Genomic DNA, 121,896 nt, shown 5'->3' with positions numbered 1-121,896 from the left:
GGCATCCAAGTCTCGCAATTCCCCCTCCAGCCTGCGCAGTGTGCCGCGGATTGTCCCGAGGACCCCCGCTCTTCTAGAGATGCACTGGCCTCGGATCACTGCCTTAAATGCGTCCCACAGGGCCGCCTCTGTTTCCACCGTGCCCTCGTTGAGATCGAAATAGCGCACAATATCCTCTCTGATTTCCTCAGTAAACACAGAGTCGGTAAACACGTACGGGGGCAGCCGCCAGGAGAACGCGCGAGCAGGGGCCTCAGGCATCCGCACCACCAACAGGCAGGGAGCATGATCAGAAAGTGACCGGGCCTGAATATCCACTCCCTCCGCCCAGGTCGCCACCTCCGGCGAGACAAGCCAGTAGTCCAGCCGGGACCAGGCCGCGTGCTGACTCGTGATACACGTCCCTACAATATCATCGGGATGCCTGACTCTCCATATGTCCGACAGCAACCCCTCCTCCATGATGTCAAGGACCGCCTGTCTCGCTTTGGTGTGTGTGGGACCTCCCGCCCCTGCATACTGGAGGTTATTCTTGCCTTATGGACAAGGGCACTAATAGCATATGGATGGGAGGTGTTACCTATGGCAAACTGCAGGCCCTGTCATGCTTCTATCAAGACACCATCTTTGGCTGTGGGGACTCGAACTCTCTAACTGAGAAAGCTACTAGCCCAGTCATACCCAGCAGCAGGGACACACAACACGTGCCACCGCACCTGGCCGAAGGCCCTGACATGATGCACTTCATTATTAGCATATGAGGTGAATCCATAGCAAAAAGTTGGAATTGATATTTGAGGTAACTCTTGTCATAAGATTTCCTGTACTCATTTTATAGAGGTGTCAATAGCAAAATGCTGACCCTTGTATACCGGAGGGAATTTTTAGAGGTGCCCATGACTGTGGCTGACGTAAACATGGTAAATTTCTGGCACTGTCATTTTGAATGCACACCCATTAAAAAATTATGACCTTAGTATCGTGGAAGTAATTTCCTAGGAAAGGCCAGACTTCCGTGGTGCACCAGGAAAATACTGAAATATTTCATGAATGCCCTATAAGGGTCTGCGGGTTTTAGCAAATTTGATTCCAAAAGTTTCAAAAAATTATCAGGGTAGAAATCTACTCTCCCTTAAATCATCTACAAGAAATCTGTTAACTTGCTTTGCTTGCTAGAATTTGGGGGAAGTATCGCACCCCACCATTTACATAGATCTTTTCCTCCTATAATGGCTATGAGGTTAGCTCTTATTTATTTAGTTACTTGAGTTTTATATAGCGCTGGCTAGACCCGGAGGTATCAGAGCGCTTTACATGAGGCAAGTTACATAGGTTACAAATTACACATTGTTACAGAAGGTACATACGTTACAGGTTACATCAGTTGGTTCAAGGCGTGTAGAAGGGTAAGGGGGGATGTAAAAGGGTAACGGGGAGGGAGATTAGACAGTGTCTGACATCCGGCAGGGTAGGATACAGTTCCCAGTGGAAAGGGGATCAATCCCAGACCTCCACTATGTGTGACACCCTTGTCACTGTGGACTCTCTCAGAGGGATCTCTGAGACTCCAGGGCAAAGATGCTGGATCCATCCCCAACAAGGGGAGGAGGAGCGCTTTGGACAAGGGCATACTTATGGGGGCCATTTTAGGGAGTTGGGTTGGAAGAGAGAGGCACTCATTGCAGCAGGGTCTCCCCGACTGGGGGTTCTTCCGTGTCAGTCCCTGTAGCGCATTTGTCTGCGAGCTGCATGCCCTTTGGACTCTCTCAGCTTTGTTATTCATATAGCAGCCGTCAGGTGAAGGGGAAGTTCACAGGACACGTGCCCCACTCGGGGGGCTCCCAAGTATCCCACAGATGTCCCAGTCCCTCAGGCAACCTCGGCAACTATCCCAGGCCCCTCCCCTCCTGCCGCTCCGTACCGTTGCCGCGGGAAGCAGGTCTTCCGCGAAAGCAGTTTTTCCTACTCGCAGGGGGCTGAGCTGCAGGGCCATGTAGCAGGATAAGAGCGGGGGGCACCATAGATGTCCAGTGCAGGTTCCAACGATTGTACAGTTACAATTGGCGATATCTTAAGGTCAGAACACAGGCAATATGAGTCATCACAAAATCAGTAACTGTGCAAAATAACACTCCTGATAATCATCGGTATTTCACCAAAGCCAATACTTGTCTAAAATTAGACATTCATTGCCGCACCAGTAAAGGACCACCGAAAGTGAGAGAAAGCGGTAGTATGGAATTGCAGCAGTTAAAGAGCCTCAGCGTAGATCGAGACCGGAGAGAACATCCAGAAACCAATGTATGGGAGGGCAATCAGGCAAGCTCACAACACCTCTTCTTTAGCACCGTTATAATTACACTGCATACCAACAACGATCGTCATGGAAGCAAAATCGGTCTCATACTGAGCCACTCCACATGTAGAAGTGGCGCTGCATCAACACTGTCCCACTTGGCAACCTCAGAGGGGATAAATGCGCACTTTGTCGTCCTCACACGGCCGCCATTTTAGAGTCAGGCACTGTTTGTCAGCAATTGTGAGGAAGCTGCAGAAGGCCCCGCTATAAAACGCACCTCACAGACAGCTCACTCTGCATCTACGATGATCAATCAGTCGCCTCACCTTCATTCTGGATCATCGCCATAGCCGGTAAGATGTTCCCCGCTTTCCTCCCTTAGACGCCATTTTAGAGCCAGGCTACGTTCAAGGAAGAAAAAAAGAAAAGAAAAAAATCACCGCAAGGCACAAAACTCGGTTAAAAGGTGCAAAAACCTTGTTGGGATTAGGGTCCGATCAATATCGCATGAGTTGGGTGCATTATAGGGCATTCAGTATCCCTGATGGTCACGCAAAGACCTCCGTAGTAGAAGTTGTTCGTGATTCGCCATTTTGAGCATTTCCCATCGGCCAAATTGCAGACCATATTCCTTACGAATCCACTATCAGTGACACTGTCACCCTCATGAGCAGTGCCCCAACAGGAACCGAAGCCTGGTTCTTCGGTGTGTCTTCAGCCACCCGAACTCCCGAATTGTTGCATTTCTTCTCCGCAATTGACAGAGAGACAGAATCAAGCTGCATTACTCGCTGCAGTACTGAGAAACCCTCAGCTCTGACCCCATTCCTGGAAATGCTTGTCCTGCTCTATTGCTGGGAGCAGGACTGGTTTTAGGGCAGTGCGACCAGTGCAGACGCATCTGGCGGTGACTTTGGTTGGGGGACGCTGTGTTTCAAAATAATTTTGGGATTAAAAGCACATGAACTTTCTTGTGCATCAGGCAGTTTTCAGGCAACAATACAAATGTCAAGATAATCAGGGCAGGTTTGAATTTATAAAGACACTGTATAACTGTTTTGTAAGGTATGGGTGACAGCATGCATCTGTGCTTGCTGGAAGCAATGTTTGTTGTAATATTGGAGAAATCAACAGTAACAAAACATCCCACCAGACCATGAAACAGGCCCACAAACAGCTAAAAAACGGCCCACACACTGACCTGTCAGACCAGGCCTTCGGGCATTAACAGATTGCCCTATATGCCAGTCCGATTCTGTTTTCATCTGGCCTACACTTAAATAAAAGTAAAAAGTACAGATGATGGATTTTTCCTTCCCACTTAGGACGACAAATACAAAAAGTACAGATGATGGAATTTGGCTTGGCAGTTCGGGCGGACTGTTTCCATGAGGAGCAGGGTCAAGACTGATTTGCATATGGCTGGGTCTAAACTGGGGTGGTATGGTGGGCAAAAGAATTATGAGTTTAACCCAGATCTCTTGACTTAGGGGTGAATGTTTGATTTGTTCTGCATTCCGTCCATCATTTGTGTGTCTTTTGCTTTCTCGCCCTAGGTGCACCGGTTATGCTCACACGTGGGTCCCAGGCTCACTATGTCACTGGATTCAAGCTAGCCTGGCTGATGAAGGGTGATACCCCGAAACTGGTCATAGGAGGCTTGTTTCTGGTCCAGGGAGCACCTGGCTTGGCAGTTCAGGATGGACTGTTCCCATGAGTAGCAGCGTCAAGACGGATTTGCATATAGCGGAGTCTAAACTGGGGTGACAAGGTGAGCAATAGAATGATGGATTTAACCCAGATCTCTTCATGGGGGTGAATTTATGATTTGTTCTGCATTCCGTCCATCATTTGTGTGTCATTTACACATAAATAAAAAGCCAGGTTTTTTCTTTAAAGTATATCACTCTCACTGGACTTAGAGGTTGAGCATTTGCCTTACAAATCATCTACTACCTCCTGGAGTAAAATTTGGACAATGCAACATGTGTTTAAAGTAGAGGGAGGGGGTAACTTGGTTGAGTGACAAACGATAATACCCACCATGGAAACTGCCCAGTAGCCACTGACCGAGGAAGGTAACAGGAATACCCCTTATTCTTAATGCAAATCTGCGTGTACTGCAAGTACAGAAGGCAATAGTTTCCAATGATTCATTTGTCTGGGAGCATTAGTGGTTCATATCCTTACATGGCACCTATGTCCAGCGTATGCTAAAAATCCAGAATGATAAGTGAACTCAACATGCACGCAAACATTATCAATAATCACACAAGGACGAAACTCTGAATTCTTCTGAGTCATGGGTGTTGAGAAAGACATATCAGTACAATCAACCACTACAAAATTAGTAGTGGTGGATTAATCGTACAGACATATGGTACTGACTGATTGCCCAGATAACCATTTATGGTAACACATTCATTCCTGAGAACGGGCTGTGCATTGCCTGTACTTTGCTTCGGTTCTCCGATGGCTTCTATGACTGTGGGACTGCTGCCACATTGGGGTAGCTTGACCTACACTGTCTACTTTACTCCTTTTCTTACACCTGGCCAATAGACTAAAGAACAACGTTTTTGTCTCTGTATTTCCAGAGTGCAGCAGGATGTGACTCTTTTCCTGAAGAAGAGCACGTATTTCTGTTAAAGGGTTGAAACGTCAACATTTTGTGCTAGGACTGAGTCTAGAAATTGCATCACAAAGGCCCTTGATGTCTAATCATTTCTTGCTCCTCTTTCCTACAACTTTGGTTTAGCATGGTCACTTGTCTGCACTGCCTGCAAACTTCACACACTCACTAGTCGCCTTGCCGGGGCCATCACACTACATAAGATGCACCATTACAAATATTGTGTACATTTATGAATGTGTGACATATGTGGATACAAAATATGTGAATTCAACAGAAGAATTCAGTGTTTGTTCCCTGTGTGGGGTTACTTGTAAGGCTTGATTAATTACTGTGCGGCTGCTGATCTGACTTATATGGACCCAATGCCTTGTACAGTTTTCAGAATCCATAATTCAATTTAGACCTAATGAGTATGAATGAAAAAGTGCATTTTTGGAACCCCTCTGCCACCACAACTGTTAACCACAACTCGACCCCCGATTGCCCCACCCACCCAACTTCGTTTCCACCCGACGTTTTGCAAAACAGATTACAGCTAGTTATAGATTTTTTGTTGTTGCAAAATATGGTGAGCTTTGAGAGGGATCAAAGTTCATAATTAACAAATTTACAATTACTTACCTTTCCAATTTACGTTTCTTGTTGTCTGGGATTTGTGCATAACATGAAATATAAGTTCAATTATTTTTTTAACAGTAATTAAAAATAAATGTGAGGTGGCTTCAGCATATTGTGGGGAGGGGGGCATGCTCAGTCTGCAAGAGGATTATGAGTTTTCCTTTCGCCTGGACGGCCTGGGTTGCAGAGCCTGTTGGAATGAGGAAACAAATTAATGACGGCGGAGCGCGCGACCACCAGCATTCCTCCCGGGGGGAGATTCCACGTGATGATGAAGAATTCCAGAAGGTGGCTGGGAGGCGGGGGTGTGAGAATTATTATTTCACTAGCACATTAGAAAAGTTTACAAGTACTGAATCTTTCTTAATGGAGGATAGAGCTGTGTATAGTCTGCAGGTAGCTGGTTCTAAAGTTTGTTGGAAAACACGTGGTGGGCGGAGTATGCTACATAGAATTGTGTGTAACGTGCTGGACACGGGTCCAATGCCTCCGCGAATTAATGTGGCAACTGCAGAGATCTACATGTGCTCTAAGGGTAGTGGTACTCTTCGGATACGAGTTCCAGACACCTTTTCACCTAGATATACAATACATGCTGTTCTTGTGTGGTTTCATTAGATCAGTAGAAGCAAAGAACCAGGGCTACAAAAACCACATCGCCTTGGGTTGTGACTAGAAAATCCAAGACTGGAAACAGTGTCACTGGTGATATGGGGTGAGGGGGGGCGGGCAACCTATGCACCTGCCAAAAGGTATATAGGTGTTCCAATCTGCATATTACAGCGTCCAGTCTGAGCAAGATAGCCTAGTCGGTCGATGCACCTGCTACAGAGCTCTATCTGTAACCTGCAGGATAAATTCCAATATTCGTAAAATAGCTATGGCCGGTAATGTTCCTGCTGTAGAAAAACTGGAGATCACAGGTTCTGGTCCCAGATAACTAACATCCATGATTAAACGGCCAGGTCGATCAAGTGATAGTAGCATGTTATCTATGGAACATGGGCATCCATGTGGGCTGCAAACTTATAATGAAATCAATACATTGTTACATACAGGAACAGTCCAATTGTAAGTCCCCCCCAGTCCCTGTGCCTGGAGCTCTTATATTGCAGATATAATTTATTGCTATTTATGGAGCTTCCCCGGATTTACGAATGTGATCTCGTAGTCAAGTCGTCGAAAAATGTACTCAATAGAATCGATGAACATTTGCAGCTGACAGGAAGCATTGAAAGGGAGAAAACATCAACAATACAATGTAACTTGTGAAGCCAATGTGCCTCCACAACGAGGACCAGGAATCAAGGAATATGATTAAAGGGGGTTATTTGGATTACCAATCAATCCAGTCAGCCGTATGCAGATTCAATAAGTACATTGGTACTATAAGCAAAGTAAAATATTTCAGTTAGTTGAGACGCAATAAAATGAGATACAAAATTGTGACAGTCCCAAGCATATAATTGCAAATAAAAGTGAACACGTGTTCCATAAACTAACTTAGAGAAAGGAAGTTTCTCTCCTCTATCCCATAATAAATTAAGGCTCATCTATAAAGGGTATCTATTTCGGGAGCGTATAAGCAAAAGGTGTCAGCACAATCAGACTCCAATAGAATTCCGAAAGAAAAGGAAACAAGTGTTTAGCATGAAGCTTCACCCTTGCAAGAATAGGCCAAGCATAGGCGTCTGTACCATAAAACATATCAACTGAGGCCTGTAGTCAGGCTAAACTAAACAAGCATTTATTGTGCACTTCGAATACATGGTTATACGTGTACACCTGTAACTTTAAATGAACTGCAAATCGTGAGCAAAAGAATACATGTTTATGTAAGCCAAATAATTTGAAGTGTAAATGCAAAATGTATGCATGAATACATAATTCACGTTTAAGCTAAACATTAGTGCACACATATTTAAATCTCTAGTTTCTACAGTGAATACAGTAATGCGTTTAAATGCTTCACTTATATTAATTAAATTAAGGCACACAGTGAATATAATGTCAGGTGCATGTATATAATTGTATCTGTGTGACCTGTAAGGGTGGAGTCAAAATTACGCTGCTCCACTAACAACTTGCCCCTTTTATAAGCTCAGCCAAGTTTGCCAGGTCTTTTCGTGACTCTGTGCTACTCCTGTCCAGGTTATTATGTGCATTCTGGGATTTGTAGTGAAGTTTATAGCATTGTAAAAGTCGGATTAAATGTCCCAGGATGCAAGGGGAAAAAGCCTGGGCTGGAGTACCTAGCTTCGTATGAACAGGTCAAACGTAGCAGCTATGTGTTGGGGGTTTAGCTATCAGACCTTTTTGGATTTTGGTAATGCCAAAAAGCTTGACAGGAGGCGTGCTTGCATAGGGCAAAGGTGAAACTCCAAGTCCAGGCATATTCGGTGCCCTTCGCTTAAAAATAGGGCTGGCTGAATGTCCCCTCGGTGACGCTGGGCAAGCGTATTTGCCTTTTTATCACCTCTACTATGTGACAGTCCTGGCTGTTTATTCATGAGCAGGGTGCCTTCTGGGACTTGAAGTTTAGCAGTCAACATTGCGAGTGTGCTAAAAAATCTCAGCATGCAAAGTACTGTAGGCTAAAAGGCAGGGACTGATGAACCTGTCAGACATGATATGGGACAAACAGGCTGCTACGGAAAACGTCAAAGGCATCCAGTTGTCAAGATCTTTTTGATGTGGATGAACATGAGGCATCACGCTTCCTGAACAACAGCTGCCGCCTTCTTACGAGCCGATTTACAAGCTCCTTGCGCGTCACTTTTAACATGGGAAAAGTGGCGCAAGGGGCTTGTAAATCTGCCCCTTAGTACGCTTTTAAGTGAGTTGCACGAAGGTCTGCCCGCTAGGTATTGACATAACAGACAAACCGCCAATGCTCCTAGGTGTGGAAGCAGGAGAGCACGAGGAGCAGTAACTAGGGGCGCAGTCTCTCCCTTGGGTTCTTACATTTTACTGCAACAAAAGGAGAGAATGTGGCGAAGTATGTGACATATCAAGCCATTTCAATTTTTTTTTTAACAGTAGTAGATAACTTTTTGAGGTCGAGGTAAATGCGTAAAATGCGCTCTTAAACGTTGTAAGTCTCTCTTTAGTTGTGAACTTTTTTTTAATTCTACTGAACCAACGGTTGATTTTCGGGGTTGTATCTGCTAACTTCAGATTTCCTTGACACACACACTACTCCAAGATGGCCTCTTCCTGGAGCTTGAGACACGTCGTGATAGGCCCCACCCCAGCTCCTGTCAGTCTAAGCCGCGCCCACTGGCAGGGGTGTGGTGAAGTCTGGGATAAGCAGCACAGCCCGAGCTTCGCGTGAGCAGTTGGGAAGAACAAGAGACGGTGGCAGTATAGCCTAGGGTAGAGGCAGACACAGGGGACCAGCATCGTTGCAGACCCTGTCGTAGCTCCTTATTACTGAGCAAGCAAGGGTAAAGCTGGACACCAGGGGAGGGAGCAGGTGGGTTGCGGAATCTGGGGACTCGGCTACACCTTTAGGATTATTTTCCTGACTTTTTCCATTTCTGTCTGTCCTAGGACTACTTTGACGGAGTGTGAAGCAACATGTTTGGGATGATCAAAAACTCCCTTTTTGGGGGAACAGAGACCAACAGTGGCCGGGTCCAGAGAGCTGAAGAACGGGTGAGAACTCCTGGGTCTCTGGGGGCGTGGGGCAGGGGTGGACCAGTGGCCCTGGACTGGGAGGAATGAGGACCACGGTCCTTGAGGTGGGAGGAGGAGAGAGTCGGGTTCTCTGAAGTGGGAAGACCTTACAAACTTGGGGTGGTAAGAGGCGAGTAGCTGGGCCCTGGGTTGGGGGTTGGGGGGGGGGGCGTGAACACCGGGTATCCTGAGGAGGATAGAGATGAGAACGAGGGTTGGAGGGGAATATAACCTGTTCACAGTTGGAAGGGCAGTGAGAACTGGGCCTGCAGTATGGGAAGGAATGAGAACAAGGGGGATTTAGTGGGAGGAGTAGGGAACCAGTGCCCCTGTGGTGTCAGGTGGTGGTGGTAGCTGAAGTCAGTTGAGTGGAGCAATGAGCACTGGGACCACAGGAATGGGTAGCAGTGAGATGAAGGGACCCGGTGTATAAAGGCTGTGTGGTACCCCAGAAACAAAAGTATAAGACACTACAGGAGGATAACAGGAGTCTTTGAGGCAATGAGAACCAGTGATGGTAGTGAGCCAGGATGTGGGTCCCATGGGTGGTAGCTGTGAGAGTGTGCTGTGTACATGGAGTGAATAGAAAATGTCACTGGTTGTGAAGTGGTGATAAACCCCCCTGTAGTGAGATGGGTGGGAACAGGGCAATCGGGTTAGAACATGAGAAACTTCAGGTGAGACGAGTGAGAACTTGAGCCTAGGATGAGAAATTAAGAACTGGGGACATGGAGCGGGATACCAACACAATACACTAGTAATGCATTTGGACGGGTGTAGGGGATATTCTGCTCTAGGTTAGGTCTACAAATGCTCAGACCCCATTAGTGTGGAGATTAGAACATGTCCCCCTGATGTATTAAATGTTTTTAATTATAATTTTTGTAAGTTTTATGTAGGCGCTAAGGCGTCAGAGCAGTAACGCCTCACATTTTAGTTATACAGTATGCATAAATGATGCATATAAAATGATGGTAATGTATTTATTTGCATAAGTTCATTAAAACAATTGCATTACAGTAGAACAACATAAAAAATAGCCGTGTTAGTAAATCACAAAAATGTGCCTTAGATAACATTTTCGAGTAAATTAAAAGGATATCAGTTACTTTCATGTCCAATTAAAATGTTTTTACTTGGAGCGTTGCGGCAGGCCCTTGCATCATATAAAATAATATCACATGTTAAACAGAAATAATGTGTTGCAGTCACTTGCAGTGTCACTGGACTTGAGATGCATCCTTCTAAAAACAGTCACTTGGTTATCAATGTGTTATTGGACAAAGATCAATCAAAATAGCTAACAAAGGATATCCAGGTAATTCTCACGTAAGTGAGATTGCAAGTTGGGCTTAAATAAATTGAAAGAATTGAGCAGCCTGATGAGCACTGGTAAAGAGTTCCACGTCTTGGGTGTACGCCTTGAAAAGGGTCATGCAGTGCATGATCATATGCCCTATAGAGACAGGTTTATTTTGAATCTCACTGTGCAGCACGTCATCAAGAAGGTCAGACCTTGAGCCCCTGCAGTGGGATGGAGGAGCACAGAAACCCCACGTTTGGGTTTAGAGAGATTCTCCAGAAGTCTGTAGGGGACTGTACCCAGAGTTCTGACAGTTGAACAAATAAAGAACCCCTTACAGGATTAAAGATGTGACTTCTAGGTCAGAAAGTACCAGGAAGTTGTCCCTAGGTGGGGGCAGACATGGGCGAAAATCGGGGGCCACTGCGGTGGAAAATGGAGGACTAGTGCCAATCCCCAGAGACATTCATTCCTGGAGGTGGCAAGTTCGGACCCTTCACCAGTGCCATCTTGGAAGTAGAATATTAAGGCTCAAGCACAGTTGCCCCAGGCATTCAGTCCTGTCTTTTCCATCATTTTAACAGAGCGCTCCCTTTTGCTCACGTCGGGCATATTCTGGGCTGCCCGGCAATGTTTGAATCTTGCTGTGTCATTGTCCCGCGAGGGAGTGTGGTCAGATATGAGAACTCGCGACTGCTGATAAACCGGTCAGACCGACGTGGCCCTTTACCTACTTGCTGCCTGCGCTGCCCCTCTCAAAGGCCTCAGTTGAAGGCTGAGAGAAAAATAAGAATTATTTAACTCTCACCCTTCCTTTTCTCTTGCCCCCGAACTCGTTTCAGGGTCCTTTGGGGTAGACACAATACGGGGTTCTTCTATCCCCTATTCAGCTTATTGTGCACATTGGTTTAATTTTTGTCTTTCTGCAGTTTTCAGATCTGGCTGCGTCGTTGCTGTGTGAGCAGGGCGTGGTGTGCTGAGTGGATTCTCTGTCCTAGATAAACTGGTCCAACCCACTGGCCTTTCTTTCTGCTCACATGACTGTCATTTCCCCTCTCACCCCTTAGCTCGTGCCCCTAAGGGAGCACAAGGAGTGAAACGAGTCCTCCCTTAACGAATGCGTTCTTTGATCGAGGCATGTAATGATAAATAACAACTTTGTGAACGCTAAGATATAGTTAAACTTTGCGCAGAAAAAATTAACATTTATTTTTTTTAAAAACCACCTCAAATTACATTAAAAGCTACAGTTAAAATAGCGTTATGGATGTAAAGCAAAACTTAAAAGCACTGATTTTCCCCAGTCCGAAATAGCTGTGTAAACTAGAACTCATGCCCCGCCGTGCACCATTCACAATTTACAGCCGCACTGACGACTATTCAAATACCATCATTGACATCACAAATGGCATGACTGAGATGTAGAGTGGGCAAAGCTGGACCAATTGGGGCCCACAGGGAACCCCTCACGGCGGCGAGAGCGAGACTGAGGTCACGAGGCGAATAACCCGTGAAAAATCCGTGCTGCAATTGGGCACTTCATTCAAAAGGAGGTAACCGCCCAAAAGGAGACCAATTGACGGACAAACAAAGGATAAAAGAGGTCACGGGCCCCCCTGAACCACACAACTGACCTTGTCAGTGATACCCACTCACCCACACCAGGACACAGCAGTCACAGACGTGAAAGCACTGGCAAAGGGCAAGGCGGAGGCAGCACAGAAAGGTACACACGGAAAAGACTCAAACAGTGTCCGTGGGATGCCTCACGGCACATGGGCTGGGACTACCGGCCACCCCCCTCCTTACTACACAAATTGCATTACTTAATTCAGCAGGTCAACACATGGGTCTTTGGAAGGCAGGGGTCAAGGGACCCCTGGCCGTATTTATTAAAATATGAAAATAAAATGAAAAATTTTATAAAATAAACATTTTTGACAATTTTTAGAATGCACATTTCAGAACATTAGATTACATCCATTTTTGACATTATAAGATGGGCTAACCTTAACAAATATCTAGTACAGCGTGTTTCCTAACCGAATCTAAACATCCTGAAAATTAAGCACTCTAATAATTACGTCGGACGGCAAGGTCGCTAACCGGTGTCAGATCCCTTACAGCTACGCTCTCACGTTCGAGATGCGCATGCGCAACCCAGGGCACGTTTCACCCCGTGCGCTCTGAACTCCATTAAACCATAACAGGAGGGCCCACACTTGCGCACCTTGATGACGTCATAGTGTCTGTGAGGGGTGGCTACCAGCCTGAGGAAAGCGTGAACTCCCTCCCCCGCACCCTTCTAAGTAATGGATATCATATCCTGCCCCTGAAGTTCTGGGAGAGACCAATGGCCCCTCCCGATGGGCGGCCCCTTTCGTGACTGGGCCCGCCCCCCCCTAAGGACCTTAAAATGCTGCTCACCGATTATGACCTTACCGCCAGACCCACATAATAAATACGACATTGCTATTCTAAAAGGGAAAACAGGGAACTAAGGAGAAAGTTACTTAAAACCACAGCAACACACGAAAACATCTACATTTGTACATTTCCTGTAAAACGGGAAAAAAGGCCTAAGGAGAGAATCAGTTACAAACCACAGCAAAGCACACCACATTTACATCTGCACAGTCTCCTGTAGACGGGAAAAAGGCCTAAGGAAAGAATAAGTTAACACCCAGCGAAGCACCAAGCATATATCCCTGCATATCCCCCTGCGAGCGGGGGAACGCCCGAGGCAGCAATCATGCCATTCTTATGATCACGCGACAACATTAAACAGTATACTTACCATTGTCATCACCCAATTTGCTAACCAAGGGGACGGAGGGTGGGGAAAATAAAGAGCCCCACGGTGGGGCGAGGAGCGAGCCTGGGGAGCGCGGGCACAAAGAGGCCGCCTCCCGCGCCCCCCCAGGCTCTTAACCCCTTCGTGATCGCGGCCCCGCCCCCCCCGGCCCGGAAGCACACAACTACTTCCGGGGCAAGGGGGGGCGGGAACAGCCACCACGAAGGGGACGGGATATGGGAGGGGCCGGGCCCTGCCATGCCTGCGTGGGGGCCGATTGGCCCCCCCTTTTCTCATGGGCTGGGACTACCGGCCACCCCCCTCCTTACTACACAAATTGCATTACTTAATTCAGCAGGTCAACACATGGGTCTTTGGAAGGCAGGGGTCAAGGGACCCCTGGCCGTATTTATTAAAATATGAAAATAAAATGAAAAATTTTATAAAATAAACATTTTTGACAATTTTTAGAATGCACATTTCAGAACATTAGATTACATCCATTTTTGACATTATAAGATGGGCTAACCTTAACAAATATCTAGTACAGCGTGTTTCCTAACCGAATCTAAACATCCTGAAAATTAAGCACTCTAATAATTACGTCGGACGGCAAGGTCGCTAACCGGTGTCAGATCCCTTACAGCTACGCTCTCACGTTCGAGATGCGCATGCGCAACCCAGGGCACGTTTCACCCCGTGCGCTCTGAACTCCATTAAACCATAACAGGAGGGCCCACACTTGCGCACCTTGATGACGTCATAGTGTCTGTGAGGGGTGGCTACCAGCCTGAGGAAAGCGTGAACTCCCTCCCCCGCACCCTTCTAAGTAATGGATATCATATCCTGCCCCTGAAGTTCTGGGAGAGACCAATGGCCCCTCCCGATGGGCGGCCCCTTTCGTGACTGGGCCCGCCCCCCCCTAAGGACCTTAAAATGCTGCTCACCGATTATGACCTTACCGCCACAGGCCAGCATAGTTGACCGACTATCTGGCCCCCCCCCGCACACCTACCTATAGAAAGGTCATAACCTACCTCCAAAGTCCTCAACCCACGCCAGGATATTCCTTATAAAAAGAGCATTCCCTGCCTCAGTTAAATGGACCCCGTCCCGCAGGTAAAAGTGCTCCCCCCAGATGCACCCATGAGGTATGGTCTGTAAGACCGGGGTTCTAAATAACCTGTCCAGCTTGTTGTTAATCCTCCTTACTGAGTGATTCAGGGCGCTAACAGAGTCCCCGCCCCTCCATTGCATTCTTGGTATCAATTGTGACCATACAATCACAGACCCCGGTAACCGCTTTGCCACCCACCCTGCTGCTGCTATAATCTCTTCCAGGAGGACCCTCCTACCCAGGCCCGCCAGATCATTCCCCCCTAGATGAAGGATCACCGCCGAGGGAGGTGCAGTATGTCGTCTTAGTAAATCCAACATATAATCCCTGAACTGACTAAGGCGAAGCCCCCCCCTGCCGTGGAAGGAGACCGTGCACCCCCCACTCTCCGCCCTCCGTCTACCCAAACCTGCAAGAAAAATTGTGTTAGCGCGCTTCACAAATGAATGTCCTATTACCCAAACTACCCTTGTCTTCTTTTTGTCCTCTGGGCAATTCCTTGATGTTGCTGAGTTGATGAGATGATCCATGGGAAGTTTCCGTCCTGCGTCGCAGGCCCGTGAAACTGTAAATAACCAGACAAAAAAGGACAAGTGTCAAGACTCAAAATGGCAACTGTTCTCACAACATGTGCAACCGCACGTAACCTTTGTACTTATTAGAGGACCATCTCCCAATCCTTTGCACACTGGTTGAGTTCAACCCCCTGGCAATTGCTTCTGTGGCTGCCCCTATCCGAAAGGAGTGCGTCCCAAACTCTTTGTGGTTAAGACCCGCCCTGGCCATACTCATGGCCAGCACCCTCTGGAACTGAAACTTAGTCAAAGGTGTTCCGTCCCCATGCAGCAGCAGTGGCCCCCTACATTCCTGCGCCCGCTGTCTCAAGAGCTCCTCCACTAGTGCCACCGGGCAGCAGACATTGCTCCGTGCCCGGTGTAACGCCAAGGTTTGGCCCCTGGCTTCTTGATCAGTCTTTGATTTCCTGATGGTAATCCACATTGTGTCACCCCTCATGCTGACATCATGTAGCTGAAGGCCGCCTACCCTATCACATTTGTTGGCCGCCACCAGTTCGCTTACCCTGAATGCCCCATAAAAGGCTAATGAAAATGCCGCTTTAAACAAACATACCTCGGCCGCGGAGCTACATGTATCCGGCAGCGCGAGGAGCACTGCCGACAAGCGCTCAAAACCTATCGGCTTCCTAGTATCTGTGGCCGGTGCCTGCATGCGCCGCCATCCCTTCAATGCCCTCTGCGCTAAGAAACTGTTCGTGGGATCCCTCACCCCTTTCGCACGTGCAAAAAAGGAGATTGCAGCCTTGTGCCTGCCGGCTGTTGCGGCCGTGCGCCCTTCCCTGTGTAACGCGCTCATGTAGTTATTAAAGCTAGCCTCCACAAACCACCCGCTCTCCCAGCCCTGGCCCAGAAAGTGACAGTAAGACCTGAACGCCCCTTCATAAGCTTTTCTTGTCTTGGGTGCTATGCTGGCTGCCACGAGGTCATGTAGTTGGGGGCACCAATCTGCCAGAGAGACGACGGGAAAGGGGCCGGGGTGGTCTCTGCGTCCGGCAGGTGATCCCTGAACACCTGCATCTTAAAGCGAGAAAGAGCATCAGCTGCATTGTTCAACACCCCTGGGACATGTTTTGCCCTGAAAAGTATGTTTAATGTCATGCAACACAGCACAATCTCCTTCATCAGGCGCAATATGAATGGACACCTTGCAGCTTGTTGGTTGATACATTCCACCACTGACATATTATCTGACCAGAAGATTACTGATCGGTTGGCCAGATCCTGGGGCCACACTTTCAGTGCCACCCAGATTGGGAAGAGCTCGAGGAAACCAATGTTCATCGTCAGCCCGCTCTCCTCCCACCAGGCGGGCCACTTCTGTGCCACCCATTTCCTACCAAGGATTGCCCCAAAACCTACACTGCCTGCAGCATCAGTCCATAAACCCAAGTCCTCCGAGGACAACGTGGGTGCACCCCACAGCACTCTGCCATTGAAATCCTCCAGGAATGCAATCCATATCCGCATATCCTGGCGAACCTCTGCAGATAGCCGTGTCCGGTGATGCTTCTCCCGAAGACCCTTCATGGCCTGTGCAATCGAGCGTGAAAAAGGGCGCGCCATGGGTATTACTCTCAATGCAAAATTTAACTGACCCACTGTCTGCTGTAACATTTGTAGAGTAACCTTCTTAGCCTGTATGCATGATCCTAGGGTATTCTTGAATCTTTGTATCTTCTCCATTGGTAATCTAAAGCAACCCTCCACTGAATCCAGTTCAATTCCTAAGAATTCCAAACATGCCACTGGCCCGACCGTTTTTCCCTGCGCCAGGGGTACCCCGAAAGAGCGCATGAGCACGCAAAATTCCTGCAATGCTGACGCACACTCCCGTGACCCCGCCGGACCCAGGAAAAGAAAGTCATCCAGATAATGCATGACATACTGGTGCCCTGTAGATTGCCTTAGGGCCCATTCCAAGAAAGAGCTGAACTGTTCGAAATATGCACATGAAATGGAACAGCCCATGGGCATACACTTATCCATGTAGTACTTCCCTTCAAAGGAGAAACCTAAGAGGCGCTGATCCTCCGGGTGAACAGGGAGTAGTCTAAAGGCTGACTCAATATCTGATTTGGCCATCAGTGCACCCGCGCCTAAGTCCCTCAGCATGTCCGCCGCCTGATCAAAAGATGCATATTTAACGCTGCAGATTGATTCATCAATAGCATCATTCAAGGATAGGCCCCTGGGTGCAGATAAGTTGTGGATAAGCCTATACTCGCCCTTCTCCTTTTTTGGCACTATGCCCAACGGGGAGCATACAAAATTCTTAGTAGGAATGACATGAAAAGGACCCGCTACCCTACCCAAGCGCAACTCCTTTTCTATTTTGCTAGCCACCAGCGTGGGATTGGAGAGCACTGACAGCTGATTCCTGCACTGCGGTGTCCCGACATAACCCCCAGCTGGAATTCTGAAACCATGCGTGAACCCTTCTTGCAATAATCTAGCAGACGTGTGGTTGGGGTACCTGTTAAGCCATGGGATCATAACCGACAAAAGAATGGGCGAATGTGCTATAATGGGATGGATCCTGTTACTCTGGTTTCTTCCTTCCCCTATTCCCAGGCCCACTGCCCTTGTTCCTGCATGTCGCTTCTGGGTGGGAAGGATGGCCGCATATGTTGCAGGCGTGCCTGAACTTACAGGTGCCCGGTGCCCTGTTGCATGTCCGTTTGTTGAAGTCCCAACACACCCCTTTTGCACTTCCACCGCTTCTAGCCTTTTGGTTTGTCTCCCCGCCCTGCGCTGGCCGAAAGGGCTGCTGAAATGGCTGTTGTGGCCTGGGAGAATAACTTTTGTTCCAGTCAGAGCTAGGGCCCGCCCCCTGCCCCTTCTCAAATTGAGAATGCCAAGAAATAGAATCTACCTTGTCCCATGCCAAAGACTTGTTGAACTCCCTAGATTTTCTGAAGGCTATATCGTACTCTTTCCAGACATCCCCCGCATGATTATCATGGTACATTGTGATCCTACTCTGATAGCAGCTCATGACTGATTGCATTCCTGGAAAACGTTCCCCAATTACTGCACTGTACACAGCAAAGGCCCTCACCCAATTGAGGATGGTTTCTTCAACCCTAAATTTGTACAATTTTGATCTCCATTCACTAGGCAACATCATATCTTTCTGTGCTTTCGCATATTCCCATTCCCTGCTGTCTATCAACAATGAAAAGATATTAACGTATTTATCCGCCCAAATCAACTCTTTCACACTTTGTGACACATGTTGCGCCAGGCACTCCCCTCTGGAGGGCATCGCGCCCTCGCCCAACAGTGGCAGGGCAACCTCCTTACCATTGTCGTTGGATGACGCCACCTCCACGGTCTTGGCTGGGCCCCCGGTGTTCGCTGGACCTGTTTGGGGAGAAACCGGTGCGAGTGGCGGGCTGCCCTGGCCACTAGCCAACAATATCTGCGCAACTAATGTTCGTTGTTCTGCCGTGAGGTTCGTGATGTCCGGCAACGCGCCCTTACCTAACCAGGGGAGAACGACTGCTACCTGGGCTGCTAAATCTGCTGGCATTGGACCAGACGTGGGCAGGAGGGGAGGGACCCCACTCGGTACCGAGCCCCCCACGGGAACCGGGGTGGGCGGTGGCGCCAATGGTGCTAAAGGTGCTGCCGGCGCTACTGGCACAGCAACTGGTAGCTGGGGCACCGGTGCCGGGATGCCCAAGGGTGCCTGAGGTGGCGGGACGGGTGCCTGAGGTGGAGGGACAGGTGCCGCCGGCGGTACCATGGGAGTTGGACCCTGTGGACGACCCCCCACCTTCTTAGATCTCGCCCGCTTGGGCGGTGTCGCAAATTCGCCCCTTGGTTTGGGCGGCACTATCGCTCGCTTAGGTCTTCCCGATGGGCCGGCCTGCGCTCCTACCTTCTCTCCCAATTCCGCTACCGTCCTACCCAGCTTGTCAACTTTCCCCAGGCGTTTCTCCATTGCCGCCATTCTGCGCATCATTTTCTGAAACATCCAACCCACGCTAGCATTCGCGTGCCCCCTTCTTGCAGACATACTTATGAGCACACCGTGCTCCGTACCTGACCCAAATGAAAAGGCGCCCAAGCTGGAATACCGACCTAGCTCCTAGTCCTGTTGACCTGTAACAGAAAATGCGTTAAATTTCACACTGTGGCAGTCTGAAGTAAGTTGAGCACTACCCCCCGTAAAACAAAAATTAAACAATTTCACGTGTGCCTTGAGGCCAGACCAACCACCCCTGTAAGACACACCATCCGATCATATACCCAATTGATTTGTAAATGGGTCACTTCCTTATGGAAAAAGGCAAAAAACGACACTAAACTGGTGTGCTATGCACACACCTCAGATCATGTACCTCTGCAATTTATTGTAAATAGGTGCTCAAAATTGTAACAGAGCCCCTTCTCTAGCACCAGTCGTCTAACAAGAAGATCCTTCACCTATTACACAATACACACGTCGGACAATATACCTGCTAGACTGTAGGAATAACGTGTAACCACCCTAGCCCTTTGTTTAATTCAAAAACAACGTTCCTTCCTGAAAAAACCTTCTTGGTCACCCATCCGCCCTCTGCCCTAGCTGTCCCTGCTTAACTTCGTTCTACACACGCTCGTAAAAGAAACAGAAACGAAACGTTCACCTCTGCCGCCCGGCTTTTCCTGTACGCTCGCTGAGGCTCTGCAGCCCACCCCCGCCCGCCCCACAAAATACCTCGTGTCGTGATGGCCACAACGCGGACGTCCCCGCAGTGCTCAAGCGGCCTCCAGACGAGCCCGGGAAAACTTCCTGCACGAACGTGCGAATCGGCAAACTCTCCCCGCTACGCTTCCGTCCTCCGCAGCTGGCCGGATCCGGGTACACCTGAAACGAATAAAAAGAAAATAAAGAGCCCCACGGTGGGGCGAGGAGCGAGCCTGGGGAGCGCGGGCACAAAGAGGCCGCCTCCCGCGCCCCCCCAGGCTCTTAACCCCTTCGTGATCGCGGCCCCGCCCCCCCCGGCCCGGAAGCACACAACTACTTCCGGGGCAAGGGGGGGCGGGAACAGCCACCACGAAGGGGACGGGATATGGGAGGGGCCGGGCCCTGCCATGCCTGCGTGGGGGCCGATTGGCCCCCCCTTTTCTGGGGCACGGGTGGGCAGGCGACAGCACACAAAGGAAGCCAGAATAGAAGGGCTGCTCAGGCAGTGTCCTTGGGATGCCACACGGCAGGGGCACGGTGGCGCAGGCGAGTGGTCAGCAAGGGTACAGGCTAAGCGGAACGGCATTTACAGCCCGGGCCATGTCTGATGGCTGTCCATGAGGTCAGTAGCAAGGGCAGCCTAGAACTGTAAACACTGGGATACCTGCAGAACGGGCCACCGCACAAGATTAGTGCTGTCAGCTAGAAATGCGAACAAAACGAGGGACAATATTACCAAGAAATGTGAAGTATGACCAGAAACATGGGTCGCGAATGACCAACCATGATGTTGTGAAATGTATGATCCATGTTATGTTTTGAGAAATAAACTGCAGCCTTTATACACCATAAACTTGTGCCCTCCAAATGATGTGAAGGAAAAATGGTTGTAAAGAATGGGGCCATGGAAAAGAGTCCTTTCTATAACATTGGTGTGTGATATGGAGTCGAGAGTGCTATTGGGAGTCCATCGAAAGCGTGGATACCCGTCATACCCTAGGTGTATGTGGTGAGTAGTGCTCAATATAGTAAGCTGTTTGTGAACACAGGTGGTGTTACTTGCGTTGAGGCCACAGCTGGTGTATGATGTAAATCAGCGCTTCCTCAAGGGAGAGCGCCCTTCCTACAGCAGAGCCTAGTAAACAATACCGGGCGGAAAATAAACATTTTAGAATCCTCATTATCGGCCAGAGGAGGCAAAGGAACCCAGCAATGAGTTAGAAATAACATTTCCTTGTTCCCAGTATGTCTTTAATGCAGGTCTGCATAGAGTGAGTACAAGAGAAGTCTTAAGAGTCCTGTCCAGTGTACTGTTTTGGACAGAGGTAAATTCTCTTGGCAGTGTATGAGAAAGCAGACATAATGTGCTGCGTTCATGAGTTTTTTTTTTTTGTAGAGGGCAGAGTAAAGTTCTTTTGGTTGTTGTAAGCAGAAGTGCACATTTGTTTTAAATTTGCTATTCATGAGTATGCAGGCAGGGTAAATTGCCTGGTAGATGATGATGTGACTTCAGTACAATTTTCATTTTTTAACCTCTTCAATGCCTATGACGAGCTGGTCTCGTCATGGGCCGCGGTTGCGCTGTGCCCATGACTAGACCAGCTCGTCATAAACCCCGCCCGCTAATACAACGGCCGGCACAGGGCGGGGAAAGGGGCGGGCACTGAAGGGGTTAAAGTGCTGAATATTTGGACGCCTAGACAATGTGTAGGAATATATTATTTGGTGTTCATAAATAATGGCCTGTTAGCGACGTGATCTCACCTTTTTGCTGTTCTCAATATAGGTCTTGAGTTTTAAGCGGTGAGCTAGCCACCAGTTTTCGCATAGTATATTGTTAAGGAAGCATTAACTATAAAGACCGAAGATTCATTTTCCTTATCCTACACATTAAAGTTATGAGGTTAACAGTTCTGTAATGGTAACTGAAATGGGCAATTTATATCATGGGCCATGATATAAATGGGTATATTCGTGTCAAAAAGTATTTTGGTGGTAGATTAAGCAGGGGTTTGATGGAGTTGGTGTTTTGGGTGAAGTAAAGAATGAAAAGAAAATATCTAATTGGCTCGATGTGAGATATTTTGATTTGGACGATGGGATGATCCAGATGTTTGTCACTTCATGTTTCTATCTGCGTGGAGCGGTGGGTGCAGGTGATACATTCTGGCTTGCATGACTGAGGGCACTGGACAGGTTTCTGGTCTTTTAGCGTGTTTAAGTAGAATTTTGATATCTAACATATCGGTGTTCATAGTATCATTAAAAAGGTTCTGGAATGTGGATAAACGTATGGTTTGTGTTTCTGCTGGAGTTGGGTTATGTGGTGTGTAGCAGTTAAGAATTTAAAACTGTAATTTGAGCGTTTTGGTTGGGTGGTTGTAGTCTTGGTTTTCCTGTATCTTTGGGATGTAACTTTTTAAAGGTTTGTCCATTTTGTTATATTCTGTTGGGATTAGTTCCGCTAGTTGTGAAGTGTTCTCTAGCCAATGTTCATTTTCCTGTATGTTTCAATTATGTGTTGTGGATAGAATGTTTGATGGAAAGACTGAGTTAAACTGTACCTGTTTATGATGTGGTCCAGGACTTTCTCACTGGGTTCATGGGTATGGCCATCAATTTTACGGATGTTTGGGGATTGAGTTACAGAGTGTAGCAACCTTGACCTAAACGCAACTGTTTGTAGATTTATATAGCGCAGGGTATCGAGGCGCTGCACCTGGGCACGGGGAGATTGACTTTCCGAGAATCATAGGATGTTGCGCTGACGCAGACACTTGAACCCGGATCCCCAGCTCCCGAGTTGGCAGCGCTGGCCGCTGCGCCCCACCCGGGCTCTGTTGTACGGAGGAATTCCAAGGGGACATCCAGCGCACGATCTATGGTGGCACTTTGTGTTGTACAAGGCAATTTTTGCTTCAGGAAATTTAGGGCCTGTTTTATGTGTGTGATGATTTGAATGCTATTCCAAGTGAAAGTGGGAGGCAGTGAAGTGCTTTTATGGCTGATGTAATGTGCTTCGAGGGATTCATGTTCACAATTGTTGTTGCAATTTGAACTCTTGTAGTCTTTAAAGTGAATAGGATGGGAGGTTCAGGTTGAGCACATTTGCATAGATTAGTCTGGGCTCGAAAGGACAATGGGCATGTTGGCTTTGACTCTTCACAGGAAAGCCAAGAAGCAGAGGAGGCACCTATTCCTCCATGTATCTGAAAGAAAGAAAGTTGTTTTGACAACTTTGTTGATTTGAAGTGACAATGTGAGGTCTTGTCCATTAACTTGCCAAGCTTTTTTGTGACTTTACAGGGATTGTGAGTTTTGCCATGATTTGTTGACCATGTGGGGAAGTTCAAGATTAAGGATATCCATCCATTATTTTTGCGTGGATTGAGTTTAAGGTAGTTAATCATCTTTAGTGATGGGTGGATTTCTGATTTGTACTGATAATAATTTGAGTCTCGTTGAGATAGCGTGACCAAATGTTGTTTTTCAGTGAGGCAAGAGACTTGAGGTTAATATTGAAAAGTAGTTGCGAAAGGCTGGCTCCTTCATAGATTAATTGGGGTAGTTTCTGAGGTTTTGATGGAAAGTCGCCTACAGATATAATTTGGATTGAGTCTGGTTTAAATTAAAGGTTCCATTTTACTAGCTTGTTTGTGCTTTCGAGTTCTCTTTAGCTGAAAAGATGTTTGTGGTAAAATGTCAGAAGCCACTGACAGATCAATTGAGAAGTCAAATGCATACACCATATGAGTCTGTTTGTCAGGAAAGGTCATTCCATGAAGAGGGTAGTGCGGATTATATGCTACTTTTAGGTCTGGAGCCCATCTGATCGTAAGTACGTTGTTTGTTTCAAGCTGATCTTGTAGTTGGAAATAGATGGCCTGGTAGGGTCAGGAAAGTTGGGTACAAGTTTGTCGTTTTTTGGAGGGCCAGAGGGACTGAAATGTAGGACTGTCAGCAATTTTTTGAGTTCGATTTTTTGATAACCATCAACAAAGTTAGCAGCTTTCTTAATTAAGCGCCTCACAGAGTTGGATTGATTTTATCTGATCATGCCTTTACATTTCATGAATTCATTTGAACGGACAAATATTCCTTGCAGTACGCTTGGGGAATTTACTATGTACCAATAGCACCTGTAGCTTTTGCATACACGAGTACCACTCTCAGACGCAAGGTATTTGCATAAAGGCCCTCAGATTCTTGCCCTCACAGGTAGAAGAGCTGGAAGTGGCACCTGCATGCTTACAAATTCTGCCTAATGTTTGATTCGGCTGATCAAAGTTGTGAACGAGGGTTAAATAACCTCTCCTGCGCTCCTGAGGGTGTTTTTGCTTCTCTGCACTCCGTGATCATGAAGTTCCCCCCTCTTCTTCTCTGTCTGTCAGACTGGTGTCACTACCCTCTGGCCCTCAGTGTTCTCTCCTCTTCTCCCCCCCCCCACCCACCCCTCTTCTCTGTACCTCATGATGGAGTCACTGTACACCCTAGCCCTCTGTATTTATTCCAACACTTCTCTGCCCTCGATGGCAGTCTTAATTCCTCTGTGGCCTTCAGTGATCCTAACCTCCCCCCCCCCCCCCCCCTATTTTTTTTGTATCCCCTAGGATGGCGTGGCCTTCGAGGAGCGGGTGTATGACGGTGGGCAGTACGCCACCGTGGAGGTGACGGGGAAGCCTTTTGATGAAGCCTCAAACGAAGCAGTTCTCCAGCTCCTCAAGTATGTGGGCGGAAGCAATGACAAAGGTGAGCCTTTTCTGTGATACCCACCTCAGTAAGGGGCCCTCACACTGCAAGTGGGGCAACTGAATCCTTGTAGAGTGTCTATCAGCAATGTATTGTTTTATAGTATTGATATAGCACTTCATACTCCATTGTGGGGTGCCAAACTCCTTATCGGATGTATAGCATGCTTGACCATGAGGGAGTGCGTGGTTGGAAGGGTGTTGTATTTGCTGTTGTGAACCTACCTGGCAAGCAATTTGGCAGGTTTACCAGGCTTTGTATGTCTAGGAGGGACTTATTTTACTGGATTTCCTCATACGCTGAGCTCTGCTAGTCTCTGCAGCAATGGCTGGTGGTGCACAGTATTTAGGACTGGGTATTTCTAAAAGTAGTAGTGCAACCAACCCACATTTGTCAGCTGTCATCTTCAGGTCATACCAAATTGTTAGGCATGCTGTTTACAAGCCTCTGCTTGGCTGGATTTGTGTTCAGAGAGCCATAGCTGAAATTAGATGGCTCTTTCTGTTAGAAAAGGGGCATTTGAGATCAGTCTGTAGTTGGATGGGCTTGTTCATTTTCTCAAGCAGTGGCCTGACGCAGGAGATCTTCTGGTCTGGCAGAGTGGAACTGTAATTAAATAATTGTTAACAGCATTCATTAAATAATTGTTAACAGCATTCATTGGCTAAGGCCCAGTACATGTGATGAGAATGTTTTTGAAGGTTTTTGCTGGAGTGGAGTGTGTTGGGGTTCCAGATGGGTTACTTGCTTTGATTAGGCCATTGCAGGATAGCTATTTGAATGAGGAGAAAAGGTGTTGATTATTCAGTTTCCTTGTTCTTCTGGCCATATGCTGTGTGTATTATATTTTGTGCTTGAGGTGGCCGCCTTGTTTTTGTGTTTTGAATATGTTAGTTGGAGGTAGCGTACCAGAAGGGTAGTGCGTTTGGTATGACAGAAGTGGTGCACTCTGGGTTACATAATGCTGTAAAACTCTTGTGTAATTCTTTTGCGAGGCATTCTTTGTTACTCGTGTATGCACTACTGTGACACAGCAGGAGAATGTAGATTTTTCCGAGCGTATTTTGGATTAACCTGTATTTTCTATAAGACCCAAAGGCTAGCATTATGCATGTAATTCTTTTCTTGCCTGTCAGTGCAGCATTTAGAAGCTCAAACAAAATAATCAATTCCAGAACTAGAACACAATATTAGCCCATATTAACCCCTCTCCCAACATTACACTTGGTTTGCTTTTGTGACTGCTCCACGAATTTGTCCTCAACCTGCCATGATGACTTCTTGTGTTCTTTCTTTTCGTAGCTATATTTATTTCCGCCGGACTACTGCTCATCTATTAGAAAAGGAATAATGCTTAAATAACTGCAATCTGAGGGCTCCAAAGAAACCGTCAAACAAAAGTAACCAACCCCTCCAAAAGGTAGTGCTAGCCCCTGTCTCTAATAAAATCCAGATTTTTCAACACACTATTTGGAGAATCTTCATTTTATGGCAAGACCGCTGCATGCTCATTGTGCATGTTCAGTCTCTCAACAAAGTGCATGCTGCATGCTCAACTGGCTTTAAATTGAACTTTGAAAACATACCAGCATTCAACCAGTCTGTTGCTGTCAAGATATCCTATAATTCTCCTCCTGCCCAAAAAGCTCTGCTAGCCATTGCTCCCCTTCCACTCACCCATGGGGAAAAAATAATCGGTCATCTGCATCTATTGCACAAATCTCTGTAATCCTCCTAAAATACAACAGACATAACAAAGATGTGAATTTACAAACCATTGACACACAATTAGTTGAAACTTCTCCAAAATATATTTTCAAGCGGAATAAAAAACAAATTGACATCCCAAACCGTGTCGTGCTTTGCAACAGTAGGACTGCATAACTTAATGATCTTCATCACTCTACAGACTAGAGCATCCTTACTGATCTTCCAGCTACCAATCTGTGATGGGCTGCCACTGGTGATCTAGAACAATTAATTGTTCTATAACACAAGCCTTTCCTATAAAGATGTGCTAAGAAATTAGCCAGCGTCACAGCATACTCCTCTAAGGGGTTCAAATGCCTCTCCCTGCATCAAGGTCCCCATCATCGCCATACTCCCCAGTACCTCTTCCTAGTACCTGGAGCCCAAGGCTCTTAGGGTAAGACCAACATTTTCTCTGAAAGATCACTACATTTTCCAGAGCTGCTGATATCTAAACAAGAACATTCAGAGCCATGGACTCTGCATACAGAAGCTTCTCTCCTCCTGGTCCTACCAGCATTCCTTGGTAAGCTGAAATCAACCAATGTTCCTCTACTGCAAATCCAAAACCGCAGAAAACCACATTTGGGACACCCAAAAGGAAGTGATCAGGACAACCTGACACGTCTGCATTGTCACTTGCAACAAAACCCTCAGTGTCGGAGCAACAGGGGAAACTTAAACACACTTCAGATCTCTCCAATCTTGCAAAAATGCATCCACTGCTAGAGCCCTTTTGTATGGCCTTCAGCAGAAATAATTCTTCAATTTAGCTGTAATCTTTGACATAAGCTGGTTTTCCTCAAATCGACCCCACAACTGACAAAGCTTCACAATCACATCCCAGTCCAGCCTCCAGTCGCTGTAATCTCTGCCACCAGTTTCTGTAGGTCTGGCAGATACTCTGCTCCCGCATCCACCGTGTGCTCCAGACAGAATTGCCAATGCTCCTTTGCTAAAGCTGGCAGACCCTTTGGCCTGCTCCCCCAATGGTTGATACATGGGACAGCTGAAAAATTGTGCATCCTCGAAAAAATGGAACAACTGCTCCATGTATCCCTACTCCTTTTGCAGAGCAAAAATGTCTGCCGTCATCTCCAGACAATTTGTTTACCACTCTCTGCAGCTCAGACCACTGGCCCTGTCTCCATATTATCCAAACACATCCTCCAACCAAAGAGGCTCACAGCTGTCTCCAACAAAAACTGTGGGTTTCTACCAAAAACTGCCAACCTTTCCAGGCATCCAAGTTTTGTAACAAATAGAGATGCACCTCTGTCTCCTCTTTCAGAATTATCTGATTGCCATAACAAAAGCCCCTGTGCAAACTTGCCGCCTTCACCGCTGAACTTTACCTTTTAGTTTGCTGGCCTCTGCCAGCTACCCTTTCTACGTGAAGAATTTAGTAGTTGGTTGGAACGCTCTGAAATTGCTTCTGCTTTATGAATGAAATTAGGACCTTGAAAATTATCAGAGTGGGAAACGGGGGTGCAACTAGACCCATGCTTTGGGGGTAGCTAACATTTTGAATGATTGGGGTTGGAGCCATACTCCAAGCTGGAGTCCCAATTACGCATAGGGTCTCCCTTCACAAATAAATGGTTGATTTTAATTAGGCCTGGGCAAAAATGTCGTTCCGTTCGCGGAAATTGCGATAATTTGACATTTTCGCGTTCCGCGGAGAGCGCGAAAATGTCAATTTCCGCAGCTTGGCGATAATTTGTTTCTTGCTCGCGCTGTATAATACATGCGCGCGATCGCCTTACCTGAATCCCTGCGTTCGCCGACAAGTTTTCTTGATCCGGTCGCGTTCTCCATGAGATGTTGGATTGTTTTTAGCCATTTGCGCTATCTCGCGACAGTTTGCGCCCGCAGTGACGTCATGCGTCACGCGATCAAGTCTTCTCGCGATCATGCACCGCGAGACAACTCAAAACAAGATGGCCGCGCCCGCGAGGAACCACATGGGTAAGTTGGCGACCCGCAACCATGCAGAAAATCTCGCGAACATGCGGGAAAAAAAATTCCGCATCTTCGCGATATTTCCGCTTGTTTGCGATAATTTTGAACATTTTCGTGATAATTTGCGAAAGTGGATTTCGCAAATTCCGCCCACCCCTAATTTTAATACTCAATGCGATGCACAATTTTGTGCTTCCGTTTCTGGGAAAGTCATTAGCAAACTGTGCTTTATAAACACATTGAGGGTAGTTGAATAGGGCTCAAAAGATCTTTTCAAGATATTTGCAATATGCAGGATACCAACTAGTAGTAGCTGTTAAAATATCTGTTACAGTGCATAAAGAATAACTCCTCTACAACGTAACAGTTTGAAATGATTATGTATGTCTTACTGATGGCACTGTGAGTGTATTTCCGGAGGAGTTTTCTACAAGGTGAAAGAATCGTGCAGTAGTAAATCTACATCCTTCCCTGCAATAGGATAATCATTTAGGGTGGTCCAGCTTTTGGTTTCTATCAGAGGAAGAAATGTTTCCACTCTTTCTATTAAGTTGGGTTCCACTGTTGCGCCCCGCGCCCCCAACCCTTTATCCCTGCTGTGCTCCAAGCACTTGATCCTGAACTGATAGGAAATTTCACTGAACTGTTTAAACTCTATTTTTTTTTTTTTTTTTTGAGTTGTTGAATAAGCTTTATTTTGACAAGTCGTGTCATAAATGCTGAAAAAGAAGCACCACTTAAAATACAGATAAAAACATAAGAACAGGCAGTACATCCAACACATATCCCAACAGGTGTACAGGTTCTTCCTTACAGAACAGTATAGTTTTTTTTTTTTAATAGCCTTTATTGACAGCGCACAATAATGAACACAGCCATTTGCCTACATCCCATCGGGCCAGCAGGGCAACCAACAGTAGTCATAACAAATAACTTCTGGGAGGTAATCCCAGCAAGTCGCCTACAACCACTGTGGGGCCGGCCGCGTCAAGTGGGCAGACATTAGAAGTAAATAGCAACAAAGGCCACACATAAAAAAAACACCATCAAAACCCCATATACCATGATGATAAAGCCAACCGCACCGCGCACCCCAAAAGAACACCTCCCCCCCCCCCCTCCAAAGGTCACACCTCAGCCCAATTCCCATACCCCTATCCATGCCTAGCGCAGGCCCCAGATACGGGAAGTCAGTCAGCACAGCCAGCCAGACATCCCCAATCCCCACCCGACCCTCCGCAATCCTCAGCCCCCTCACTAAGTCGGATCAGTACTCGTATCATCTGGTGTGGCGTGAGCCAACAAGTAAGTCCGTAGAGGATCCCAAATATCCCTAGGGCGAGAGGTAGTTGGCATCAGATCAGCATAAGTGTGCAACTGCTCCTGACAATAGATCAGATCAGCCAGCCAGCCAGTCCTTGAACTTAGGAGCTCGACCTCGCCCCCATTTACAAGCTATTCGTCTCTTTGCCATAAGGAGAACAAAGGAGACATACCTCCTCACCTTGACAGGGATTCTCTCAGTATAGCCAAGGAGGGCCGTAAGAGGGTCCTCGGGTACATGTATGCCTGTCATTTCATCCAGTGCCTGGAAAACTTCCCCCCAATATGCCCTGATCGGTGGACAGCTCCAAGCCAAGTGCCCAAAGTCCGCCTCCTCAGCCCCGCACCTAGCACAGCAATCAGTGTCCCGCAAGTGCAGGCGATGAAGCCTGGCCGGCGTATAGTACAACCTGTGAAGATACTTATAATTAGGGCTCCCGGTTTTATGGTATTTATTTTTTGGGCATTTCCGTCTGTATTTATCCATATTTATTTTTTGTCAACTTTATCTGTATTTATCCATATTTATTACGGGTTTTGTGAAAAAATTAAGCTGCAACTGGTATATTTCCACATTTATTTAAGCAATAAACATGCAGTCATGCTTGAATATCTGCCAAGTTTCAGTGATACGCAGAGGATAAATCAATGCCCTTCTATGAAAATATGCACATTTCAGTATCAGCCTAATGCATATTTACTGCTGTTTAAGCCTCTTTACTAAAATGTCTTTCTTTCTTAACTCCCTTACCTATCAATCCACACAGTTATTGGCCTGGCAGTCATGGCAAAGTGTATTTAGAATCATTAAAAAAACACCCAATTTCCGTTTTTATCCACATTTAAAAATAAATACAGACAAGAAAATAAATGGTTTTCTGTCTGTATTTATCTGTAAAAATCAGTAAAAACGGAAAACAGGGAGCCTTACTTATAATGTATAAGGCGCAGCCTACTGTTGGCGGATATGGTGCCAATCTGCTGACAACAAAAGCCCCACTGTTCAGTCGTAATGGACTCTCCTAACTCTGTCTCCCATTTACCCTTAGCCGGTGCCGGATCCCGCTCCCACTCCCTCTGTGTTGTATGGTACAAGCGTGATACCACCCGAGCTGGGGAGGGCTGTTGTAGCAGGATATGTAAAGGAAGAATAACAGTGGGCTCCAACGGGAAACATAGCGTCGCAAAACGCACATCCTGTCGAAGACGCACATAATAGAATAAGTCTAATGGCGTGGAGGAAATCTCCCAGAAGAACTCCTCACTAGTAATGAAGCTCCCGTTTTATACAATCTGCCCAAGTGAGGTGAGCGAATTTGCGCAACATTCAACTGCACCCCCCCTTCCAACGTCACCGGCAGGTCGTGTCTCCTCTGCAGCGGAGCCAGAGGCGAATAGAGTACAGGACACTGTAACCTACCAGCCAAATCACGCCAGGCACTGGTGGTGCATTGAACCGTGGTCACAGCCCTATGCCGGGGGACAGCGGGAGTGCTTAGGTAGGCAGTGCAGGGTGTAGGCCGCATGTAACTATCTTCGATGGCAAGGTGGGGCATGTATGGAGGGGGGTGCATCCAGTAAGCCGCAAAGTGAGCCTGAGCGCATATAAAGTATAACTCCATGTCAGGGACCTCAAATCCCCCCGAGTCATAAGGGCGAGTGAGGACGTCCCAGGCAAGTCGCGGCTGTTTCCCACCCCAAATTAATCGGACCATCTGAGCCTTGATACTTTAAAAAAAAAAAAAAAAAGACTGGGGGCATGAGGAATGTTAGTGAAGAGGTACAAAAGTTTCGGCAGCACAACCATTTTAGTGAGGGAAATCCTGGCCGCCATAGAGAGAGGCATCGCTATCCATCTGGTGACCTTATCCGTAATGGAATCCAGCGTGCGTCCATAATTCGCACGCATCAACTCCTCTCGACAGCGGGAAACATGAATTCCGAGATAAGTGAGGTTGTCCGCACACCACCCCAAGGGGAAATCAGGTCGGAACTCTGGGGTAGAATCTGTGAGGGGGAAGATCTGCGATTTACCCCAATTCATAGTTATGCCAGACATATGTCCAAAGCGAACTAGCAGACTAAGAATGGGGTTGAGGCTGGCGGCAGGGTCTCGCAGATATAATGTAATGTCATCTGCATATAAAGAAACTAAAATCTGCCGCTCTGGGTATATCGGTGCATATTCCCGGTAGTGTTGTCGTACCTTAGCTGCTAGTGGTTCAATGGCCAACGCGAAGAGAAGAGATGACAATGGGCACCCCTGACGGGTACCCCGCGTGATCGTAAAGAGAGGCGATAGAATACCATTCACCAGAGCTCTCGCTCGCACCCCCGAATATAACAGATTAACCCAGGCCAGAAATGGAGCAGGAAATCCCATCCGCTGCAACACAAAAGCCAGATAATCCCATTCCAGGGAGTCAAACGCCTTAGTGGCGTTGAAATATAGCAGCCGCATTGACATCTGGGTCAATGTCCTGCAGCAGAGCGAACAGAGTTCTTAGGTTATGGGACGTTCCCATCGTGGGCACGAATCCCGACTGGTCGGGAAGGACCAGTACCGACATCAGTGGGCTGATTCGATTAGCAATTAACTTAGCCAATATTTTGGCATCTACATTAATAAGGGACAAAGGCCGATACGAGTCGCAAAGTTGGGGTGATTTACCCGGTTTCAACAGAGAGATGATGCGCGCCTCCCTCATAGTAGGCGGCAATATCCCAGTTTCGCGTGCCTCCTCAAAGACGTGTCGAAGGATCGGGATGAGTAGTGGATGAAACATTTTGTAAAATTCGGCCGGCAAGCCATCCGGCCCCGGCACATTTCCGGATTGCAATTGCATTATGGCTTCTATGATTTCCTTATCCTCGTGATGGCGCAATAGGAACTCCCTCTGACCGTTCCCCAACCATTCAATCGCGGTATCCTCAAAGAAGGCATGGAAATCAACTGGGCAATCCCTGCGAGTTTTGTACAAGTCTTTGTAGAACCTACGGAACGTCTCTGCTATCTCCGGAGAGGACTTGTGCACTCGCCCCTCGTCATCCTCCACCTCAAGGACTATATTAGAAAACAGCGGGGGGCGAACAAGAGCCGCCAACACTCTCCCTGGCCTGTCTCCCTCACCGTACTGGCGAGCCCTAAAATATTTTCCCCGAAACCTACACTCTCGCTCAGCCGTCTCCTGATAGTCGCTGAGGACACTCCTAAGGCGAGCCTGCAGCTCCGGCGTAGGATGAGACTGCAAAGTAGCCTCAAGATTCTTAAGATCCGCTTCCAATTTGCGCAGGGTAGAGCGTATGTCCCTCAAGATCCCCCCCCACTCTTCGCCACGCACAAGCCCCGTATGGTAGCCTTAAAGGCATCCCATAATGTGGAGTACTGCGAGACCGAGCCGACATTCCGGGAAAAGTATTCCGTAATCTCCTGCTCGTGCTCCCGCTGAAACACAGGGTCCAGCAGAGAAAGCGGATTGAGCCTCCAAGCCGAATAAGGGGACTCCACATGCGGAGGGCTGAGGACGACAAGCACCGGAGAGTGGTCTGAATACGTCCGGGCAAGATGTGAGGTGTGTGTAACCCAAGAGGCGAGGCCCTTGGTCATAAGCCAGGCATCAATTCTGGACCATGAGGCCCGGGCAGTAGTGTAACAGGTGCCTTCCCTCCCCAATGGATGCATATGTCGCCAAGCATCCACCAATTCGTAATCTTGCATGATCGACTTGAGAGTAGACTGTGCATGCGAGTAATGGTGCGGATGTGATCTATTCCAACTCCGGGTTGCCTGTAACATTGAAGTCCCCCCCCCCCCCCCCCCCCCCCCCCCCCCGAGGAGATGTGTGGATCCTATCTCTAAGATCTTGCCCCAAAGAATCCTGAAAAACTCAGGGTCATCCGTGTTCGGCCCATACCAAGACACAAAAGTAAAGGAGTGATTAGCCAACCTACCCCACAGTATGGCGAACCTCCCCTGCTTGTCCGTGACGGAGCTAATTGGGGTATAAGGGAGGGCTTTCCGAATGAGAATGCATGTTCCTCGCGCATATGACGAGTAGGAAGAGAAACATGTGTGACTGGCCCAACGCGCGGCAAAGGAAGGAGGGGCAGTGGAATCAAAATGTGTTTCCTGTAGCATCGCGCAGTGTATTCCGTGCCGTTCTAGATAGGAGAGTATGTGTCTGCGCTTACGGGGTTCCCTCAAGCCACACACATTCCAAGTGAGGAAGCGGAATGCTAAGGGGTTAGCGCTGTCAGTCATGATAGTCCCCCAAGCGTGTCATTAGTGAGAGAGGGCCGGGATCCCCCTGGTACCGGCGTCTGTGCAGTACGGTGCTCGGCGCAACATGGGCCCGTCGCTTAGCATTGGGTCTGGCGTAACACAAGCAAACAAACATCCCCCTCCACCCCCCCTCCCACATCAGCAGCCCAAACCTGCCGTGAGTCTCAACCCCACCCCCCTTCATCCCCCATAACGCCATAGCCCTAACAAGGGAATATGGCTCAACCATTAACACCCCAACAACTAACCAACTGTCCTGGCAAGGGTTCACCTACGGGGTAAAGTCCAGAGGGCAACCAGGAGCTTCGGGTGGTCTAACGGATATTCTGCTGGGTCCATATGCAGTGACATCTGATACGGTCAAAAACTGCTTCCATCCCCGCAACATAGTCTCTCCGATTAGCCAGCTCAGCGACTGGGCCAGGAGCCTGAGGTTCTGCGTCGTCTCATACTTCCCCCCCCATAATAACTCCTCACTAAATCGATAAGCCGCACTCCACTAGGGGGAATGGGGTCGTAAGCGACCCCCTCCAATATGGGGGGGGTCCCCGAATCATACCCCGCCCCCCGACTCTCAGCAGTGGCCCCAGTCAGGTTTTATGAGCACGAGCCGTAATGCAATATCACAAAAACTAGGACCGCGCCGATCTCCAGCATCAACAGACCCAGTTCATTCCACATCCAAGGCACCTCCACCTTCCGCCCCTCTGGGGGGCGGAGAGGAGCGGCCCGATCCAGTCCTCGGCAAAGTCTTGAGAAAATCTTGCACCAGCTGCGGGGAGTTGAAGAAATGGAGCTTGTTCTGATATGTCACTTTGAGCCGGGCGGGGAAGAGCATCGCATACGGAATATTGAGTTGCTGCAGCCGTCTTTTGACCGGTAGGAACTTCCTCCGCTGCTTCTGCACGGCCATGGTGAAGTCAGGGTATTTTGAAAAATTCAGGTCTGCAAATCGTAGCTGGCCGCGCTCTCTCGAAAGAAGCAGAGCTGTGTCCCGATCCCGGTAATTAAGCACTCTGGCAATTATCGGACGCGGCGGCGCCCCCGGGACCGGGCGGGGAGCCAGCGATCGATGGGCCCACTCCACCACCAGCACTGAAGAGAAGGCCTCTCTACCAAACAGTGCGATGAGAAGGCGTTCTATATATTCCTCCATCCTGCCCGTCACAGTGGTCTCCGGCACCCCCACGATGCGGAGGTTGTTCCGTCGAGAACGGGATTCCAAGTCCTCGTTCTTGGCTGCTATCACTTTTAGGACTTTCTCCATTTCATGCAGTTTTGAGGAAGTTGCGGCGGAGGTGTCCTCCACATCCGAGATCCGCCTTTCCGCGTCTGTCAGACGTTCCTCATGCTTATCGACTCTGTGCGTCACCCCCTCCAATCGGGCATTCATGGAGTCCATCTTGGATTCAATGGAAACCAGGCTAGATTGCATGGCCAACAACAACTCCTTCAGGTCCGCGGTGGAAGGCGCCGGAATGTCCACCGCCTCATCCGCAGGCTCCATTTGAGAACGGATTCCTTTCCGCGCCTCAAAAGGCAGCTTCGACTGCCGCCCATCTGTCTTCCCCATAGTGCCTAGGAGAGGGGGGTGTCGCACCCCAGCACCGTCCACAATCGCCGAACAGGATCCCCCCCAAGCTGTTAATGAAGAGGAGAGACCTCTGCACCATTGCACCACCCTACAGACCTCCTGGTATTCACTGCAGATAGCTGTGAAGCGCCAAGGCCACCTCAGCAGACTCCAGCCGGCTACTCAGTAGGACCGCCCCACATATTTGGGCAACTCCTGATAGGGGACCGGCCAGTCAGTGTGGGGAGCAGAACGGATCCTCCCAAGACCTCCAGTTCGCCCACGACCAGCTAAGAGAACCAATCGATACAGCGCAGCCACCGCTTAGTCACTTCACAAATGTCTGTTCAAATATGGCAGGCGATGAGGAGCAGGGCATAAGGAGGAGGCACAAAGCAGCCCAAACTCTATCCCACACTGGTCATGGAGTATTCCACATAGCATTGACCCAGTCAGTCAACATATAATGCCCCCTTCAACACTGGGGCCAGCACATCTTCACGCGGCTTCCTGCACCTCGCCGCAGCTTTTGCATCTCACCCCTCCTCCAATGTACCGCCGTCAGCCAGCGCCGCAGCGCTGGGCCTCCCGTGGAGCAGGCCGCTCCGATCCTGTCCCTCGCAGCTGCTGCCACCGCGCGGGAACAGCCCTCGGCCCCGATGAGAGGCAGCGATGTTATAGCGTCCGCACCTAGTTCACTGCTCGACTCCGCCTCAGTCTCTTGGGGGCAGCGGACAGTCGCCAGAGGCAGCTCTCACTCACCGGCTCTTGGGTGGCGTTCTCCCACGGACCTCCGCGCGGCCCCGACATGGCCCCTCACTTCACCGTTACTTCGGACGGCCGTCACGCCACGGCAGCAGCGCCGCAACCCTCACAGCGGCAGGGAGCCCTGGGCAGACCGCAGGCACCGCCAGCACTCCAGCAACGCGATCTGCAGGCTGCCACCGCGCACACCTCTCCCACTGCAAGCCGATCTTCTCCTTAGCCGCCGCCGCCGTTTTGATTACAGCCTCAGCAAGGATCTCCAGCGTCCGCAGCTGGGACCAGGTCAGATTTCGCTATATCTTTCACGCAGAGCTGTTGTCTATAGGTTCCAATGTCTGCTCAGCCCGTTGTCCACGCATCTCTGCCCCCAACTATATAGGAGAAAAGCCGGATCAAACCCGAACAGCAAGAGCCTCACGCAAGTGCTGCCATCTTGCTTGGCGCCCTCTAGCGCCCCCCCTGAACTATTTAAACTCTTACTTTATTTCTTTCTGGTATGGTTCAGGGCTCATGAAAGCAAGATGCATTTACCACACTACAAAAAAATCCCATTTGCCTGCATCGGAAGTAAAATACATTCTCTTCTGATATCAGTTATACCAGGCTTAGGAAAAATCTAAGAAAAGCTGGTAGATAAACAGCTTTGCAATGGTTCTGGAAGAAGGCAACTTGTTAGATAACAGGCAGATAGGTTTTGACAACAGAGGGACACTGAGATGGCTCCGATCTCTGACCAATGACATTGAAGCCATACTATTCTGGATGATGCAGTTAGAATGAAAAGACTTCGAGACACTAGGTTCATAGGTACGTTCTGCAATTGGTTTAGATCCTTATTGATAGGAATCTCAATTGGTAAGGTTGGTGGCCTTTTGGTCGGTATGTGCCATGATTAATTGCGGTGTGCTGCAAGGCTCCTCCTTTACCCTGGTGCAATGTAATCTCTGCGTTCAACCTCTGCTGCACATTTTCCACTCTTTGGGTGCCAAGTATTTCATATATGGACCATGGGTCAGCTGAATCAAAAAGCACCAGATCTTTGAGCTAACTTGAGTGATTGTTTGAAGTCATCCAATGGATGGAACTCAACTTCCTAAACTTTAGCACTGACAAGCAAGAGCTCTTACTTCTTGTAGGAGAACTTCGCCGGAGCAACTGTTTACTGCCTTTTTCCATGGCAGACTCACCAATCCCTGTGGCAAGTTCAAATTGATTAGTGTGATTCCTCATGAAAATCTGTCCTTCGTCCATCCTATTTCCTCCGTTCTTAACCCCTGCTTTGGGTTACTGAAGGCACTTTCGAAAATTCTACCTTTCCTTCCAAGTGATTCCTGCACTATGATAGTATGCTCATGCCTTATAGCTAGTTGGATACTTTAATTCCCTGAATTCACCCTAGCCAGAAACCCAAACTGCTAGGCCCAAGATATCCAGAAGCTTATCTTGGCACTCTGTTAGTGTCTTTTCCAGCCCCTTTCCTTGACCACGCCCAAGACAAAAAGGAAAGCTTATTAAGTCAGTGTCCAGATCTCGAGTAGAAGAGGCCTTACTGACTACCACTAACCTAGAACACTCTGTCCTCCCAACAGCCTGGACTTCCTTTCCCATGGGCCTGTGGATCCATTACTTTAGGACTCACAATCTTGATCCATTGGCAACCACTTGGCATTAATAGGTTGATGGATAGACTCTGGGGTGAAGATAACATCTCTTCCCCCCTTCGGCTGTCGGACTACTCCCCTATAAGTAGCTATTACTGAATGCTCCTCACCAAATTGGGGAGAGGATGTGGTCTCACGACTAGACTGCTGACTTTGGAGCTGGGAAACCAAGGTTCGAGCCTCGGGTCGACTCCACATCCTGTGATTCTGGGCAAATCACTTAATCTCCCCGTGCCTACCAAAACAAAAATGAATGTGTCCTTGTGTAATGTAACTGGTGCTCATATAAAGCACTCCAATACCTTCGGGTCATGTTCGCGCTATAAAAATCTGCACAAAAAAACATTCCAAGTCCCATCTGAAAGATCAACATTATATTCATCTTCTTATTACATTTGCTCCCTAAATTGATGAGCATTGTATTTTATTCTTCTGCAGGCAAAGATCCACACTCTTGCGTGCCACCACGAACACCCTCTTTTTGTGCCATAAGGGACACCTCTGTTTCTCCTGGTGCATAGGGCTTCCTCACTCCCTGCTTACTGGAGCCATCACTCAACGGCATCCAAATGCTTATTCTTTCTTGATCTCTCTCTTCTTAGCTACTCTTTTGTCACTCTCATCTAAGGATTGGAATTCCTCATTATATCCCTCTTCAGCTCTTTGGCCTTAAAAGGCATACTTAAATGCCTCTCTAATGTACTTCTGAAAATTATTCTTTTGAAAAACCTGCCATCAAATCTCCTCACAGTATGCACCTGTCACCATACCAACTGCCTTCCAAAAGAGGTGGTAACTGTCACTGCACTGTTACCCACTCGGTTGCAACAGGGATCCCTTTTTATTAAGGACAGGCCCACAGTGTCGTAGACAACAGAAGGAGGTGTGCTTACCCAGTCTGCTGCAGAGAGTAACCAAGTGTAGGTGGGAGCCCGCATTCGACATTTTGAATGGGCTAGTTGGAGGGACCTGATATCCAGGGAGCCACAATAAAAAGATTGCATGCATTATGATAGCCACTGGTCTTGCCATGAAATGTTATTACGGTCTTATGATTGCTTCTATTTTGTTGTGGCTATCAAATTCTATTTAGTTTCATTGCTCCATAGCGGTGCCTTCTTGGCATTTGTTTCCTTCGGCCTTGAGACTGGAGGAAACGGTGCAGGAAAAAACCCACGATGCATGCTAAAAGGTACAAAATGGGTGCGGGATGTCAGTTTACCATCTACAAGAAATTTTGGACTGAACGCTTTCCATTAAACAGAGATCTGAAAATGTTGTATTTCTCTTTCATTTTCTTTCTTCCTCCTTTTTTTCTGCCTTTCTCTTAATCTGGGACTGTTTGCTGGGGCACCACAAGAGGTAGGGTAACTCAAAAGGGTAGATCAATACATGACATTTTATTTTGGTGGCCATTTCGGTCTATAGGCTGTTTAGAAATTGTTTTTTGGTGGCATTCATTGAAATATGTATCTATCCTGTCTTCTGTTATTGGCAGGCCGGCAAAGATAATGCACAATTTTTATTCAGTTTAATACAGAAGGCTGCTTTTGTTTGAAAGAAGTGGGGAGGTTGGTGTCTCGAGTGTTTTTGTAGGTGGGGAGGTATGGAGAAAGTGTTGGTTCTTGTCACACTGTTTGGCATATTCTGTCCTCTGGGTGTGTGGTTTGTTCTGTGCCAGCTAGTCTTTCTTTCCAGTCAGTGGTCACTCTCATTCCTTGAGGTGCGTGCTAATCCCCCGCGCTGAGTTTAAGGTTTGAGATTAGTGCAGCAGGGCCCAGTTGTTTACCCTATGCCTACTTTTAAAAGCTTTTTGGCTTGAGTGACCCATGAGTGGAGGCCCCCTGAAACCCCTCTTTAATGCAAAGCATAGGTGGTAGCCTCTTGCATTTTGTGGCTTGCTACAGGAGAGTTGGGGTAGGGCTACCCATCGACATGACAGGTGAAGAAGAGGAGGAGGAGGAGGAGTGGCAGGCCGTCCTCACCTAGGCTGATCACATAGCTAAGAAGGCCCGGCGATTTTTGCGGACAACTTCCTTACTTCGCCACCTCCTAGTGTTGACTACATCCTCTAGGCATTGGTAGTTTGTTGTAGCATGGGAGGTGGTGAGGATCTTTCTCTCCACAACAGCAGGCACTAAAGGCACTTACTCGCTTGCCCTAATAGGTTTTGTGGTACACACATATTTGGTGTTGTGCAGCGTTTGACTTGGCTTTGTAGCAATCCATAAATAAACCTCGCGTCAAGTTCATTGCACTGTTATCTGTTTGTCTTTGCATTGAGTTGTGGCCAGTTCCATCAGAACCAGAGACACAGGTTGTGAATAGTGCACTGTGACATGGATATAACGCCATTCGGGTTCCTCTAGAAGTGGCTATGAGGTCAAAGGCATATGTAGATGGTGGTTTGAGAAGCCCCTAGAGACTGCTTTATCAATGTTTTCAGTGAATTAGTCCACCAATGTGTTGAGAAGACTCTACCATTATTTCCAAGCGGATAAGACTTCTGCCCCTGCTCGCTTAGTTTATCCTTTACTCTCTTGTCTCTTACCTGCAGGTCTGGGGATGGGTATGACTGCGCCTGTCTCCATCACTGCTTATCCACAGGAGGACGGAAGCCTGCAGCCACGGGTGAAGGTTCTCTTGCGCATACCCAGCCAGTACCAAGCCAATCCGCCAAACCCTACTGAGGAGACCATACGGATAGAGGAGCGCGAGGGACTGACCGTATACTCCATGTAAGTAGGAGTGGTAAGGATTAATCTTGTACTTATCGTAGGGAGGAGTGGGGGTCTGATCTTGTACTCCACGTCCTCTTCAGTGGGGGACCGGACCCTAGTCACTGTAAAGAGAAGGTTGAGGGACTGACCATGTACTCCGTGTAATGAGTTGGGGGCTTGACTCTGTAGTCACTGTAAGCAGCAATGGGAGGGACTGACTGTACTCCACATAAGCAGGAGAGCCTTGCTATATAAAATAATGTAAGCACAAGTGGGCGAGATGACTATATGCTCAATATAGTGAGTGCATGGTCTGACCATACACTCTACATGTAGACGAGGTTCTTTCCACGTGCTCATAGTACAGAGGACTAGGAAGGACTGGTCGGGGTCTTCAGTGGAAGTGGAACACCAGGGTCCCAACTGTATACTCTGTGGGTGTGGCGGGATCTGACCAGATATACTGCATAGGGGACAGCAGGAGGGCCTGACACTGTCCTCAACGTAACGCGAAGGAGGGCCCGACAGTCTACTCAACGCAAGGAAACTGAGTGAGGGGTTCTGACCATATGTTGAATGCAAGCAAGAACATGAGGACCTAACAGTGGTCTCAGCATGCTATATTGTAGGGAAGCCAGGCTGTTTACACAACAGTATGTGGACTGGATACTATTCATGGGAGCGGATGAGCCATACTATGTGCCCAATGCAAATGTGACCATGTACTCAAACTCAAGCGGTCCTGACTGTGTTTAAGAAGGCCATTTCAAATTGGAGCTTTAGAGGGAAGAATGCCAAGCTGCCCTCCACTCAAAGTCTAATAACAACCACAAATAGCTTGGCATCAAGAGGGTTCAAATATTAGTCCAAGGGCCAACCACTGATGGTGGGAGCAACTGTGTTCCAACCACTGGCAATATGTCAACAAAATTGGACTGGCCCTTCACCTCTTTAATTGTTAATTAAGAGCATCTGCAATGCAACCCTTCAAGAACTCACAGGAAGTGTATCACCCCAGCTCACACAAGAAATGATGTGATTCGTGAAAAGAGTGTGAAGAATGAGAAGGCACCTCACGTACGCACCACCAGGTAGGTTGCCAGCTGGTACTCGCTGGTATGCCCACGTTTTGTCATCATCGGTTGCCAACTCAAAAAAGAAGATAATGTCCAGTGAAAAGAAGAAAGAGAACAGAGATAGTTTTAACAGAAACACTTTGCTGTCCCCATGAACAAAGAGTGAAAATGAAAAAACCCAGTGATTTGCTAAGAACAGGTCGTTCAGAGCAACAATAAAATTGAGATGCAAACTCACTATAAAGGACAAACTCTTTATTCACAACCAGTGAGTTCACTCAAAGTAAAAGCACTAAATGTCGCTAACCTTTATAAAGAAGGCCAACATGTTTCATTGCCACTAGTCTTTTGGCAATTTCATCAGGGCAAAGGGGTTTTTTTTGCACTCGTTTAACTGGACATCCACTTTACTGTTTTATGGAAGGGCTGTAAAAAGCAGAAAAGAAGACAAATAGAATGACTATTTTCTATTCATACTTCAATAAAAGTTGGACCAACCATTCATCAATGACACCAAACTGCTAGTTCCCATGCATATATTTACCATGTAAAGGCCGAGGACTCTCATACCAGCCTTCACAATACCAATCGGAGTTGCTTTTCTTTTTCCGATTCCTTAGAATGCGCTGCAACTAGCGCGTGTTCAACCTATGGAAAGGGGTTTTTTTCAATTCATCAACACAAGCCCGTTTTGAATTAATTGTAAATCAAAGCGAGGTCACAGGTGTCAGCATAGGGCGAACCTTACCCTACCCATGGCATCCCACTACCTTTAGACCCGGAAGCCACAATCTCACCGTAACCTCTAACGGAGCAATCCTTGTCTCGTCACCGCCTCAACTCGAAATCAATATCCAGCCTCTGATGTAGTCCCGTCTAGCCACACCCCCTCGTCCGCATCACGTATTGCGCGAACGGCATTGTGGACCACTAAGATCTTACAACTCACGTGGCGGCCATCTTGGAACAGTGTGCCACAAAACAGAACAATCTCCACAGAAGCCTTTATGTCGTTGACAAGGACAATTCAATCATATTACTTTAGTGTGCCTCATCACAATCTTTAGTCTAATCATCAAGTGCGCCTATACGTCCACAATAAATGCTAGAGTTCGTAATTTCGCGAGAGGGCCAATTTCGCAACTCTAAATGTGATGCGCTTGTTAGCTCATCACCAGTAAAGCATACTTAAAATCAAAATCTGATGCACTTGTTAAGGGCCACACCACTTCATCAACATCACGTGGTGCCCGGCCAGCATAAAAAGGCTGACAGAGTACATGACACTTTTGGCGGCCATCTTAAAACATTTAAGCCACACTCCAGAAGGGCTCAAAACAACAGACCTTTATATGATTTGCCGAGTCAAAATGCCATCGTTATTTTGATTGTGCCAAAAACAACCTGTGTATTCCTCAGGGACACCAGCATGTATAAAATCAGAGTTAAAGCGGCCCACTTCGGGAAATTACGAAAAAAAGGATCTTGCAACTCTCAGTGCAAAGCTCGTGGAGCTCATCAACAATAAAGCACGGGTATTCAATTACTTATTATTCACTCATCAGTCATGTATTCCCAGATCCCCATTCCGTGGGTGATTTATAGTTTGGAAAGCCTCATATTTCCAAAATATCAGTTAGTGATATAGGACTAGTCCTAAATGCAGAGTGTGCTAATAACTACTCACTTTATTCCACTCAATGTGGTCATTCAGGCCTGTCACATCCACCTTCTCAGTATAAATCCAACGAGCTTCCCTGGTAGCCAGAATTTTATCTATGGTGTCATTGCTAGCTGTCACTCTCTCCAGGACAACCCATCTTAAAGCTTGCAAGTCATGTTTGGATTCCACAAAATGCTGTACCAAGCGAGTAGTGAGTTTTCCAGCTTTAATGGTACTCAAGTGCTCCTGAATTCGTATCTTTATTTTGCGAGTGGTGAGGCCTATATATTGTAACCCGCATTCACAGGTCAATCTATAGATTACATTGGTCGTGTTGCAATTCGAAAACGAATTCAAATGCCATTTTCTACCACTGGAAAGGTTGACACAGTTTGTTTTTTCTGTTAATTTGCAAACTGAACAGCCCCCACATGGGTAATGTCCAGCAGGCAATGAGGTGTGTCTTTGTTTGACCTGTGGTCGTGTGTGTACTAGCTTGTCCTTAAGATTTGTGGCACGTTTAAATGCAAATCTAGGTTGTGGCATTCTGAAATCTGCAGTTGATAACAGTGACCAATGTTTTCTCATTAATTGCCTGATTTTTTAGGCCAAAGGATCGTAGGTCATGACCACTGTGAGGCAATCATTAGTCTCCCTTCTGTTTCTTTCTAAGAGCGCCTCCCGAGGTGTATTGCGGGCTCTTTTACACGCCTTCTTAATGACAGTTTTGGGATATGCTCTTTGAGTCAATTTATTAGAGAGCTCATCAGCTTGTTGGACAAAGGTTTCAACAGTAGAGCAATTGCGTCGATACCTAAAAAACTGGCCAACTGGCAGGTTATCACGTAAGGCTCTCGGATGGTATGAGTTGTAGTGTAGTAGTGAGTTCCTGTCTGACCCCTTTTGATGTACCATAGTGTTAAGGGCCTTCCCATGCACCATGATGTCGAGATCCAAATATACCGCACATTCCTTGCTGAACGTCCAGGTAAACTTTAAACACGGATCACGGCTATTAAGCCAGTTCAAGAATTCCAAAAGAGAATCCTGATTCCCTTTCCAAATGCACAACACATCATCGATATACCTCTTCCAGAGGCATATGTGCCCCTGGAAGGGATTTGATGTGTGATATAGGAAATTTTCTTCAAACTGGCCTACATAAATGCAGGCCAGACTCGGCGCGAAGGTCGCGCCCATAGATGTACCTGATACCTGTAGGTAGAGGTCATCCTTGAAACAAAAGTAGTTCCGTGTCAGGGCAAGCTCGATACATTGGAGCACAAATGATTGGGGCGTGTCATAAAACCAATCTTGCTCCCCCAGGGCCTTCGCTGCTGCCACCAGCGTGGCCTCCTGGGGGATACTGGTGTACAGCGACTCAATGTCGATAGTGAGCAAGAACTGCTGTGATGAATCAAATTCTAAATCACCAAGGATATTCAAGACGTCAGTAGTATCCTGAACATATGATTTTTGTCTCAATACGGATTCTCGCAAAAAGAAATCCGCAAATTGCGACAATGGCTCAAGAATAGAGGCTATTCCCGAGACTATCGGTCGCCCGGGAGGAGGCCGTGTAGCCTTATGCACCTTTGGGAGTATGTAGAAGGCTGGAGTTCTCGGCTTGGTGTTAACTAAAAACTCTGCCTCCTTGCTCGTGATACAGTTCTTACTTCTAGCATCCGCCACCATTTTTGTGATCACCTCTTGCAATTCAAGGATAGGATCCCTAGGGAGAGGGTGATAATTCTTCCGATCACTTAGTAATCTTAACACCTCCTGGTTGTAATCTGAGGTGTTCATAACCACAATGGCCCCACCTTTATCGGCACTCTTGATCGTAATTTCTGCATTGTTCTGAAGAGTCTTAAGCGCCTCCCAATCTCCACGACTCAGGTTATTAAAAGGACGGGCCTTATGATCAGACTGTTCTAGTTTAGAGATTTCCTCCAGCACCTTCTGTTCGAACACCATCACCTCTGGACCCACCGTGGAAACCGGAGGACAGAATTGTGACGGACGTCGGAGATTGGTGGAGAAAAGTGACTGGGGTTCCAATTCTTTACCAGCAAAAATTTTTTTAAGTTTGATCTTTCTCATGGTTGCGTGAAATTCAGTCCTGCACTTAAAAGCATCATGTCTGGGGGTGGGGACGTATCCCAGCCCTTTATTCAGAACACTCAATTCATCCGTAGTCAGTGTGTAATCGGATAAATTCATAACAATGTTATTCATGTGGATTTATACTGAGCGTCAGATCTACCATCCAATCAGGGTGGAGGTAGATCTGACGCTCAGTATAAATCCAACGAGGATTTGGGGGCATTGTTCCGTTCTATTTTAGGACACACCAACAGGGGCAACAGAGGGGGCGGACAAAGGGGCAGAGGCAGGGCAAGACCTTTCCACAACCAGGGACAGCAATGGCCTATGTTCTCCCCACGGATAACACGCAGCAGGGGCAGGACGCCCACATGAATAACATTGTTATGAATTTATCCGATTACACACTGACTACGGATGAATTGAGTGTTCTGAATAAAGGGCTGGGATACGTCCCCACCCCCAGACATGATGCTTTTAAGTGCAGGACTGAATTTCACGCAACCATGAGAAAGATCAAACTTAAATTTTTTGCTGGTAAAGAATTGGAACCCCAGTCACTTTTCTCCACCAATCTCCGACGTCCGTCACAATTCTGTCCTCCGGTTTCCACGGTGGGTCCAGAGGTGATGGTGTTCGAACAGAAGGTGCTGGAGGAAATCTCTAAACTAGAACAGTCTGATCATAAGGCCCGTCCTTTTAATAACATGAGTCGTGGAGATTGGGAGGCGCTTAAGACTCTTCAGAACAATGCAGAAATTACGATCAAGAGTGCCGATAAAGGTGGGGCCATTGTGGTTATGAACACCTCAGATTACAACCAGGAGGTGTTAAGATTACTAAGTGATCGGAAGAATTATCACCCTCTCCCTAGGGATCCTATCCTTGAATTGCAAGAGGTGATCACAAAAATGGTGGCGGATGCTAGAAGTAAGAACTGGATCACGAGCAAGGAGGCAGAGTTTTTAGTTAACACCAAGCCGAGAACTCCAGCCTTCTACATACTCCCAAAGGTGCATAAGGCTACACGGCCTCCTCCCGGGCGACCGATAGTCTCGGGAATAGCCTCTATTCTTGAGCCATTGTCGCAATTTGCGGATTTCTTTTTGCGAGAATCCGTATTGAGACAAAAATCATATGTTCAGGATACTACTGACGTCTTGAATATCCTTGGTGATTTAGAATTTGATTCATCACAGCAGTTCTTGCTCACTATCGACATTGAGTCGCTGTACACCAGTATCCCCCAGGAGGCCACGCTGGTGGCAGCAGCGAAGGCCCTGGGGGAGCAAGATTGGTTTTATGACACGCCCCAATCATTTGTGCTCCAATGTATCGAGCTTGCCCTGACACGGAACTACTTTTGTTTCAAGGATGACCTCTACCTACAGGTATCAGGTACATCTATGGGCGCGACCTTCGCGCCGAGTCTGGCCTGCATTTATGTAGGCCAGTTTGAAGAAAATTTCCTATATCACACATCAAATCCCTTCCAGGGGCACATATGCCTCTGGAAGAGGTAGATCGATGATGTGTTGTGCATTTGGAAAGGGAATCAGGATTCTCTTTTGGAATTCTTGAACTGGCTTAATAGCCTTGATCCGTGTTTAAAGTTTACCTGGACGTTCAGCAAGGAATGTGCGGTATATTTGGATCTCGACATCATGGTGCATGGGAAGGCCCTTAACACTATGGTACATCAAAAGGGGTCAGACAGGAACTCACTACTACACTACAACTCATACCATCCGAGAGCCTTACGTGATAACCTGCCAGTTGGCCAGTTTTTTAGGTATCGACGCAATTGCTCTACTGTTGAAACCTTTGTCCAACAAGCTGATGAGCTCTCTAATAAATTGACTCAAAGAGCATATCCCAAAACTGTCATTAAGAAGGCGTGTAAAAGAGCCCGCAATACACCTCGGGAGGCGCTCTTAGAAAGAAACAGAAGGGAGACTAATGATTGCCTCACAGTGGTCATGACCTACGATCCTTTGGCCTCAAAAATCAGGCAATTAATGAGAAAACATTGGTCACTGTTATCAACTGCAGATTTCAGAATGCCACAACCTAGATTTGCATTTAAACGTGCCACAAATCTTAAGGACAAGCTAGTACACACACGACCACAGGTCAAACAAAGACACACCTCATTGCCTGCTGGACATTACCCATGTGGGGGCTGTTCAGTTTGCAAATTAACAGAAAAAACAAACTGTGTCAACCTTTCCAGTGGTAGAAAATGGCATTTGAATTCGTTTTCGAATTGCAACACGACCAATGTAATCTATAGATTGACCTGTGAATGCGGGTTACAATATATAGGCCTCACCACTCGCAAAATAAAGATACGAATTCAGGAGCACTTGAGTACCATTAAAGCTGGAAAACTCACTACTCGCTTGGTACAGCATTTTGTGGAATCCAAACATGACTTGCAAGCTTTAAGATGGGTTGTCCTGGAGAGAGTGACAGCTAGCAATGACACCATAGATAAAATTCTGGCTACCAGGGAAGCTCGTTGGATTTATACTGAGAAGGTGGATGTGACAGGCCTGAATGACCACATTGAGTGGAATAAAGTGAGTAGTTATTAGCACACTCTGCATTTAGGACTAGTCCTATATCACTAACTGATATTTTGGAAATATGAGGCTTTCCAAACTATAAATCACCCACGGAATGGGGGATCTGGGAATACATGACTGATGAGTGAATAATAAGTAATTGAATACCCGTGCTTTATTGTTGATGAGCTCCACGAGCTTTGCACTGAGAGTTGCAAGATCCTTTTTTTCGTAATTTCCCGAAGTGGGCCGCTTTAACTCTGATTTTATACATGCTGGTGTCCCTGAGGAATACACAGGTTGTTTTTGGCACAATCAAAATAACGATGGCATTTTGACTCGGCAAATCATATAAAGGTCTGTTGTTTTGAGCCCTTCTGGAGTGTGGCTTAAATGTTTTAAGATGGCCGCCAAAAGTGTCATGTACTCTGTCAGCCTTTTTATGCTGGCCGGGCACCACGTGATGTTGATGAAGTGGTGTGGCCCTTAACAAGTGCATCAGATTTTGATTTTAAGTATGCTTTACTGGTGATGAGCTAACAAGCGCATCACATTTAGAGTTGCGAAATTGGCCCTCTCGCGAAATTACGAACTCTAGCATTTATTGTGGACGTATAGGCGCACTTGATGATTAGACTAAAGATTGTGATGAGGCACACTAAAGTAATATGATTGAATTGTCCTTGTCAACGACATAAAGGCTTCTGTGGAGATTGTTCTGTTTTGTGGCACACTGTTCCAAGATGGCCGCCACGTGAGTTGTAAGATCTTAGTGGTCCACAATGCCGTTCGCGCAATACGTGATGCGGACGAGGGGGTGTGGCTAGACGGGACTACATCAGAGGCTGGATATTGATTTCGAGTTGAGGCGGTGACGAGACAAGGATTGCTCCGTTAGAGGTTACGGTGAGATTGTGGCTTCCGGGTCTAAAGGTAGTGGGATGCCATGGGTAGGGTAAGGTTCGCCCTATGCTGACACCTGTGACCTCGCTTTGATTTACAATTAATTCAAAACGGGCTTGTGTTGATGAATTGAAAAAACCCCCTTTCCATAGGTTGAACACGCGCTAGTTGCAGCGCATTCTAAGGAATCGGAAAAAGAAAAGCAACTCCGATTGGTATTGTGAAGGCTGGTATGAGAGTCCTCGGCCTTTACATGGTAAATATATGCATGGGAACTAGCAGTTTGGTGTCATTGATGAATGGTTGGTCCAACTTTTATTGAAGTATGAATAGAAAATAGTCATTCTATTTGTCTTCTTTTCTGCTTTTTACAGCCCTTCCATAAAACAGTAAAGTGGATGTCCAGTTAAACGAGTGCAAAAAAAACCCCTTTGCCCTGATGAAATTGCCAAAAGACTAGTGGCAATGAAACATGTTGGCCTTCTTTATAAAGGTTAGCGACATTTAGTGCTTTTACTTTGAGTGAACTCACTGGTTGTGAATAAAGAGTTTGTCCTTTATAGTGAGTTTGCATCTCAATTTTATTGTTGCTCTGAACGACCTGTTCTTAGCAAATCACTGGGTTTTTTCATTTTCACTCTTTGTTCATGGGGACAGCAAAGTGTTTCTGTTAAAACTATCTCTGTTCTCTTTCTTCTTTTCACTGGACATTATCTTCTTCTTTTTTGAGTTGGCAACCGATGATGACAAAACGTGGGCATACCAGCGAGTACCAGCTGGCAACCTACCTGGTGGTGCGTACGTGAGGTGCCTTCTCATTCTTCACACTCTTTTCACGAATCACATCATTTCTTGTGTGAGCTGGGGTGATACACTTCCTGTGAGTTCTTGAAGGGTTGCATTGCAGATGCTCTTAATTAACAATTAAAGAGGTGAAGGGCCAGTCCAATTTTGTTGACATATTGCCAGTGGTTGGAACACAGTTGCTCCCACCATCAGTGGTTGGCCCTTGGACTAATATTTGAACCCTCTTGATGCCAAGCTATTTGTGGTTGTTATTTGTGTTTAAGAAGGGCCAGTAAGGGCCGGATCAAATACACAAGAGGGGGGAGGGGCAGACCACGGGCTCAATGTGAGAAGAGACTTGACTGTGTAAGGTCCTGAAGCAGAATTGACAATGTGTACTCAGCAGACGAAGGTAAGGTTAAGGGACTGACCCTATATTCAACCTAATAGGGGCTGCCTGACCAAATCCTTAGTGTAAGGAGGACTTTTAGGACCTCTGCATATGATCAACGTAAGGAGGACTGAAGAAGGGCCCACCTGTGTACTCAAGTTAAATATGGGGGCAATTGGATACTGCCTGGTGATTTTACCTCTGTGTGATGTTGTTGTTACTAGTTTAGAACGCACTTGTTGCTGCCCCTGGACAATCTTGACTCCTTTGTCCTGTCTTTCACTCCGTTGATAGTCTTCGTTTATTGCACTCTTTGCTACCCTTGTGATGGTGTTGTCTTCCCACTCCTTTCCTCAGTCTCTACTAGTTGTATGAAACATCTTTATGGCCACTTTTAATAAGCTACCCTCCGTGGCTCTCATTTCCTTAGTACTGGCTGTATATAACATGCTTATTGCCACCCTTCGGCGCTTGTGATGCCCTCCCTGATACTTGATAGGTTGGTTCCAGTTGTGTATAACTCATGTTCCCACCCTTAGACGCATATGAGGCCACCTTTATACCTAGGTGTGGCCCTCCCTGTATCTTGCTAGGTCTTGTGTAATACACCCACTTTGCCACCCTTAAACGTGTGCGTTGTGCTCCCTGTGTCTTGCTTGGTTTGAGGCTCGCTTGTCATGTTCTTCCTTCATGGTGACGGTCTCTCTAGGCTGGTGACGCTCTCTAACACGCTCCTTCTCAATGTCTCACAGGCAGTTTGGCGGTTATGCCAAGGAAGCGGAGTACGTGGCTCACGCTGCGAAGCTGATGTCTGCCCTGGGCGATGAGGCCACTTTCCACCGGGACTTCTACCTCTGCAATGGCTACGACCCCCCAATGAAGCCCTATGGCCGCCGCAACGAGGTGTGGCTGGTGAAGAAGGACTGAAGGCGCTCCCATGACCCTCTTCATTACCACCCAGCAAGGGATCAGTCCTGTCGAAAGGGAGCATGGATGGTATCATTCACAGGGTCATGGTGGCCCTTGTCATACTACAAGGAAGCAAATTATAAGAGGCAAAGGGCACTGTCTGCTCAGCTCTAAGTAAAAAGGGACGAGGCAAATGTTGATGCCGTGTCACCAGCCACCTGTAGCGTCTCTCCACCACTGTCCAAATGGTCGAAGTCTGTCAATTTACAAGGTTACAGTTGCTGGGAGCAACACTTGCTGGACAAGGTGCTTGGGGGTCAAAGGTCACAATGTCACAGCGGTCCCAAATTTGGAGTTAGGTCAAATGGTGTGTTCAGCTGTCAGTCAGGGACAATAAGTGAACACCACTGCCTGCTGCTGGGCACAGCTCCATGCCCTGTTGTCAGGAAGCGCAGTGGTCAAAATATCAGGACAGTAATTTTGTTCATGGAAAAATGACAGTCACAGGTCAGACTACGTTGATTTTGCTGGTCTCATGGCCAGGTTTCAAGGTAAGAGGTCAAAGTTGAGTAATCCGTTTACTGCCTTAAGCACATCTCACAGTGGTGGAATTTCAGCCCTGATGTCCATTCATTACTGTGAGCTTGCCCAGACCTGGTCTCGTCTAATACGTGACGGGTTTGCTTGTCTAAACCAATCCACTGTATCCACCCTTTCATAGAAGTACCAGACCCTGTGTGTCTTTGCCCATTCATCCCTAGAGGGTGAAATGTTTATATCGCTATGCCAAGCCACTATGTGCATTTGTCCGTGGAGGCAGCATGTTCTGTATCCCTGTGCCATCCATCTCTAGAGGTGACCGGCTGTATACTCATTTGCCTTAACTGCCCGCCGTCGTGACTGCAGGTGACAGGCTGTGGGTCCCTGTGTCAATCGCTGAGCCATTCAGCCCTAGGGGCGACAGTTTCTGTATCATTTTGCCTTTTCAGTCCTAGAAGTCAAACTCTGTACAGATCAATTGTGCCAGTCCATCCCTACAGGGGGCAAGCCACTTTATCACTATAGATAACAGCATCTGTGCCAATCCATTGAGCCCATCTATCCTTAAAGGTGAGCGGCTGACTGTCTAGAGTGTCACCCTCGACAGAATGTGCCTCTCTCCTTCAATGCCCTGAGCCACCCCAGCCCTAGAGGTGACAAGCCTAGTACCCATGTGCCACACTCCTGAGCCGTGTAATTGTAGAGGTGATGGGTCTGGTTTTTTATCCACCACCATTTTCCTAACTTTACTGGTGAGCTTTCATGCTTTTCTTGTGTTTTATACAATGTTGCATAAAGATGTTTTTTTTACAATTTACAGAAAAATAGGGTACTTTAATGTTACTTTTAAACGTTGCCACTGTAAAGCAAATAATGCTCATTCCATGTAGTTTAAAAAGGCTGACCAAGACTACTTTTGTTACATGCGTAGGTAAAGCGCTAGAAAATTGCTGCTTAGTAAGACTAGTTAACTACAATATTTGTTAACGTGGGAAAACCGTAATGTGCTGTAAAAATGACTGAGTGCTATAGACCAAATCAGTGAACTAGTGAAATCAAGAGTATTGTCATATTCTATAATTCTAAACAATTGTATTTATCTGTACGTTTGTAGGGAACCAGTGTTTTTTCTTTTTTGGTAAAACCTGATTTTGAGAAGAAAAAAAATGAACTAAATAACTAGTGTACATTACCGACTAACTAATTTGTTCTGTTGCGGTTTGGTTGCACGCACAACGTTGATGATCATGGAAAGCAATTGTTTATAGATGTGTTAATTTATCCAATAAGGTAGCCACTACCAAAACAGGATATTGGTCTGGAACGTAGTTAACATATTCTTTCTTTCTCTGGAAGCGGTGCTGTTGTGTACTGCTACCTCTCTGGTGCATTGTGGGTAATCGGGTGGTTTTACAATGACTGGTATGCAGGGGGCAGCACTGTGCTTATCCTAGGTGAGCCTTGCAGTTTATACAGCCATCTACCTAGTTTTTTATGCTGGCATCATAAACCCAAGGTGCAATCTGGGGTTAGGATACGAGTTCTTAAACGTAATCAAGCTCTTGGGCAGCTATAGTGAGTATCCTTATTATACCCTGAAAGTTTTAATCTTACACCTGGTGGTTCGACCAATCACCCCAATGCTCAAAAAGAACTCTGACTTCTTTGCTATGCCCGTATCATCTGCAAGACCAATGGCATCATCTACAATGCTGTCAGAAACCACGGCACCACTCAAGTCGCAAAGGACCTAACTACCTCGGGCAGATTGGGCCATGTCAGGATATCAGAAGATTGTCCATTAAAACTTGGAAGAAACTATAAAGCGGGGTAACTCAATCTACACATCTGGGATTTAGCACAATAGTTCCACCAAGAACTGGCCTTATCTGCCTAGAATTCAGAAACTAGCATGAATGAGCATCCCGCCCACACAGTAAGTAGTACGTACATGTTATCTGCACCACAGTGAATGATCTGACTTATGCTCTCACCCATGGTTCCCTGTGTCTTTCCTTCACTGCAAAACAAGTAGACACATTGATACAGTCTGGGAGGCCTAGTCTGAAATGTACTTGTATAGCTACAGTGCCCACTTCTGCAGTGGTGCATCTTGCCCTGGAGGCGTCATGGGCAATCTGAGGACCACATTTGAGGTATTGTTTGCAGCTCTATTACAGCATTCTGCCCTGTTAAGCTCAGTGTTGAGTTTTGGAGACCACAGCTTGTTCAGTGTTGGGATGGGTGTTGGCACAGTGGGACCATCATTGTATTCTGGAGGCCACAACTATAGTGTAGTCTCCAGCTCTTGAGGCCTCATACAGAGTGTAGTACACTCTGAGTGCTGCACATACTTACAGGCCACTTCTAGACTTCGGAGTCAAAGGTCTTGGACGGTAGGGATGGTGTAGGAGTATGTCTTGGTGTCTCTCGGCAGAGGTGTAAGACCCTATCGGGCTGGGCAGGCGCTCTTGAAGAAGGCCATGACATGGTTGGGGTGGAGGGCATATATGAGTGCTATGTTCAGAGACTGGAGCATGCTGCTAAATAAAGACTAGAGCCGGACTTGGGAACGGGAGGCCACAAATCTTAAAGGGGAAGCTCTGAAATGAAGCAATGAGTGAAAGTGGATGGTCTTGAGGAGCAGGAGTGAACACAGCAGACGACCTGGTAAAACGAGGACACACAGGAGTCTCTGGAGTATGACCTCACAACATGAGGGTGGCAGTACGAGACTGGAGGCATACACTCAGATGCATGCAGGCGTAAAGGAAAATGAATGGAGACATTCAGGAGTAAGAATTCAGGAAATGACACAGGACATCAGATGCATACTCCTCGATTGGGAATACTGTGTTAAACTGCAGCATTCGTGCAAAGGTGTTGCAATTACGAACAGATTAACGCCCCCCCCCCCCCCCCCCCGGGTAAATATCAGCAGGTCGAACATGCAATTTTTGCGGACTAAATGGCAGTACATGGGGACTTGTGTGAAAAGCACCAGAGTCCACGTCCACTGCAATGGGGAAATCTCATAATAGGTGCGGTGTATTGTACCTGTTACATTTTGAACACCAGGGTATAGGTATTTAACCAGTGTGATTAATAGAACTTGTTGCTCTGGGGCTGTGGAAATGGGCAAGACAGCCTGAAAATAGATTGGAAGGAAAGTGGGGGTATCAATTAAGCGCACAAAAGGAAACAGAAGGGAACCTCTGCATTAGGACGCCACTGTTCTACCCAACAGGTAGCCCGAACTTTTTCCTTTTTAAAGCAAGCAATACTTTGACTTGTGGGTCTAGTAGTTTTATGAGTCTAGTCACAGCATTAAAGTGATCTGATTCAAAAGCCAGAACTGGGTGAAGTTGCCATGCATTCCAGACTTACGCTTGGCATCAATGTACTGTGAACAGCAGGCGCGCAACACCCATTGGACTCAAAGGGCTTCAGCCCCCCCCCCCCCCCCCCCCCCCGTCGTGTGTGGCAGCCCGGGATGAGACACCTTCCCGGGCAAAAAAGCAGCCGCACCCGAGCACTTCACAGGTCTTTAAAAGACCATTTGCATGTTAATGAGGCCTCGCTGTTGTTTCACCCCTTCTAAGAGCCCCTGCAGCTCCACTCTGCCTATTGCTTAAAGTTCAGCCCCCGCCGAAATTTTTGCTCAGCCCCCCCCCCGAAATTTGGCTCTAGTTGCGCCTCTGGTGAACAGAGCAGTAAGAGATCAGGATGTGAGACTGTAGGACTAAGAGTAACGGGTCACTGTAAGAAATGGTTTCAAACAAAGACTGTGGTGGTAATGTTAGTGGCACACACTTGTGCCAGACCTTTTTCACAGTAAATGATGTAAAATTGTTAAGCCAGAAACTGGCTGATTTAGGACTGCCCCTTTAATGGTAACTAGCAAGAGGAGCGCCCGGCGTGGGTATCACAGCGTGCTCCCAATCCATAATGGCCACCGTGGTTCTGTTTCCCTGTATAGATGGGAATCAAAGATGGCTGGAGACTGACATGCCCGGGCAACAAATGTCTCTTGGCAGGGAGCCAGCTCTCTGCTCTATGTATAGCACACGTTTTTCCAGAAATTATGCAATGACCCAGAAACCTCCCCAGAGTTTATACAATTTCCGACTGATATCTCCCTAGAACGACAGCACAATCCTTACATTTCCATAGAATGTGTACGACTCTAGAAATGGACTAGAATGGAACCGCCCCACCCCAAAATGTAATAATGTATATAAGAATGCAAATATTCTGATGCTGTATGTAATCTGTATCCCAGAAATAACCACCACCACACCCTATCGTCGTATGTTCGGCAAGTGACTAAAAATCTCACCAAAAATACTTTCTAGAGAGCTCCCAAACAATACAGCAGCCCCCCTCCCACACCCTGGGAGGAATGCCGCTGCCCGCATCCCACGCAGGGGGACACTCAGCAGGGCAGCCTTCTAGTGGCCGCCCGTCGGAGAGTACATGGACAGAGGCTGTCGCCCCCCATACTGTCTGATGCTCACAGTTTTTAAGGGCCCATCCCCTCATTAGATACTCGTGATGTCAGCTTGTGTTTATATACGTAGGGAAAGTGGTTAACTCACACGTTACCTTCACCCTGCTTATTGTGCTGTAGCTGTTGGGAACACACTGCTAAGCCAGGAAGGCCCCCAATTTGGCCAATTGACAATCTTAATAGGAGTGCAGGTCCATGAGCGCTTATTTCACCAATGCCTGGTTACCCATGCCATATTTTCCAGCCTGAGAAACAGATTTAGGTGTTGCTCTTCTCGCTCAGCCTTTCCTTGGAGCCAGGGAGCTGGGAAACGTTCACAAATTCGGGTCCTCGAGCTGAGAGATGTATTCTTCGGCAGCTCAGTCAGTCATATTGGCTTTATCCGGAGTCATGATAAAAGGCGTCCATATAGCAGTTACGTTGATGTTTTGCCCTGCCGAGAAATCATGAAGTCGTGGACCAGGGTCAAAAACGGACTCGATAATTCTCGCCTCGGTACCTACTCTAACCAGGAGCACACTCGGCAACTCTGGGCATTAGCTTGCCTCATCTCCACAACGGCCCCCCACATTCGCCGGGGATGCCTGGTTTCACCTTGGAGATACCCTGGAGGTACCATCTCACAGGGATAGCCAGGACGGGGTCCCCAGCGGTCTACAGCGCCAGGACGCCTCAGGGCAGCAGTGCGCTTTACAAGACACATACATTTACATTTACATCATGCAATCCTCGTAGCAGCAGCAATCCGGGAACCATGACGCTATCAATACATCACCTTTGTAGACAAAGTGGAAATTAAAACCTTTCGTGCTAGGATATGAAGGGAATAGATGGATTGAAGTATTTCAGCTATGGTTCAGTTCTGGCTCCATATGTAGGTGCTAGATCTTCCCATAATTACGTTAGGAAGATCTGCAGTGGCATCGCTAAGAAAGTTAGGAACACCATTCACGTCTAAGCTGAACGGCAGTGGGGCCAATAGACATCCTTTGTTAGTCTGCCCTGGGCTTCTGAGTAATGTTGCAAATGAATGCTGTCATTTACGGGTTACAGAACAGGACCCATAATTTAGCCCACTAAAGCTAGCTCGCAGGGGCAGGGCACCCATAACAGCGAAGGGAGGAAGGGGGGCTCTGGCAGCGACGGAAGCCTCCCCAGAGCTGTGGCGGAGTTACAGGGCGATCTGGAGGCAGAAGGGTACAGTAAGGGTACCTCTGCGACAGGCGGTACAGTAAGGGTACCCCTGTCAGGCACAGTAAGGGTGCCCGAGCCAAGGTCCGGGAGCCGAAGGTGGTTCTGGGAAGACCGCGACGGCGCCCCGTTAGTCCTTCGGGCGGTTGGGGGGCCTGACCAACCGGGGGTGTGCCACAACACGCTCCGCCCCCGTTAAAAGGGGCGGGAGTATGAGACTGATCCAAAGGAGGATCTGGAAAAAAATGTGCCGCACTGCCGGGCATCGACCCACCGTGCGTGCTGGCTCGCCAGGCGGGCGGAGCAGCGAGGGGCTGCTTGCCCTGGATCGCCCGTAAGATAACCCACTTATCGTCATACTTGTGTTGTATGAAATAAACCTGCAGCAGTTCTTCACCCATAATGAAAGTGTCAGTGTAATCTTTGGGTGACGTCTGTGCTTGCGTGTTGAGTGGAGCGGATGACGGTGTGGTCACTATGCAACGTGCCCTATCTTCCCATCCCCTGAATGGACAATTACGCAAATCGCATCAGGAACGGAAAAACACCAGAGCATGGATACCAGCAGCAATCAAATGGGGTGGAATAAAGACAATGTGTTGAAGGTAATATTTTTTGTATTCTTATTTTTTATTATTAACTAACAGAGCTCGATCAAAGCGAAAACAGACGGGCTGCCACCCTGTGTCTCGGCAGAATCCAGATGTGGTTTGACTAGCCCACAAAAGACAAATAAAACAACAATGTGCTTCTTTGTGTCCACAACGGCTTCACTAGTATTTCTCACCTTGGCATAACAAATGCCCGCATTCACATACCATCACAGCACTATTTGTCATCATTTAACACGTGAACAAAAGCAAAAGACAACAGCAGCTATAAGAAAATCGAAGGTGCTATATTGTGCGCAACAAGTTTTAGAGTTTTTGCAGCAGTGGTTGGGATCGGTTCTCCCACTGCGAGAACACAGTGATGGGGTCTCTCTCTTCTTGTGTTGGAACTTTTCGTATCAAGCCCGCTGCATGCCTGGCACTTTGTTGCTTGGCACCTCTGCCCGCAGGAGCCTCTCGCGGCCCAGCAGCCACTCCTTGAGGTGGTTTCCCTTTCCGCCCATATAGGCGCCAGGCGCCCCGTTTCTGCAGACCACGCGGTGGCACGGGATCAGGAGGGGTGCAGGGTTGCTTCGCATAGCGCCCCCTACCGCCCGGGCGGCCTTCTCGTTGCCTGCCAGGCTAGCAAGCTCCTTGTAGGAGACCGAGTCGCCGAACTTCACCTGGCTGGAGAGGGTCAGCAGTACCTGGCGGGTGAAGGAGTCCTTCTCGAAGACTGGGTGGTGGAATGGGGGCAGCGGGAGCTCGCCAACCTTCCCGGGGTCTGAGAAGTAGGCCACCAGCCAGGCCGCGCACAGCTTGAGGGGCTCGGGCACCTCACCGGGCGCAGCCTGGACCTGGCACTCTAAGGGGCTGGCATCCCTCACCGGCTGGGGCGCGGCGTCGGCCTGCAGCTTCACCTCGTGGACCCCGGCGGCGCAGCCCGAGAGCTGGATCAGGCCCAGCGGGCTCTGGAGGGCCACGCGCGCCTCCTGGCACGCAGCCGAGGTTTTTGGCGGGAACTTAGTAGCCATCGCTAGTAGCAAAGACCGTGGCGCGGGTAATCACTGGACACAGTCTGGCGCGGTTCTGCGGGATCTGTTTCGGAGCTACAGCGTTCCAGGGAGTGATGTGTTCCCACTGCGAGGTTCAACAGCAACTGGGAGGTTGTGCCAAGCTCTGCAGGAAAAACACGAGTCATATAAAGAGATACACACACAAAAACAAAAACACACACACAAGCCAGCCCACATAACCCATTGGAGTAAGCGACACAAGTTACCACGCCCCAATTCACAGGCATCTTATCTAGAGCAGCAGGTAAATGAAACCGGGGGTATGGGGAGGTGGCGGTGTGGACGAGCGTTTTATGGCATTTTATGTAGTCTGATAGTCTCCACCCATAAACGGCAGTACAGGGTCAACTGGGGACTCCGTTACTCGCCTATTCATGTCGAGGCAGAGGAGCAGGGCTGGAATGGAAAGTTGTTTACTATGGGGACCAGGGGTGGTCTGAACCTCTCACTTAAGAGGGGAGGGGGTGGGTGTGGGCTGTCGCCGGGACCATAAAAGGTTAATTAGTCATTCGTGGGGCTTTTACGCCTGCAGAAAAAATGCTAATAAAATAATATTTACCGAATACCATTACACGTGGGTGTGGGTCACAAGATATCAGGAGCTACGGGAAATGGGAACTGAAATAATGGTATTTTAAATAGGGGGTAACAGAGAGAGGGGAAGAAATAGAAAACGTGTTCCTGAGAGAAAAACATGAGACAGAAAAAGGATGTAGACGAGATGGATAGAAAAAAAGGAAGGTAAAATGAAGAAATGAGCTGTGAAAATAAATCTTAAAAGTGTGAATGGATGGAAGGGGGAATGGATGGAGTGAAAGGGACAAAATATGGATAGACAGAAGGATGGATGGAAGATTGTAAGGATAGGTGAAAGTGTATGTATGGAAGGAAAAACAAAGGACACAGAAAAAAAATGAACGGGTGCAACGATGTATGGTTGGAGGGGTGAGTGGATGGAAATGAGAAGTGGCTAGTTGGATGAATAGATATACTGGTGAAAGGATGGCTGGAAAGGTGAAGGAGTTGATGGATGAGTATTTGAAAGGATATATGGACAGATAGATAAAAAGGTTAAAGGGAAGTCTCCTAAGTTGGGCCAGGTTCGCTCACTTTGCCTTCTTGATGTAGTTTTGAGGTACGGTTCAATTGGTCGGGGGTTGTTTCATTTTCTGGCTACTCCCTTTATGGGAACCCATTCATTGGGGGGTCAAAGTGTGGCAACAAAAAGGGCATGGAATAACGAGGGGCAGAGACATGAAGCAGTTTGACAATCAACTTATACATTTACATAATGTATACTTATACATTTATTTGTTAATAAATGTCTACAGTCTTATTAGTACTGTGTTAAGTTTTAAATCCTAACTTTGTGCTCCTCCAGCTATGCACCCAGCATATAATATCTACCAGTAAAGACGATGTATAACTCCTACACCTTGAAGCCCTCGTTGTTTTATGTAACATCCTGTACATGGATGTACCCACTTGTATGACTTATTGTCAAAGTGTAATATGTGCATGTGATGTAAAAGCACTGACACACTGGAAGGCGTAGCGCTATGAAAGAATGAAATAAAAAAAATAGTAAGTGCTATTTAAACTGTTGATCAGTGAAAAAGAGCTGGAAAAAACGGGTCTCTTGTAAGACTCCGCAGACCACAACCCTGATATAGGACCTAACCTCCGACACTATTAACCCCATCGCTGCTGCGGACATTCCGCTGCAGCGCTGGGGGGGGCAGGGGGGCAGCGCGGTGGGCCTGTGCTCATGACGGAGCCGCTCCGTCATGAGCCACAGTTGAGCTGTGCTCATGACGGAACGGTTCCGTCATGACTCCGCCCATTTGCGTTGTTGTCCCCTCGCACAGGCGGGGAAACAGCGCCGCGGAGGCGGAGCGGCCGCCAACAGGATTGTCATGACGGAACCGTTCCGTCATGAGCACACGCCAACCGTGGCTCATGACGGAACGGTTCCGTCATGAGCAGGGAAGGGGTTAAAAGAAACATATTAAAAACAATTTGATGTTTGAGGTCTATATATGGTTTAGATAGATAGATAATGACTTTATTTCGGATATTTTTCAATCCATAAAAGTACATAACAATAAACAATTCATATTAAAAACATCACATTAATTGCAAAATCAACCACAATAACATACAACACATAAGTGTCTTAAAAGAGTGCAAAGGCAAAACAGTGCAAAAAAAGTGCTATAGTGCAATGGGCTACTGATAATTCATAGTAAATTACAGTTACTCATCTAAACATTTTCTAAATCTCAAGGTCAATTTTAAGAATTCTAACACCTGGAGGACACTATCCGAGTGCAGCAGCTGTAGATACATAAGGCAGGTCTAATTTGTTTAAAATTTAATTTCTTTAAAAGAGTAACAAGATATCGCCTATGGGGATATTCATAAAATGTACATAAAAACATAAAATGCAGCATATCCTGTGGAGACTTCCCGTCGCAGCCACAGGGAGCTGCAGGTTTCTTAAAAATATCCGACGTGGGTCTAATTAAAAGATGATGAAAGATGTTAAACCTAAATCGGGTCAGCAAAAATTTCTCGTGGGAGGTAAAGGAGCATGTTAGATACTTTTCCATGGAATCGCAAGTACTCAACATGATATACTTTCTAACATTAGGTTTCAAAAGCTCAACTTCATCTCTTAGAGCAATACAGTTCAGGAAAAAAACTTTCTTAATTGCTGCGACATCACCCTTAACTATATCCCTCGGTTTATCAAACAGATTCAGGCGGCCAAGCTTCAAAAATTGGGACTTCAAATATTTAAGCCAAGGTACACACATGGCATGATCAAGTGATATAAGATCTTCCACTATCAAATGTGTTAAAGGAATTTCATCACTTAACCATAGTTTTACCCAGCATAGCAATGGTTTTAAACCAACAATGTCGGATAAATACAGGCAACCAAGTTCTTCATGTACAATTAAATTCGAGGTGCTACCTGGGACACATAACAGACGCTTTAAGAAATTATTTTCAACTATTTGTAGTTGTTCGCCATTTATGTAGCCCCATATCTCGCTACCATATACTGCAGTGGCTATGGATTTAGAATTATATAATTTCATCATAGCCACATTTGGCTTATTGCCCAATTTAGAGGCAATATTGAAGATGGAGGCATTGACTCTGGTCACTTTCCCCTTTTTCTTGGCCAAATGCGGGGCCCAACTGAGTTTCGTATCAAATAAGACACCCAGATATGAGAATGTCTGGGTGATGGAGATCAAAACATCATTCAATTTAAAATTGAACTTCTTTTTTGGTTGGCGGCCAACATGCATTATATACGATTTCGAATTGTTGACCATAAGGTCCCTATCAGACATAAAATTATTTAAAGCATTCAAAAGTGCCTGAAGATCTAATTCTGTTCGGGAAATTAAAACGGCATCGTCGGCATATAAAAGTAAAGGAATACTCCTCGCACCAGCTCCAGGACAGTCTGATTTTACCTCTTGTAGAACAGCCTCTAGATCATTTATATAGAAATTAAAAAGAAAAGGGGCCAGGATACACCCCTGACGTACTCCTTTATTAATACTAAAACTTCCTGTAGTTTCCCCGGTCGATGAAAACCTCACATTAGCTCTTGTGTCATTATGCAGATCCGCTAGGAACTCCACAATCCCCTTATCAATGCCTTTATCCATCATGGTCTGCCACAGCCTCCCCCTGTTGACACAGTCGAAGGCTGAAGACAGATCCATGAAGGCAAGATGAATTGTTCCTTTATGCACAACAGTATATTTATTCAGTATAAGAAACAGGTTAAGACATTGAGTTATAGTAGAACGCCCCTCACAGAATCCATATTGAGAGGTCGACAAGATGTTATTTTCATTCGTCCAGCTTGTTAGGCGTTGGAGTATAACTCTCCCCATGATCTTCACCATCGAGTCGATTAGGGATATTGGTCGATAGCAAAGAGCACTTCCCCTGTCTCCCTTCTTAAAGACAGGAACTATTGTTGAGAGACCCCATGTCCCCGGACAACCCAATATGGCCGCAGCATTAAAAACAGCAGCCAGAATGGAAGCCCAGAAATCTGGATCAGCTTTATAAAGATCCGGCGGTATTCCGTCAGGGCCTGGCGCTTTGTTGGCAGTAAGACCCATTATAGCGACCGAGACCTCATTTTTATCAAAAATAATAGCAGTACTGTCCTTATCAAAGGGGACAGTGACCATGGTTCCATCGGCCTCTAAATAATACAGACTTTTGAAATGACTCTCCGATTCCTCTTTGGTTATACAACAAACCAGTCCATCTCCCGGGTCCTCAGTCAGAAAAGGTTTCTTTACCAGGGCCCAAAATTTGGTACTGCTATTCAAGGTGGAGGGATCAAGCAGTTCCTCCCAGGCCTCTTTCCTCAGAAACTCCTTGCGGGCAACAGTAATAGCCTTATATTCCTTTCTGCAAAGTTTTACAACCTCCCTATTCCTCGGAGATGCTGACAAGGCGACCCTCAAATTACGGGCAGCTAGAGTGCAGTCATGACTGAACCATCTCGGACCTATATTGGGTCGGGGTTTATTAGGGACCGATAAAAACGCTGAAACCTTCTCCGAAATATTTTGGTAAGCTTCTAGAACCAGCCTAGGTTCACCCCCCCCATTCGTACAGACTTTAATATCCTCTGCACACCCTGCAGAGATATTCTTGTAGAGGACATCCGCAGAAACCATAGACCATTTTAACCGCCTCTTCCCATCTGTTGTACCCAATCTACCTTGCTTAATGGTCGTATTACCTTTTTTAAACCAAGGACATTTTAAACCGATTATGAGAGGGTTATGGTCACTAAATACACTAAAAACAATGCAAAATGAATCCACAAAAATTTGCATCGTCCGCGAAACAAGTATATGGTCTATAAAGGTACCCCTTCCATGCCCTTTAAAAGTAGGGGTATCAAAACGAAATAGCGGGTCTTTTAATGACATAGCCAAAGAGAGGTCATAGTCATTCATAAAGTCATTACACAATTCCCCCTCCTTTGTGTGCTCCATATGGAGACAATCTGCACGATCACACACCATTTCTGGTAAACACTTGTGCAATGGGTCTATGCAAGGATGCAGATTAAAGTCCCCCATAATCAAGAGGTTATGGCCCACATTTTCCATAAAATTAGAAACAAAGGAATTTAAAAAATAAATATGATTCCTGCCTGCACTATCATAAACAGCATTATAAAAATTCACCAGCCCTACACTGACATTACCTCCAGTTAGAGTTAAGCCCATTACACCTGAATGGTGTGCTCCAATTCTTCGAACTTCACAGGGTATTAATATAGATACAAAAATTACAAGACCCCCCTTGGGCCTACCCCGCACAGATGGCAAGGCTGGCACAGAGAAGGCCTTGTACCCTTCTAAGAAGAGATTACAGCCCAATTCCCAGGTCTCTTGTAGACAGATAATCGAAAATTGCTTAATGTAGGTCACCCAATTTACATCAGACATTTTAGCAGCAAGACCCGCAATATTCCAGGAGACAGCAAGACATCCTGGCAATTTGCCTACCTGGTTATCTGGATTAATAGGTTCACCTGAAGCCCTGATATCCTGAGCTGCAGGTGCCCCCCGTCAATCGCACAGCTCAAGACCGGATAACACTTCATACCTATTCTGTGTGTATATGTTCGACCCATATTGATAGTGTCCAGCACTGACCCTCCTATTAAACGCACCAATGGGTCCACCTACACCACAGAAATTAGTAATATTATGAAGAGGTTGAGTCTCTTGCACAGGAGTATAAGGTTCAAGCCCCCCCCTGGTTAAACTCTGTTGCGGTCGTGATTTGCACAAATGTGCATAAAAGTAACCCAAGGGGCGTACACAGATACTATTCGTATTATATACCAGTGCAGAAGCTCTCAAAAGTACAGTTGCTACATGCTGGGGGTGTTTAAAATTTACGACTATACAATCCCCAGACCCAGACTTTTTGGACGGCCCCACCCAATTTACACGTCTTACTGTCAATATCTGATCAAAATATGGAATCGGAAAACCGCAGTTTTTGTTAAGCCAAGACACTGTCTTATTTTTCAGAGAGATAGGAGATTCATCATAAGGAGATGCAGGATGGGTACCACAAGGGGGCACATTAGTCAGTACTACCACAAACGGAGCACAGTCTGGTGGTAAATTAAGGTGACAGTTGTGCCTCGCAGATCTGGGAGCTCTACTGCTATGGGGGTTTATAGATAATTGTTGCTGCGAAACAGTTTCCACAGGAATATCCGAATGAATAGATGTTACAAATCCTGGGACAACTGCAACAGCAGAATCCCCCCTCCCCTTGTTCTGTATATCATTAGGTTCAGCAATATCTATCCTATTCCCGCCAGAGTGTACAATTCCACTAGGCAGAGCAATCTCCCGAGATAATAGCAGACCACCCAGTCTTGTCACTTCCTTGGCTAGATTATCAATCTTAATGGTTAATGGTTTAATGAGCTCCTCCATTTTTACTATAAAAGAAGCTTCTAAGTTTTTTATAAGTGAGGCAATCAGATCCGAGTTTAGATTTACTCCATTACCAATATCATTACCAATACCATTGGTGGCCGTGAATACAAAAGGGGTTGCTATAGCAGGACTGGTAATTGACTTACCACCCTTCTTTTTTGGCTTAGAATTATTATGTTTTCCAATCTCCCTTTGAGACCGTGTTCTACATGATCTCATAAGTCCGATTTCAGGTTGGGTCTCATTCAGCACACCAATGTCAGGACTTAACAACACCCGAGAGTCAGAATGAACCTCCACCTCTACAGAAATGGGGGCTGGAAGGTCAGTAGGGATGACATCGCTCGAATTGATTTCAAAATCTTGGGGCTGACTAATAGGAAGATTTTCTGATAGTGTATCTTCTATTACGGTGCCTTTCCCCAAAGATACACGTCTATCATTATTAATCTGTGTTACTTTCCTGACCAGAAAATTATCTAGGGTAGCAGGACCCACCATCACTTTATCGGTTTTTGATTTAACCATTTTGTCCAGTTATAAGGTTAGACTTTCACCCAGGTGCCCAGAAATCTACCTACGCACTCACTAACAGGTCAACGAAAACATATGCATACCAATATATCAAGTGTCTTATATGCTCAAAGCACGTTAGGAGTCCGATCAACACAGTGTAAAGTACCTGGCCCAGTCCAGTCTCTTCAGGCCTCTGAGGGCCACAGAGGGCCCGCCCTTTGCCCGGGCTTAGCCCGGCGACGCCCGCGCGCGTCCCGCGATGCGGGGGGAGCCTCGGTATATGTAGCGCCTCCGGGCGCGTTGTCCGGCGGAGGTGGGCGGGGCTGAGGAGGGTGCTGGGGCCTGTAGTTCGACCTCGGTTGATAGGCGGCGGGGGAAACAAATGGCCACAGAGATGAAGGAGCAGCTGACAGGAGCCCCCAAACGCCAGGTAGGTGCAGCGCGAGGTCCGCAGTCACAGGCTTCACTTGCAAGGACCCCCCGCTCCACCGAGGGAGCCTCGGTATATATGGTTTAAATGATTGTATTCCCCGTAAGTAGGCAACTCTTTTTTTTTTGTGCCAATTTATTTATTAATTGATTTAGATCTCATCTGAGATCAACAATATATACAGGCATAAATAATTACTTAAGACTCGTAAATATAGCAAAGGTCCGCATTACATCCTACTAATACATGGGTAAAAACACTAAAAAATATGTACAAATTGTATCAGACAAATTCATCGGGAGTGACTTTGTCACGGCAATAGATAATTAATTTTAAACTCATTATGTTTAAAACACTGGGATTTAAACAACAATTCCTCGCTTCGAGCACTGTTGTACAGGGGCAGACGTTTAATGCATGCTTTATGTTATGTTAGTCATTTTTATAAGGCGCGCAGCTGCCCCAGCCAAGGGGCGTCCCGGCGCCTGATCAGGTACCACAACACAACAAATCAATGCTGGAAAGGAGAGGAAGGAATCAGTCAGCAGTTGGGAACAAAAAAGTTTTTATGGCGCGCCTAAAAGAAGTAAGGCTGTTCAGGGCTCGAATATGGACAGGGAGAGAATTCCATAATCCTGCCGCTAATACTCGAAAGGAGCGACCTCCCATCCTACTCAGTCTAAACCGTGTATTGGCCGCCAGATGGAGAAATTCCGATCTAAGAGACCGCGTAGGAACATAGGAGGAAACAAGCTTAGCGAGGGCTGGAGGAGAGGAAAGCTTCAAGATTTTAAATGTCAGGCAGAGAGCCTTAAATTTAATTCTCTGTCTGACCGGCAACCAGTGGAGAGAGGTCAAAACTGCAGAGACAGAGCACTGTCTAGGAAGGCCAACGATGGCTCGCGCCGCGGCATTCTGCACCCTTTGCAATCTAGTAGCCTCCGCCTGATTCACTCCGAGCAGCAGCGCACTCCCATAGTCCAGCCGAGAAAGAATGGAGGCTTGGACCACCAGTTGCCGAGTAGGGGGGTCGAAGAATTTGAGGACCGATCTCAGCCCTCGCAGAATACCATAACAGGTAGCTGCAACCTTCTTCGTGTGGTTGGTGAAGGAGAGTGTAGGATCCAGCCAGACCCCCAAGTTCTTAACTTCGGCAGCTGGGATGGGAGTCACCCCCAATTCTGGAGGCCACCACTGGTCTCCCCAGAGCTCCGCCTGCTTTCCTAAGATCAGGACCTCGGTTTTTTTGGCATTTAACTGCAGACAGTTAGTTCGCATCCAATTTGCCACGGCTATGAGTCCTGCACGGAATCTGGGAGCGTTCACCTCGAGATCACCGCTGAGTGTCACCGCCAGCTGCGTGTCGTCGGCATACGATGTCATGGTTAAGCCACATTGTCTGACGAGTGCAGCCAGCGGTTTCACATATAGGTTGAACAGAGTGGGGCTCAACGCAGAGCCCTGCGGAACCCCCAGCCCCAGTGGATGGAAAGAGGACTGACAAGGTGGAATAGCCACTTTAAAAAACCGGTCCGAGAGGAAAGAGCGAAACCATTGGAGAGCAATCCCCTCAATTCCCACTCCCTCCAAGCGCCGGATCAGAATGTCGTGAGACACCGTGTCAAACGCGGCGCTCAGATCTGCCCAGCATCCAGCACCGTTCGCAAGTGCTCGGTCATAAAGAGCAGTGCAGTTTCGGTGCTGTGTTGTGCACGAAAACCATTCTGGCTCTGGTCTAGAATGTTATTTCGAGAATGGTGGGCGGACAAGATGGAGTTCACATGTGCCTCGGTAACCTTGGCTGTCCAGGGCAGGAGGGAGATGGGACGGTAGTTTTCTGGTAATAGGGGGTCAAGGTTAGGCTTCTTTAAAATTGGGCTGACCACTGCCTGCTTCCAGGAAGAAGGGACCACGCCCGATGTGAGCTATAGATTGATCAGATCCAGTATGGGCTCAAGACATAAGGGAGGAAGAAGTCTAAATACCTCTGGCCTCAGCGGATCTAATGGAGAACCGGATTTAATTTTGAGGCTCAGAGTATCGAAGACCTCATCAGACATTACTGGCAGGGAGGACAGGGTTTCATGAACCGTAGCCATCACACCAGTTTGCTCAGCACCAGGCACAGATGACGTAAATCCTCGGTAAATCGCCTGCACTTTCTCCACGAAAAAGGATGCCAGACTTTCACAGTGAGAGTCCGTGCAGATTTCCACCGAGGTGGCCCGTTTCCCCATAAGGTCTTTAAGAACCTTAAAGATTAATTTAGACGGGTTGGGGCTATTCTGAAACTCGAAAGCATAGTGTGCGGCCCGGGTTTGACAGATTGTCCTGTGATAGATCTTAAGCTGGGCAAAATACAAAGATTTCAAGGTGGGATCAAAGGATTTCCTCCACGCCCTCTCAGCTTGCCGGCACGTTCTCTTAAGCTCGGCAAGAGTGTCATTATACCATGGGCTGGGAACTTTAGCATGGCATTTCGACCAGCGCATCGGTATAAGAGAGTCAAGGGCGGCTAGGACCCAGTTACGAAACTGCTCATATCCTTGTTCCACATTCAGCAGATTGCCCAGGGGCTGCGCCTCCAAGATCTTATAAAACTCCTCCAGTTTGAGCTTATGCCAATTTCTTTTAAGGATCAGTCTATCCACAGGTTTAAATTGTGGGTCATCTATAGGACATGAAACTTTAACCAGCAGATGGTCAGTCCAGCCTACCACCATCGGGTCAGAGACCCTAGCCCGCTCCAGTGTGGTAAAGAAGGGGTCAAGGATATGACCTCCTATGTGGGTAGGGGAGGTAACTAGTTGGATCATTTGCATGGCTTCAAGGTCCGCTAGCAAGGTATTAATAGGTGCTGATGACCCCTGATCAAAATGGATATTGAGGTCGCCTACGATGTTAAAATTGGCACATCTCGGAGCTAAAGAGCTAACCACGTCAGCAAGAGCGGCCTTGAAGACAGTGTCGTTCCCTGGCGGGCGGTAGATAAGCATACCGCTAAGTGTAAACTGATGACTGAAGGCTACCTTAAAAGAAGCGCTCTCACACGCTGGTAAGTCAAGAGCTTTCCATTCAGCCGGGAAGTAAGATTTTATCGCCATAGCTATGCCACCCCCTCTAGAAGTGCGGTTAAGAGTGAACACTGTGTAGTTGGAAGGGAATGCCAGATTGATTATTGCAGTGTCCGCATCCTGAAGCCAAGTCTCAGTGAGGAAGATGAGGTCAGGAGAGTCCTTTCCGATCATGTCACGTAAGGACTGATGGTGCTTGACCAACGATCTCACGTTCAGACTCCAGATGCTAAGCACACGCTCAGAGATATTAGTACGTGTATTTGGGGCATTCCTTTCCACAGAGCGCACCCCAGACGGGGTATCGAGTGACAAACTGCCACAGGCACAGTCATAAGGACCCGACAACGGGTGCACAGGATCATGAACACACACCGTGAGCCTCTCTCTAATAGAAAGCAGAGCGGCGCGATTGTACCTGAGCGTCAAGGTATTCTGCATGATGGTAAGATGACTAAATGCCAGAGTCCAGGCCCCGCTCGCGCTTCCTCGACGCGGACGAGCGCAGACGGGCAGGACTCTGGCACGACTCCGGCTAAGCGACGGCGTCCCACTGCGCGGTCCCGCTGCGCGGGAGAGGACGACTTTAAGTAGGCGTCGCAATGAAGAGCTCGAGCGTCGGGACGCTCCAAGATGGCGCCCGCCTAAATTTCCACTAACCCAAGCCAAGATGGCGCCCACAAGAGTCCAACCCCGGGACCCGGACCCGCCAAACCGCGGTGCACTTTCCAAAAATTAAATGCAGGTAAGGGGACGAGTACCCAGGCAGAATAGTAGTAAAAGCAAGGGAGAATCCAAGCAAAATAACGAAAATACAAAACTGGTAGTTTTAAAAACACAGCGCAATGGCAGCGCGACCTGCGCTAATGCAGCACCTAATCTGAATGAAAGACAAGCGAGTCCGCCTTAAGTGGGCGTCACAATGAAGAGCTCGAGCGTCGGGACGCTCCAAGATGGCGCCCGCCTAAATTTCCACTAACCCAAGCCAAGATGGCGCCCACAAGAGTCCAACCCCGGGACCCGGACCCGCCAAGCGGCGGTGCACTTTCCAAAAATTAAATGCAGGTAAGGGGACGAGTACCCAGGCAGAATAGTAGTAAAAGCAAGGGACAATCCAAGCAAAATAACGAAAATACAAAACTGGTAGTTTTAAAAACACAGCGCAATGGCAGCGCGACATGCGCTAATGCAGCACCTAATCTGAATGAAAGACAAGCGAGTCCGCCTTAAGTAGGCGTCCCAATGAAGAGCTCGAGCGTCGGGACGCTCCAAGATGGCGCCCGCCTAAATTTCCACTAACCCAAGCCAAGATGGCGCCCACAAGAGTCCAACCCCGGGACCCGGACCCGCCAAACGGCGATGCACCTTCCAAAAATTAAATGCAGGTAAGGGGACGAGTACCCAGGCAGAATAGTAGTAAAAGCAAGGGAGAATCCAAGCAAAATAACGAAAATACAAAACTGGTAGTTTTAAAAACACAGCGCAATGGCAGCGCGACCTGCGCTAATGCAGCACCTAATCTGAATGAAAGACAAGCGAGTCCGCCTTAAGTAGGCGTCACAATGAAGAGCTCGAGCGTCGGGACGCTCCAAGATGGCGCCCGCCTAAATTTCCACTAACCCAAGCCAAGATGGCGCCCACAAGAGTCCAACCCCGGGACCCGGACCCGCCAAACGGCGGTGCACTTTCCAAAAATTAAATGCAGGTAAGGGGACGAGTACCCAGGCAGAATAGTAGTAATGTCTTGAATCCCACCCTTACAGAGATCGCATGTACCAGTCTTGTCTCTTGTATCCATCCAATGTTTTTTAAAATTGTTTAATGGTAGCATGCCCAGCCTTAACAAATATGAATCGCCAAAATAGGGTGATCAAGATATCTTTGATGAGACTGGAATATCAAGTTATTGGAATAGGACTTGAGTTTCTAACTGGAAGCCATGTGCACTATTCTGTGTATAACTTAATCAGGCTGTTGCGTGTTTAAAAAAAAAAAAAAGCTTTAATTGGGCTGGTATCCATAACTGCAGATGGACAATAGTACATTGGAAGTTCGGCAGTGCAATCTCAATGTTATTAATACAAGTGTACAAACCTACTTCTCCCATAAATGTTTTGTACTTCAAAAGGACTCTCAAAGTACCTTCTTATGCATGCAGGAGGTATATGCTCATCTAATCCCGTTTGTCAGAGAACATGAGTTAGCACTACAAAGGGAACACTCTAGGCGTAGTGCCTGGACGGGAGCTGCTTGGCAGAGCGATACCATCTTCCGGAGGAGCCTCCCTTCAAATAAGTTTCATATGGACCACTTCCTTATGGGAGTATATTCTAGTGCGTAGGCGAGGATGGGGGTATCTTTGCCCGGTAAATGGAAAGAGTTTTAAAATGTATCCTACACGAAGATCAATACAATCTTTTTAGAGCACCCATGTGAGCTGTTGCTTTGAGGTGAGAGGTGCTTTCTAAGTTCTGGAAGAAGACCCTCCCTATGTATGTGTAAGTTGTTACCACCTCCATGGGCTTACCACCCGACTTCCATTCAAAGGGGTGATATTGCCTTTGCCCTCTGAAAGGAACCACCTTGGTTTTAGTAATGCTTATTTTTAACAAGCTGTCCTCTGCATATTTAACAAGCATTGGCATAGCCAATAGGTCTCGCCTTTGGGACCTGCAATAATAATTAACATGCACTGCTCCTGAAGCCATTCCTAATGTAGTATGCAGACCATGGCAACCGCAAAGTTAGCAATGACCCAGCGTCTGCTCACAGCACTTAACAAATAAAAGTATGTGGCGCTCGTCAGGGTGGGAAAGCAATGCTAGAGCAGCCACTAAACCCCACAACCCAGTCACAGAGAAACCACAAAACGTAACCCATGACAACTAAGAACAAGCACTGTTAAAGTCAACACGAGCAGCGAGGGCGCTCACTGAAGAATCATAGACAGATTCAGAAGGTAAAGTGGACGTTGCAGCGTGCTGCAAGCGCTTTTTGTGTAAATATAAAGCGGCCGTATATTAATTTGCTGATCCCATTGCGGTCTGTTACACGCATCTGGGTTAAGCCTGTGATTTGCCTCACTGTGCACGTGGGTACTGTTTACTTAGCATCGCATGAGCGTCCCGTGAGTGATGTGCGCGCGCTGTAAGGGTGCCCACGAGTGGTGCACGCGCGCTGCAAGGAAATGTGTCCATCTGCGAGCCCTAAAGATAAGAAACGCCAGGGCTGCGGAGTACAAGGTTAAATAAACAAACTGCTCAATAGGAGTAGTGGGGGAGAAAAGGAGGCACTGCAGCTGCCGCCCTGCGCACCGCTGCTCGCTCCCGCAAGCAAAACGCTGTGGGAGTGAACATTTGATAAAAAGGTGGGACATGTGCCCGCTTTTAGCCATTTGCGCCTCCTGTTTCAAATTGACACAGGCAACAGCTAACCAAAGGTGTGGGGGGAAGCAGACCTACACAGAAAAGTTGTGAGTGATTACATGAAGCCTCGCAGAGCAGCGCATGCGCGCTGGCCCAGGCTCTACCTAAAAAGCATATCCAAATCTCACTGAAGGCCAATAGGTGTAAGGTCAAAAATGACCACATGATCGGCATACATTAAAACATATATTTCTGTGAGCAAATTTTTTTTTGGGTTGGGCGGAAATCATTTATATTGTTTAAACGGCCAGTTAAGTCACTGAGAAATAAAGAAAACAAAGGAGGGGCTAATATACACCACAGTGAAGTAACAAAACTCGAGGGGGCCCCTCTGCAAAGTACATGGAGGGCCCCCTTATCTGGAGTCAGTCAGTTAGCTCAAAGGCCAGGGTACTGTGCTGAGGGGGCCCCTTGGGGCCTATGTTACGCCACTGATACACCCCTGCTGGAGGCCATTTTGAGTTAAAATCTTGGGAGCCAATACCTTGTCTCCTCCCATTAGTACTCTACACCAGGTGGGTGTGTGAAGTGCAATAATGAGTCTTAAAAGGGCGCTCGGGATCCCCAATCACACAAGCTTCCTCCATAGGAACCCTATCAAAAGTGGTAGAGAAGTCTACAAAAAACACACTATATCATTTGCGATTTGTTCACCACATACTTATCGATTACAGTTTTCAATAGTGCATTATTATTTATCAGTCACTGAGTGTTTGGATCTAAAACCCGCATGGACTGCTAGTATCGCCCCCTTTGAGAAAGCCCAGTCCTTGAGATGATCCAGTACGCTTGAGGCAAAGCTCTTTCCTGTTGTATCAAGAAGTGCTATTTGTCGGTAATTGCAAGGAGAGAGGTGGGAACTTTTTTTTGAAGGTGTACTACTACACTTTCGGACCACGAACCTGGAATTTGACCCATTGCATAACAGGAAAAAGTGGTGTGAGGAGCCTGCTCCAGCCTACGGGGTCGCCCTGTGACACTTCTGAGGATCTTATCGCGGCCCATCGCTGCAGAAGATCTTGCTCTATCTGTTTTGCCATGGGAGCTATTATGTGCTAGTCTTCCTTGAGAATTGGTTTGTGGAATCCTCACAGCTCGTCGGGGCACGGTTAACCCCATACAATTCAGAGAGATAATCAGCCCATCCCTTCAGTGGGATGGAATTGCGGATGGTTTCTTCTTTGTACCCGTGAGCTTAGAGGTGAGCTGCCAAAAGTTCTTGCCATTCTTTTGTAGGGCAGCTTGATGTAATTCTACCCAGTTATTATTCATGGTATTTTTGCAATTTAAGTAACATTTTCTTCCTTTTCTTTCGTAAAGCTTGAATATTTTGACCCCTTGAGACTGAGATAGCCATAAATTGGTGCCGAATTAGTTTATTCAGCTGTCGAGAGTTTCGCTTCGCTTGACTTTTTTTTTTTTTTTTGAATAACTGAATGTTCACAAACTTCACACCTCTTCTGAATCATGTGGACGGCATCTGTGATCTCTTCATGTGTCAGAATAGGATGACAGTCTTTAGTTGATTGATGTAAGCGCGATAGCATGATTGCTGTGTTCATCTTAGTTATGTTTTTAGAGGTCCATATTATTCGACCTTGCTTACAAGCTATAGAGGCATCCCTGTTTCCTTCTACTAAAGACCAAGACGATGTTAGGTGTAAGTGTAATTCGAGTTTGGAGTGTAATAGCGCATGGTTGCATCCTTGGAAAAACTCAGCCTTTAAGGAGCAAGAATTTCTGAAATAGGTCATTACTGGTTACGATAATGGAGTAGCAAGTGGCCCCTTTTCTGGTATTGGCACATCCCCGTCCGTTCTTCCATTTAGGATCACACCGTTTATTCCATTCAATGATTCCAAAAACATTCTTCCACGTTTATCAGCCTTTATCTTTGGTGGACAGACTGGGTCGGAAATGGCCCAAGCTTCTTCCACATCCTTATTTTTGTATGCTTTTAACACTGCATTACAGATCTTTGCATTAAAGCCTCCCATTATTATCATTTGAGAGTTACCTCCTGATTCAAGGATAGATTCTATTAGCTCAAATATCTCCATCAGGGAGTTGAATTCTGTGCCGGGAGGAACATAAATGCTAAATAAGAATAATGTGTCCGCCGAGTATGTACTTACTTTGGGAAGTTTTATTTTAATACATTGTATATTGTGATTAGGGAGTTAAATTATTTCAAAGTCACACTGTATCTCAACTGTGAGAAGAATAGAGAGCCCCCCCCCCCCCCCCCAGCATGGCCTTTCCTAACCTTTAACGCAGGAACATCAGAGACAAAATAATTGTTGCAGTCAATTTTATCTACAGAACAGGTCTGAGAGAATCTCATCAGGCTGTGCAACTTAAATATTTCCAAATCAGCAAGGTTCCAGGGGAAAATCGCCAGATTGTTGATAAAAGGGAAGTTTGGGCCACTAATTAATTTGTTTTTGTTGCAAAGTCATCCTGTGCCCTGGGCACCCCCCAACTTTTTGCTGACTGCTACTGGTGGTAACTGACGCTGACTGACCCTGGGCTATGCCTAACCAGGCCCAGTACTATGCTGAAAACACCATCATACACTAGGGTACACTATGGGTTGGGGTACCCCTGTGATTGGCATGACCTACCCTATAAGCGCCTAGTACATAATAGGGCAGGGGGATTGAAACTACCTATCAGTCCCTAGTACATAGTAGGGCATGGCAGTTTAGAGGCCAGCAGCCTTTTTCTGCATCGCATGTGTGCACTGCTGAAGCCTGAGGCCAGCTTAAAAGCAGCCCAGGGTTCCATGACTGCTTTTGAAAAGTAAATTGTGCCACAACTCAACCTTTGTGTTTAGGGCACTTATAAATGGATAACCTACAGTGTTCTGGCATATTAGGAACCCCCAGTTGTCCCAGGGGTGGGTTTCAGGTATTTATAAGGTGGACCCTTATAAAAATGAGTTTTATATGCCCTGGGTTAAGTGAAATTTCACATTTCACTCCCCACATTGTGATAAAGTGCTGTCCGAATTCGACTTTGATGCTAGGAGCACTGTGGAGGAAGGATCTGCAATGTGTCTACAGATTCAGAGCCCCTAAAGTCTCCCTTAGTTGTCCCATGGGGTGGGGGTCCTGTAGATATAAGCAACGTACTTGTAAAATATGTTTTTGTAAGCCCTGGTGCTGGAAAAATGTCCCAAGTATTTTTTCCCATTGCAAATCGCATGCCACATAGGTTAACATGGCAATAGGTTATTAACTAATAACTCCTGATAGGAGAATGATAGAACTTCCATTCAAAGACTTCCCAGAATGGTAGTGATAAATCCAACAACATGATATTGTCGAATTTCTCCCAAAATGTACAGACAAGAAGTTATAAGACTTTCTTGTTTGTAAGTCCAGATTCAGCCTTCCAGCGGTCTGTTCTGATTTGTCAGAGTTAAGTGGATTAGCCAGGCTGCTATGAAGAAGTGATAAAGAGCCCCTGGGGTTAACCAGCTCTTCTGGGAGGGCAGTGTGCTGCTACACAGGAATGCCAGGGCAGGGGGAGGAGTCGTAAACCATGGTCTTCAAAGAGGAGGGAAGAAACCAGTGTCATTCACAACTCTAAACTTTTCACCTCAACCAGAGCTAGGCTTATGGAAGGAATGCACAGATGCAAGGCGGAGAGTCTATGGAAAGTAGCCTTCCTAGGGGTGTCTTACCTCCCTGTTGGAAAATCATCCATTATGAATTTGGAGGATTTGGTGCACTCTGGGACAAAATAATGCCACACTCTACAGGATGTGGTCATAACCTTGGGGGAGTTGCCCTGCTCCCATTGGTCAGGGCTGACCTCCTGCTTGACCCAGAGAACTTGGAATAAGTATCTGAGAGGGGCAGAGTCACTCAGATCTGTTGCTTGAAACCTAAGAAAGCAAGACGTTGCCATGCTGAGAAGTTGGGGTGCAAATTAGAAGGCCTGCCCTCTGAAGACTGTACCAGCTGAAACTACAGCCCTGTGGATTACCTTGCTGCAAAAGAACTAAAGAGTGGACTCCCTGCAAGCTACAGGTTAACAGAGCTCACCTGGAACATCACCACCAAGGATCCTCAACCTGGAGAATTACCAGTGGATTTGTAATGGTTTTGTCCAAGTGGATTGTGGGAACTGAAGTCCTCAACTTTCAAGGACCATCTTGGAGCTTCCAGACCCTTGGAGTGTGTTTGAGACACTGTGGGACACTGTAGGGAACTTCAGGAAGTAGATCCAGGAGTTTGGAGAACTTTGGAGCAACTTTGGAAAACAGCTCCATAGGGGGACCAACTCAACCGGACCAGCCAAGCCGCCTGTCTTCCACCACGAGTCGGCCAAGCCTCCCAGGTTCGTCCCGCTAAAAGCTCTGTAGTTCTGACTTCCAGAGTTTGACCGGGAGTAGAAGAAATACGAGGCCAGCGGACCCTCACCGAATCCGGCCTGGTGAAGAGCATCGAGGGACCCGCGAGAATAAGCTCCAGAAAAGTTTCTAATTCCGAAGGTAAAAACTGTGATCGGGACCTACCGCGAAGGGTAGCCGCTCAGGGCTCCATCGCGGTCGGCCTGAAACTTTGACTTTGAGCCGGTCTATCGCGACCAGATATCCCAACATGGTGCTATATGTTTCTAAGTGCTATAAAGTGATAAATCTTTAAAAATTCATACCATCTGTGAAAGTACTTCTAGTGGGGGGTGGGGGCAGCATGTTGTCTCAGGTGACAACGGCTGCAGAGAAACATTAAGCCTACCAAGGGTTTGGGCAACAAAGTGGTAACTATTAAAAGTTACCTTAAATCCAATCTCAGCAATGAGTCAGGTTTAATGTAAAATGAATCGGATATCTTGTGAAAATATCTTTAGTGATCCTAAATGGAAGTTAACACTAGGTGACGGGGCTAATAAAACTCCATGTTAGCCAATGGAACCACTGGCCTTGTTTTATTGAAAACAACAATGTCGTGTTTTCACTGTCAGGGTATGTTAAGCACAAAAGGAACATGCCCTTCTTCTTAAAATTACCCACCCTGCCTGATGGGCTACAAGGGGCAACCAAGGCCTACTCTAGGGGTGACATTATTATTAAAAAAGGAAGCATTTGACCTGGCAACAGGGTTTATTTTGCCATGTCGAGTGGCAGGTTTAAACCTGCATGACTAGCCTACAGTGGCAGGCCTAGAGTCACGTTTTCCCTTGTCAGAATAATTAAGTGCTGCAGTCCAATAGTGATATTTAATTTAGTTGCCCTAGGTAGCTTGTGTACCATATACTAGGGATTTATAAGTAAGCTGAATGAGCCAATCGGGAATTAACCAATAGTACATATACTTTACTAGTTGGAGCACATGAACTGGGACCTGCACAGCAAGGCCCAGTGCACTACTGAGTCAGAAAAACACCAGCATCAGTCCAAATCTTGGATTGATCATACAAAAAGTGTTCCTTTCTGACAAATACCAACAAGCCGTAAAAAAATATATAGACCTGAATCATTGTCTTTTTTGCCTATTTAAATCGTTATTTATGTATATACAGACGGATACATATGACGTTCTTACAGAGCATGCAGATCTCTTATATACAGGGACTGAACAAAGCGTGCCTCCAAATCGTAGTTTCTCTTCAGTACTTGTAAAGTGATATTAAGCTGTGTTTCTTTGTTTCTCCTCCATTGTATTGGCACCTAGATGTTAGGCGCCAGATTGCTTTCAGCATGGTTTAGACTTGAGCAACAAATGGCCTGATGGCAGGGGGCGGCTCCTCCGTTATGGCAGAGGAGCGTTGCCTCGCCTGCTGCAAGCGCAGCAGGCACACACACAAATAAAATGGTAATAAATACCATTTTATTATATGGTGCAGGCTCATGCCATTACAGCGCGAGGGCATGGGCTGGGCTGATTAGTGCAATTGCACTTATATCAGCCTCCTGCCAGGGCACATGTCGAATTGGCCGGCTGCTTACAGCTAGCCAATCTGACCTGCACACCTCTGAGCCTGCAATCCCAGGGTTGAGAAACAGCCGAGAGATTTCAGCTGCAGGCCCCCAGCCTCAAAATGAGCACTTGGATCCGGGTTGTACAAGGTACGAAGTCCTTCTCTTTGCGCCCAAGTCAGCGCCGAGAAGAGAGAGATGGTAACCGGACCCTCCAGCAAACGGAACATATATATAGTGAGGTTTTTGGGCATTGCGGCGTACCATATTTAAATGTTGCCGGCCGCTTCTGCCTGATGGCCTTTTAAATGTTGTCTTTGTTTGGGGCTCAGCTGGAATCTAAAATAATAAAGCCCCCTCGTTACCTGCACGTTGCTACTATGAACAGAAAGCAGACAATGTGTGGGCGCTGCTGAATTGTGTCTAGGCCAGGGGAGAATTTTGATTGCGCCGGAGTATTTTTGGTAATTCTGCGTTACTATTTGAAGCAAAATTACTGATAATTAGTCATTTACTCCTCCTCACCTTATCAACAGTAATTTGGAGGGGAAAAAACCTCCTATTGCAAAAATTACATATAGCGAGCAGCTGCTTGCTATTTGTGTTCTGCTGCATTTAGCGATGTTTTAGCGTAAAAGGCATCCTCACATCCATTTTGAGCTATGAAAATAGCACTATACGCTGGTAATAAATTGGGGGGGAAATCCTACCCCAAGAACACTTTTAGCATGTGTCAGTAGCTGCTTGCGCTCGCTATTAGTGTTCTGTTGCATTTGACCTATTACTTCGCACAAAATACATTCCCATGTCCATTTTGGACGCAAGGTGGAATTTTAGTGCTAAAAAATTGCTCGAAACTCAGAATTACTCTTCTTGCTTAATTCAACTGTAATTACACAGAGTTCTTAGCAATTTTCGCATGATTGCACTATATGGAACTGCGTCCACGCCTGTGTCCCAGTGTTGCCAAATGACACCAGGACAAATTCAGCACATTTTACCGGGGCCAACTTGGTCTACGATCTGACTCAATACTTGCTGCCTGATCCAGCTGGATCTCCCTCCATTCAAGCACTGGTGTAGAGGATTTGGGACAGAGGTTGTCTAGCCAGCAAATTTGTGAGGGAATATCTACACAAGGGTGTGGTTTGGCTCTGCACATGAGCCAAACCGGGAGAAATTTATTTTGCGTGTTCAGACTCTACAATATTTGTTTTTTAAACTGTAATTTTTATTATCATCATGTCGGAGTTTTTCACTTAAATAGATACAATTACATGACTGGCAACTTTTAGAAGCAATAGATTCTAAACATAAAATTAAGCGCATTCATGCACATCATCCTGACAACTATGCCATTAGAGAACCAAGAGGCAAGTCAGTTGACAAGTTCCGCTAATATGAGACCTAGATTTTTATTATAGCTGGGGCGACGATATAATGTTTTAAGCAAAAGAGGTTTTGGCACAGACGTGTACATCCTTACCTGGTTTATTTCATGGAGGTCTAAAAAGTGTTGAAGGTAAAAGAAACAAAAATCATTGCTATGATCGCTTAGCTTTAGTATTAAATCTGTTTTTATTAACAGAACACAAGCAGGAGAACAGAAGCAGAACGCCTACAACCCAGCGGGCCGGCTAGCTGCGAATTGGTCATACTGGCAAGACAATGATCAGAGAAAGACTGCCTGATATTAAACACAGCAAGCCGCCAACAGCCCAACCGGGCCGGCCGCGTCAAAAGGGGAATAGTACCAGATAGGTAGTGTCATGTGCAATTGAATAGGCCTGTGAAAAAGCACGGAGTCTATGACAATGAGAATGGGATACTCTGAAATCTGTAGGCTCTAGAAAGTGTTCCGACTATGGACAATAAACAACATCTTAAAAATACCATAACAACAGAGGAAACCCCTATAACCCATCCTGCCCCCACCCCCTCTCCTCAGTGAGCTGAAAGAAAAAGTAGTGAGGCGCGTGCATCAACCCTCAGGTCGCGGACTCCGCAACGGGGTCAGCGCGGCACGGGGGAATAGCGAGCCGATAACACACACTTTTATGGGGTGGCTGCAGTGGCTTCCGGCAGTAGTGTCAGGATACGAAGGTAACGCGGGTAAGTCAATTCACGGAATTCAGTGGAAAGAATAGTTCGAAAAGGGGCCCAAGTTTTGGCATAATCTTTACCCTTCCCTGCCGCCGTCATGGAGAGTCTCTCCATCGCAGCGTTCAATGCAGGCGCCATCTGTCGCCCCCTGGTCGAGCGCAAGTGAAAGGTTAATGCATTGGGGAGGCCTAGGAGTGTGTAAGCGGGGAGCCGGGGTATGGAAGTGTTGAAGGCCAGGTCAATGTCATCTAGGATCTGTTCCCAGTAGCGGGTTAGTTTTGGGCAATGCCAGAGCAAGTGTAGAAGTGTCCCGGGGTTACCCCATCCTCTCCAGCAGAGGCCGCCACATTGGGATTGCCATTTGGCGAGTCTATCGGGGGTGTAGTACCAATATGTGGCAATTTTAAAGGCTGTTCGAGTATGGCTCGAGGAGTATGTAGTGTGGTGTGCCCGATAGAAGATGTCTTCCCACTCTTTATCAGATAGCGTGCGCTCTAGTTCCACCTCCCAGCGTTTCTGACCAGCAGTGCAGGTCCCAGGGAAGGCAGGGGTAAGGAAGGAATACATTTCGGAGATGAGGCTTTTATCATTTTTTTAAATTAAGTATCCATTTCTCGAAGGGCTTCTTTGGCCGGAGGGCCAATGGACGGGTCCCAGGTAGTGTACCATCTGGGAGTGCAAATAAATATCAGTGGCAGGCAAGATGTAGTCCGACTGCAATTCTTTAAAGGGAATAAGGCCCCGAATGTCAAATAAGTGTCCCAAGCGTTTACAACTCTCCTCCACACATCACGCTGCAGATTTGGAGGTTTCTCCTGGTGGAAAGGCGGGGTTCGAGAAAAGCGGGGTAAGGGAGATGGGAAGGAGGTCAGGTTGGCCCTTTGAGAGACTCTGTCCCAGGCTAGCATCGCGGGGCGTGTGACTGGCGAGGAGTATAGACCCCAAGCACGAGCCGCCCTCGGCAACCAGACGTCTCGCCAGATGTGATGGCCCGTGACTGTTTGATCCATGAAGACCCAATATTTCTCCGTCATGGGACGATTCCATTCCACCAAATAGCGTAGAAGTGAAGCGTGAAAGTATCGAGTGATGTTAGGGAAGGCTAAATCCCCGGCCTTCTTGGGCCGTTGGAGCGGAGTCTTACGCAGACGCGGCGAGACCGGGCCCCAGACGAAGCCCTCGAGTGCCCCCTGTATTTGTCATAGGGCGTGGGCTCCAGCAGTAGTGTTTGAAACAGGTAGAGGGCACACGGCAGGGCGTTCATTTTAACTGCGGATAATCTCCCAAACCACGACAGGGGAATGCGGCGCCAGCGGTGGAGGTCCGCACGAATGAGGGACAGAAGAGCAGAGTAGTTCGCCTCCGCTGTTTTAGCCAGGCTTTTGTGGATGGTCAAGCCAAGGTACGTGACTCCCTGTGAAACCCAATCAAAAGGGAAGCAAAGCTTGAGAGCCTCTTCCGTGCGTTGGCTAGTGGTAAGATTGAGGAATTGGGATTTCTGTATATTAATTTTAAAGCCAGAAAACTGACTGAATCTCTGGAGGTCCTGCATGACGGCCAGAAGGGAGGACAGTGGATGCGCGACAGAAAAGATAATGTCGTCCGCGTATAAGATGATGAGATGGCGGTCTAAACCAAAGGGGATGCCCTGCGCTAGAGGGTTGTCGCGGAGCCGTTGATCTAGGGGCTCCATATATAGAGCGAAAAGCAGGGGGGGAGAGGGGGCATCCCTGCCGTGTTCCCCGGCCCACCGCAAAGTGGTCAGAAAGTAAGCCATTGACTCGAACAGCTGCCTGGGGAGTGCTGTAGATGCTCGCAATCCAGCGCCGGAGCCGGGGTCCCAGCCCGAAGCGTTCTAAAGTGGCGAATAGATACGGCCAGTGCACATGGTCGAAAGCCTTTTCCACATCAATCGCCAGGAGAAGGGCCTCTTCTTTGGACCGCTGTACCTTATCAATTAGATGACAAATGCGTTTGGTGTTGTCTCCACACTGTTGTCCCGGAATGAAACCGGATTGATCCGGATCAACTAGGCCCGGCATGTGGGAATTCAACCTATGTGCTAAAATACTGGAGAACAGCTTTGCGTCTGTTTCACAAGGAAATCGGACGGTAAGAGCCGCAGGATTCAGGGTCTTTACCCGACTTGAGGATGACCGAGATAGAGGCCTGTAGCATGGATGGGGTGAGTGATGCTGAGTCCGCAAACAAATGAAACAAGCAAGTGAGTAGAGGGGCAAGGTCGGAGCAATACGTTTTGTAAAAGAGGGCACTGAAGCCATCCGGCCCTGGGGCCTTTTGCAACTTCAGCCGAGAGATCGCAGAAATGACTTCCTAAATGCGGATAGGTGCGTTCAGGGCGGCAGCCGCGCCCTCGGGTAGAGGCGTCACTGCAGCGTCCTTCAGATAGTCAGTAGGGTCAGATAGCAAGGAGGGGTCAGCCTCATAAAGGGAATGGTAAAAGGAACGAAAGGCCGAGACGATCTGGGCGTCTCCAGTTAGGAGTCGACCAAACCCATCACGCAGTGATTTGACCCAGTGAGCCTCTTGCTGGCTGCGCAAGCAGTGCGCTAGTATGCGCCCACCTTTGTTGGAGCCAACAAAATATTTGTGTTTCAGGCGGACCACAGCATGTTCAGCCCTGGCGAGATCTAAACGGCGGAGCTGGAGGCGCTCCTTTTCCAGCTGTCGCCATATACGAGGGGCACCCGTGCGTTTGTGTATGGTCCCTAACTCCTTAACGGTGGCCTCAAGCTCCGCACACTTCGCCCTTCTGGTCTGATTCTCATAGGTGGCCTTAGCAATGAGGGGTCCTTGAGCCACCAGCTTAAGCGCCTCCCAAATCGAGGAGAGTGGTGTGTCAGGTCTGTCATTAGTTGCTATGTAGTCAGCAATGCACTGCCTGATGCCAGTAACCACAGCCGGGGATCGGAGCAGGGAATCACGAAGCAGAATGCGCGGTAGGGAAGCGCAGAGTCAGAGTAATGTGTGCATGGTCAGATAGGGAACGTGCTTCAATGGTAGACTCCGCAACCAGGGCCCAGGCAGCCGGGGTTACGATGAAGTGGTCTAGGCGGGCGTACGTTTTATGGGCGGCTGAGTAATATGAAAAATCTGTCTCGTCTGGGTGTAGACAGCGCCAGGCATCTCTGATCCCAACGTCACGCAACCACTCCCTCCCCTTTTGCCGACAGTGCGCCGGCACCTCCAGTGCGAGAGCCAGAACGGTTGTGTCCGCTATTCATCATGAGGTTAAGGTCACCCCCCACTATCACCGCAGGGTCTGGGGAATGCAGCACCTCCGCACAAGCCTCCAACAAGAACTTCTCTGGACGGTCATTAGGGGAATAAATGGAAGCAACAGTACAGGAGGAGGAACCTATGTGGAATCGCAGTGCTAAAAGGCGGCCCTAAATTTCTGAAATTGGTCCCAATACAGAGCCCCTAAAATGTTTGGCCACTAGGACGGACACCCCCACTCCCCATTTTACTACCGGTAGAGGACCAAAACTGCGGAGGGAAATGGCTGTGGCGCATACAGTGGGTGTCAGACTGCAACAGGTGGGCTTCTTGGATGAGGCATATGTCCCCCTCTGGAGTGCTCTAAGAAAGACAAGACTGCCCTCCGCTTAACTGGGTTGTTGAGACCCCGGACATTGAGACTGACTACCTTAAGATCCAGAGGGGGAGGAAAGTGAGGGGATAGCCATGCGGGAGTGCCCGCTGTTCCGTGAGAAAAGCAGGGTAACAAAGGGCCACGGGCGCACAACTGCTAAGCATGGTGTCGATAGAGAACCCACCCAAACCCACAAAGAAAGGAAAAAACTTCAAGAACATCAAAAAAGGGAAAATGTCAAAAGGGGGAAGTGAAACATGACTTGAGTCTGTCAAAGGAAGGAAAGTCCAAGTGGACAAAGCCGGCACAACGGCCCAGCCCGGGGCAGATCCGATACGGAGATGCCTACCTGCAGGGGGACCGTCTTGAGATCCATAGGACAGTTAGAGTCATCCCCCTGGCACCCCTCTAGGCACCCATTCCGAATCCATCAAATGCTTGACTCACGGAGTAGCTGGACGAGCAGACGATTGCGACAGAGTGGAAAGTACTGCCTCCCGTTCTCTGTCTTGTGTGGCCCGATCAGGCTTCTTGACTTGCGTTGCCATCCCCTGGAGCGGCATGCGCGCAGCATGGTCGATCGCTCTACCTCCTCCATTGTGTCTCTGCCCTCAAGGCCAAGAACCTTCTAGGCCTCTGCGAGAGAGCGAATCTGCAACAACTTGCCATCGTGTTTAAAGATAAGTCGAAAGGGGTGGCCCCATGAGTAGGGGATACTTTGCTCATGAAGATGATTGGTCACCACCTTGAAATCACGGCGTTTGTCGAGAGTGGAAGCCGCTAAATCTTGGAAGATTGCAGGAGTATGTCCCCGGAACTGTAAGGGTTGGGCTGCTCTCGCCTTCCGTATGATGCGCTCCTTCTATTGAAAATAGTGTACACACACAAGTATGTCTGGTGGAGGCGCTTTGTTACCTCGAGGGAGGCCAACTCTGTGGATTCTATCCATTTGTATGGTCTCCGTTCCATCTTCTCCCAAGATTTGCTGGAACAGAGCCCCGACATAGACCCGGAGGTCATCCCCCTCTTTCTTCCATAGTATGCCTCTAATCCTTACATTGTTCTGCCTGGAGCAATTTTCTAAATCTTCAGCGCGGGCCTGCAGATCGATGTTCTGCTCCTGGAGTCGCAGCATATCTTGTTGCAAGTGGTGGAGCTCTTCCTCTCTACTGACATTGTGGTCCTCGAGGGTCGCTACCCGCTCCCCGAATTCATCCACATCCCGGCGGACTTCTTTCAGGTCTGCTGCTAGCTGGTTCCTGAGATCCTGGATGTCGTCTTTTATGGGCGTGAAAAGTTCCACCATGAACGGCGAGTCGTCCCCATCCATCGTCCCGTGAGCTTTCTCTCCAGATGTTGAGGTCTGTCCTGGCTGTTTCAGGAGGAGTTCTTTCAGCGACTTCTCCCTCCTAGCGCGTGCTGCCGCCATGGTACGCACCACCAGCAGATAACCTGTTGTGTCCCACTCCCGCCTCCAACGAAAAAGTGGTGGTATGTAAGTAGCGCCGTGGGAAGGAGTTGTAGGTCATCGGGGGTATTGCCCTGCACGTCCCCTTGTGGTGCCAGGTAGTGATAAGTAAGGTGGGGCCGTTGTCTCTGTGTCAGTAGTTGCGCCCGGGGAACCTCAAAGGAAGCGCACACCGTCTGCCGAACTGCGGACCGCCGTTGCCTCGCGCCCTGGTTGCCCACTATGCTACAGGCCACAGCTCCAGATGACAGCAGCGCAGGGCAAACTTCTCCAGTGGCCTCACTCCAAAATGGTGGGACACTGCTTTTGCGAGTTGGGCACTCATGGTTTATTGCAGGGATCCGCTGTCTGGCTATGTCGTGACTGCCCCGGGAGGGCCTACGGTCTCACCAGCGCTGCTCCGCAGCCTGGAGTCTCTGCCTCAGCTGAGTGGATGTCTCTCTCTGTGCTCGTCTTCGCGCCGTCACCCGCTGCAGTAGAAAGCATGAAATAGCGCCCGTGGAAGGGCAGTCTGCCGCACACCACTGCTCGCAGGGCAGCTGTAGCGATGGTGTATCGCTTTAAGCAGGCTCGTGAGTAGGATAGAATGTACATCTGTAATAGGAATGTAATGGTATGAGTGTGTATTCTAACTGTGTGTCAGTTATACTGGATGAGCTGCTGATCTCTGGATGTACTCAGTAACTTGGAATAAACGTTGAAGCTATAACTATACCTCTGCATTATTCCTCTTTCCTGGATGAAGTGTGGTACGACACTACACAATTTTGGCGACGCTTTGGGATCTGTCTTTGAAAATTTTAAGCTGCAGGAAAAAAAAAGAAGAAGCATGCAAATCGCATTAACGACTGCATCCTTGTGTTGAGAAGGAGGAATCAAGCTAGCGATGATTACAGATGTATCCTGGAGTTAATTGACTGGGGCATCGTGATCAACGGAGAAGGCTGATCGAGCATTTTTTTTTTTTTCTTTTCTCGCACTTTAACGCGAGGAACCTGGAGTTCTATGTTGCCTGGATGTGATCCCCTGACCACCTTTTATGCTGCGGTAAGCCGATTCTAAAAGATTGGACACAGCAACAATTCAAATTATTAACTCACGTTTAAATGTCACTCCTAACGGTGGTGAGCTCCGCGAGTCCATTGCCTCGCGCTTGATCTGCATCCGCATCATCACGCGGTACTGGCAAAGCGCACGTCACCACGTTACGTGGTCAAATACTCACAGGACACCGTCGGAAAGCAAATCTGTTGCCAGGACGACGCCTCGCGAACGGAGCGAGACAACGCAGTGAAGCGTACAGATGAAGGATTGGTTGTAACCAGGAGTTTGTCTCGCAAGCAGTTTGAGGTGAGCAAGAGGGGACAAAATTTTATTTAAAACGAAGGCAGAGAGTAAAGAGTGATCCTCACGAACACAGGGGATGTGAATCTAGTTGTGTGACATTGAAGCAGCTCATTTTTCGTTGTGTTCTTTTCGCTGAGTACACCAGGGAGCTTTCTTGAAGTGGTAATTTACTGAATTACAGCAGTGACAACTTGATGTGGTGTTTTTTTTTCGTCTGGAAATACCAGAGGAACATTCTGGAAGTTGTGTAGAGTCACAAGCTTACGGGATTTGGAACTTCATTAATTTACAGTTTGTGATTTCTCATTGCCTTACCTTTCACCAAAAATGCCGACCGACACATCATCTTCGGATACAAGGAATGCCGCTTCTGGCGATGGAATGTTCGCAAAACCACACATTAATTTGCCAAAAGAATTCTTACCGACTCCAGGCGAACCAGTAGTAACATGGTTAGTTTGGAAGGAGTACTTCATCAACTATATTGCGAATTTAGAGGACATTAGCGGAACGTTCTCTCCAGAAAGGAAGAAAAGGATGTTGATGTATTCATTAGGCCCCGAAGGTTTACGGATTTTTAATGAAATGGTTAAGGTTGAAAGATCAGAGGGGGATGCAGATGTGTTTAAATCTGCCATATTAGATCTGGACGATTACTTTTCTCCTTCTGTATGCATTGCTGTAACTAGACATGCTTTCTTCCACAGGAAACAAGACAAACTGGAAACCGTAGAGGAATATGTTTCCGCGCTAAGGAAACTAGCGAGTAAGTGCAGGTTTGCGCAACTGCATGACGAGCTTATTCGTGACCAGGTTGTAATGTACACTAAGAATAAGTCATTACAAGATAAATTGTGGATAGAAGGAGAGAGTTGTCTTAAAGACATAATTGCTATTGTTAAGAAAGGTGAACTTTCAGAGAGGTGTGCGAAAGCCACGCTCTCGAATGATAAAGCTGCCACTAGTGAGGTGGTGGGTAAAGTGAGTGAAATGAAAAATGTGTACAGAAATGACAGTAACTCACGATTAGGCTTTAGAACGTTAGTCTTCAGGTTCAAAGAAAGAGAAGCAGTGGGTAAACTATATGTAGCTAAAGAAGGCCCACCAGTGTTGGGATGGAAAGATCAGAAGTCGTTACATATCATCCTGAATCCGAATAGCAAGAAACAAGTTTTAGTCTCGTGTGATGGGGAGGACACTAAGAAGTGGGTTTTACAGGATTTTCCAGAAGTATTCACAAATACCATGGGCAAGTTAAAAGGATTTACCCATCGTATTCATTTAAAAGAAGGAGCTATTCCCAAAATTCACAAGGCTAGGAACATTCCTTTCATTGTAAGAGATGAGGTGAAAGGAGAGTTACAGAAAATGTTAGAAAACAATGTCATCGAAACGGTAGAAGCTGCAGAGTGGGTTTCTCCATTAGTCGTAGCACGCAAATCGAACGGTAAAGCCCGTCTATGCGTGGATTTGAGATACCTCAACGATAACATACTAGTGGACCAGTTTCCTCTCCCAAGGATTGATGAAATGCTGTCTGTAACTAGGAATGCAAAGTGGTTCTCCACTTTGGACCTGTCAGCAGCTTATCATCAAGTTGTCTTGGAGAAGAGCAGCAGGCACCTTACCACTTTCTGCACCCCTTTTGGGTGTTACAGATTTAAACGCATGCCGTTTGGACTGGCATCAGCCGCTGCAGTATTTCAGAGGCTCATGACCAACCTTTTTAACCACATACAAGAAGTGGCAGTCTTCCAGGATGACATCTTAATCATGGGGAAGGATAGAGCACACCACGACATGATTTTAAGGGAGGTATTGTCCATTCTCCGTGAAAATGGCTTGGTGGCTGAAGGCAGCAAGTGTAAGTTCGCTGAGAAGTCAGTTACATATTTAGGCCATGAGATTAGTTGTTCAGGTATAAAGCTCAAATGCAGTTTGGTGGAAGCCATTCTTAATGCACCCCCACCCAAATCAAAGGACGAACTTCGTTATTTTCTTGGTTTGGCGGAATTTTATTCCAAATTTGTTTACAATTTTGCGAAAAAAACGTATGAGATGCGAAATTTGTTAAAGAATAAGGTTATGTTTAATTGGACGCCGGCTTGTCAGAGCGCATTCGTCACCATCAGAGAAGCAATTGCTCATGCTCCCACATTACAGGGTTTTGATCCACAGGTGTTCTCCGTGGTCACGACTGATGCTAGCGGTACTGGTCTTGGAGGAGTATTATCTCAGGTATCGGATGATGGTAAAGAAGTAATTATAGCATTTGCGTCTCGTTCGCTTTCTCCTACAGAGGAGAAGTATTCTGTAATAGAACACGAAGCTTTAGCCTGTTTTTGGGCAATGGAGCACTTTAGGAAGTTCATATGGGGTAAGAAATTTTTGTTGCGCTCCGACCATAAACCGTTGATGAAGCTATTGACGACAGAGGGTTTGTCTAGAGCCTCAGCGAGAATCGCAAGGATGTCCATGCGACTCCAAGATTTCGTATACGAGGTGAAGTATGTACCGGGCGCTAAGAATATTATAGCGGATTTCTTGAGTAGACTCCCGTTACCTATGAAAGAGATTGATCTAGATCCCTGGTGTGAATTCTCGGTGGCTGGGGTATTTGACGACACGACAGGGTTGCGTAAAGATGATTGGCACTTGGAGTGTAACAAGGACAAAACGTTGGAAACGGTTAGAAATAGAGTCATCCAAGGGTGGTCTAATGAGTGCAAACAGGATTTGGCATTGAGAGCTTTTTGGGAGGTGCGCGATGAATTAAGCCTTGATGGGGAATTTGTATGTAGAGGAGGAATAGTTATACCTCCGCATGGTATGAGAAGTAAAATTATTGTGATTGGGCACGAAGGACATCCAGGCGTTTCTCGCACTAAGAGGAACATTAAAGCATTATATTGGTGGCCTAGAATTGACTTGGAAATTGAACGGTTTGTAAGGGAGTGCATCAATTGTGAGTCTTCGGACAAAGCACAGAGAACACTCAATCCCCCGATGTCTTCATTGTCTTGTCCAGAGTTGCCTTGGGAAGAAGTCGCGTTAGACATTATGGGTCCCGTGGAATGGCAAGATGGTGTTACCAAGTACCTGGTGGTGCTGGTGGACATGTTTTCGAGGTGGATTGAGGTGGAAGTGGTGACGAAGGTGAACACAGAGACAGTCATTTGTTTTTTACAAAAGTGCTTTCTTAGAGAAGGTCTTCCTGCACGTATTCTTACAGACAAAGGCGTTCAATTCAAGTCTGACTTAATGAGAAAATTCATGGAGAACACTGGTATTCAGCAAAAGTTTACAGCATTATATCACCCTAGAGGTAATTCAGTGGTAGAAAGGGTTAACAGGGTTTTGAAAGGCGTTTTGCAACTGGCGAAGAAAGGTAATAAGAATTGGGATGATGAATTAGACAAGTTGATTTGGTCATATAGAATCACAACACATGACACAATTGGGGAGAGTCCGTTTGGGATAATGCGGGGAAGATTCCCACATTGTAAAATTAACCCTGGGTGGATTGGCAGAAGTAGAAAGTATGACTGGGATGCTGAACGTGTAAAAGAAGCTATGAAGGCTTCACAAGAGAAGAATAAAATGTATTTTGACAAAAAACATGGTACAAAAGAACCATGTGTCCAGGTTGGACAATGGGTAAGGGTTAAATTTGCAAAAAAATCTAGCAAATTGCAACCCAGATTTTCGGAACCTAAAACCATTATAAAGGTCATGAGGAACACAGTGCAGCTTGATGATGGCAGTGTCCATCACATGAGCCGCATTGCTTTGTCAAATGATCAAGGTGTTGCAAAAAATTGTGTTTCAGAGGGGAGAAGAGACTATTGGTGGATGGATGTCTTTCCGTCGGGGGGAGAATGTAATGAAAGACGGGGGGATATAGATCTTGGTGTGAGTGCACAGTCCACAGAATCTTTGGGTTTTCAGACGGAGCAAAGTGGAGCAGCTGAAGTTGTCTCTGATGAGGGTGTTGACATTGGTGGGAAAACCCTTGAAGGTAGTGTGTTAAAGGATGGTCAAGTTCTGGGTAAAAGTGGTGAAGTGATCACACAGAGTAAAGAGCCTATCAATGAATGTACTACTGGGGGCAGGGTAAGCAGGTTTGGTAGGTGTATTACAGCTCCCCGGAAACTTGATAGTTTTGTTGTTTTCAAGTAAGGTATTATGCAAATTATGTGTTCTTTTATTTGTAACAATGTGTGGGAGTTTCTGTGAAAGTATATTTGTGAACAAAGTATAATTAAGAAGGGAGATGTGTAGCGATGGTGTATCGCTTTAAGCAGGCTCGTGAGTAGGATAGAATGTACATCTGTAATAGGAATGTAATGGTATGAGTGTGTATTCTAACTGTGTGTCAGTTATACTGGATGAGCTGCTGATCTCTGCATGTACTCAGTAACTTGGAATAAACGTTGAAGCTATAACTATACCTCTGCATTATTCCTCTTTCCTGGATGAAGTGTGGTACGACACTACAGCAGCCCACTGTTGGCACTTAAGTGATCTCGCTACCCAAAGCGCGCTGGGCACCACATTCAGGACTCCAACATGGCGGGGCACTGCTCATGCAATTTGGGCGCTTACAGTTCGTTGCAGGGAACTGCCGTCCGGCTCCGTCTCGGCCGCCCCGGGAGGGGGCCACGCTCTCTCCGGTGTTGCTCTGTTGCCTAAGATCTCTGTCGGAGCCAAGTTGGTGCCGGTGCTCCACGCTCGTCACCACGCCTGGGCCCGCTGTGTTTAAGCACGCAAGATGGCGCCCGTTTCGCCGTTCAGCACCACTGCAGTGTCCCGGTGTGCAGACCGCCCCTCCATGCTGCTCACAAGCTGGGCTACGCCGCTGGTCCCCACAAGCTCCCGTTGCCTGAAGCGCGCTGGGTACTGCTTTCAGGACTCATCCCCTCCGTCCCGATTACATGCGGCTGTTCTGCGCGAGCTCTGTGTGGCCAGGCTCCGGTGCTCAGCAGGTGTATTTTGCGGCGTTTCCGGGGTCCAATCCACTCACCGCTCGTCCCCCGGGGGCCCCGCAGGTCCGAAATGCGAATAGGGGCTTCCAGAAAGGGGTGCAATTACAAAGCTTTTATTAAGCGGTGCCGGAGGGACACGATTCAGCATCTCACTGTGCCGCCATCTTGGCCCTGATCGCTTAGTTTTGTCAAGAGGGGATGCCAAGCTTGAACCCAGGTTTTTTGATGAAACACCGTGCAGTTCAGCACTAATATATATTTCTCCTTCCTGTTGCATAGCAAAGGTAATTTTTTTGTGTTGAATTTTTTGAGGAGCTAAACCAATACACGTTAAATCAAATTGACACAAAACATCAAAATTACAAAGCTGAGGGGAGGCAGGGTACTTTCATTTTACTGTTGATCTCACTGTGATAGAACAGAGACCAACTGCAGTTGAGGCTTCACACCCCAGAGAAGGCAACTGCATAAATTACCAAAGAAAAGGTCTGGACGGGCCCAAGACGTTATAGGTCTTCCCTGATAAAAGTCAAGTGCAGAGGTGGGCTACATTCAGATTTTGCCTCACAGTTCCACCATGTGGGCTTTGTGAATGTTACATTAACCTCTGGGGAGAGGCAAGATATTCAAATGGTCTGATCGTGATGATCCTGAAAGCAGCTGGGAAAGTATCTGAGGTCAAATTGTATAAAAATAATTAGCTTATCTTACCTCTGAGGACTTTAACAGCACTCCCGCGGGCCTTTAATATTGCCCATCTATAAAATGGGCACAGCGCTAGGCTGCAGCTCCTCTGGTGCAGAAGGGGCACCACAGAAGGCCAGAAGCCACAAACGTTTGACTCATTTTTGGCTCAAGGACCCAATAGGTCTTCAGGTAAGCCACAGGCTTAAACTTTCAATGGCTCACTCATACCAAACGATGGCGGCATAACATGAACTAGCCAGAGTTGCAAGCGTGGCTAGGACCTGGAAAAGAATCAATCGGGAGAGAGGCAGTCATTTGTTCTTTTAGCAACCCCAACACTTCAAACAAACGCCTTACAAAACAGGCTATGAGGGGTCTGGCAAGATGGCTCAGTGAGGAAAGTACTTGACACTGAAGTCTGTAGTAATCACAAGCTTGAAGCCTAGCAAGGCCAAAAGGCCAAATTAATCTTACATCCTTCAGAGGTTGGTAAACCGAATACCGGTAAACTGAGTATCGGTTGCAGATTTTTTAAACAGCACTTAAGACGGCACAAACTGACTTTTATATGGCACAGTGTTAAAAAAAAAAAAGTTTATTAATAAAGAGTTTTATAGAGCGCTGCATGTAACCCTGCAGTCACTCATGAGCCCTACTGTCTGTTAAAAGTTTGAAGGAGTCTGCTGGGGGCTATATGAAAGTCTGACGCGTGTGGGAATCTGTATAGAGGCGTGTGCTACCCTATCAGCAACTCTTTGAGAGCCTAATTGGATTTATGTAAGAATCTGCTGAAAGTCTAAGGAGCTATAGTGGAGGGTCTATAGTGGAGTCCATGGAAAGGCTGTGTCAGGATGTATGTGATGGTCTGCAAACAACCCAAGTCTCTCAGTCCCGTGCGCGAGTATCTTGTCCAGGCTTATTTTTCTTTCTTGGATCTGTAGTCTTGTCAATATCAGTAAAATAATTATAAATAATTATGTGGCTGTGGAAGCATTTTGCAAACAACTACTAGGTTGGTCTAGTTCATGCCTAAAACAACTGAATACCCTACAGTCCTGAATGCTTCTAACATGCAGATTTATCTCGGAGTTCAATACAGTCTTTCATTATAGACCTTGTGTTACCCGCTCACCGAGATGTGGGCTAGCATGTGGCTTGATTGTGCACCCTTCGCAATCACACAGTCGGTGTCTCAGCCAGTGGGTAAGGGATCGCAGGCAGTGGGATGGTACTCGGATCTTGCTGATGGTACGAACAGCACAGGAGCGGTCACTCCTCTTCGGTTGTTTCAGCCTCCTAGCCAGTAGGGTTTTTCGTCTGTTACAGCGGTGATATCAAGCCTTGCGGTGGCAGAGCAGCTTGTGAGAAAGTGCCATCTTTCTTGTATGGTATGCCCCCACTTTTTGCTGAATTGCTGAATGTACTTTGACTGAGTGTGCCCTGGACTCCTGCCAATCAGGTGCACAGGGCCTATGTTCCTTCCCTAAACACACAAAACCCAAATTGGCAAACCCTGGCCACATGTCAGCCCCTGGTAAATGGTACCCAGGGCCTTGTGACCAGGGAAGGCCTCTAAGGGCTGCAGCACTCATTGTGCCACCCTTAGAGGCCCTGTACCCTTACACACACACTGCCTTTGCAGGCTGGGTGTCTGGGTGCAAGACAAAACAAAGAGTCGACATGGCACACATCCCTGTGTGCCATGCCCATCACCTACACTGCCATGGCATATATCAGCCACCCCTCTAGCTGGGTGCCCTATGCCAATGGTGTGGGCACAGGAGCAGGAGCCCTGTGCCCCTACAGTACCCAGGTCCATTCCTGGGCACTGTAAGTGCAGTGCTGCCATTTAAGAGTACATGGTGCTGAGAGCTCGTCAAACACGAACTCCACTGCACCATAATGGCAACACTGAAGACTGTGAAGTTTGGTATCAAACTTCTCAGCACATTAAACCCACACTGATGCCAGTGTGGGATTTAATGTACCAAGCACCCCAGAGTGTATCTTAGAGATGCCCCCTAAAACCTAACCTACCATCCACATCTGTTCTGAGGCTGCCTAGGCTGCCACACAGCAGACCTGTTGCTGGACCCCTGGGTAGGAGAGCCCCTGCTCTCCTGGGCCTGCAACAATGCACATCCTGGGCGAGGTGCTAAATCTCCTCCCCCAGGATGGGCAGGGGGAAGCTTCAAAAGGCATGCCGCCTCTGTGAGCTTTCCCAGGTCACTGCAACCCCCCCACTCTGGCGGGAAGCTTTGCCGGAAACCCCAAATAAGGACAGGGGATGTGCCAGCCTGCCAACCCCACCCCTCAGGTGGGGGAGGCGAGGTGAAGCACATCTCTGGGCTCTCGCCATCTTGAAGATGGGAAGCCCTACCCTATCAGGACTAGGCTACTGCCCCCCTCCCACAGGAGAGAGGCAGGATAAGGGGTGTACCCTCCCCAGGACAGGGAACCATTGGTCCCTGCCCTTCACCTACCTGTAACGCCCCATAATCTAGTATTTAGGGGCACCCTGAACCTTCCTTCCCCAGATTCCAAAACCCGAAGAAGAGCTAGAAGGAAGAAGACCTGCCCTGCAGCTGCTAAGACGAGGAAGACACAAACTGCTTTGGCCCCAGCCCCACCGGCCTGTCGACCCTCGAACCCGCTCCTGCTACAACCCGGCATCTCTTGTGGCCAGCAATCTCACAAACCCCGGAGGACCTGGCTACCTTTTGACGACCCCACGGCGACTGTGACCCCGAGTCCGGCACCCAAGGACCTCTCTCAACACTCCTGAAGAAGCCTGCAGCCTCAGAACAAGGTGCCCCCCCAACCGCGATCAACAGAGGGTAAGATTTCCCGACACCAAAAGGCACTCCTGCGCCCGGCGACCCCCTGTGCCCAATCCCGGGGTACCTACCTATCCTCCAACTAACCTCTCGAAGTGGTGGTGGCACCTGAAGAATCCTCGTCCCCGAGCTTGCAGTCTTTTTCTAAACCGGAGACTTCCCATTGAAATCAATTGAGCGCCCGAAGGCTCAAAAGCACCCTGCACCCAGCCGCCCGAGTGGCCCTGGCAGTGCAACCTCTACACCTACCTACTTCCCCACTTGCCCTGAGTAAGTGACCAGGAGCCCAGCTCCCACAGCCGCGTGGCCTTCTAGTCAGAAGCCACCAACCAAGGCCCCCCTTCCTCTCATAGGATAACATTGGGCCTAACTCTCTCTGCACCCAGTCGCCCTTGTGCCGCTGGGGGTGAACTAACTGTACCTACCTGACCCTGGGAGACCCCTGAGTCTATGAGCAGAACCTTAACTCTGCCAGTCGAGTACTTACCTTTAAACCGATAAATCAATTTTCTCCATAGGGTAACATTGACTGGCTTTTTCTGAAATTTCTTTCAAGTGTGAACTTTTCAAAACCTAAAATATTCACCAAAATTCAGCCGAGTAACGAAACGAAAATACTCACCTGCTCTTAGGTGAGCTCCCAGTGCTGGATCTTGGTGCCCAGCACTGACTCTGAAAACTACTTACAACTGTACTTACCAGTAACCCAATTTTCTTCCATAGGAAATCGTTGGCTGTTTTTCTGTGTAATTTCTTTTAAGTGTTGATTTCTGCAATCTTTAAATATTCTTTAAAAATCCTATAATATCTGAAAACGTAATTACTTACCTGTTTTGGATAAAGGTCCCAGTACTGAGTCTAGGCACCCAGTACTGGATTACAAAAGTAACGAGAACATACTATACCTGCAACTTGAATCTTCTGCCATAGAGAATCATTTACTGTTTTCTATGAAATATTTTCTGTCAACTTTTAAAATAGCAAAATATTGTCTAAAAATCATCACAGTAATTAAGTCGACTTTTATCACTTGATTCCAAGTACTGACCCAGGACTGAATCTAGGATCCAGTCCTGGAATTCCAAAAGTAATCCTAAAAGTAATCTGTGGCAAATAACATGAAACTTCTATTGAACTCTATGCATTATTGTGTTTAAAATAGAGTTGCCTATTGCAACCACTTGTAACTGTTTACTAAAGTCAATTGCATATTGCAAAAGTATTTATAAAAAGCATCTCATTCTGAGAAAGTATATTTTGATTCCAATTGTTGGTTCTAAAATAAAACAAGCATATATTTTTTATATATAAACCATTGGCCTAGAGTTCAGTTATTGAGTGTGTGAGACCATTTGCTGACTGTGTACAACAAATGCTTTACACTGTCCTCTGATACTGCCTTACTGCTCGACCAAGCTACCACTTTAGAGAGTAAGGTTATATCTAACTTTAGCCTCTGGGGACTGTGGACTCTGTACACCCTGTACCTATTTGGGAACAGTATATACAGAGCCACTTTCTCACACAGGTCCCTCTGGTTACATCGCAATGATGATGCTGTACAGCATAGAATCACTTGCTGGGTTGTTGCTTCTTCACATGAACCACGAAGAGACACCAGATAACCCCCATTCCCAACACAGCTTAGGTAGGGGCTGGTTACACTCCTGGTCACCTGTCTGCTCCTATGGGTGATCCACACTCCAGGAACATGGCTGGGCTTCCCCTCTAGGACAGTCTCTTCTCCTGCAAGGACAGGCGCACTGCTTCATTCTTCAAGAAGGAAGATTTCTAGGCACTAGGTAGACCCTCAGCAGCTCTTTTAGCCCCCCCCTTCTTTGGATAGGAGTAACTTGGAACTGGAACAAAGCAGGATGTTTTAGGTACCACCTTTATACTGATTTTACTCATATAAAATGCTGATCCACTGTCTTAAGTTCAGGAACCAGTTTGGGAGTGGTTCCTTTTCAAATTTCATTTTCTATGCTACAGTGCAGGCACAGTCCATAAGCAGAATGAAGGACGAAGACTCTGCACCAGGCTGTTATCAGCTTTCCCGAGCTGCCACTGTTTAGAAATTTCCAACCCCCATCTACAGAAATTACTGGCTCATCGTCTTTCTCTCACCATCACTCAAATAGCAGTGCTCGGCGAAGGACAAACCCGCAATCCTCAGGGAATTTCTACGGGTAGCTCTTTCTCCATCCTCCCACACTTCAGTGTGTGTGGCTTTTCCCCATTAGCTTCAGGAATGCATGCAAAACACTTACTGTGGAAGCTGTATTACGTCTTCCATCTAGTGCCATGTTAAAACCAAGGGCAATCCAAAATTCATCCAGTTGGTCCCAGCAATCATTACTATCACGCAAACATGGAGCCTTGATCCACGCCTGCCTTACACAGGTGCCCTTGATGTGCTCACGGGATTTAAGCACAAAGGTCTGTGTGTCTCTTATAAGCCGTACTTTACACGAATGGGGCCAGTATGCAGCACACTCCATCCAAACCGTGAGAATGGTCTATGGAGTGCTTTTAATCAACAGTAACCGGTATAATGCTACCACTGCTGTATATCCACAACCCAGGACATGGACAGTAGTCCCATGTCAAGCCAGAAGGCACGCATAGTGTGCCCCTCAACCTCACCGAGCAGGTTATAGATCTTGGCTTTACCACGGGCATGCCTAGGCCTCCGAGCACTCGCACACCGCTATAGATTAGCATGTCAGATGGGCCAAAGAAAAATCATAAGAGTTTTACATGCAGTCAGGTCACTAAACAGGTGACCACAACCCCTTTACCATGTAGGGGACATTCCTATCCTAACTCTTTGACAAAGAAAATAGGTATCGCGTTTTAAAGGCATTGGCAGACCTATTCATTGGTTGGATAAAAATGTGTTTACAAAAAAGAGTGGCGGGGGGGAAGACTTGACAAACTGGTAGGGAAGCAAAAGATAAGGAATGAAAACTATTGAACAAAAAGCAAAGAAGTGAGACTGACAAAAAAGCCAACGAGATACAAGCTGTGGGCTAACCCCAAAGCCTACTCTAATTACTGGTATGTGCATTAAAGGTCTTTAAGAACAGACAAATAAAAGCTGATTGTGCATGAGACCTAAAAGTGGGCTTGATGATCTCTGTATACATAGAATAGACACACTCGAGTGTTCTGCATGCGCGCCAATATTTAGATAAGGAAGACTTGCAGAAACAAGCACTGGCACAGTCAAAAGCTTCGCCTATGCAAGATTTATTGGCTTTGTCTATGTTTTTCTTTACGTGTTTCACAACAGTTTGCGCTGACTTAAAATATATATATTTTTTAATTGGTAACAGGGCCAGCACTGACCGAATCGTCGTGCTTTTTCCCCCCTTAAGCCACATTGCACAGCAACCCTCACTGCTGCGCAACATTTCTTAAAAGAGCGCGGGGTGGCAAGCAACATAAGGAAGGTTCGGAACAAATAATGTGGAGAAGGCGGTGGGCAGTTGTGTGAGTTAAAGAGAACAACAGCAATTAAAAGAATGGACAGCGAGGGTAGGTTAAAAAGAATGGACAGCGGAAGGAGGGCTGGGGGTGGTATGAAAGAATGGAGCCAGGAGAAAGGCAGGTGTTAAAGAAAATGGACATTGGGAGGAGGGTGGCAGTGGGTTTCACAGAACGAAAGGGAATTGTGGAAACAGAACAGTGAGAAGAGAGCAGGGGGATGGGAAGACAGAACGGACAGCGGGAGGAGGCCTAGGGTGAAGTAGAGGGATTGCAGAGACATGAGTATGTCTAAAGAAAACATGTACCTGGAGGAGCTTGCAGCTAGTAGAAGGACACTGGCCGTAGACAGAAAGCTGTACTTGGTCCATGCTCCATGGCAGGGACGAAGACTCGAAGCCCAGGAGGAAGCCAAGATGAGGAGGAGCCTCTGACCAATAGAAAGCAAGGAACTGAGAGTGACATCCAAGCCAGCCAATGGTCATTAATGGTAAGTAAAGGGCAGGCTCTAAGCCCGTTTAAAAAATTTTGTTTTTGGTTAAATGAGGTTTTGCAATTGCTGTGTAGGCCAAACCTATAAACGACAAGAGACGTTCACACGGTACCTTAATGCATTGCTTCAACGTCAGGTCTGACACAGCTTACGTAGATATTTATAAAATGCCCTTGCAGACAAGGTTTTATACAACACTTCTGTATGTGTCATTTTTTACATTAAATTAATGTCAATTATTAGAGGGCAATTTTCATGAGATTGATTTAAAAAATAATCACAGGCCACACATACAATATAAACAAGCATGACAGGTTAAATTTTAAGGACTGAAATGACATGGCTTATTCTACCTGTAACCTATGTACAAGCAATAATAGAATTCTAAAGAGAACACCAAGCCCTCTGACTCCTATTTTTACTTGAATAATACTTAGAAACATTTCCATGTGACTTGTGTTTTTAATTGCAGGTTATTGTTTAACCCCTAAACTATAACTCTAAAAAATATTTGAAAGTGTGCAAAAAACACAAACTATGCTTACAAAACCATTAAGAAAAATGATCTCTTTATTGTTTTAAGACACTGTACAGGGTTCACCTTGGAGTGTGCTTGCAGGGTATGTGAAACAAATGTATGTCCACACCGAGGTAAGGTTTTGTTTTGTGTAGAAGCCAATCCTCTTGGCTTTTAGGAACTAACAAACAATTACCCTGCTCAGTAGTGCTCTTTTAATCAGGCTGGGAATGCTCTAAGGATGAGTCTGTTTACTCTTGATTATTGTGAATCCTAGAACCGGAAATTACAGTGCTACGCATTTACATATAATCTGCCCGATGGTACACTTTAATTACACAGGCGAATTAAGAGGCCAGAGGGTGAGGGAGCGAGCATTCATCAGAGTGTTTCTTGCAGTGTTTATTACAAGGTAAGATGTGCTCAGCTCCATCTGAATACATGTCTGAGTGTTCGATATAGGACCTAATTGTTCAACTAAGTCAGTTATTTCAACTTGTAAAGAGACGGGTAACCGAATATGCTTGGTGCATTCTGCATGACTGTAGTTTGTATCAGATGTTTATGAAAATCCGCCACACCCAAAAGTCTCCGAAAGCTGATGCGCAGAGCTTTATACAACTCTAAATAAAAGCATGCGTTTAAATTTAGGAAGTGTCCGATACAGGTGTTTAATCATCTTATATGAACTTATAATATTGGCCCTGGCACACTGATAATAAAAACGATTTGCCCAATTGCAGGAAATGAGGGTGATCCAACCGGATCACAGAGCTGGCAGCTATTGTTGAGCCTGATCAAGGCTGGACCCAGACAAATATGTGGATCTGTACTTTGCCCAGGATTGCCCAATGTTGCCGATTGGGGACACCGGTTAAAGCTCTGTTATCATGGCTATATTGAGATTAGAAGCCACATCTCTTCCGGAAGTTATTGGTATGCCTTTCATCAACCGCCTGATGTTGATAAAAGAAGCTCACTGGGTGTGCTGTACATAACAGCACCAATTATGTAATGCGTTGTATCCCAGTCAATGAATTGACACTACAACCTAATTTCGACTGGGCAGCGCAGTTGTACATCATGGTGCATATGCATCCCCATCACCACCAACAGCAATCATGCACTCAATTGCCAATCAAGATTCAGGCAAGAGAAAAACACAAGGGAAGAGGGTGGAGAATGTGGGATAATGGACACTGGGACAAGGGTGAGGTATAAGAGGACAGCAAATGCTGATTAAAAAATAGGACTTCGACGAGCTAGCTTTGAACGCGTCATAGCACTTTATTTTCCTTTAAGCCATGTTACCCAGCAGCCTGTGCTGCTGGGCAACTTAAAAAAATTAAATTAAATAAACAGTACAGGATGGGTGGGTGGCATGCAGCATGAGGGATTAGGATGGGGGCGTGTGGGACAACGTACAGGTTGTTTACGAAGGAAAAGGGACTTTGTCCTTGCTACAGAAAAAATAAACACAGGAAGGAAGAAGAAGGAAGATTGGAAACTGACAGAAAATTGCACCAGTAACCAACAGAAAGAAAGGAAATGAGAGTGATAGGAAATCCAACAAATGGTAAGCTATGGCAGGGCTATAAGCATCTTTTAAGATTTTATTTTACAAGAGATTTTGCAAGCGCTGTGCAGGCGAAACCTAGAAATCGAGGACCTTATTTTTCCATTAACTAAGCTTTTTTTTTTTTTTTTAACACAACCAAAACTAAAACTATTAACATGCAGCACTGTGTTTAAAATAAATACATTAAAAAAAACAAAGATTAAAAAAAAAAAACTAAGATCTAAAACAAAAAAACAGAAAAGTCCAGGTGTTAAAGAGGAACATAGATTCATAACCACAGCCAATGGTTCGTGTTTATTGTGGTTGGTGATTGATGACTGTCCTCTTGCAATGTGTGTTTTTTTGTTGTTTTTGGGTGAAGAGAAACGCATGAAAACTTCTGAGGTTGACCACCCATTCCAGGTCATTAAAGAAAGTGGCTTCAGTCTTGAAATGTTTCACCTAATAAACACTCATTTCAGGTTTGTTCGTATAATAGTTAAATGGAAGGCAACCAGTGGTCGAAGTGGGGGAAAAAAAGTAGGGGAACTGTGGGCGGAGACTCAGGGGGCGGGAATAACCCAAGGATTGGATTAGTGGGCGGAGTCGGAGGTGTGGCTAGAAATAGCAAAACATACCAATTTTTGAACGTTTGGCATTTCACTGACCAGTTACAGCTTATAACGTTATTTAATTCAAAGAATCAATAAACATGTTTATTTGAGGTTTAATATAGAAGTTGTTTATATTTAATTCATTTACAATGTGGGACATGTTTCCAATCACAGAATATTCCATATACGCATATAAGTGGAATCATAAGCCATTTGTCTCCGAGCCATGCAGTTTCTTTCATCTGCACTTCTCCTCCCTTTTTCTAACCATTTCTGAACATAAAATTCAGGTTTAAATTCTATGACAGGTGGCCCCACGATATTTATGAACATTGTAGAAGACAGACGATTGATTGATATTCTGTTCCGCAGTGGTGTGAGCACATCATTCATTACACTAAAGCCCCGTTCACATTCAGCAGTTGAGGTACAAAAGGTGTTTATAATGTGCATTAATGGTTTCAGGCTTTCAGAGATGCAATTTTTATTTTGTTTGTACTCTCTGAAACCAAGGATGTACTGCCTGGTATCAAATACATGCAACCTGCTACAAAGATTTTGTAATTCTCCCTCACCATATAAGATGTCTACTGGATCTGGCCAATAAACTGGTTGTAGGAGTTTCATTCTATGTACTAACTCTTTGTATTCTATTTCATCATTGTTTGTGGTTGTGCATCTAGAAACATTTGATGCATTAGACATTGTCATCCTTTTTCGCAGGTTATTTGCTAAGCTCCTAAAGAACTGTGCCCTATTGATGCTAACACAGCCTTTGTTCTGTTGCAGTCCTACACCAGCAAACTGCATCCGTTCAGCAGCATCTAATGCAGTTGTAGCAAACAAAGGGCCCAGGTGCATCAGCCATTGATTCAAACACTAAAATCTGCATCTGTATTGAACGATCGGCCTCATATATGGTCATATCACGCCGCTGCAGCCTTCTGGAGAGGTCACCCAATTCTGTGAGAGCATCATATAAAATGCCCATATTTTCAACAAACACCAGGGAGGTTAATAAACGGTTTAAACCAGCATATTTCCTCTGCTCAATGTCACTCCTCGTTGAGTCTTCGGAAGATTCCATGAAATGTTTAATAAGTCCTTTGTAGTTATTCCAAACAGCTCTCACAGATCTTTCACTTGAGGACACCCAACGTACATCTAGCACCTTTCCAATTGCCAGAAGTCTTACTTCTACCTCCAGAGCACATTCCCCAAGCTCTCTCTGATTTTTCGGAGAGGCATGGTAGGTGGTATATAGTTTATCAAAAAACAATTTGAGCTGATTAATGCCTGCGACTTCTTTACAAACATCACCCACAGCAAGCTCCAGCTTGTGGTTAGCACAGTGCCATACACTCAACTGTGGATATTTCAGTTTCGGAAGAGTTGCCACACCGGATTTCCTACCTATCATATTGGAAGCACCATCTGTTACAAGCTGAACCAAATGACTTTTTAAATACTCATCAGTAAAACCGTGTCTCTCTAAGCATGCAAGTAAGGTATCTAAGATTAGATCTGTTGCTGTGCTTGGCAACTCAACAAGGTCCAAGAAAAAGGTCAGTGGCTCATTGTGTTTATCAATACATGCTCTTACACAGATAATTAGTCTGGTCAATTTACTATTTGTGAGCTTAGGGACATATTTATGGGAATGGTGGCGCAGGGCAGCACAGCAAGTTACTTTGCTGCGCTGCCCTGCGTCACAGGGAAAGGGCGGGAATGCGCCGTATTTATCCAATATGGTGCATTCCGGTCTTTTCCCCCTGCACTGGCGCCATTTCGACAGCCTAGCTTCAACGCAGGCACACTTGCCCCATGGTGCAAGGGTGCCTCCTTTGCATGCAGGATTGTTTTTGTGCAGGAAGGGGCACCTTCCTGTACAAAAACAATCTTGAGAGGCTTTTTCATCTTTCTATGTGGGCTGCAGAATAAAGCACAGTTTGAAAGAGGAAAAAGCAAGGAGAAATAAAGATATTTCTCCTAGTTATGCCTTCTCTGGGGCAGCGCAAGATTTTTCCGCATTCCCAGGATTACAAGTCCTTGTAAATCTATGAATGCGTCAAAAAACGTGGGGGTTGTGTGGGAGACTTTTATTATTGCAGGAAAACTACTGCGTGACAAAGCCACTGCTGCTCTAGGGTGTGCTGCTTTGTAGACCTGCCCACAAGACTGGTGGTGAACCTGGGTATGAATTGTGGTGGACAGGGCTTCAAGTTTACCCAACTGGCCACCGGTAGGGTTCACCTGCTGGTGCTAAGAGACCAGGGCTTCTAAGGTCTAGTGGGGCCTTCTAAAGTCTATCATGGGTGCTCCCTCAGGAGTGGTCTGATGGACAAGGCAGGAAGGCTGAACCAGGTTCCCCAGTTCCAAATTTGGTAGCTCTTGCCATAATGCCACATCCTATCCCCACCGAACACCCTTCTGCCCCACTGAGTGAAACTCGTACTGTCTTCACCTACAACCCAATTCTGCCCCATTATAAGCACCTGGATGTGACTCATTTCAAATTATGCAGTGCCTGAAAAAAAGTAACAACATTCTGGGAAAAGCAAATACTCATAGGGAATGCAGGATTATGTAAAGCATGCAAAATATAAGCAGGAACGACATGTTACCTTAACGCTTTTACTCTCGTTCAGAAATCAATGAGTATTTTTTGTCTCAAACATTGAGGACATGAATATTGGGCTCCTCCTGTACACATGTGTTAAGCAGGGCTCAGAGACAAAGGAACTCTTCAAGAGAATCTGATCTGACTCACGGAAACCCACAAGGGCTCCTTCTTATCCACAAATTGTGCACTCTTGATTGTCAGCGCCAGGATGCCTGTTAGGTGAGAGTGCGCTTTACAAGTGAGATAAATAAATAAATAATTCTTATTCATGTCAGCCAGCTAGCTGCTCAAACATAGTATAGCACATATGTATTCAAGTGTCCTGCAAAGAAGAATGAGTGCGAGTAAGTAAATGTGGGTGTGAATGATTGAGTGCCTGAATGTAACTGAGCATGAGTGAAAGAGTGTATGTCGATGAAAGTGAGAGAAAGTGAGTGAGAAGGAGTCACGTAGAGTAAGTGAAACTGTAAGTTAGAATGAGGTAATCAGAGTAGGAAAAAGTGGTGAGACTGATTGAGTGAGAATGTGATACCGATTGTTGAAGAGTGAGCAAGTGAGCAATTTTGAGTAAAAGGGAAAGTGAATGAGAATGAATAATGGGGGTAGTGAGCCTGAGTGAGATAACATGTGAGCAAGCAGGACAAAACACAGGCCTTGGCAAAGTGGAGGTAAATATTTACTTATGGGAGGAACATATTGTGCATCTTGAAAAAAAATGTGGTCAACTCCTGGGGATGTTGTCTTGGCACAGTAATGGCTTTTGAGAGAATTTGTGTAAAAATGGGGTGTTGAAAATAAAATGCAGTATTTGACCCTTTAGTTTTTTTTTCAAAATTATCTTGGGAGTAGCAACACCCAGACTGCAAATCCTCCGGGCCCTCCTTTATCTCTTCTTAGTCTTACAAGGCCCAGTAAATCGCACTCTTTTCCAAATCTCTTTCTAAATATTATCACTCTCAAAAACTGTTTTTTCTATGTAATTTTCCTTTGATGGGAAGAGGAGGTTTCTGAGGTGGTAGTATCAGGCAAGTGACACTACTTGGGCTCCCTCTGTTCGAGCCTTCATGGAGGATCCCTCTTCATTGCTACCTCCACCTGACCCCAGACTCCGCAACGCACTCCCTTACAGGCTTGATTATCAACTACTCCTCTCCAGTGCACCTTATCTCACAGCTGACCTTGGGCCCCAGCCCCATATCAGGCACCATCGGGCTCCACTTTCATTTTTCCCGGTAAAAACATTAGTAAAATCACCTTCAAACTTAAAACATTGAATATAGCAGTAAATACAATGAGCACACACTTTAAAGTATGTTCCACAGAAGCCCTTATGACCCGACTGCTAATTAAATAAACAAAAACAGAAAGGCCATGACAAGGCCGGCTTTAGCACTGATGCGAAAGTCTTTTTTGGCGCCACACCAAAAATCACTGCCATACGCCACAAGTGCTCCTCATCTCCCCATAGCCCCTCCCCCTTAAGACCTCCTCCTCGGATTCCCTCACTGCCACCCTCCACCAGTGCCCCTCATTTCGCTGTAGCCCCTCCCCCTCATGACCTTCTCCTCAGAATCCCTCACTACCATCCTCCAGCAGTGCCCCTCATCTCTCCCTAGCTCCCCTCTCTCCCCCATGACCTCTTCCTCGGATTCCCTCACTGCCACCCTCCAACAGTGCCCCTCATCGCTCCATAGCCACTCCCACTACCTCCTCCTCGGATTCCCTCACTGCCACCCTCCAACAGTGCCCCTCATCTTTATGTAGCCCCCTCTCATATGTATTTCATTTGTTGTGTAGCGCTACTCATATCAGTGTAGTGTGTGTCAGTACTTTACACCACGCACACATTATACAGAGACAACGAATCATACAAGTATGTACATCAGTCTACAGGGAATGTCACATAAGCCAATGAGGATTACAAGGTGTATGAATCACACGTCATCCATACTGGTGGGCAGTATATTTTAAGAGGGTTTGGTCTGGAGAAGCACAAACTCAGGATTTAAAGAGTACTCCAGTGGTTAGGGGTTGGCTTTACTGATAAAAATGTATATCTGCCCAAAGATACTCATTTTAGCAACATTAGAATAATGAAAGACTGGGGAAGTTCTAACTATATCACAAAACAAAAAACGCTAAGTTCTAACTATATCGGATGTATGTCGTTACAACACACACTTTTACAACGCATGCACTTACAACGCATTTTTTACAACGCAAAATCCATTACAACGCACTACACTTACAACGCATGACACTACAACGCATTTTTAAAAACTACCTTTACAACGCATACCATTACAACGCATAATAGTAAATTGCATTTAAGGTAAGTATTAGATAGAATAGGGGTAAAAATTACTATTCTAACTCCAGGGGGTGCAAAAGTAGGGTAAGTGTTGGATAGTATAGGGGTAAAAATTACTATTCTAACTCCAGGGGGTGCAACAGTAGGGTAAGTGTTGGATAGTATAGGGGTAAAAATTACTATTCTAACTCCAGGGGGTGCAACAGTAGGGTAAGTGTTGGATAGTATAGGGGTAAAAATTGCTATTCTAACTCCAGGGGGTGCAACAGTAGGGTAAGTGTTGGATAGTATAGGGGTAAAAATTGCTATTCTAACTCCAGGGGGTGCAACAGTAGGGTAAGTGTTGGATAGTATAGGGGTAAAAATTACTATTCTAACTCCAGGGGGTGCAACAGTAGGGTAAGTGTTGGATAGTATAGGGGTAAAAATTACTATTCTAACTCCAGGGGGTGCAACAGTAGGGTAAGTGTTGGATAGTATAGGGGTAAAAATTACTATTCTAACTCCAGGGGGTGCAACAGTAGGGTAAGTGTTGGATAGTATAGGGATAAAAATTACTATTCTAACTCCAGGGGGTGCAACAGTAGGGTAAGTGTTGGATAGTATAGGGGTAAAAATTACTATTCTAACTCCAGGGGGTGCAACAGTAGGGTAAGTGTTGGATAGTAAAGGGGTAAAAATTACTATTCTAACTCCAGGGGGTGCAACAGTAGGGTAAGTGTTGGATAGTATAGGGGTAAAAATGACTATTCTAACTCCAGGGGGTGCAACAGTAGGGTAAGTGTTGGATAGTGTAGTGTAATATTATGCGTTGTAATGGTAGGCGTTGTAATGGAATGCGTTGTAAAGGTAGTTTTTAAAAATGCGTTGTAGTGTCATGCGTTGTAAGTGTAGTGCGTTGTAATGGATTTTGCGTTGTAAAAAATGCGTTGTAAGTGTAGTGCGTTGTAAAAGTTGCGTTGTAAAGGTTGTTCCCCAACTATATCATTCAGGTTTGCATACAGCTCTTTGATGACAGTTCATTGGTCACTGTCCTATGTTAGGATTGTAACTTCTGAACTGCAAGTAACACAAGGATCTCTTGTCACAATGACAATAACCCACTGAGCTTCCACATAAAATACAGTTCATCTGCACTTAACTACTAACAGAGAAATTATTGCTCTCCAGCAGGATCATTAATCCCCAGCGTTATCTGGGCATTTTTTTATTGTCCTATTGTTGTCCTGCATCAGCCATGATAACGATAAAAACGGATTAAATGAAGCACACACAAAGTACATGTCCTGCTGCGCCTGTGTAGAATTTAAAAAGAAAAACAAAAAGTGACACATTCTCTACTCCATTAGTCAATCTTAGTGTCGCAGCCTGAAGTGATAAGCAGCTGCAGGGGTTGGGAAAGGTGAATCGAAATAAACAAACTTCTTTTCTCCTGAGCTGCATAGAAAAAGAATATCCACGCAGCAGGACAGTAGGCAAAGGTTACTGCGGCCAAAGAAAGGATTTGTCGCCTTTCGCCATGCCCCTGTTGGAGATGAATGGGTGAAAAAATAAACAAAGCCTCGCTAACATGTAAATGGTCTTTTAAAGACCTGTGAAGTACTCGGGTACGGCTGCGATAATCTCTGAAACTGTCTGTGTGTGAAGCACTTTGAGCCCCATGGCGCCTACCTTCAAGCCCTTACTAGAACCGGGTCTGAATTAGGGCAGTCCCGGGACGCTTTTTTTAAATCAAGAAGTAGGGGAACGGACTAGCATAATTTTTAAAAGTAGGGGCACGCCGTGCCCTTCCGTTCGCCCCCACTTCTAACACTGAAGGCAACACGACTACAACACCCAGAACACATTAAGCTATCATACTAAAGTAAAGGGCTGTAATAGTGTCGATAGTAACCTGAAGGGAGGAGGTCATCTTAATTTTCCCCATGTAAGCGTAAGACTCAAGACCGATTAACCAAAAAAATGATTATTTCAGCTTCCACCTTAAAATCATAAGCTCCGAAAGTATGCAATGCTAAAATAAACAAATGTTGACATGCACAGTGAGCCAGTCTTTGATCTGACTCAGGCGAGTAGTCTTTTTTCCGTTTCAATGAGCCTTCTCTGTCGTTGATCACGGTCCTTACACGCTCCCGTGATGTTACCCCACACACGCGAGCATTCCCGCTTACGGTGAGCACCAGCACACATGCGCACTTTCGATTTAAGGAAGTCTGTATCCCTGCGCATGATGGAAGTGGCCGGACACGAAAACACAAGATGCCCTCAGTTGGACGCTTAAGTAAGGCTCAGCTAGGGTAGGTGTAGAGCGGCGCGCTAGTGTTACATTACCTTCGCTGTGTACAGCAACAGCGTTTAGCTTGACAGCTGTGGGTGCTAGTCGTTCCGTTCAAATTACATCCACGCGCTCTAGCAATTATAAACATAAAAGAAGTGGTACAATGAAGAGAAGTAAAAGAAAGATTGTGAATTCATAGACATAAAAGACAGACTGAGTTATTAGAGCTATTAGGTACACAAGGTTGATGGCACGCAGGGTGGAATAAATAGTGTTCTTGTTAGATCATGTTTTTGTTTTTGAGAGTCTGGCGAGTGTGCCGAGTAATATATTTATCTGCGGGAAATCATTTCTACACAGACTCATAACTAAACACAGCTGTCGTTTCAGATTGATCGTGCGTGACTTTACCATTGTTTAAGTGCGCTTATGTGTAACATTTATTCCATATTTTATGGGTGAAACCGAATTTCAATTAAAACCATTCAGAAAACTCCCTGTAAAGAGACATATTAGAAATTACCGCACTTGGGGCCTCATGTAGGTAGCATACAAGTTACCACTTCTTAAATACCGAACGTTACCGAATCGGTATTTAAGAAGTGGTAACTTGTATGTAGGTAATCATTTGGGAAATATAACCGAATCGGTAAAATTCGGTAATTACCGAATCGGTATTTACCGATTCGGTAATGAGGCATACCTTCCCATTGATGGGAAGGTATGCCTCATTACCGAATCGGTAAATACCGATTCGGTAATGGGGGGAACACATGCAAGGGTGGCAGGGTGTCACATTGACACCCTGTTGCACCCCTGATTCGGCCATGTGTGCACATGTGGCACACATACATGCCCTATGTCTGCCACATTGCACACGTCTAAGCGCTTTAAAATGCGTAAACACATCCATTCATTATTTACCACCAACTATTAGTTGGTGGTAAATACCGACTCCTAAAAACACCCACACACTCCCCCTACATCTCATTTTTGTATTCGGAATTTACCGAATCGGTAAAATTACCGATTCGGTAAATTACCGAATACAAAAATGATCCCCCTACATACCAAAAGCCAAAATACCGGTCGGTAACGGTATAATTACCGAAAATCGGCCGTTACCGACCGGTATTTGGCTTCCTACATGAGGCCCTTGGTGTTATTTGAAGCACTATAAGTGCCTCTTTTTGTTGAAATGCTCTTACACTGAGACAATGCTGCTCATTGGTGGTATATTGCCTTTCAATTTAAAGTAACCTGCGTCTGCAAAGAGCAAGAACCACCAGCCTTGTAAAACATTGCACGCTGTCCAGAGGCTTAACCACAACAGCAGCCATTTTAAATGCAGGCCTATATTAGCTATAGTAAATCGGAATGTGATCAAACAGCCAATAAAATTTGCGTGAATATGTGTTAATAATGTTAATATAGTGCAAAAACATTTGACATAAAACCCCTTTAAACTTTCACAGCTTAGAATTACCTAAAAAGTAGTCCAGACATTGCTGTTAATTCTTTTTCTTAATTTTTAGGTCTTGCCTGGCTATTGCGTAAGCGATCGCTCAGCGAGACTCTTGTAAGGGGCTCCCAAAAGTGCTCCAAAAAGCGGATTGCATGGCGAGCACGCGCACAATCACGTGCATCGTGCCGCCATGCAATCCACTTTTGGGAAGCGCTTCAGCCCACTGGCGCGTGCACCTACTTCAAAGGGTCCGCTCCCCTGCCTGGAATGCGCTCCCCCGCCCCTTGCCGCTTCAAAGCCCGCGTTCCCGCCCACGGGAAGACACACGCTACTTTTTAATTGCAGCGCTCCATGCGCGCTCTTACTTTTAAAAAAATGGCGACTCGTCGTATTCAACTTGTTTTGATGGCATGCATTTCCTTGTAATGTATATCCACCACGGCTCCTTTCCGTCAGTCTCTGCGCAGGCGTTAATCATAATTTTCTTAACAGTTTTACACGTGACTGTAAATCTGTGCTGGCTTACCTTTTTGTTACAGTCAGGCTGCATTGTAAAGTATCCTATGGGGTAATGCACCGGCTGCAGAGATCATCGCATCGCCCAAAACTTCCAAGGTATAGATGTCATAAAATAACGCTGGCGGTTAATGCACTTACTGAGGGATCGTGTGCACTGCTCAACGTAGGCACAGGAGGTTTAACTCTTCAAGCACAAAGGTGAATGGGCCAGCTCAGAGCACAGCCCAGAACACCACGTCACAGATTTGTAATTCATGTAGATAGCTTAGTGGGTTACTGCTTTGGCTGCAGCTATCCTTCTGTTTCCCAGCTCAGGTCTACCCGTCTGACCCTCGCGCTCACCAGTGCCTGCGCACTGCTCTCCTTTCCACCAGTCCATCTCTCCCTCGTTAATATCTGCCCGTCTCGTTAATATCTACCCGTCTGTCCCTCGCGCTCACCAGTGCCTGCACACTGCTCTCCTTTCCATCAGTCCATCGCTCCCTCGTTAATATCTGCCCGTCTGTCCCTTGCGCTCACCAGTGCCTGCACACTGCTCTCCTTTCCATCAGTCCATCGCTCCCTCGTTAATATCTGCCCGTCTGTCCCTTGCGCTCACCAGTGCCTGCACACTGCTCTACTTTCCATCAGTCCATCGCTCCCTCGTTATTATCTGCCCGTCTGTCCCTTGCGCTCACCAGTGCCTGCACACTGCTCTACTTTCCATCAGTCCATCTCTCCCTCGTTAATATCTGCCCGTCAGTCCCTCACGCTCACCAGTGCCTGCACACTGCTCTCCTTTCCATCAGTCCATCAATCCCTCGTTAATATCTGCCCGTCAGTCCCTCACGCTCACCAGTGCCTGCATACTGCTCTCCTTTCCATGAGTCCATAATCTCCGTTCCTCGTCTGTCCCTCCTCTCTTTCTCCTCAGCTGGTCCCCTCTCCCTCATTAGTCCCCGCTCTCTCTTTATTTGCCCATCTGTCTCCTGCTCCTCTCACTAGGTCGCGTTTTGCTTTCAACAGCCTGTCCTCTCTCCACGCACTTGTCCCTTCTCTCTCGTTTTCATTCGCCTCCCTCCCCCTCACTATGATCTGCTTATCTTTACAGCCATCGCCCCCTCTCCCTTCCTGGCCCCTGGCCCCCTTCCACAAACTCGGCGGCTCGATGGGTTAATGCACTTGCTGGATCGCGCACGAGGGGAGTGCAGCTATATATAGACAAGGACACACAGTGCGGGCGTTGACGCGTTTGGGTGGAAAGGAGGGAGGGGAAGCTTATCTCGGGTTTGGCAAGTACATAGATGGTCTCCGACAAAATACAGTTCAGGAACTGTTTGTATTTCAACAACAAAAAACGCAGATATTTTAAAAATAGTGGAGTGTTGCAAGGTCCCTTAAATCGTGGGAACAAAATATAAATTAGGACAGTGCATTTCGAGACCAACTTGCGCCCGAGCAGCTAAAAGAGAGCGACAACTCAGTGGGTTTATGCGCTGCCACGTCAAACCATATGGTGATGGAATTAATTGATTCATAAACCACTAGCCTTGGGCCGCCTCAAGGCGCTTTCGGCAGGGGGTAGTCGTGGGTAGTGAAAGAGGCACATTTTTAATGCCCGCAATGGTGCCTTCTGCTCTAGTGGTACTCGGCGTTGTCTTCCAAGCCTCCTAAAATCAGACCGCCACAGGAAATGGTTATTCTCTCAGGCGCCCTTTGCAGTTGGAAATGGGAGAATGTGGTATAACCACCAGAGCTGCCACTTTGGACCTGAGGAACCGAGTTCGAGTCTCGGCATCAGCTCAACATCCTGTGATCCTGGACAAATCACTTAATCGTCCCATTCCTATATATGTGTGTCTTTCTGTACCGTAACTGGTGCTCATGTAGAAATTCTAGTCGACCAGTTACATATGGTCTCCATTGGACACAGTTGCTTCCTGGCTTTAGGGTGCTTGGGGCAAGCGCTCAACTACTGTGGAGGAGTCCCGGTTGTACCTTGGAATTTGTTTGTGGCACATGGTGGTGTCTGTCGGGGTTTTAGTTCGAAGAGCACAGGCATATGGTCACGTGTACATAGAAATGCTGCAGCTGAAACCAGTTATAAATTGACCGGCCGATTTTTCCTCCAGGGATGCCCCATATTAGACAAACGGAACACAAGCGCCGCCGCAGTGGCCTGTGATCTTTTGAGAACACCGTATTGACCTAGTAGAGAAATGAGGCAGCACGGTGGGTTGACGTGCCGGTTGTTGAGTGGCATGTCACAGATATTAGCCATGGTGAGGTTAACTCAACCTTTCATCCTCATCAGGAATAGGCTCAGTGATTTGGGCAGTAGTAACAACCATTGCTCATAGTGCCACAGAGCCATAAGCATGTCTCCTGCCTCCACCGCACTAAACCCAACCAGGTTCCCAGGGAAGGCAAAAACGTGCCGCACACGCGGCGTGCTTACATGTGCTGTATTGTAAAACATTTGTAATATTCTAGTTCAAACAGAGGGTTATGTGGAGGTTTAGGCAAGAAAACGTTCAAGATTCTACCTAATGCATAAGTCACTTTAAGATGCTCTAAAAATAATATTTGCAATAATTATGCAGCCCGGGAAGGACCAGCAGGGAGAGTAAATAATGCAGAAAGAAAAGGCAAGTTATGCTCGGTAACGCAGCACATTTTGTCTCCGTTTTTTGTCACTTATTTTCTTTTTTACACATCTTAACAATGTATGGGCAAAGATTTCACCTAATTAATAGAATTTTAACACCTTAAATCAGCAACTATTTTGTTATTGTAAAAATCTGCAAATTGTGCACAAGATGATGGAATATGTGGGAAGTGTGGCACATCCTTAATTATGTGGAAAACTTCAGGCCACAGAATTGCATAATTCCACTGGCTCTGCCAGCAGCATATGGCATCGCCCTGCTGGTTTGTTAATTACCAGGCAGGGTCTCAGTGGATGGACTACCTCAAACGACATATGTTGATTATTGCTCACAGTTAGCTCACTGGCCAGTGGGTGGGGGCTTTCAAAGGCGGAAAGACGGAGGGAACCTGATCAAAGCTGAAAGCACTGAAGAGCACAGGACAGAGCCCAAACAGGATAAGAGAACTGGCCACGCAGCATAATGTAGCACTTCCCAGCCCAAGCCCCCTGCCCCCCTCCCGGCCAGCTCCTCCATAAAACGGTATTTTTAAAAGCGCTCTGGGTTGAATGTATAAAATGTGGGGATAGGGTTTGGCACACAAAGCCGTTAGACCAAGGGCGTTATTCTGAGTTCCATTACCAAAACTGCAGTGAGGTGGCTGTGGTAAAGGTCTCCTCAGCCCATCTGAGAAGACCAGCGAGTTCATAAAGCGCTGATAACCTTGTTATTGGGGTGACTATTTTGTGCTGCAGTTTGAGCATCCCACCCTTCTCTCCCCACATAAAAGACTTAATTACAGAGATCCCAGATAACAATCTAACAACAAGCATTTGCAATGCAATAAGTCTCGCATTTGCGAGAGTTTGAGCTATTGGCATTGCAAATGACAATACCTTTTATTTATGTGTTGATTTTCAAAACAGATAGATAAAAAGCATTGTCATTTATAATGCCAATAACTTAAACTCTCGCAAATATGAGACCTATTGCATTGCAATAGGTCTCGCATCTACGCGAGTTTAAGATATTGGCATTGTAAAAGACAATGCGCTTTATTTATGTTTTAAAACGAAAACAAAAATAAAAGGCATTGTTATGTGCAATGTCAATAGCTCAAACTCGCGTAAATGCGAGACCTATTGCATTGAAAATGCTTGTTTATATTTTTTTCTGCTTAGGCCCACGTTTCCTTTTTAGGTGGTGACTACTTCCCTCCTTCTGTTCCTTAAACCCCCACCAAATGCGCTATCTTGCGCAGGTGTTTACTCCTAACAAATTGCAGTTACATGTTCTGCCTCACTGCCGTGACATTATTAATTTCTGCCAGTAGATGGCGGCAGCGTATCGAACTTTAAGAATAGCACTGAAAGCGGCTCGCCACTTCCTCTGCAGAGTGAAATCAAATGGGAGGCAGCAACTTTTTATCCAACAAGTATCAAGGAGCCTGTTGTTCACAGCAAAGGTAAAGGAGTCGAGCTGCACTGTGCAATTTCTTAGCATAGCTGCTAAGGTTGCTTATGTGTGACATTTTCATAATTTCAGTGTAATTATGAGTGACATTCAACGAATATGAGTGACACTGTCTCGTGGGCAAAATCAAGCAATGAAGACAAGGGAAACATATACATATCAGAAAATACACCCTTTTGGGCAATGAAAAACTTCAAGAAGATCTTAAAACTGCTGCAAAGCACCAGAAACGGAAGGGTATGTGAGGCCCCCAATGTGTTTGGTTTCTGGACTTTTTTTTTACCAGTGCTTTTTTGCACCTGGTGAACTCACAGATGACTCTAGTGTGAGGATGTAGGAGGTACAGGGCAACACTCACCAGCTAGCCCTGACCTCAGTGAGAGCAAATAATGCCCCCCCCTCAGAATTGCTCTGCCCAACTGAGCCCCCCACCCCTAACCCAGAGAACCCTCGCTGCTGTTTACCACCTGCCCACAGGAGGTGCTAAATGGAAGAGATAAATGGCCCATTGTTGGACCTGGAAACGGTAATGACGAGAGAAATAATCCGGTAGTCACAGGTCAGTGTGTTATTCCTCTTTCCTAGGCCAATATCTTGAAATGCCTGATTTCGGTTCAGGGATACAAGCCGGAATTGGAGACTGCATGCTCTCATGCCTCCCCTGTATCCCAGCCCTAAAAAACGGAATTACCCTAATTAGGTCGTATTTAGGAGTCCCTTACAATTCTAATTGTGGGTATAATATAATCAGCAAACCCAGTAAAGGTGTATTCATGACAGAATCTGAAAAACTCTCGGCGTCGATAATTGTAAAAATACGGGTATGCCGCCCTCTAGTGTCCATTAAGAATACATTCTTACGATGCGACGCTGTTGCTGAAACATTAATACTTGGCGGACATCCTGTGAGAAGTTTGCAGGTACAAATTACATAAAATGTATACTAGACTGCAGGAACCGCAATCACTGAACATTACAGAAGAAGGACAGTATTGTTCTAGCAAGAGTTCAACGTTAATCCAAATGAGGCGAAATAAGTAAATTAACACTGCCGGAAATAAATGGTATTAACTGACAAGCACGTTGCGAGCATAAATTAACATTATACAGACTGTTTGAGATCTGTCGGCTGAGGCATCACCACTCCGGCTGCGGAAACCATAAATATAAATAAACAAATGTATGTAAAAAGGAAGTGTAGGAAGCTGGCTCTGTATATACTACACCAAAGTAAGGTATCATGTGCGCAGTGTGCAGTGGATCCCCAGAGGCTTACAGAGGTTAAAGTAGATAATACTAAAAGCTCTATTTGTGGTAGTGTGCGCCAGCGGTTAGGCTTATCAGAGGGCTGTGTTAAGCATTTGTTGTACACACTCAGGCAAGAGATGATTACACACACTCTAAAGAATGAATCCAAGACCAATTGTTTTGTATAAAAAGTTAATGTTTTGTTATTTTATTTTAAAACCAAGAGGAACTCCGTTGCAGGTAAGTACCAGTTTTAAAATAGCAAAACTTTTCAGGTACAGTGGAAATGTGTTTGCAAAGGCAGTACAATACTTTACATTGATATTGTCAATACTTTGTGCTATCAAATCAACAATAGCAGTAACTTAGCATTGTGAAAGATAGACATTTAGTGCAAATAGCAAGAAATGCAATGCAATCCTATGGGAGAAAACAGTTATGTACATCATCATCATCAATATCTTTATTCGGTCTGATTAGAAAAAGACCATAAAAGTACATAGAAATATTGCACATAGCCATGATCACACATAAAGTGTAAAAATAACCTGACATTAAGAACAGTAAAAAAGGATATCTATTCATAAACAGCTTTAAAATTCTACAATACGTCAAATAACCATACTTAAAATAAGCAAAAAGTGCAAGTCGTAATTACATTTTATAGCACCATTGCACTCGTATAGAAAATGGCAGAGGTTCAAAAAGAATTATGGGAAAAGAGAGAGAACAGAAACCACAAAACTGGTCCGCTATGCGGTCCTACTATCCCTCAAAATTAAACCAAAACATCTCAGCCTACGCTCCATATATTAAACCACAATTGCATATATGATTCTAACGAATTATCCTATCATAGTCCCAAAATAAACCAAAACATCTCAGCCAAGCGCCGTATGTTAAACCACATTGCATAAATGAGTCTAACAAATTATCCTATAATAGTTTTTCTAGCCCCAATGGCTGCTTTCAAAAAGGCGCAGACACAGTAAACAGTTTCAGGTAAACTTAGGAACTGAAAGTGGAGGAGAGCTGGTCGACGGTGACGGAGACCTAGTCTCCATAATAAAGGTGTCAGAAAGTGCTTTTGTGCTGAACTGTGCAATGTGCAAAAGAACATACAGTGCAATATTGACTGTACAGAGTGATTATCACAGGGACAGGTGGATACTATGTTTCCCTCTGAATCTATTTAAAAAAAAAAAAAAGTAAGGACCAATGAATTGAACCTGCTCTGAAGCAAAAGAGAAGTGACTGCTCCCATCTTGACAAATCCAGAGATAAGTACAAGGGAGATTCATCTGTGTGTTAAAGGCTACAGTAAATTAATACAGAGGGTTTAGATCATTCATTTTTCAGTCTTGTGTTTGCACAATAGCCCTTAAATAGTGTGTTCACCTCCTCCATAGCGTTTTTTGGGAATACAACTGGGTTCAGTGAACCAGGACGATAATCCAAGGGATCCAAACGTGTCCCATATATAGCTCAACCAAGGTATGGAATAGGCCTTGTCCACCATTAGGCAGTCGAGTATAATGTCCTTACTAAGCTTAGCTACTGGGTTCAGCCAAATGCTAACCCATAGTAAAAGTGACACCAGCTGCATCTTATCCGCTATAAATCCCTGGTTTAACTCAGAGTGGGTAATAAGACTAGAGATGGACGGTGGTAAACTCAGCAATCGTCACAAAAAGCGGTTTTCCTTGACCTGTAAAGAACATTTATTAAAATCCCAAACTCCTGCACCATAGGTAGCTGCACTAGTGCACTGCGAGTTATATACCTTCACTGAAGGTAGCACGATCCACCTGATATCTGGTATGATAAGGTTCCAGATTGTACTGGCGGTTTTGCTTAGTTTAAGGCTAGCCTGGGTGAGATGGGAATTCCACGACCCTGATGAACTAAAGGTTAACTCTGGATAACAAAAGTTATCAACACTCGTCAATTCATGCCCGTTTAAACTAATTTTGTTTAACCTTAGTTTGCCCGGACCACAAGGCACAATGTGTGACTTAGTGTAGTTAGTTTTTAGGTTCATGTTTTGCATAAATGAAGCAAAGCGGTCCACCTTATGTCTCAACGCATTTGGAGTGAGGGCTAGCAATACCGCGTCCTTAGCATACAGTAGCACAAGAATTGGACAGCCTGCAATTCTATTTTTTTCAGGATGGGAGTAGGATACATGGGCTGTTAAACCATTAATATATAAAATAAATAATAAGGGTGCCAATATACACCCCTGCCTCACTCCACTCTTCAATGGAAAATCAGAAGAGAGCTTACCATAAGAATTTAAGCAGACTCTGGCTGAGAGATCTGAGTGTATTGAGTATAGAAAGTTTACAAAAGGAGGCTCCACACCTTGATCTTGCAACATTAGCCAAAGTTTGGTTCTGTACACTAAATCAAAGGCGTTGGATAGATCCATAAAAGCCAAGTAAATAGGGGAGCGCCTGGCCTTAGTATATTTAGAAGTTGTCAGAGCCAGGTTCAAAAATTGTTCATTAGTTCCTAATTTTGGAAGGAAACCATATTGAAGCGGGGAGAGTATATCCTTGTCAGCTGCCCATTTGCTGAAATGGTCATAAATGACTCTCCCGATGATTTTAATAGTGCTGTTGATAAGTGAAATAGGCCGATAGTACTTGGGCGACATACATTCGCCCTTTTTAAAAAATAGGTACAATTGTTGCAGTAGTCCATGAAGGAGGAATATTAACTGATAAGCAGGTATTAAATGTATTAGTGATAAGAGGACCATCAGACATGGATTTCTGCAGGGCCAAAGGTACCCCGTCTGGGCCTGGCGCTTTCCCACCCTTACTATGATGGATGGCCAACTCCACTTCCTGCAGCGTTAATAAAAGTAGGGGAGAGTTCTGCAATCTATTGCACAGAACGGCTGACATAATTGCGGCGTCCTCAATATAATAGATAGAAGTGAAGTGGGTAACCCAGTCCACGCCCAAAATGTTGTTTTGCCAGAGAGGGTTGGTAGGGGACTTCCTAGATCTAATTTGTTGTTCCAAAATGATTTGCTATCCTTTCCTCTAGAAGTATGTTCCAAAAGCTCCCAGTCTTGTTTATATATTTCCCTCTTCCTGTTCGTGAGTACAGTTTTATACTCAGTGCGTGCAAGGGAGATTTCACTCCTTATCCTGGGATTGGCGTTTAGTACCTTCCTTAGCTTCCAGTTTGCCTGGGCACAGGCCCCATCGAACCATCCCGGGTGCACATTCGAAGTGCAGATTGGCTTGAGCATGGACTCCCTGACTGTGCATATTAATCTATTATAATGTGAAGCCATTGAGTCTTGTTCGCTCTCCGCTAGACAGTAGAGGAATATATCTAAATGTGACTTAAGTAAGGCTACAAATGAGTCTTCGCGCTTTTTTCAGGCGTCACATTAATCTTAAGCCATCCGAGGAATGTTGCGTAACGGAGACTAAATTACTGTTACTGGCTAATCCCTTATTCGGTAGAAGCATAGATGTGCACAGGGCACTGTGGTCAGTATCTCTCCTTTAGAAAATCAAGGTAAAAAAATCAAGGTTGACGAACATGTAGTCTATAAGAGAGGCCCACCCTCTAAAGGACATTAATATGTTGCTTGCTCCCTCTAAGGTTTTCGAATAGGTCGACCAAGCAGTGAGCTGTAATATACTTAAGAAGCTCTGCCCCCCTTGTATCTTGAGTGTTGCAGTGTCCTTCCGTATCAGTATCTTGTGCCCTGAGACCCCCACTAAGCTTTGCATTAAAATCACAGCAAAGAAAAAAGTGAACTTGAAAATCAGCCTTAGTTTGAAAATAAGATATAAAATTAAACAGGCTGATATAATGTATACAACTAGCATTGATAAAATCATTATTCTAAACATTTATCAAATACAAAACCATATTAGTCTTTGGGACGCAAATTGTTAATGCTAGAAAAAGAAGAACCCCCAAATTTAACCTGCAATACCTCTATCTGGAGACTTAGACTAACCCAAATGTACTTTTACAGGTAAATACTCGACTTACACATCCAGTGTTTGGGGGTTTAGGCCAACACTGGGCAATAGTCAGATTGTTGGAGCTAAGACTGACCTGCAGGGTGTTGGAAAGGGGTTTATGTACTCTGGCTGTACCACAGACACAATAAGAACTTGAGGGGCACTGGAGCAAAAATACATTTGCCATAAGGAACAAACCTCACCCGATGACCCATCCCCTTCCGTGGGACACACTTTAATTCCTAGAAAATTAGAACTTTGGGTTCCGTACATGGGACTGCACCGATGTAACTTGCCAACACCTGGAATTGTGTCTGTCAGTGACTGAAAATAGCCAAAGGTGCAGAGGGGTTTTTATGCCTCATGTAGAATATACAGAACAGAAAAGCACTGGCAGCAGGAGTGCGAGTTTCCCTAATATACAAAATGGGTACACCAGAAGTAGCAGCGGTACAACATTCCTTCAGAGCGGGCACAGCAAGAGAGGAAGCCCTGCAGTGCTCTTCCACACAAGTAAAGCCTGGGTGGCAGCAGTGCAAGCTTCCTCAAACACAGTATTAATAGGACTGGCTTCAACAGCACAAATTGTCCTGACACGTAGAATGGCTGCAGAGTAAGCCTCTATGGCGGCAGTGGTGCTAAATTCCCTCACATGTTTACAGAATGAGAAAAGCACATATGCACCAGTCCAAGTATGCCATGTACACTGAGATGGAATAGCACAGACAGCAACAGCGCAAATGTTCTTTCAATCACACAACATGTGCAGCACTAGCAGCCATAATGTAAATCTACTCTGCTCAAACACATGCACTGTCTACATATTATTATTTTGGATGTAGTGTGTTGCAATGTTCGTTTTTAAGTCTCACCGAGGCAGCGCTTGCGCTGTCTCTTTGAGACATGCTGTGTTCAGGATATGGGCTTGAGGCTCCGCACATTGCCCGCCCATG

The 121,896-nt window shown here is 46.5% G+C and overlaps 2 protein-coding genes across 3 annotated transcripts; one reads left to right on the top strand and one right to left on the bottom strand.

Moving 5' to 3' along the window:
* The first annotated feature begins 8,814 nt into the window (after nucleotides 1-8,814).
* Nucleotides 8,815-52,614, top strand: HEBP1 (heme binding protein 1). Of its 2 annotated transcripts, none has more exons than XM_085601037.1 (5): nucleotides 8,815-8,998; nucleotides 9,105-9,209; nucleotides 24,308-24,446; nucleotides 40,319-40,499; nucleotides 50,726-52,614. In XM_085601037.1, exons 2-5 carry the CDS (start codon nucleotides 9,132-9,134, stop codon nucleotides 50,898-50,900), a joined length of 573 nt encoding a protein of 190 aa, XP_085457163.1. In that variant the 5' UTR covers nucleotides 8,815-8,998; nucleotides 9,105-9,131; the 3' UTR covers nucleotides 50,901-52,614. The 2 variants fall into 2 exon arrangements, with proteins under 2 accessions (XP_085457163.1, XP_085457164.1); XM_085601038.1 differs by having other exon boundaries at nucleotides 8,864-9,027.
* A 5,120-nt stretch (nucleotides 52,615-57,734) lies between these two features.
* LOC146833317 (methylated-DNA--protein-cysteine methyltransferase-like) lies at nucleotides 57,735-60,342 on the bottom strand. Its single transcript, XM_085601036.1, has one exon. The coding sequence runs from the start codon at nucleotides 58,745-58,747 to the stop codon at nucleotides 58,133-58,135; it is 615 nt and encodes a 204-aa protein (XP_085457162.1). The 5' UTR covers nucleotides 58,748-60,342; the 3' UTR covers nucleotides 57,735-58,132.
* Nucleotides 60,343-121,896: the final 61,554 nt, after the last annotated feature.

Source organism: Triturus cristatus, chromosome 4_2 (assembly GCF_964204655.1).
Source record: "Triturus cristatus chromosome 4_2, aTriCri1.1, whole genome shotgun sequence".
In the NCBI taxonomy this organism is placed as follows: Eukaryota; Metazoa; Chordata; class Amphibia; order Caudata; family Salamandridae; genus Triturus; species Triturus cristatus.
Note: the sequence above shows the minus strand (reverse complement) of the source record. Positions and strands in the feature narration are given on the sequence as shown.

Bases quoted from the DNA above. Each gene is read 5' to 3' on its own strand.
- HEBP1 (XM_085601037.1), top strand. From the start codon at position 9,132: ATGTTTGGGATGATCAAAAACTCCCTTTTTGGGGGAACAGAGACCAAC. The intron at 24,447-40,318 runs GTGAGCCTTTTC...TCTTACCTGCAG, and splicing joins GGGCGGAAGCAATGACAAAG to GTCTGGGGATGGGTATGACT. The intron at 40,500-50,725 runs GTAAGTAGGAGT...AATGTCTCACAG, and splicing joins GGACTGACCGTATACTCCAT to GCAGTTTGGCGGTTATGCCA.
- LOC146833317 (XM_085601036.1), bottom strand. From the start codon at position 58,747: ATGGCTACTAAGTTCCCGCCAAAAACCTCGGCTGCGTGCCAGGAGGCG.